Source organism: Cetorhinus maximus, chromosome 21 (genome assembly GCF_964194155.1).
Source record: "Cetorhinus maximus chromosome 21, sCetMax3.hap1.1, whole genome shotgun sequence".
Lineage (NCBI taxonomy): Eukaryota > Metazoa > Chordata > Chondrichthyes > Lamniformes > Cetorhinidae > Cetorhinus > Cetorhinus maximus.
The window spans coordinates 4,344,423-4,488,601 of NC_135899.1; the positions used below are offsets into that span (position 1 = coordinate 4,344,423).

General features: G+C 44.8%; 1 protein-coding gene and 1 pseudogene across 2 annotated transcripts; one reads left to right on the forward strand and one right to left on the reverse strand.

Annotated features, from left to right (window-relative positions):
• Positions 1-24,792: 24,792 nt before the first annotated feature.
• Positions 24,793-44,364, reverse strand: LOC144695490 (zinc-binding protein A33-like; annotated as a pseudogene). The gene is made up of 7 exons (XR_013579973.1): positions 44,347-44,364; positions 44,203-44,298; positions 43,996-44,003; positions 43,343-43,568; positions 41,933-41,955; positions 41,725-41,840; positions 24,793-27,663 (listed from the first exon to the last, which is right to left on the reverse strand). The product of XR_013579973.1 is annotated as a zinc-binding protein A33-like (transcript).
• A 573-nt stretch (positions 44,365-44,937) lies between these two features.
• Positions 44,938-71,036, forward strand: LOC144695491 (zinc finger protein RFP-like). Its single transcript, XM_078566369.1, has 7 exons — positions 44,938-44,970; positions 45,065-45,973; positions 56,225-56,320; positions 56,939-57,172; positions 59,697-59,719; positions 59,813-59,928; positions 70,474-71,036. Exons 1-7 carry the CDS (start codon positions 44,938-44,940, stop codon positions 71,034-71,036), a joined length of 1,974 nt encoding a protein of 657 aa, XP_078422495.1.
• The last annotated feature ends 73,143 nt before the right edge of the window (positions 71,037-144,179 follow it).

The following is a 144,179-nucleotide window of genomic DNA, read 5'->3' on the forward strand; positions in this document are numbered from 1 at the left end:
TCCACCTTGATAAGACCATTCAGGATCTTATCTACTCCAATCAAGTCACCCCTCACTCTTCTAAACTCCAGTGAAAACAAGCCCAGCCTCTCCAACCTACCCTCAGAAAACAACCCGGTATCAATCTAGTAAACCTCCTCTGAACTGTCTCCAATGCATTTACATCCTTCCTAAATAAGGAGACCAAAACTGCACAGTAGTATTTGAGATGCAGTCTCACCAATGCCCTGTATAACTGAAATTAGAATTCAGTTTGAGAGTGAGAAGCCTGGGTTGGAAACCACTGTGCTAAACTTAAAAAAGGATAATAACAAAGGAATGAGAGCAGAGTTGGCTGGAGTGGACTGGGAAAGGAGTTTAGCAGAAAAGACGGTTGATGAACAATGGCAGACGTTTAAGAAAATAATTTATGACTCGCAACAAAGATACATCCCAGTGAGGAAGAAGAATTCTAGGAAGGGGATAAACCAACCATTGTTCACCAAGGAAGTTAAGGAGTATCAAATTGAAAGAAAAAATGTACAATGTGGCAAAGATTAGTGGTAAACCAGAGGATTGGGACAGTTTTAAAAACCAACAGAAGATGAACAAAAAAAATAAAGAGGGAGAAAATAAACTTTGAGGGTAAACTAGCAAGTAATATAAAAACGGACAGTAAGAGCTTCTTTAAATATGTAAAAAGGAAGAGAGAGGCCAAAGTGAACATAGGCTTCTTAAAGTATGAGGCTAGGGAAATAATAATGGTGAACCAGGATATGGCAGAGGAGTTGAATAAATACTTTGCATCGGTCTTCACGGTAGAAGATACTAATAGCATTCAAAAAACACTTTTAATCAGGGGGCAAAAAGGGTGGGGGGAGGAAATAAATACAATAACTATCACTAGAGAAAAAGGACTAGGGAAACTAATGGGGCTAAAGGCCAATATGTCCCTTGGACCTGATGGGTTGCAGCCTAGGCTATTGACGGGAGTAGCTGCAGAGCTGGTGGATGGACTGGTAGTAATCTTCCAAGAATCCTTACATTCTGGAAAAGTGCCAGAGGATTGGAAAACTGCCAATATAGCACCCTTATTCAAAAAGGGAGGGAGACATAAAACCGATAACTATAGGCCAGTTAGCTTAACATCTGTCATTGGGAAAATGTTAGAGTCTATTATAAAGGATGTAATAGCAGAGCAGTTAGAAATGCAAACTACAATCAAGCAGAGTCAGCATGGCTTCATGAAGTGGAAATGACGCCTGACAAATTTATTAGAATTCTTTGAGGAGGTAACAAGCAGGATAGGTAAAGGGGAACCAATAGATGTAATATATTTGGATTTCCAAAAGGCATTCAATAAGGTACCTCACATAAGGCTACTTAATAGAAGACAGAGAGTTGGGATAAGGGGGGCATTTTCAGTCTGGCAACCAGTAACTAGTGAAGTGCCACAGGGTTCAGTGCTGGGGCTATAATTATTTACAATATATGTTAATGACTTGGATGAGGGAAATTATTGCCAAGTTTGTGGATGACACAATAATAGGTGGGAAGGCAAGTGGTGAGGATGACACAAAGAATCTATAGAGGGATATAGATGGGTTAAGTGATTGGGCAAAAACTTGGCAGATGGAATATAACGTGGGAAAATTGTGAAGTTATGCACTTTGGCAGGAAGAATATAGGAGCTGAATATTATTTAAATGGAGAAAGACTGCAGAAGGCTTCAGCACAGAGGGATTTGAGGGTCCTCATGCATGAATCCAAGAAGCTAGCACACAAGTTCAACAGGTAATAGGGAAGGCAAATGCAAGTTGGCCCTTATTTCAAAAGGAATAGAATGTAAAAATAAGGAAAAAAGCAAAATACTGCGGGTGCTGGAAACCTGAAACAAAAACAAACATAGCTGGAAAAATTCAGTTGGTCTGACAGCATCTGCGGAGAGGAATACAGTTAACGTTTCGAGTCCGTATGACTCTTCATCAGAACTAAGAAGTATAGAAATGAGGTGAAATATAAGCTGATTGAGAGGGGTGGGACAGGTAGAGCTGGATAGAGGGCCAGTGATAGGTGGAGGCAAAGAAGAGATTGCCAAAGATGTCATAGGCAAAAGGACAAAGGGGTGTTGACAGTAGTGATATTAGCTAAGGAATATGCTAATAGTGACATTAAGGGTCGAAAGCAGGACAAGCACGTGATAGATAGCCCTGGTGGGGGTGGGGTGGGGGGAAGGGATCAAAATATTCTAAAAGGTGGAGATAAAACAATGAATGGAAATAAATTTGAAAATAATAGAAATAAGTGGTGAAAGAAAAATATTAAATTAAAAAAAAGATAAATTATTAGAAAAAGGGGAACCGGAAAGCAGGTGGGGATGGAGGAGAGAGTTCATGATCTGAAGTTGTTGAACTCAATTTTAAGTCCGGAAGGCTGTAAAGTGCCTAGTCGGAAGATGAGGTGGTGTTCTTCCAGTTTGCGTTGAGCTTCACTGGAACATTGCAGCAGGCCAAGGATGGACATGTGGGCTTGAGAGCAGGGTGGTGTGTTGAAATGGCAAGCGACAGGGAGGTCTGGGTCATGCTTGCGGACAGACCGAAGGTTTTCCGCAAAGTGGTCATCCAGTCTGCGTTTGGTCTCTCCAACGTAGAGGAGACCGCATTGGGAGAAGCGAATGCAATAGACTAAATTGAGGGAAGTGCAAGTGAAGTGTTGCTTCACTTGAAAGGAGCATTTGGGCCCTTGGATGGTGGGGAGGGGTGAAGTAAAGGGGCAGGTGTTGCCCCTTCTGCGGTTGCATGGGAAGGTGCCGTGGGAGGGGGTTGAGGTGTAGGGGGTGATGGAGGAGTGGACCAGGGTGCCCCAGAGGGAACGATCCCTGTGGAATGCCATCAGGGGTGGTGAAGGGAGGATGTGTTTGCTGGTGGCATCATGCTGGAGTTGGCGGAAATGGCGGAGGATGATCCTTTGAATGCGGAGGCTGGTGGGGTGATAAGTGAGGACAAGGGGGACCCTATCATCCACCACTACTCTCCTCTGTCTGGCTGAACTTGTTCTCTCACTGAACAATTTCTCCTTAAACTCATCTCACTTCCTCCAAATAAAAGGTGTGGCTATGAGTACCTGCATGGGCCCCAGCTATGCTTGTCTCTTTATGGGGTATGTGGAACATTCCTTGTTCCAATCCTACTCAGGTCCCCTCCCACAACTCTTTCTCCGATACATCGATGACTGCTTTGGTGCTGCTTCATGTTCTCATCTGGACCTGGAAAAATTTATTAATTTTGCCTCCAATTGCCACCCCTCCAACATTTTCACATGGTCCATCACTGACACTTCCCTTCCCTTCCTTGAGCTCTCTGTCTCAGTTTCTGGTGATAGACTGTCCACCAATATTCATTACAAGCCTACCAACTCCCACAGCTACCTCGACTACAGCTCCTCACACCCCGCTTCCTGTAAGGATTCCATCCCATTCTCAGTTCCTTCGCCTCCGTCACATCTGTTCTCATGATGCCATTTTCCAAAACAGTTCCTCTGACATGTCTTCCTTCTTCCTTAACCGAGGTTTTCCACCCATGGTGGTTGACAGGGCCCTCAACCGTGTTCGGCCCATCTCCCACGCATCTGCCCTCACACGTCCCTCTCCCTCCCAGAAACATGATAGGGCCCCCCATGTCTTCACTTATCACCCCACCAGCCTCCACGTTCAAAGGATCATCCTCCACCAACTCCAGCATGATGCCACCACCAACACACCTTCCCTTCACCCCGCCCGGTGGCATTCCGCAGGGATCGTTCCCTTCGGGACACCCTGGTCCACTCCTCCATCACCCCCTACACCTCAACCCCCTCCCACGGCACCTTCCCATGCAACCGCAGAAGGTGCAACACCTGCCCCATTACTTCCACCCTCCTCACTGCCCAAGGGCCCAAATGCTCCTTTCAAGTGAAGCAACACTTCATTTGCACTTCCCTCAATTAAGTCGACTGCATTCGCTGCTCCCAATGCGGTCTCCTCTACATTGGAGAGACCAAACGCAGACTGGGTGGCCGCTTTGCGGAACACCTTCGGTCTGTCCGCAAGCATGACTCAGACCTCCCTGTCGCTTGCCACTTCAACACACCACCCTGCTCTCAAGCCCACATGTCCATCCTTGGCCTGCTGCAATGTTCCAGTGAAGCTCAACGCAAACAGAAGGAACCTCACCTCATCTTCCAATTAGGCATTTTACAGCCTTCCGGACTTAACATTGAGTTCAACAGCTTCAGATCATGAACTCTTTCCTCCATCCCCACCCCCTTTCTGATCTCCTTTTTTCCAATAATTTATTATTTTTAAAAAAATTTTATTTAATATATTTTTCTTTCACCACTTATTTCCATTATTTTCAAATTTATTTCCATCCATTGTTTTATCTCCACCTTTTAGAAGATTTTGATCCCTTCTCCCCACCCCACCCCCACTAGGGCTATCTATCACTTGTTCGTCCTGCTTTCTACCCTTAATTTCACCATTAGCACATTCCTTAGCTAATATCACCACCGTCAACATCCCTTTGTCCATTTGTCTATGACATCTTTGGCAATCTCTTCTTTGCCTCCACCTATCACTGGCCCTCTATCCAGCTCTACCAGTCCCACCCCCCTCAACCAGTTTATACTTCACCTCATTTCTATGTTTCATTAGTTCTGATGAAGAGTCATAATGGACTCAAAACGTTATCTGTATTCCTCTCCGCAGATGCTGTCGGACCTGCTGAGTTTTTCCAGCTATTTTTGTGATAAAAATAAGGAAGTCTTGCTAAAACTATACAAGGCACCAGTTAGACCACACCTAGAACACTGTGAACAGTTTTGGTCCCCTTATCTAAGGAAAGATATACTGGCATTGGAGTCAGCCCAGAGTAGGTTCACTAGGTTGATTCCGGGTATGGTGGGATTTTCTTATGAGGAGAGGTTGATTAAGTTGGGCCTGTACTCATTGGAGTTTAGGAGAATGAGTGGCGACCTTATTGAAACATATAAGATTCATTGGGAACTTGACAGGGTAGGTGTTGAGAGGTTGTTTCCCCTTGTGGGAGAGTCTAGGACCAAAGGGCATAATATCTGGTTAAGGGGTCACCCATTTCAGACAGAGATGAGAAGGAAATTCTCCTCTCAGAGGGTAGTTAATCTGTGGAATTTTTTACCGCTGAGGGCTGTAGAGGTTGGGTTGTTAAGTAATTTCAAGACTGGGATAGACATATTTTTAATCAGTAAGGGAATCAAAGATTTCGGGGAAGGGCAGGAAAGTGGATTTGAGGATTATCAGATCAGCCATGATCTCATTGAATGGCGGAGCAGACTAGATGGGCCAAATGACCTACTTCGGCTCCTACGTCTTATGGTCTTATAACATCCTTACTTTTATGTTCAATCCCTCATAATAAAGGAGAGAATTCCATTAGCCTTCTTGATTACATGCTGTACCTGAATACTAACCATTTGTGACTCACGTGCAAGAACACCTAGATCCCTCTGTACCTCGAAATTCTGCAGATGTTCTCCATTTAAGTACTACACTGCTTTTTATTCTCCCTGCCAAAGTGAACAACTTCACATTTTCCCACATTATAACTCCATCTTCCAGATTTTTGCCCACTCACTCAACATACCTATATCCATCTGCAACCTCCTTTTGTCTTCTTCACAGCATACTTTCCTACCTATCTTTGTATTGTCTGAAAAATTAATCTACCATGCCTTCGCTCCCTCATCTAAGTTATTGATGCAAATTGTAAAAAGCTGAGGCCCTAGCACAGAAACCCTGCAAGACTCCACTTGTCACATCCTGCCAATCAGATACAGACCCATTTGTGTGCACTATTTCCTGCCAGCCAGCCAATCTTCTATCCAGGCTAATATGTTGTCTCCCACACTATGAGCTTTTATTTTCCACAATAAACTTTGATCTAGCATCTTATCAAATGTCTTCTTGAAACCCAAGTACAGCATGTCTACAGGCTCCCCTCTATCCATCCCACATGTTACTCCTTCAATGAACTCTGGTAAATTGGTTAAATGTGATTTCCCTTTCATAAAACCATGCTGACTCTTCCCAATTACCTTGAGCTTTTCTAAGTGATCAGCTATAACTTCTTTAATTATCGACTCTCACACCTTCCCCACCTCAGATGTCAAACTAACTGGCCTATAGTTTCCTGTTTTCTGCCAACCCTCCCTTCTCGAATAGAGGGGTTATACTTGCTACTTTCTAGTCTGATGGAACATTTCCAAAATGTAGGGAATTTTGGAAAATTAACACCAATGCCTCTATCATCTCATTGGTCACCTCTTTTAAGACCCAGGATGAAGTACATCTGGACCCGGAGACTTGTTAGCCCGCAGCTCCATCAGTTTGTTCCGTACTGCTTCCCGGGTGGTTGTAATTTCACCAAGTTCCTCTCTCCCCTCCACCTCCCAGTTTACAGCTATTGCTGGAATGTTTTTTGTATCCTCTTTAGTAAAGACGGAAACAAATTATATGTTCATTTCATCCGGTAGCTCTTTATTATCTACTATTAACACCCCATTCTCACTCTCTAGAGGATCAACAATCACTTTACCTACTTTTTCCTTGTTTAAATACTTGTATAAACTCTTGTTATCCATTTTTACATGTCTAGCTAGCTTCCTCTCAGACTCTAATTTCTTTCTCCTGATTAACCTTTTATACATCTCTGCTGTTCCTTATATTTTGACCAATCAGCTGACCTGCGACTCATCTTTGTGCAGTTTTATGCTTTTTCCTTAAGTTTAATGCATTCCCTAATTTCTTTAGTTAAGGGAGGACCCACCTTCTGTGGCTTAGAAGTTTTCTTTATATTGGAATGTACTTATTCTGAGTATTCTGAAATATCCACTGAAATGTCTGCCACTGCTCCTCTATCTGATCTATCCCCTAGCATAATATTCCAGTTCACTTCATCTAGCTCAGCTTTCATGCCCACATAGTTACCCTTATTTAAGTTTAAAATACTAGTCTTAGACCCACTCTTCTGGATGTAAAATTCAATCATATTGTGGTTGCTGCTACCCAGGGATGCCTTCACTCTGAGGTCATGAATTAATCCTGTCACATTACACAATACCAAGTCTAATATAACCTGCTGTCTGTTTGGTTTCAGAACATGCTGCTGTAAAAAAAACTTATCTCAAAAGCATTCTATGAACTCCTCATCCAGGCTACTACTGCCAATCTGGTTTTTCCAGTTTATATGTAAATTTAAGTCACCCATGATTATTGCTGTCTCTTTATAACAAGCATCCAATATTTCTTCTTGTATAATTTGTCCTACATTGTGGTTACTATTAGGGGGCCTATAGATCACTCCCACGAGAGACTTCTTTCCCCTATTATTCCTCATCTCCAACCAAACCAATTCTACAACCTGGTCTCCTGAACCAAGGTCATCTTTAACTATTGCACAAATGCCATCCTTGATTAACGGTGCTACCCCTCCACCTTTACCTAGCTTCCTATTCTACTTGAGGGTCAAATACCCCTCAATATTCAGGACCCAATCCTGTAGTCAGGTCTTCGTAATGGCTGTCAGATTGTATTTATTTGCTTCAATGTGCATTATCAATTTGTTTACTTTGTTATAAATGCTACGCGCATTCAGATAAAAAGCTTTTAGTTTAGTCTTTTTGTTATATTTGTGACATGTAGCCTTGATTCTTTGTGCATTCTTAGGTTTTTTTCTCTCTGTCCCTTCCTGCCATTCTCCCCCCTCATGTCCCATATTACTATTTTCCTCTCTTACCTTGTCTCTACTTTTTGATATACCTGATCTTTCTACATTTGAACTCTTGCCTGGTTCACAGTGTCCTGGTTCGTGAGAGCGTCCCAACGGTACAGCCCCTACTTTCCCCAGTATTGGTCTCAGTGCCCCATGAACTGGAACCCACTTCTCCCATACCAGTCTTTGAGCCCCATGTTCATTTCCCTCATCTTATTTGTCCTATGCCAATTTTCAAATGGCTCAGGTAGGAATCAAGAGATGATATCCTTTGAGGTTCTGCTTTTCAATTTATTGCCTAGCTCCTCACATTCACTGTGCAGAACCTCTTTCCTAGTCCTATGTCATTGGTAGCTACATGGACCACGACAACTGGATCCTCCCCCTTCCACTCCAAGTTGCTCTCCAGCCCTGAGCAGATGTCCCGAACCCTGGCACCAGGCGGGCACCACAGCCATCTGAACTCTTGGTCTTTGCTGCAGAGAACAGTGTCAATCCCCCTCACTATACTGTTCCCTACTATTTTGCTGCCCCCACTTGAATGGTTTCCTGTATCACAATGCCATGGTCAGTTTGATCACCCACCCTGCAGCCCCTGCTCTCATCCAAACAAACTGAGAGAACCTCAAACCTATTGGGCAATTGCAGAGGTTGACACTCCTGCACTCCAGCCTCCTGCCTTCTGAGTCCCCTTACCTGCCTCACTCATAGTCACACCCTCCTGTCCATGGTCACTGCCCAAATCAGGAAATCCCATCCTAAGTGGTGTGACTGCCTCTTAGTACAAAGCATCTGGGTAACTTTTCCTCTGCCTGATGTGTCGCAGAGTCTGCAGCTCAGCCTCCAGCTCAATGACTCTGAGCTGAAGTTCCTCGAGCCACAAACACTTACGGCAGATGTGTTTGTCCTGGATCACAATGTTATCCAGGTGCTCCCACATGTGGCAGCCTTGACACATCACCTGTCCTGCCATCTTTAATGTGTTTTAAATCATTATTTAATTATATTAATCACTTCAGCATCTGTGACCAGTGACACTGTGTTCCGTAATGGGGCAGGTGCTGAAAGATCTGATGCTTTTAACGTTTCATGGCTGCATCTCTATGATAACACCCTGATCAAGTAAGCTGCCCTCGGCCAGACAGGAGTCAAAAATTCAAAGGCTACGTAAAGATCTATGGAGTGTCCTCACTGCATGTCATCATCATTCTCCTGCAATCGAATGACTATTAGGGCCTCCACAGCGTCTCCAAGACAGTAGCATTATCACAGAGGGTATGTGCACTGCCATAAGCCAGACTGGATTCAAATGTTTATAGATACAATGTGAGGACCTATAGTGTCTCCTCACTGCATGTCCTCATCATCCTCCACAATCCTAGCAGCTATGAGGGCCTCCTGAGCCTGCCTGCCTCTTCTGGCCAGCACGAGGGCCTCATCCCCAACATCAACCCTTCAAGGACCTCCTAACTCTCATCCCCGTCGGCCTCCTTCTGATTGGAGGAGACCTCCAGCTGCTCCAGCTGCTCCATCTCCTCCTCAGCTAGCTCCTCTCCCTGTTGTAGTGCCAGGTTGTAAAGGGTGCAGCAAGTGATGACAATGTGTGACACTCTCTGTGGACTATATTGCAGGTCTCCACCAGACCGGTCCAGGCACCAGAACTTCATTTTCAGCATCCTGATGGGTTGCTCCACCAAGGTGTGAGTTGCAGCATGAGCCTCATTATATCTTCACCCTGCAGCAGTCTGAGGCCGCCGCATGGGTGTCATCAGCTTCATCCTCTGTGGGTAGCCTTTGTCCCCGAGGAGCCATCCCTGCAGCTTCTGGATCCTGGAAGACCTCAGGTTTCTGTGACCGACTGACAATGTAAGAGTCGTGCACACTCCCTGGAAACTGTGCGCGCACCTGCAGGATGTGTTTGTGGTGTGCGCACACCAGCTGCACATTCAGCAAATGGAATCCCTTGCTGTTGATGCAGTTGACCGTGTGTTGTGATGAAGACCTGAGCGTCACGTGAGTGTGGTCGATGGCAACCTGCACCTATGGGAAGCCTGATATCTGGGCTAATCCAATTGCTCTTGCATCCTGGCTCTCCTGGTCCCGGGCGGAATGACAATGTGGTGGGCTTTCACAAAGATGGCATCCGTGACCTCATAGATGTATTTGTGTGTGGAGGCTTGTGACATCCCACAGAGGTCACCTGTGGAGCCCTGAAAGGAGCCACTTGCGTAGAAACTGAGCACTACTGTCACTTTCATGGCCACTGGCAGTGGATACCCTCCATGTCCCCATGGCACTGAATCCTGCAGCATGTTTCAGATATGACCAACCAGTTCCCTAGACATGTGCAGTCTTTGGCGACACTGATTCTCGGTCATCTACAGGAATGAAACGCGGCGTTTATAGACCTGGGTCTAGCTAGGCGCCGACCAGCAATGGCTCACTGCGGCTCTTCAGTGGTGTGTGCAGGAGCCCCAGACGCCCCTTCTTCCAAAGGGTGCTGCTCCTCCCTCTGCACAGCTAAGCACCTCTGTTGGTCTCTTCTCCGTCGTCTTCGCTCTCTGTACGCCATGAGCCATACAGATACTTCACCAAGCTCCATGATATACTCCTCCTGGATAGATGTGTGAGTCAGTTTGGGTGTCCTAAGAACCTGTCTTGGTTCAGTCTGAAGGCCCTTTAATGCATCCCCGAGAGTGCAGGCCACCACTTGGATGGCCAGAGATTAGTGCGCTGCATGGCTGCCCAAAACCCCACCCACCTCCGCCCCACTCCACCTGACCGATTGGTGACAGCTTTGCCCACTGGACTGCATGCTGTGCTTTCAGCTCAGGCGCAGGCAATCTCCTAACCCACACTGCAAGGCTGCACCATTATCTTGAACCCTGGGGGAGACTGGTCCAAACTGGGATGATGATATTGCAAGGAGCTGTGAGTGCCCCCAGCAGTGACTGCTCCATGGCCAGCTTTAGAAAGGAGATTGTACAACGTGCCCATTCCTCCAACTGTTCTGCTGTCCACTAGAATGCTCATTTGTTTGCAGTCTGTACCCGAGGGGTGAAAAGCTCTGGAGCACTTGTTGGCACTTTGATGCTTCTGCATTGCTTGAGTGGGCAGGTAAGCTAAAGGCCCGACTCCAATCATATCAATGTGGCTGCATGTGAACTGTCTCAGCTGCAGAAGAATGGTCACTTTATGCAACGTGCCCCTAACGTGCTTCCCTCCCCCACACCCCCTCACCACGCATGTGCTTGTTCGCTACCTTCAACCACAGGGCAGCCTTTGCCCTTCCACCCCACAAAGTCACCTCAACCGAAGGGCAGCCATTGTGCCCCCCCAACACCCCACCCCGACCGAGTTGCCACAACCGCAGGGCAGCTTTTGCCCCCCTACAACGCGCCTCAACCTTGAAGTCTAACAAACAACCTGGGTGTGTGCTACACAACATTATTGTGTACTCACCTCCGAGTGTACTCACCTCTGAGTGTACTCACCTCCGAGTGTACTCACCTCCGTGTTCCCCTCAAAGTGCAGCCCACCAAGTGCACGCCTTTGACACGTCATCGTGCAATCAGGCAGACATGGTTGGACAATCCAACAGGAGGGGGGGTGACGATTCTGGCCGTCTGACTTTATAATGATATGCAGATGTATTACAATGAGGTTCCCAATGTCTGATGGCAGGAAACGGGGTCAGCCATCGATGGGCTGAGTGGACGATCACAATCTGGTTTCACAACGTTGTGAAACTGATTTTTAGCCTTCTCACCATATTGTCTGCTCACGCCAGCAAAGACGCCCAACACCAGCAGGCACAGAAAATTCCGCCCAGAGCTAACGTGCTGAATCTGTATAACTCTTCTTCAGAACTTAGTCATGAACCTTCTTGTCTTTAGAAAATCCAAATAAATGGTATCAATTGTGTTACCCTTATCTAATCTTTCCAATGCTTATTCAAAAAAATTCAATAAAATTGATCAAGCACAACTATCTCTTTTGGATACCAACTGGCCACCCTTTATTATATCTTGTGTTTATAGCTGTGCTTCAATTACGTTATTGTGATCATTGTAGCTTTAAGGAATGTAGTGACTGTAGCTTTAAGACTTATTGCGTTGTGTAGTATCACATGGCAGTGTGAACGTATCAGCCCTAAGTGCAGGGAACCTTAGGGATGGAGTTATCTTCTGGTTGTGCATTTTGGTGGAAGCATGTAAGTGCTGCTGCAGTCCTGTAAATAAAGTTCACTGTTTCATATGTGAAACCTGTCTGGAAAATCAAGCCCATAACAATTATTGAGTAAGAATGCCATTGTCTTTCCTACCACTGATGCTAAGCTACCTGCTGGATGGCTTTTTTAGACTTGATCTATTTCTGTTTTAAATATAGGAATAACATTAGTTGTTCACAAGTCCTGTAGCGGAATTTGAGTTTGTTTTTTTTTTTTACTATCTCTCCTCAGTATTTTTGGATGTAATCCATCTCACCCACAAATTTTATATGGTCTTTGATTATTTTATCAAATACCTCACTTTCAAACTGGATTGGCCTGAAGTGGCCTGATGATCAATTATTATTCGATAGTTCAGTTCCTCCCCTCTAAGATCTTTCTCCCTTCTTTCATCTCTGAATCCTTATTCACTGGTTCACTCTGCTCCGACTGTCCCACAACAGGCGTAATGTCTTCCCAATTGAGGTTGGAGCTGTGCTCCATCAAGATCAGCCCATCAAATCCTGTACTCCGGAACTGGTGCAATTGAACTGTCTTATTCCACCCTTAAAATCCATGCTTTTGTGTGTCTCATGTGTCTTGTATGTGCGTGTATAGGGATTTAAGGAGGTGCAGAGTTTAGGTTATAGAGTTAGAAATTAGCAGTTTGTATTTCTTTATTTTGCCAATGGTTCATGACAGTTTGTTCAGTAAACAGTTATTTACTTTTTAAGTTTACAAACCTGGTGTGTGTACTCTGTTAACCTAAATTAAACAGTTAGATAGAATTGGGGTAATCTGGTGGTTTGGTCAAGCCTTTTGGCCATTACTGAGACTAACTTTTAATTCCAGCTGCTATGGTGCAATTTGAAGCCATGCTACCCTCCGAGCATTAGTCTGGGCCCCTGGATTACTAGTCCACCAACATTACCATGATGCCACCACCTCCTCCACCTTTATTGCTATGACATTTCTCCTCTTTGTCATGTTTTCTTTGCTTCCTTTCCCTTTAGCTATTTTTCTACAGCCACGTACACTTACTCTGGATCCAGCTTTCCTTCTTCAATAACTCCATTCACCTTGTACCACCTTCCCTTTGGTCATTGAATCCCTCCCTCCTGCCCTTCAGCCGACTTTCATCTTTGTTCTTTCCTCCTCCAACTCCACCATTCTTTGTCTCCATCATTCATTTTAAAAGTTAATCGCTAAGATATTCTAGATCTGATGAAAGGCTATGGACATGAAACATTAACTCTGTTTTCCTTTCCACAGATGCTACCTGCCCTGCTGAGTGTTTTCAGCTTTCTCTGTGTTTTAGTCAATTTAGAGCATTCTCACTACTTTGGTTTTACTCAAATACTTTGGCCTGGATGTTATTAGGATCAGGTTATGTAGGTGGGGAAGAGTTTCAGATTGTCCCATCTCTGTACATTGATCCCGAGAGGGGCAGAATCTTGTCTTGGTGGGTTTCTAGTTCTTGCTCCCCACCGCACACTTAGAGTCTTGGGAAACCAGATCACTGCAGTGAAATCTGAGAAGCAGGTCAAATCAGCTTCTGCCAGCCTCATTGCAATATTTAAATTTTCACTGTATTTCTTAGGAGAGGTTGGCTACCTGCCCTCTGTTGTACCTCTATTAAGCACATTAATTAGTGGATCAGAGTCCAGTTTGAGTCAGGGAGGAGATTTTCAAATTTTAATCTCTGACAGGACACTGACTTGACTGGTTTATGCATGCTAAAATCCAACCTTTACTGTCTGAGCTCAGGCACGGGGAATATTTGATTAATAATTTCCAATATCCCTTCCTTGTTTTCTTGGAAAAAAAACACAGTTAATTTGCTAGCGGTTCTGAATCTGTCTCTGGAAAAAAAAGGGCTCTCCAATTGCATCACTCACTACCTGGTAGCCATCACAATTGAACATCTGTTTATTGTCACTAATGTCATACTGCAGCGGATAAATGATTATTATTTTCGAGGGTCTTTCCTGGACATCACTCCTGTGTGCAATTATCACATTATCATGAATTATGCAGCCAGAGGCTGTTCTGTTTGGTCCACCGTCACATTCTCATTTGATCAATTTTTTGCTATTTGTTGTCAGAAGGTGAAATCAAAATATTGCACTGAGAAAACTGCGGCTGTGGTTCTAGCAACGACAGGTATTCTGCCATGTTTGATAAACATTCCCACTTAGTTTGCAATTGAAACTAGAGGGATGATTGACAATGTACTGTTTTGCTGTTAAGTAAAACCAAGCTATTTTACCGAGCCTGGATGGGTGGGATTTGATGGAGTGATACAATTTTGACCCCATTGTTCCCTTTCACTTTAATTTTATTATTGCTCAACCTTCTGACGGTCAGATATATTTTACTGAGCATTCGAGTCTGTGAGAGACTGAGAGGTCAAAGCAATGGAGAAAATCACACTGACCCAGTAATGGAGGGTAGAAGGAAATCTGTGATTTTACTTTTCACCATATCTGGAAGCTTCATATTTCTATGACTGATACATATTGCACATTTCTTGTATTATAGCATTACAGGAACAAATCCTGTATATTACAATGCTTCTTTATATACCCTTGAAGGGGAGGATATATGCTGCGGATTTTAAGTTGCTGCACAAACACATTGATTTATGGGGTGACTTAGTCCAAGTTCAGGGAGCAGGTCGCAGGTGCAATGAAATATCCAGTTACCTTAATTATTCAATTAAATAACAAAGAAACGTTTTTCACACAAAAGCACTCGCACACAAACATGAGCAGGGGAGAGACATCATCCTGAGAGAGACACAACCAGAGTGAGTGTGGGTACTGGCAATTTGGTGCACAGTGGGAATTAGGGGAAGAGGTGCTCTTTGCATTTTTTCTTTGCTATCCAACTTCTTAAACCTTTGGGGAGTGGTCTTGCCCTGCTGCAGCAGTAGAGGCTACAAGGAAGAGAAATGAGTGGTAAGTAGTGGGCAAGGTCGGGTAAGTATTTACAACTTTTATCGCTCATAGTTTAAGGTCTTTTTGTGGTTTGTAGGTTGTATATTCTGTAGTAATGAGGATCAGGAAAGAAGGGCCTTAGAGAAATTGATTTAAAAGGTTTAATTTAAAGGGATAAGTCATGGCAGGAGAGCTCAAAGCTGTGATGTGCTCCTCGTGCTCCATGTGGGAAGCCGGGGATATTTCCATTGCCCGGGACCAGCATGTGTGCAGGAAGTGTGTCCAGCTGCAGCTCCTAGAAGCTCAGGTTTCAGAGCTGGAATGGTGGATGGGGACACTGTGGAGCATCCGCGAGTCTGATAGCATTGTGGATAGCACGTTTAGAGAGGTGGTCACACCAAAGATGAAAGGACTTGAGGAAGGAAGGGAATGGGTGACTACCAGGCAGTCCAAGAGAGACAGGCAGGTAGTTCAGGAGTCCCCTGGGGTCCCTCTCGCAAATTGGTATTCCAGCTTGGAGGCTGATGAGGGCGCTGGTTCCTCCAGGGAGTGCAGACAGAGCCAATCTTCTGGCACCACAAGCAGCCTGTCTGTAGATGAGGGGAGGAAGAGAGGAAGAGCAATAGTAATGGGGGATTCTATAGTCAGGGGAACAGATAGGTGCTACTTTGGCCATCAATATGACTCCAGGATGGTGTGTTGCCTCCCTGGTGCCAGGGTCTGGGATGTCACTGAATGGCTGCAGGGCATCCTGAAAGGGGAGGGTGATAAGGCAGAGGTCATGGTACATGTTGGTACCAATGACATAGGTAGAAAGAGGGATGAGGTCTTGCATCAAGAATTCAGGGAGTTAGGCAGTGGACTAAAAAGCAGGACCTCTCGGGTTGAAATCTCTGGATTACTCCCAGTGCCACATGATAGTGAGCACTGAAATAGGAGAATAGCGCAGATAAATACATGTCTTAAGAGTTGGTGCAGGAGGGAGGGTTTTAGATTCCTGGATCACTGGGACCGTTTCTGGAGAAGTTGGGACCTGTACAAGCGGGACGGTCTACATCTGAACCAGAGCGGGACTAACATCCTAGCGGATGGATTTGCTGGTGCTGTTGGGAGGAGTTTAAACTAATTCGGCAGGGGGACGGGACACAGAATCTTAGCAGAATAGGGACACATCATAATACAGTAAAACAATCAACTCAGAGGGAGTACAGCTGCATTAAGTTTCAAGGGAGTAAGGCAAGGCTGGATGGCCTCTACTTTAATGCCAGGAGTATTACAGGTAAAATGGGTGAGTTAAGGGTGAGGATTTACATGTGGAATTCTGATATAGTAGCCATCACAGAGATGTGGTTGAGGGAGGGGCAGAATTGGCAGCTTAACATTCCGGGATATAGAATCTTCAGGCAAGACAGGGGAGGGGGTAAAAGAGGAGGAGGCATTGAATTATTACTAAAGGAGTCAGTTACTGAAGTAAGGAGAGATGTTATCTTGGAGGGGGCATTGAATGAAGCTTTGTGGGTAGAGTTTAGGATTTAAAAAGGGGCAGCCACATTGTTAGGTGTTTATTATTGACCCCCAGATAGTCAGCGGGAAATTGAGGAGCAAATATGTGGATTTGTGGAGGTGTGTAAAAACAATAACAATAGGGTAATTATATTAGGTGATTTCAACTTTCCCAATATTAATTGGGATGGACATAGTGTTAAGGGCTTGGATGGAGTGGATTTCTTGAAATGTGTACAGGAGAATTTTTAAGGTCAATATGTACAGGGCCCAAAAAAGGGACGGCGCAGTGCTGGACCTAATTCTGGGGAATGATGCTGGACAGGTGGCTGAGGTGGTGGTGGGGGAGCATTTTAGTGATATCGACCACAACATGGTACAAATTGCAGCTCCTCACACCCTCCTTCTTGTAAGGACTCCATCCCATTCTCTCAGTTCCTTCGCCTCCATCGCATCTGTTCTGATGATGCCACTTTCAAAAACAGTTCCTCTGACATGTCTTCCTTCTTCCTTAACCGAGGTTTTCCACCTACGGTAGTTGACAGGGCCCTCAACTGTGTCCGGCCCATCTCCCACGCATCTGCCCTCACACCTTCCTCTCCCTCCCAGAACCATGATAGGGTCCCCCATGTCTTCACTTATCACTCCACCAGCCTCTGCATTCAAAGGATCATCCTACACCATTTCCACCAACTCCAGCATGATGCCACCACCAAACAAATCTTCCCTTCACCCCCGCTGGCGGCATGCTGCAGGGATCATTCCCTCCGGGACACCCTGTTCCCCTCCTCCATCACCCACTACAGCTCAATCCCCTCCCACGGCACCTTCCCATGCAATCGCAGAAGGTGCAACACCTGCCCCTTTACTTCCCCTCTCCTCACCGTCCAAGGCCCAAACACTCCTTACAAGTGAAGCAGCATTTCACTTGCACTTTCCTCAATTTAGTCTACTGCATTCGCTTCTCCCAATGCGGTTTCCTCTACATTGGAGAGACCAAACGCAGACTGGGTGACCACTTTGCGGAACACCTTTGGTCTGTCCGCAAACATGACCCAGACCTCCCTATCACTTGCCATTTCAACACTCCACCCTGCTCTCATGCCCACATGTCCATCCTTGGCCTGCTGCATTGTTCCAGTGAAGCTCAACGCAAACTGGAGGAACAGCACCTCATCTTCCGACTAGGCACTTTACAGCCTTCCGGACTGAATATTGAGTTCAACTATTTTAGATCATGAACTCTCTCCTTCATCCCCACCCCCTTTCCGATCCCCTCCTTTTTTTTCCCCCCAATAATTTATATAGGTTTTTCTTTTCCCACCTATTTCCATTATTTTTAAATGTATTTCCATCCATTGTTTTATCTCTATCTTTTAGCCTATTTTGATCCCTTCCCCCCACCCCACCCCTACTAGGGCTATCTAGACTTGCTCGTTCTGCTTTCTACCCTTAATGTCACCTATTATCATATTCCTTAGATAATATCACCACCTTCCACACCTCTTTGTCCTTTTGTCTGTGACATCTTTTGGTTATCTCCACCTATCATTGGCCCTCTATCCAGCTCTACCTGTCCCCCCACCCCCCAAACCAGCTTATATTTCATCTCTTTTCTATTTTTCCTTAGTTCCGTTGAAGAGTCATGCGGACTCGAAACGTTAACTGTGTTCCTCTCCGCAGAAGCTGCCAGACCTGCTGAGTTTTTCCAGGTATTTTTATTTTTGTTATGGTACAAATTCAGCTTGTTATGGACAAAGAAATCGACAAGTTGCAAAAAAATGTTTTGGATTGGGGGAGAGTGGATTTTAGTAAAATAAGGCAGGATCTGGCCAAGGTAGACTGGGAACAACTACTTGTGGGGAAATCTACAGAAGAGCAGTGGGGGGCATTCTAAAAGGAAATGGGGAGGGTACAGGCTCAACATGTTCCCTCTAGGGTGATAGGAAGGAGTGACAAGCCCAGAGAACCATGGATGACCAGAGATATTCAGGATATGATGAGAAGGAAAAGAGAGGCTTTTAGCAGGTACAAGGGGAGCAAATTAGCGGCGGCATTAGTGGAGTACAGAAAGTGCAGGGTGGAGCTTAAGATTGCAATAAGGAGAGCAAAGAGGCGATAGAAGAAAGCTCTGGCTGTTAAAAGTAGGGGAAATCCCAAGATATTCTATAAGTATATCAATGGGAAGAGGATAACCAGATAAAGAGTCGGACCCATTAGGGACCAAGGGGGCAATCTATGGGCAGAGCCAGAGGACATCGGTAGAGTGTTGAACAAATACTTCACATCTGTCTTCACCCAAAAGAATGAGGATGAAGGTATGGAACTCAGGGAGAGAGACTGCGAGGTTCTTGAGCAAATGATATGGGGAGTGACAAGGTATTGGAGGTGTTGGTGTGGCTTAAAAGTGAAAAATTCTCCAGGTCCGGATGATTTGTGTCCCAGACTGCTGAGGGAGGCAAGGGAGGAGGTCATAGGGGCTCTGACCCAAATTTTTAATTTTTCTCTGGCCACGGGGGAGGTGCCAGAGGACTGGAGAACAGCTAATTTGGTTCCGCTATTTAAGAAGGGTTGTAGAGATAAGCCAGGGGACTACAGCCAGTGAGTCTCACGACAGTGGTAGGAAAACTATTGGAGAAAATTCTGAAGGAGAGAATCTATCTCCACTTGGAGAGGCAAGGTTTGATCAGGTATAGTCAGCATGGTTTTGTCAGAGGGAGGTCATGCCTAACAAATTTGATTGAATTTTTTGAGGAGGTGACTAGGTGTGTAGATGAGGGTAGTGTAGTTGATGTAGTTTATATGGATTTCAGCAAAGTCTTTGACAAGGTCCCACATGGGAGACTTATAAAGAAGGCAAATGCACATGGGAAACAGGGTAATTTGATAAGGTGGTTTCAAAATTGGCTTAGTTGTAGGAGACAGAGGGTGATGGCAGGATGCTTTAGTGACTGGAAGCCCTTGTCCAGTGGTGTGCCACAGGAATCTGTGCTGGGTCCCCTATTATTTATCATTTATATAAACGACATAGATGACTATGTGGGGGGTAGGATTAGTAAGTTTACGGATGACACAAAGATTGGCTGCGTGGTTAACAGTGAGGTTGAGTGTCTTGAGCTACAGGAAGATATAGACGGGATGGTCAAATGGGCAGATAAGTGGCAGATGGAATTTAACCCTGAAAAGTGTGAGGCGATACACTTTGGAAGGAGTAATTTGACAAGGAGGTATTCAATGAATGGCATGACACTAGGAAGTCCTGAGGAACAAAGGGACCTTGGCGTGTGTGTCTATAGACCCCTGAAGGCGGAGGGGCATGTTAGTGGGGTGGTGAAAGAGGCATATTGGACACTTGCCTTTATCAATCGAGGCATCGATTACAAAAGTAGGGAGGTCATGTTGGAGTTGTATAGAACCTTTGTGAGTCCACAGCTGGAGTACTGTGTGCAGTTCTGGTCACCACATTATAGGAAGGATGCGATTGCACTGGGGGTGGTGCGGAGGAGATTCACCAGGATGTTGCCTGGGATGAAACATTTAAGTTATGAAGAGAGGTTGGATAGACTTGGGTTGTTTTCATTGGAGCAGAGAAGACTGAGGGGCGACATGATCAAGGTGTACAAGATTATGAGGGGCATGGACAGGGTGGATAGGGAGCAGCTGTTCCCCTTAGTTGAAGGGTCAGTCATGAGGGGACACAATTTCAAGGTGAGGGGCAGGAGGTTTAGGGGGGATGTGAGGAAAAACTTTTTTACCCAGAGGGTGGTGACGGTCTGGAATGCGCTGCCTGGGAGGGTGGTGGAGGTGGGTTGCCTCACATCCTTTAAAAAGTACCTGGATGAGCACTTGGCACGTCATAATATTCAAGGCTCTGAGCCAAGTGCTGGTAAATGGGATTAGGTAGGTAGGTCAGGTGTTTCTCACACGTCAGTGCAGACTTGATGGGCCGAAGGGCCTCTTCTGCACTGTGTGATTCTGTGATTATGTGAAAAGCATTGAGAAGTTGGCCTTTCCCTTCATAAATGTTACATTTAGCTTTAGCTTTCTATCTGCAGAATTATACCGGGAATTGCTGGTGACCTGAAAACTCAGCCAGCGACATCACAAGCAGCATATTTTTCTGACACGGCTCCATTTTGGGTGGAAAGTTCTGACATTTCTATTGTGATGGGGCCACTAGTTTGTTATATTCTGTCTGAGCTCATCCGTCAGGAGTCAGTTAAACTATGTAGTGAGTTGCACATTCTAACCACTCTGAGTAATTAAATAATTCCTTATTCCCCTGTTGGATTTATTAGTATCTTCTATACGTTTCTTGTATTTACAGCCCCGACGATTGAATTCTCCCACAAGTGGAAACATTCTCTCCAAATCTACCCTTTACAACCCGTTCAGTTTTATAAATCCCCCTCAGATCTCCTCTGAGTCCCTTGTTTCCTATAGAAAAAAAGACTGAACTGTTTGATCTTTCCCAAGAGCTGCAATATCCCAGTTCTGGAAAATCTTTTTACACTTTTCCCAGTCATTCTATGGTCCCTTTTTCAGTCTGGAGACCAGAACTGTGCACAGCACTAAGTGCAACCTGAATAAAGTCCTGTCCAAGTTTAACATAACTTCACTACTTTTAAATTCCATAGCCCTAGAAATAATTCCAAGTTCTAAGTTAGCTTTTTTTTATTTTTTGTTTGCTGATCTGCGATTACTTTTTCTAATAATTTGTGCAACCAAATTATGAGAAAATATCTTTGCTGTTTTACCCCTTGTTACAGTCACCGTGGAGACCAATAACGTAAAACAACCAGATTTCCCAAACAACCTCAATGGAAGAAACCGATGGGCAAGATTTCACTTTTTAAAACTTTTACTGTAACAATCAAACCAAAATCAATTTAAATTACACAAATTAACAGGCAAATTGTATTCAGTAGAGACCATGCACTTTAAACAGCTGATACAACAAAGATAGATTTCACAGGTTTGTTGGTAGTTCCCCAGCACATATGGCACCACGTGCAGTCCCCAAAAGATCTTTCTTCTGAAGAAGGGTCATATGGACTCAAAACATTAACTCTGTTTCTCTCTTCACAGATGATGTCAGACCTGCTGAGTTTTTCCAGCATTTTCTGTTTTTATTTCAGATTTCCAGCATCTACAGTATTTTGCTTTTACTACACCTGACCTCCACAGGTACAATATCCACCAAAAGGTACATATTTCTGGAACCCTCTTAACTCTGTTCTTGGAACCAGCCTTTTTTGGTTTCCTTTTCTATCTGTGCCTTGACTTTCTACATTAGCTGCCTTACACCCACAGCCACTGAACTGTACACCTCCGCTAAGAAGCTGAGCTCTAAAAACCATCTGACCATTGGTTGAAGTTTGACTTCGCAGGTTTGTTTCCTTTTATTCCCAATCAGTTTCCATTTCCCTAGCAATCTGAGCTACAGGCTGATTTCTTTGATGTCACAGCCAGGAATACCACTTTGCAACTCCCCTCAAGTAAGCTGGAGATTTGAGGCAGTAATAACGTACATATATGATCCGAGGCCAGCAGCTCATTCTTGCTCAGCAGAACACCTGGGGAGAAGGTGGCTGTTGCTAGTACTGTGCCCACTCAAGGCACAGGATTGCTGAGGGAGCCAGGCAAAGGAAAGTGATGGCAGGAGGGGTCTCACAGGGTGGGGATCATGGTGTGGGTAAGGGGTTCTACAGCGAGGACAGGGGACAGGAGATGGCTCTCACCACCCAACCTCAGCTAATGGCCTTTGAATGAGGGACACACCCTGGAATTTCAATAACAACCTCCACAAGATTTGCTTTTCAGCAGTGTTGGGAAGAAACCCTTAACTGGGCATTAATTGTCCACATCAGGGCCTTAATTGGTAGTGGGGAAGGAAAGCTGTTGACAGGCCTTTCCAACCCAGACTTAATTGTGGTAGAGGCAGGAAAGCAGCAGGGTCCTCACCTGCCACCCTCCCACCCAATTAAAAGCTCCCCAGCCACCAAACTCACCATGGGGGCGGGAGGGCATTAAATACCACACTCAGTTTCTGTTTTAGTGAGGGACTGTCTCAAAAAATCAAAGGCTTTCAAACCACAATCAGCGTGGATAACAGCTTGAAAACTTGAGATTCCATCACACCATTTACTTTATTTTCAAATATATAATTTATACCTCTGCTTTTCTGTCCAAACTGCCTCACCTTGAATTTATTTCTGTTAAAGATCACTTGTGGGTAACTGTGCAGTCTGCAACCTTTCAAACATCTAATGTGTGATGTTGTTTAGAGGAGTGTTTATTCAATAATTGAAATAAAGCATAACTTTAAAAAAAAACAAATAACCATAAAAAATGACAGCCATCTCCAATTGTGTGATTTTTTTGGAAAGTGGATATTTGATTAGAAAATTTGAAGCTAATTGCGCAATAAAACTCCTCGCTTTCACATTGCACTGCTCCCTTTCGAAGAAGTCTAAGTTATTATTTATTTTAATGGCAGTATATTTTCTGGAAATTTAGGAAATGAATGTGAAGAACAGAGAGTTTGAGAACCAAAATGAAATGCTGAGATAACATTTCACAAGATGAAATAAAGGACAATTAAAATGGAAACTGTCATTAAAGCTTGTGGGGAATTCTGCCAACTTCCATCGGTTAAAGTGAGACATGGGAATTACTGATTGAACAGAAATTGTAAGGGACACTGGGGTTGCAATTTGTATAAAGTACTTGTGAAAGCGTATTTAATAATGTTTAATAAGTATTTTTTTTATTCATCCATGGGATGTGGGCTTTGCTGGCTGGGCCAGCATTTATTGCCCATCCCCAGTTGCCCTTGAGAAGGTGGTGGTGAGCTGCCTTCTTGAACAGCTGCAGTCCATGTGGTGTAGGTACACCCACACTGCTGTTAGGGAGGAATTTCCAGGATTTTGACCGAGCGACAGTGAAGATACTTTCTTTGAAAGTCTGTCTTTAAAAAGTATCTGCTATTGTCAGCAACACCCACTGTTCTCTATATAGATCTTCTGGCATCAAGTGAGATGATGGTTTGCACTGTGGTGGTCAACTCTTTGTTAAATATCGCCTGGTGTGGCTCAGGAGCTTCACTCAGACATGGCAGTCTCTGCTGCATTTGCTGTGGAGGAGGACAGCGGGCTGGGAAGGTGTATGATTCTCTGGCCTCTGTTTTCCCTGGGCCTCCTTCTTGGTCAGCTTGCCTCTTCCAATGCCCTACCAAACAGTCAGCCTCCAGAGGTCACGGTCATCTGCAACTGTCCCCCAGTTGTCGGTGTCAATGTCTGCCATCTTCATATCTCACTTGTAGGTGTCCTTGTAGCAGATGTATGGACTTCCAGGAGGTGACTCAATGGTCAGCTCACTGTACAGAAGATCTTTGGGTATATGGCCATCATCCATCTGATGAAGTGGTTGAACCAGCAAAGATGTCATTGACTTAGCAATGAGTGTATGTTCATAGGGCTAGTAGAATTCTAAACATTTTAATCAGTGTTTTGTCCGCAAAGCCTGTATTGCTCTAAGTTTACTGATTGTTTTCTCTTTGTCTTTATGTATTTAAATTGTCGTTGAGTTGAATAGAACTTGAGTATTGCTGAAAAGAGAGACATGTTTTCAAAGCTTTTCCTTTTGCATTCATCAGGACAGACACAAGATTTCCAAGGACAATTGCCTTTTTTGAATTTAAACATAAGCTTTGTGTTAACGGTTGCTCAGTGCATTCTTCATGGCAATGCTTTAACCAATCAGCAACCTTTTTCTTATGCAGTATAAATTGTTGTTCCCTTTGAAATTTGGTATTCTCGCATCTAGCCTGATGAGTGCAAGATGAAAAGTTTTGACTGCATGTCTCTTTTTTCAGCAATACTCATGAATGTATTTCTTGGGCTCACGATCAAGTAATATCAAATAAAAATTGGCACTTTGAGCTCATAACACCGTGGAAAAATGATTGAGTATATTAATTTAAATTTAAGATTGTGTACCCACATTTGGAAATAACTTTGAATTACATTTAACTTAAAGATTCGGTGTGAATTTATTCCAACTAAAGTTTTCCTGTGCAAAGGTGAAAAGCAGTGTCTTAGGCCAATCTTAACACTTCAAATCATTTTGTCTGAGTTTATTCTAAAACTATCCCATGATATGTGATGGTAGCAAGACAGACCAGCTAGCCAAAGTTTGGGAATGGAATGGAAGTGTAGGTTAGATAAATAATGCCAGAGTGAAATGCCCCTTTTAATCAATCAGTGCAGCAGGGTGAGACTCTGTCCTGGGAACCAAACCTTTTTCTGTGGAGGATTCACTGTAGCTCTCCTCCAAAGTATGATATTCCAAATAGCCAGAGCTAATTTTTACATACTTTTATATGCATTTATTTACAGAACTATACATTACAAGCATGTACCTCCTAACCCAACAATGACAGTTTCAGTCTGTATCTATTTATACCTCTTTTGAAGAAATCTTAAACAATGAATTGCCCCATTTGATAGGGGCAGTATAATCCTACTGTAGCAAAGATCCAAGATTTTAAAAGTAACTTTAAAACTCAAATCAAAATGACATTCCCATGGTTGATGATGCTCCAGCCCCTCCACCCTCTGCCATGCACTGCAACCACAACCCCCCTGTGCCCACTGGACATGGAAGCCATCAAGTGGACCAGCAGACATGTGTGCTCCCGCTCCTTGAGGGTCACCCGGGCGCAGATGTAACTGTGGAAGAGAGGCAGGCGGCCATACCGAAAGATCCCCTTGACTGCCCACTGCCTGGACCTGTTAATGGTCACCTTTGCCAGACCCAAGAGCAACCCAATGAGGAGGTCCTCTGCCTGCTCTCTTCAGCACCAGGTGGCAAAAGGTCAGGAGCCTGGAGTTAAAGTGCAGCCAGGAATTGAAGAGCAACCCCTTCAGATAATGGAAGAGGAGCTGCAACCTTACACATTCGATATAACTACTAAACATAGACTCCTCCAGGCTGCAGAATTTACAGGCAGCCTGGGAGTCAGTGAATTGAGTTAACACTCTACTGCACGGACTGAAATGTGTAACACCCTCCACCCGCCAAATCCCCAATGGACAAAGGAGGATCCCACCGGGAGCTCCACCTCCTCTGGACAGAAGGACAGAACACCATGGTACCTACTGATGGCTGATGAGGGTGAGGAAGTGGAGGGTGTGTAAGAGCAGTCATACAGGAAACCCTTCTGGGCAGAGTAGAATGGCACAGGGGAGATTTACCCTCAGTCAGACACTCCGTGGCGATATACAGAAGTTGGATCTGGGCGACAAAATATGTCCCTAACCTGATGCCCACAATATTGGTGATCCACCCTGCTGAATGTCTTCTCTTGATCCATGTAGGATTAGTCAGGACCGATTATGTGGGCTAGAATGGTGCCAAGGTGAGCAGACATGGCCCTGGCAATGACCTTGTAGTCTGACTGCCCATCTTGGTCAGCAGGGCAATGATAGAGAGCAGCATCTCCCCACTCATCAAATTTTCCCTCAGGACCCGCGTGGAGGCACCTCCCCCCTAGACTCTGGAACTCCATGGTCAGCTTGTCCAAACCTCAGGGACTTGCTCCTTGTGAGCCGGTCAGGGGTACTGGTCAGCTCCACCAGGCTAAGGGGGCCATCGAGTCACTCAGCACCCTTCGTGCCAACCTCCGACAGGTCCTCTCACAAAACCCTGTGAGCATCCTCACTGGTTGGACCCAGAGTGAACAGAGCACAGTAATAGGCTTGGGCCTGGACACCGAACCCTCTGGATCCGAGACCAGGATCCATCATCGGCAAGCAGCCCCAGGAGCTGCCTATGGACCCCCTGCCTTTTTTCCAGTGAGTAGAAGGGGAGCCACGGTCCAGGTCCTGTAGGAACTGGATCTGTGACCTCACGAACACACCTCAGGACCAGATAAGCCGCAGGTCCTTCAGCGTACCCTTTTTCACCTCGTACACCTTCCGCAGGGCTGGGTCCTCGATTACTGCCTGACCAAGATGAGACTTCAGGTCAAGCACCTCCTGCTCCAACCCCTCAACTGAGGTCTTCTGCCTCCAAGTTGACCCCCCCTCAAGTATTCTTGACAGAAGACACGAGCAGTGTCAGCTCCGACCATCAGTCAAGGGCCAGGTGGACTTTGTCACGGTGACCCAAGCTGTCGGCTAGAAATTCCTGGAGTTCCCAGAACGGGATGAGAGGAGACTCGGTGGGAGACACGAGGACGTCCACCACCCAACTGGCGATGGACTCTAAATCAACCTGGTGCTCTCCTCCGAGCCCCACGCCCCCTCCTCCGGGTTGTCACTGTCAGTGACTGACCCCCCCGACCAGGTCCTGGGGATATCAGCCCGTGGCCGGGCGGGCTCAGCCTCATCGACCTCGCCCGTCCCAGACTCCAGGGCGTCCGACTTGGTGACGAGTGACTGGATTATACCAAGTGGATCCTCCGGCCCTCCCTCAGGCAGGGGTCCTCACACATCCCCGGGAGGTACAGGCTGGACCAGAGGGACCCGTCTCCCCCTCCTGAGGAATGGGCGACCCCCGCTGACAGTGTGTGATAATGGGAGGGGGGCAGGATCCATGAAGGACACCAGCCCCTCATCGACAGAGGAACAAACCCCCCTCCCCCACCCACATACAAGAAACAGTCTTTATTTGGATGAAGGAATAAAACCCTCATCCTCCTGGATTGTTACTGTCTGGGGACAGATTTTCAGTGGTTCTGTGTTTTTACCCCCATCATTGATACCTGGATTGAAGTAAGGATAGAGTTTCTCAGTAAATGTATCAGTGAAAGTGTAGATTTGGGACTTGTTATCTGAGTTATAAAAGGACACCTTCCCTCCCTCATAATCCAGACAGACTCGCACCTTTCTCGGTGTCACACTCAGCTCTCCTTGTTTCATTAATTCCTCACCAGCCCAGTATTCATTCCCCTCTCTCAGGAACATTGTCCAGTATCCGTTACCTGGAGTCAGGTAGACTTCCCCCTTCCTATTGATGGATTCCTTGGCCACACCCACATCCCACTCAGTCTTGTTCCCCACCTCCACGTCCCAGGAATGTTTCCCTGATGTGAATCCCTCTGATCTCAGGACACAGGGACAGGGATCAAATCTCTCCAGATTGTCGGGAAGCTGCTGCCATTTCTCGGTGTCTCTCACGTTCCTCAGGTCCTCAGACAGGAGAAGGTCAGGATGGGCTGTAATAGGGTTGAAGGTCACTGGAGCTGGGAACAGATGGACACAAATAAAATGTTAGTCACACTTACTGTAACTTTCACAGCCGGTTATTGATTGGGAAAATCAGCAATGAACCAGAATGAGAAATTCACTCCCCAGGGAAGAGTTTAAACAGAGCACAGGGGAAACGGGAAGACACTACCCGGGGAAGGTCTTACCTGGTGCCCACACCCTGCAGTGAGGCTGAGGAAACCCCTTTACAGAGAGAGAGTGAGACAGGCAGAGTGGGGGAGGTGGGCTGCATGGATAGGGAAAGGGAGGTAGGGCACCAAGACTGCACTGAATCAGAGACAGACTGCAGGAAAGAAGTGAGAGTGTGAGAGACGGAGATAGCGGGAGAAAAAGAGGTATGCAGCGAGAGAGGGATAAAGACAGAGAGAGAAATAGAGACAGGATGTGCAACAAACAGAGAGAGAGGAAGAGTATGCTGTAGGTAGAGAGAAAGTTTGACAGATGTGCAGAAAGCAGGTAGGCAACCGGCAGAATCGAAGAGTGTGCAACAGGAAGAGAGAGAACGAATACTGCAGGCAGAGAGAGGGAGGCACGGCAGGCAGGGAGAGTGGGTGTGACAGGCAGCGAGGGGGAGAGAGAGTGACAGTCAGGGAGACAGGTTGCATCAGACAGAGAGGGAAAGAGAGCATATGACTGGCAGGGAGAGTGGGCAGTGAAGGCAGGGGGGTTGGTTTTGTGTGACAGAAAGAATGCGAGACTGAGACAGAGTAGGAGGGAGATAGGAACCCAGGGCAATCATGAATCAGGGGGCCTTCAATATAAACTCTGTCAGAAAAAGAGGCTGCGTGACAGGCTGAGGGAATGTGTGTAACAACTAGAGAGGGGGTGACAGGCAGAGAATGCTATCAAATTGAACAAAACCATAGTTCAGAGATGAAACATCTGTGTTAGAAAAGTTTTAACAGACCTTGAGAATTAACAAGTTTTGACCACTTCAAATGGCTGACAGGCTAAGGACACAAGCTCGTTTGGAAGAATGCCAACACACACGAGTCCAGCTGAACATCAGAGGGTAAGGAACCACACTCCCAAAGCACTGACCCAAACTGATGGAAACTGATTGGAGGAAGTATAAAGAAGATTGGCACTGTCAGAACAAGCTTTTTCAATCAAAGGGCTCAGTCTGTGATAGGGTATATTGATCTAAAACAAATACTAATCGGATTATAGACATTGTCAGTATGATATCTTGTCCCTCCCTAAAATTAAGGTATAAAAGAAACTGTTAAGAAGACATGACCTGGTCAATCACTAGGGAACTACAGTCAATGTGTTGTTGACCACTCATGGGTGATTTTATATTTCGCTTGCTTCATATCTCATATAATTTATTCTTAGTGTTGAGTGGTCATGCACAGTAGAAGATAGGTTTGAATTGCAAGTTTTAATATATTTTGAGTGAATCTAATAAAGTTGGATAATTAATCCAGAAGTTTGAGTCTCCTCCATTATTTTCTGTAATTCTCATGTCTGAACCAGAATAAGTCGAATAAAAATTTCTACAGATTATGGCGACCGAGGTGGGACATGTTTAAGGCATAATGATGCAATTAAATCTTAAGAGAAAACCTATGGGCAGATTGGTTACTAAATGTGTTGCAAGGAAATTATCCTTGATGGAGAAGGGGTGGGTCCAAAATATCTTTAACACTGAGGGATCAGTTTGTGAAGAAATCAGTTGGATACAGGGGTTGACCTGTCATTCTTTAGAGGTGAAAGCTGTGTAGCTCATGATGTATCAATTGTTGTTACTTGGTCTCTCACTAAGAGGTCTTGAGATTTGTATGTTGAAACATAAACCATTTATTGTTAACCCATTACTATGTACCTACCCCAGGTACTGCCATGCATGGGTGCTGCTCCATGCTGGCTCCTTCCAGGCTCCACTCCACAGTCTACTACCATGTGACTCGCTACATCATACTGTGGGCGGTACTGTTCTCCAGTCCCACATTAACCCTTGCTCTGCGGAACACCTTTATACTAGAATAGCATGCTGCTACCACTTAAAAGTATGCACAACATCCCTCCTTTCTCTTAAAAAAAACATTTCCTCCCATTTCCAATGGAGTATAAATATTTACAATGTCATCTTTTCTTTACTTGCTACCTCAAGCCTGTGACTTTATAAATTCAGACGGTCTTGGCACTTGACAGTTCTTCCACCTCTCAGTCTGTCATGTTTGGGGGATTGGTCGATTCAGTTGCTTTGGGTTGACTTTGTCAGTTTAACATTGATATTGTAGTGCTTTGTGTTTCTGATGCTTGGTGGTCTCTATTTGATTAGCTTTTTTCCCTCCTTCAGGCTGCATTTTACTTTATTAACAACACAATCTGCTTTGTTAGGACACTGTGGCCAGAATTTTCCCGTCGGTGATTTGGGGGCGGGGCCAGCTCGCCGAGGGGAAAATGACACGGGATGACATCGGGAGAAACCCACGACGTCATCCCGGTCCCTTTAAATTTTCAGGAAGGCGGACGGACAGCGAAATCAGCTCTCCGCCCACCGACCTGTCAATGGCCAATTGAGGCCATTGACAGGCTAATTAAAGTAATTAAAGGCCCTGCCCGTCCAACCTTAAGGCTGTCGGGCAGGCCAGGAGCCCCAGCGGGCTCCTGATAATACATGAAACCTCATCCACTGGTGGGATGAGGATTCATGTTCCTTTTTAAAAACTTTAATAAATGTCATGTGATATTTATTAACATGTCCCATCTCGTGTGACATTGTCACATGAGGGGGACATGTTAATAATATTTTTATTTCTCTATTTTTTATGTTTTTGACAGTATCACAAATCTCCCTGGGACAGCACTTCGTTTCAGGGAGCAGTGCACTCTTAAAAAGCGCACTTTGACAGCTGGGGATTCCCTCCCCCGCGCACAGGAAGTGCATAGCAGGCCGCTGGGCGGGCCTTAATTAGCCTGCCCACTCAAAATGGCAGTGGGCCCTGTTTCGGTGGCGGGGGTCGGCTGTCCGCCCGCTGCCATGCCGGTGGGGCCCGCACGCCCACCAAGGACAAAATTCTGCCCTGTGGATGTGTCCCATTCCTTCCAAAGGGAATATTTACTCCATTTATTCCTAAAGTGGATTCAGATTTTCTTTTGCTGTGGGGTCTACCATGTTCTTGCTGCATGTTGATGCTCCAAAAATAGAGCCTTTATTTCCACTTGTTTCACAATATCAGTCAAATATTTGTTTAATTTTATATTTTCAAATGGTTTTGTAAGCTTATGAATCTTTTCAGTCGGCTCAGCTCCTACTCCAGTGAGTTCAGTTGTCTTTGTTTCAGGGTTATTTGCAAGATTCTTATACACACTTAACAACTTCACCTGGGCATTCTGCTCCTTTCAGAATCTTTGTTCTATGGCCACTGACTGCACCTTAGCTTCTTCCAATTCACTCGCTAGATCATCAGTTTGTTTCTTAGAATGCTCCTTTCCTGCTTTTCAAGTCCGTATTTGCTCTTTTATACTGCAAATCTCACCCTTCATGTTCTTCAGATTAGATCAAAGTTCAAGAATTTCATCGCTCTTTTCACAATGAAGTTCCAACGTTTCATCAAATTCATCCTCCGTATGGTTCTCTATAGTGACCAGCTTTTCCTTAGCAGAGCCGAATTTGTGTGTACCATCCTTCAATCTCACATTCTTTAATTTTACTTGAGACTCTTCATGCTCCTCCTCTTGCAACTGTTCAACTTTTTCTTGACATTCTCAGTTCTTGATTTTCATTTCAGGCATGTCATTTTTCAACAACTCAAAGGTTCTGAGTACTTTTGAGGCACCCAGTGATTCTTCTTCTAATTCCTTGAGCTTCAGCATCAGATTTACATTTTCCAATCTTATTTCTGGCTTTTCTTTTTCTGTCTGCAGCAGAGCTTTGTCCTTGTCCTTCAGTTTGGATTCACTGCTGGCCAGCTCTGCCTCCGGTGAAGTCTTAACTTTATTCAGTTCTGTGCCTTCATTATCTGCTCGCAGCTTGGAAAGCTCTACAGCTTTTCCTTTCAATGCTTTCTCTTATCCATTCAGCTCCTCAATCTCTTTCTTATACCTTTTGGCTTCCTCCTGGAATATAGAGCATGACTGAGTCTTCTCTGCCAAGCGATTCTTCAGTTTGTTCCGAATGATGTTAAATTCATTTTGCTTCTCTGCAATTTTCCAGAAGAACAAACTTTGACCTAAGGTATCCTTGTAATGTGTGAAGATCCTTCAACAGCTTTTCCCTTTCTTTGTGAAGCTCAATTGCTTCATCTTGAGTTTTCTTGTAACTCAGCAGAGTCTCCTTGAGTTTCTTCTGCTGTTCTTCCATTCTACTGTTTAAGATAGTTTTCATTTCTTCATGCTGCTGAAGGGTTATGTACTCCTTTTGCATTTAACCTTGGAGAACAATCAGCTGCTCTTTCAAATGTTTATTTTGTTGTTGACCTCTTGCCAACTCACTATGCTTCAGAGCACTGTTTTGTTACTACTTATAGTTCCAACTTAGCTTTTCCTGAAATAGTATTCAACATCTCTTTTAGCTCCTCATGTTTTTCCATGGCTACGTATTGATTCTTCAAAGAGACTTTCAGGGTTGCAGCTTCTTTGTGTGCCTTTTCTGCCTGATATTGTACCTGGCTGTACAAATGGTTGAATTTTCCCAGCTCCAGCATCGATTTGCCAACCGTGGAATTGAGGGCCGTTAGTTTCTCCTGGTACTTTGTGTGGTCTCTGAAATTTGGTTGTTCAGATCTCAAACAGCTTGGTTCATTGAAGATTGCAGTCCGTTGTGTGTTTCCAAAGATATATATCCAGACTGAATCCTGTGCTTCATATCTTCCAGTTCAGCTTTGACACAAACATTTTCTGATTTTGTTTCTGCTTTTTCTTTCTCCGCCTGCCACAAGGCTGTTTCCTTGTTGTTCACTACTGGCTGGTGGTACAGTTTTGGGAACACATCTGTGTCTTCGAAAAGGAAGTCATTCGTGACTTCTGTCTCAGGCTGCCCAAAAAGATAGGTTCCTGGGACTTCCAGAAAGTTCTGTGCCTCTCTGGCGCCCTCATGTGGTTTGTTTGAGTATTGTCTCCCTTGCTCAGTGGCCTTCTGTCACCCATTATTGGGGGTGTTCTAAACCTTCTTTTAAGGTTTACACTCTCCACAACTTGGAGATTCAAATATATGTCAAAGGCTTTTAATATCTCACCAAATGTGCTTGAATATTCACCTATACCTTGGTTTAGGAACACTTCACCCGCAAATATACCAAATAATATGTATAAAAACGTATTAACTTCCACTTCTTCTGACTTCTTACTTAATCCTGTTGTACCCGATGAAGTAAGAATTTTCTTCTCCAAGACAACCAATCTTCGGTCTGGTTTAGCTCTTTCCTTAGCCAAAATGGGCCTGGTGGTTCTAATTTTCTATACATGGCCATTTTCTTTCTTGTAGTAATTGCTTTAAATGAGGCTATTTGTGCAGTAACCATTTTTTTCTCAGGATGGGTCTGCAGCTGTCAGTTCTTTCTCTGTAACTGTCCCTCACTTTTTGGGTTCTGCGGGATCCTCCATGACGTTTTTTGAAAAAACTTTTGAAACTGCAGCAATTTCTTCTCCCGGCTGAAGAAAGACCAATTTTACTCTGCAGGTGTTTTTTTTCTGTGAACTTTGTGAGTTTCGCCGGGCTCCCGTTGCACTGGTGGGCCGTTTTAAAAGTTTTATTCTTCACTTCAGCTCGGCCACCTTATGTTATGGTGTCGACCGGCATTGCAGCTTTCCTCTAGCTGCCCTCTGGACATGCTGAGCCCTGAGACTGCTGCCTATTTTAAAAGGTATGTACAGTTTTATTTTTGTATTTTGCTCACTCTTCTCGTGATTTGGCCAGGTCTATGGAATCTATTGTCTTCACTCAGCTGCTTCTCTGCACCTACACATTGGAATCTTCTTTACAGCACATTCTTCTTCTGTCAGCCTTTTTCACTTTTCTTTTTTCTTGTTTTGCTCAGACCCCTTTTTTCCTGATCAGTCCAGGTTCCTTGACTCTCTTTTTTTGATCAGGAGTGGCATTGGACCTCGACGCGCCCTGGTAGAGTCTTTCAGCCTCCACATCTGTAATGGAGCTTTCTATTTAGGCAATCTCCAACTTTGTCTTCAATTTTTCTTCTTAGGCAATCTCCAACTGTGTCTTCAATGTAGGTGCACTTCTCTCGGGTCAGGTTTCAGTTTCTTTAGTTTCTCGTACCTTGGGATTCCAGGGTCTTTCTCTAGCTGCTCTGAGGTTCTGGGCTCATTCATTTAACTGCCACCATGTTGTAAAGGTTCATTTGGTCTCTTACGAAGAGATCTTGAGACTTGTATGTTTAAACATAAACTATTTATTGTTAACTCATAACTATGTACATTTCCCAGGTACTGCCATGCATGGGTGCTGTTTCCATGCTAGCTCCTTCCAGACTCTACTCCACAATCTACTACCATGTGACTTTCTACATCATACTCTGGGCAATACTGTTATCCAGCCCTATGCTAACCTTTGCTCTGCCAAACACCTTTATAGTGCAGTGGCATGCTGCTACCATTTAAAGGCATATACAACATCAATGTCAGTTTATTTTTATTCTCTCATGGCATGTGAGTGTCCCTGAAAAGGCCAACATTTGCTCATTTCTAATTGCCCTTGAGAAGGTGGTGGTGAGCCACCTTCTTGAACCACTGCAGTCCCTGTGGTGTAGGTACACCCACAGTGCTGTTAGGGAGGGAGTTCCAGGATTTTGACCCAGCGACAGTGAAGGAATGGTGATGTATTTCCAAGTCAGGATGGTGAGTGGCTTGGAGGGGAACTTGTAGGTGGTAGTGTTCCCATGCACCTGCTGGCTTTGTCCTACTATCGGGAAGAGGTTGCGGTTTTGGAAGATGCTGTTGAAGGAGACTCGGTGAGTTCAAAAATGATGAAGCCGAGAAGTTTAATCTCAGAAAAGAGAACATAGGGTTAAAAGCTTAAAGAATTCACCAAGGCTCTTTCGACAGCACCTTCCAAACCCATGACCACTACCATCTAGAAGGACAAGGGCAGCAGATAGATGGGAGCACCGCCACCTGCAAGTTCACACTCGAAGCCACTCACCATCCTGACTTGGAAATATATCGCCGTTCCTTCACTGTCGCTGGGTCAAAGTCCTGGAACTCCCTCCCTAACAGCACTTTGGGTGTACCTACACCACATGGGCTGCAGCGGTTCAAGAAGGCAACTCACCCCATCCTCCTCAAGGGCAACTTGGGATGGGAAACAAATGCTGGCCTAGCCAGTGAAGCCCAAATCCCATGAATGAATGTAAAAAAGAGATAGGAAAGCACTGGTTAATAGGTTATGAAGAATTAAAAAAAGAGGAAAACCATGTTAGAGAGAAGGAAAGGTTAGGATCGACAGAACAACACTGAGACAACCAATATGTAATCAAGTATAAGGAGAGTGAATCATCGAGGGAGGAAAAAGACAGGCACAAGAGGTAGAAAAGGCTGAGAGGGAAAATGAGAATTTAAAATCTGTAATCAGGGTGGTACAGGAACAAGCAGCCACACAAGATGGATACTTAGACCATGCTGAATACAAGAGATGGATTAAAGGGCTAGAGAGTCAAGTCAATCGTGGTTCAGTATGTGCCGTGTCCCCAGGGCTAGTTGGAAAAGTAAGTGCTCCTCAGTATGAGGGATATTGAGTTAGAAACCAAGCAGGCTGGCAAATCCTGTTAGAAGCCCCTGATCCACCAAAACCTATGACTCCCTTTGTACAGCGGAGGTAAACTCCACTCACAGATGACAGGGCCGCATGGAGTTGGCAGCTAGAGGGGAAGCCTTTTACATCTGGGGAAAAGCAGATCATCCCTACCTGTTTCAATTGTGGGGGAAGTGGACAGTTTGCCTGAGAGGGGAGGAAATCAATGAGGGGCCAGAGTCAGGGGACTTGGAGTCAAGAGACACCCGACACACACACCCCTAGTTTACAGAAATCCCAAAGATTAATGAAATGGTGTCAGCACGAAAACACTGCCCAGGGTCAGGTCCGTGTCGCCCAGGGAGAGGGTGTCCCGGGAAATTCAGCAGGAAGGGGCTGCACCCAGCCTGATTATCCTTGTCCACTCAAGTATGATGAGTATAATAGACAATGTGTAGATATTATAGTGGAGGGAGAGAAAGGTAGTAGACACTGGAGGATCCAGCATGGGAGTATATTCACCCTCTCCTACAATCTACAGGAGAATCCATTGTATTGGGAAGATTTACAGGTGACACAGAGGCTGGAGCGATATCAAAACCCTTAAGCTTTAAGTTGGGACCCCATCCAAACAAAGTGGACGTGTATTTTAGTGAGATGGGACCAACCTGAGATGGGAGTTTTAGGTTCAGATTGAATGTTGCCTCTCGTGGTAAATAACTGTTTGTGGGGTGGAATGGATAGCGGACGAGGTGTTGGTTATTCCTCCACGTCACGGTGAGACATGGGTTATGACATCAATAGGATCCTATTATTTAAAAACTCTGAGAACTCAGACACGGGAAATGTATAGGACCGTAGTAGAAGAAAATAGGGAAGTCTCCACTGTTCACAAACATGATTGTGGATGAGTGACTGGGGGAGAAGTCAGGATAGAGGGAGACCCCATGTCCTGACCATAAAAACCTGGGAATGAAGGGCCAGAGTCAGGGGACTCGGAATTAAGAGACACCCGACCCAAGCGCCCCTAGTTTGCAGAAATTCCAAAGGTTAATGAAATGGTGTCAACGCAAAAACACTCTCCAGGATCAGGTCCATGTCACCTGGGAAAACTGTCAGCATCACTGTGAAGCAGTCTGGGAAGAGCATCCTGCAGTCAGCATCACAGTCCACAATGGAGTGCTGCTTTGGGTGTTCAGTGAGGAGGGAATGAGGTGATCCTTTGAGTACCATGAGTACGGTCAGGTAAGTATTTACCACTTTTAGGCTTATGGTTTTTAAGGTCTTATTTTGTGGCTCATCGTTTGTAAGGGCTACATTCTGTAACAACGAGGAGCAGGGAAGAAGGACCCTAGAGTAAGTGATATTATTTGATATCAAGTATCCTCCAAAAGGTTTAATTTAATCTAAAGGGATAAGTCATGGCAGGAGAGCTCAAAGCCATAGTGTGCTCCTCCTGCTCTATGTGGGAAGCCAGGAACATTTCCAGTGCCCGGGGCCAGCATGTGTGCGGGATGTGTCTCCAGCTGTAGCTCCTGGAAGCCCGGGTTTCGGAGCTGGAGCAGCAGCTTGGGACACTGTGGAGCATCCGCGAGGTGGAGAGTATCATGGATAGCACATATAGAGAGGTGGCCACACTGCAGGCTAAGAGTCCACAGGCAGGAAGGGAATCGGTGACCAGCAGGCAGAACAAGAGGACTAGGCAGGCAGTGCAGGAATCTGCTGTGGCTATTCCCCTGAAAAATGGATATACCGTTTTGGATACTGTTGAGGGGAATGACCTCTCAGGGGAAAACAGCAACAGCCAACCTCGTTGCACCATGGTTGGCTCTGCTGCACAGGGGAGGAGTAAAAAGTGTGGGAATGCAATAGTTATAGGGGATTCAATTGTAACGGGAATAGATAGGCATTTCTGTGGCCGCAAACAAGACTCTAGGATGGTATGTTGCCTTCCTGGTGCTAGGGTCAAGGATGTCTTAGAGCGGCTACAGGACATTCTGAAGGGGGAGGGTGAACAGCCAGTGGTCGTGGTACACGTTGGTACAAGCGACATAGGTAAAAAAAGGGATGAGGTCCTAAAAGCAGAATATAGGGAGTTAGGAAGTAAGTTGAAAAGTAGGACCTCAAATGTAGTGATCTCAGGATTACTACCAGTGCCACGTGCTAGTCAGAGTAGAAATAGCAGGATATATCAGATGAATACGTGGCTGAAGAGATGCTGTGAGGGTTTCAGATTCCTTGGACATTGGGACTGGTTCTGGGGGAGGTGGGACCAAAACAAACTGTACAGGTTACACCTGGGCAGGACCGGGACTGATGTCCTAGGAGAAATATTTGCTAGAGTAGTTGGGGAGGGTTCAAACAAAAAATGCAAGGGGATGAGAACCAATGCAAGGAGTCAGAGGAGGGGGAATCAAGGACAAGAACAAAAGACAGAAAGGGGAATAAGAAAAGTGATAGGCAGAGAAATCAAAGGCAAGAATCAAACAGGGCCTCAGTGAAAAATAGTGAGAATGGGATAAGAAATGTTAAAAAGACAAGCCTTAAGGCTTTGTGCCTTAACACGAGGAACATTTGCAATAAAGTGGATGAATTAACCGCGCAAATAGATGTAAACAGGTGTGATATAGTCAGGATTACGGAGGCATGGCTGAAGAGTAACCAGGGATGGGAACTGAAAATCCAGGGGTATTCAGTATTTAGGAAGGACAGACAAAAAGGAAAAGGTGGTGGAGTTGCATTGCTGGTTAAAAAGGAAATTAACGCAATAGTGAGGAAAGATATTAGCTCCAAAGACATGGAATCTGTATGGGTAAAGCTAAGAAACACTAAGGGGAAAAAAACATTAGTGGGGGTTGTATATAGACCCCCAAACTGTAGTGGTGATGTTGGAAATGGCATTAAACAGGAAATTAGAGATGCATGCGATAAAGGAACATCTGTAATAACGGGTGACTTTAATCTTCATATAGATTGGGCAGATCAAATTAGTAACAATACCATAGAGCAGGAATTCCTGGAGTGTATACGGGATGGTTTCCTGGACCAATACGTTGAGGAACCAACTAGAGAATAGGTCATCCTAGACTGGGTGTTGTGTAATGAGAAAGGAATAATTGGTAAACTAGTTGTGCGAGGCCCCTTGGGGATGAGTGACCATAATATGATAGAATTCTTCATCAAGATGGAGAGTGACGTAGTTGATTCTGAGACCAGGGTCCTGAATCTTAATAAAGGAAACTACGATGGTATGAGGCACAAGTTGGCTATGATGGATTCGGAAACGTTACTTAAAGGGATGACGGTGGATAGACAATGGCAAACATTCAAAGAGCGCATGGGTGAACTGCAACAATTATTTATTTCTGTGTGGTGCAAAAGTAAAACAGGAAAGGTGGCCAAACCATGGCTTACAAGGGAAATTAGAGATAGTATTATATACAAGGAAGAGGCATACAAATTGGCCAGAAAAAACAACAGACCTGAGAATTGGGAGCAATTTAGAATTCAGCAAAGGAGGACCAAGGGATTGATTAAGAAGGGGAAAATATAGTACGGGAGTAAGCTTGCAGGGAACATAACAACTGACTGTAAAAGTTTCTATAGGTATGTGAAGAGAAAAAGGTTGGTGAAGACAAATGTAGGTCCATTGCAGTCAGAAACAGGGGAATTTATAATGGAGAACAAAGAAATGGCTGACCAAATAAATACATACTTTGGGTCTGTCTTCACAAAGGAGGACACAAATAACATACCAGAAATGTTGGGGAACACAGGAGTGTTAGTGAGAGGGAGGAACTGAAAGAAATCAGTATTAGTAGGGAAATGATGTTGGAGGAATTGATGGGATTGAAGGCTGATAAGTCCCCAGGGCCTGATAATCTACACCCCTAAGTACTTAAGGAAGTGGCGCTAGAAATAGTGGATGCATTGGTGGTCATCTTCCGAGATTCTATAGACTCTGGAACAGTTCCTACAGATTGGAGGGTAGCTAATGTAACCCCACTATTTAAAAAGGGAGGTAGAGAGAAAACAGAATTGTAGACCAGTCAGCTTGACGTCGGTAGTGGGAAAAATTCTAGAGTCAATTATAAAAGATTTAATAGCTGAGCACTTGGAGAACAGTGGCAGAATCGGACAGAGTCAGCATGGATTTATGAAAGGGAACTCATGCTTGACAAATCTACTGGAATTTTTCAAGGATGTAACTAGTAGACTTGATAAGGGGGAGCCAGTGGATGTGGTTTATTTGGACTTGCAGAAGGCTTTCGACAAAGTCCCACATAAGAGATTGGCGTGTAAAATTAAAGTGCATGGGATTGGGGGTAGTGTATTGAGATGGATAGAAAACTGGTTGGCAGACAGGAAGCAAAGAGTAGGAATAAACAGGTCTTTTTCCCAATGGCAGGCAGTGACTCGTGGGATACCGCAGGGATCGGTGCTGGGACCCCAGCTATTCACAATATATATTAATGATTTAGATGAGGGAACTAAATGTAATATCTTCAAATTTGCAGATGACACAAAGCTGGGTGTGAGGGTTAGCTGTAAGGAGGATGCAGAGATGCTTCTGGATGATATGGACATGCTGAGTGAGTGGGCAAATACATGGCAGATGCAGTATAATGTGGATAAATGTGAGGTTATCCACTTTGGTAGCAAAAACAGGAAGGCCTATTATTATCTGAATGGCAATAAATTGAGAGAGGGGAATGTGCAACGAGACCTGGGTGTTCTCGTATGCCAGTCGCTGAAGGTAAGCATGCAGGTGCAGCAGGTGGTAAAGAAGGCAAATGGTATGTTGGCCTACATAGTGAGAGGATTCGAGTACAGGAGCAGGGATGTCTTGCTGCGATTATACAGGGCCTTGGTGAGACCACACTTGGAATACTGTGTGCAGTTTTGGTCTCCTTATCTGAGGAAGGATGTTCTTGCTGTAGAGGGAGTGCAGTGAAGGTTTACCAGACTGATTCCTGGGATGGCGGGACTGACACATAAGGAAAGATTGAGTCGGTTAGGATTATATTCACTGGAGTTCAGAAGAATGAGGGGGGATCTCATAGAAACCTATAAAATTCTAACAGGACTAGGACAGGGTAGATGCAGGAAGGATGTTTCCGATGGTGGGGGAGTCCAGAACCAGCGGTCACAGTCTGAGGATATGGGGTAGACCATTTAGGACTGAGATGAGGAGAAATTTCTTCACCCAGAGAGTGGTGAGCCTGTGGAATTCACTACCACAGAAAGTAGTTGAGGACAAAACATTGTATGCTTTCAAGAAGGAGTTAGATATGGCTCTTGCGGTGAAAGGGATCAAAGGATATGAGGAGAAAGCGGGAGCAGGCTATTTAGTTGGATGATCAGCCATGATCATGATGAATGGTGGAGCAGGCTCGATAGGCCGAATGGCCTACTCCTGTTCCTACTTTCTATGTTTCTGTGTAATACACTTTCCCTAAGGAAGTGGAGACAGACCTGGAAAAGGCTGAAGCCTCCCGAGTGGAACAGGGAGCATTGGGACTGGAATGACAAATGTGAAAAGGCTTTCATTAAACTGAAAATGGACTTGCAGACTGGCCCAGCTCTGGGAGCTGTGGACCCCGACAAGGACTTTTATCTGGAAGCTACAGCCACCGACGTCAGTTTCATTGAAGTCCTTCTGCAGGAAACAAACGGTCACTTGTGACCAGTAGCCAATGTATCCAGAATCCTAGCAGACGTGGAAAAGGGATTTTCCCTCTGTGAGGGACATCTGTTAGTGACCTGTTGGGCAGTGAAACATTTTACCATTCTCACTGGCACCCATTACTGACCCAGCACAACCCAATCCGACTATTGTTGGACAGAAAAATCAAAGAAGGAATAGGATCTAGTGCCAGAATAACCAGATGGGCTTTATCACTAAGTGGGGAAAACATTAAGAATGGATGACCCTAAACTCACAGCTAATCTCAACTATCTGGGAGAACCCCATACTTGTACCATACATGGTGTTTGGGAAACTGAGGGAGGATTCAGGGCAGGAATCCACCCTGAGGGATGAGATAGTAAGGTTGACAGCTCTAGTTTTGTGGAAGAAGGGAATAGAAAAAGAGAATGCTGGATTAATGATCCACAAAGGGAGGTTGAATGAGCAATATTCCTTCCCAATACTATGTGTGCCCAGCAGGTGGAGCTAGTCACTATGACTATGACCCGACAATTATATATTTAAACAGAAAACTGACAAGTAAAATCTAATTAGTTACAGATACAATTACATATTTAGTATCAAGCGACTGGTCCCTTCTACTAATAACAGAGAGAACTGTTTAATAGCTGGTGTCAGGAAGCTCACACCCACCTGTATTAATCACCGTCAGCATCTTTTTCCACACTCTGTACTACAGTGGCCCAATGTACTTCCCCACATTTATTAAAGGGTAAACCTTCTGTGGCTCTGGGAGAGTTCGCTTCACTCTGAAACAGGAGATAAAGGTCAGTGTTGGATCATTCAAGGGTGGGGGAGAAATGTGTTAGAAATAATAATCAAATCAAGGTGTAAATTTTACCTTTCCTGTAGATCCAGAAATTCCTGTGGGACAAGAACAATTATTAATGTTTGTGTTTGGAGAACATTTTATCACAAAAAATAAAGAAACAAGCTGGATTCTACAAAAAAATACATTATAAATATAGAAAGTTATTGGACTGCCTCTTCCTGTCCTCACTGGACTGTAAGTTACTTCACAATATTACAAATGACTCGATCTTACTGCACAACACAACTCACAGAGATACAATCCAATTGCAAAATCCTGATGGATGTCAAATTACTGGAATTAACTTATTACTTAAATGGAGTCATTTTAATGTTTTCATGTTATAATTTGTAGGTGTCCTGGAGAGCAATGTTCCTGTGAATCTATACAGGTCTGACGTCCACAATCCGACACCCTGGGGACTGATACTGTTCTGGGTTTCGGATTTTCCTGGATTTTGGATTACCCATTATCCAATGAATTGAAGCATCGTGTGAACCTACAACAGACCCCAGCCTGTGTTTAAATCACACATTTCCAATGAAAGGTCCAATCCATCAATCCATGGATGAGTTGGATGATGAAAAGCACAGCCCAGGACAGCGGCTGAATGCTGATACTTGAGACACATGTTATTAAACAGACAGGGTAAATTATATAAATGTTGTAAATTTTGAGCGGTGCACGGAGAGAAAAATGCATGGTTTTTGGAGAATTCTGGATTTTGGACAGCTGGATTTGGGGCACTGTACAACCTGGGGTTGTCCAATAGAAATTACTGACTATTTATCCCTCGACCACCACTGCTAAAATAGATTAATCAATATTTCAATACACAGCAGAGAATTAACAAAAATACTTGGATGTTCACTGAACTTCCTGGGCAATTCTTCAAATAAAATTGATCTTAATTTAAATGTTTGCAGTGTGGAGATTCCCCCCTTCCACGCTCTGAACATTTAACTATTTAACTGCTGGGAGAAAGCTTTACCTATCTGTGCATCTGACCCTGTGGAGAGCTCCCTCCTGGACAGAATCATTCTAGTTCTAGCCAAGGAGAAGCCAAGTATTGTAAACATGGTACTGCCTAGCTGGATCCTGGACTGTAGCTCCTAGTCCCAGACCAACAGCTGAACTAGAAATGTACACCCGGGAGAATGGTCTGACCCTTCTGAGGGTTTCTCACTCTGTATGAAGCTGATTTTCCTCAATGTTTAATTTGGTGGAACTATCCCTCTATAAAAGATGTAGTAATTTCCATGTTAAAGACAACCATTCGTGATCATGGGTGTGAGGCAGAGGAAACAAAATGTCACAGATGATCGGTATTATTCTGGTCAGTGAATTTTATATTCTAGATATTGATGACACAACCTTTCCATTTTTCAAGACAGTCTCAAAGAAAAGAGGTGCAGGAGAAAGAAATAAATAAACAGGCACCATTAAAAGCCTGATGTTGTCCTGTTCCCTCAGCTCTTGTTCAATATCCCGAACAGTGACTGAAAGCGATGAGATTTCCTCCATTACCTTCTCAATCCTCTCCTTCATCTCCTGACTCTCTTTCTCTTTCTCCAAGTTCAGATCTTCCAACACAATTCTCTCTTCCTCACGGAGAAACTGGTAAAGTTTTTCAAACTGGGCTGTAATCTGTTTCTCTGGCTTTACACTTTGGACATTTGGAAATTATCAGTGAGATTGAAAAATCAAATGAGGATTTTTAAAAGATTGTTCAGTCTGAGCAGTTCTGTTCATACCAGCATATTATCCAGAAAATCATTCCCAATCCAGTTAACTCCAAATCCAGATAATTTGAGATGTATATCTGACTTATCTTATACAGAGAAAATTATTCCCTAATGCAGTGAGGTCTGTTTAATAGATTAGATATAATAGGTGATAGATTACCAGATAATTTATTCAGAAGAGGAAGCTCTAACTGGGCATCGAGTTACTGAATTTCCTATTGGATTTATTGGTGACTATCTTGTATTTAAAACCCCAGGTTTTGGACTCCCTGTCAAGCATCAACATTTTTTTTTCCATATCTGCACTACCAAACTCTTTCATAATTTTAAAGGACCCCATCGGGTCACCCCTCAACCTTCTCTTTTCCAGAAAAAAAGAGCCACAGCCTGTTCAATCATTCCCAATAGGTTTAGCTTTTGGTTCTGGAATCATCCTTGCGATTATTTTTTACACCTTCTCCACTGCCCCTTCATACTTATAATAGAGAGACCAGAATTCTGCACAGTACAATTCTGCAAGTGTGGACAGAATGAGGAACAAAACACCAGGAGTACCTGAATGTGGGTTAATATTTTCACATAATCACTTTTCACAGTGTTACATTCCTCCTTCTTGTCCTGAACTGGCTTCAGTAAGGTTCTCAGTTCCTCCTGAACAAAGAATATCAATTAATTTGTACATTTTTCAGAAATAAATACACAAAAATTAAATAGCATTCAGGATAGTGCCCTAGGCCCAACAATCTTCAGCTGCTTCATTAATGACCTTCCTTCCATCATAAGGTCAGAAGTGAGGATGTTCGCTGATGATTGCACAATGTTCAGCACCATTCACGACTCCTCAGATACTGGAGCAGTCCATGTCCAAATGCAGCAAGATCTGGACAATATCCAGGCTTGAGCTGACAAGTGGCAAGTAACATTTGTGCCACACAAGTGCCAGGCAATGACCATCTCCAACAAGAGAGAGTCTAACCATCGTGCCTTGATGTTCAATGGCATTACCATCACTGAATCCCCCACTATCAACATCCTGGGCGTTACCATTGACCAGAAACTGAACTGGACTAGCTATATCAATACTGTGGCTACAAGAGCAGGTCGGAGGCTGGGAATCGTGCAGTGAGTAACTTACCTCCTGACTCCCCAAGGCCCTGTCCATCATCTACAAGACACAAGTCAGGAGTGTGATGGAACACTCCCCACTTGCCTGGATGAGTGCAGCTCCCACAACACTCAAGAAGCTCCACACAGTCCACGCGGTTGTCCAACGTCCAACCCGTGGGTCGGATGCGGCCCCTGGAGCTAGTTTTCAATATTCAGGTCAAATAGGTCACTTTCAATGGAAGATTCTACATGGAGCTGCTCCTCTAACCAGATTCTGCTTCTCTCTCACGTTTGCTGCTGATGGCCGGAGCCGGGGAACCAGGAGCATCGGGGCCAGAGCTTAGAGAACAAGGAATGTCAGGGTCAGAGCCCAGAGATCCAGGAGCATCGGGGCCAGAGCCCAGAGAGACAGGAGCATCGGGGCCAAAGCCCAGAGATCCAGGAGCATCAGGGCCAAAGCCCAGAGAGACAGGAGCATCGGGGCCAGAGCCCAGAGATCCAGGAGCATCGGGGCCAGAGCCCAGAGAGACAGGAGCATCGGGGCCAGAGCCCAGAGAGACAGGAGCATCGGGGCCAAAGCCCAGAGATCCAGGAGCATCGGGGCCAAAGCCCAGAGAGACAGGAGCATCGGGGCCAGAGCCCAGAGATCCAGGAGCATCGGGGCCAAAGCCCAGAGAGACAGGAGCATCGGGGCCAAAGCCCAGAGATCCAGGAGCATCGGGGCCAAAGCCCAGAGAGACAGGAGCATCGGGGCCAAAGCCCAGAGATCCAGGAGCATCGGGGCCAAAGCCCAGAGAGACAGGAGCATCGGGGCCGGAGCCCAGAGAGACAGGAGCATCGGGGCCAAAGCCCAGAGAGACAGGAGCATCGGGGCCGGAGCCCAGAGAGACAGGAGCATCGGGGCCAAAGCCCAGAGAGACAGGAGCATCGGGGCCAAAGCCCAGAGAGACAGGAGCATCGGGGCCGGAGCCCAGAGAGACAGGAGCATCGGGGCCAAAGCCCAGAGAGACAGGAGCATCGGGGCCGGAGCCCAGAGAGACAGGAGCATCGGGGCCGGAGCCCAGAGAGACAGGAGCATCGGGGCCGGAGCCCAGAGAGACAGGAGCATCGGGGCCGGAGCCCAGAGAGACAGGAGCATCGGGGCCGGAGCCCAGAGAGACAGGAGCATCGGGGCCGGAGCCAGGAGCATCGGGGCCGGAGCCAGAGCCCGGGGAGCCAGGTACGCCAGGTCCCTGGAGGGCAAAGTTGCGTCAATCCCGGAGGGTGGGGGAGGGATGAAGTTGCATTGGGCGTGTGGAGGTCAAAGTCTTGGGGGGTCCGGGGAAGTGACGGTGCCATGGTGAGAATGTGGGAGCGAGAGAGCGAGTGTGTGTGTGTCTGGGGGTGGGGGGAGTGAAAGGGCGTGTGTGTATGTGTAGGGGGAATGAGTGTGTGTGTGTCTGGGGGTGGGGGGAGTGAAAGGGCGTGTGTGTATGTGTAGGGGGAATGAGTGTGTGTGTGTCTGGGGGTGGGGGGAGTGAAAGGGCGTGTGTGTATGTGTAGGGGGAATGAGTGTGTGTGTGTCTGGGGGTGGGGGGAGTGAAAGGGCGTGTGTGTATGTGTAGGGGGAATGAGTGTGTGTGTGTCTGGGGGTGGGGGGAGTGAAAGGGCGTGTGTGTATGTGTAGGGGGAATGAGTGTGTGTGTGTCTGGGGGTGGGGGGAGTGAAAGGGCGTGTGTGTATGTGTAGGGGGAATGAGTGTGTGTGTGTCTGGGGGTGGGGGGAGTGAAAGGGCGTGTGTGTATGTGTAGGGGGAATGAGTGTGTGTGTGTCTGGGGGTGGGGGGAGTGAAAGGGCGTGTGTGTATGTGTAGGGGGAATGAGTGTGTGTGTGTCTGGGGGTGGGGGGAGTGAAAGGGCGTGTGTGTATGTGTAGGGGGAATGAGTGTGTGTGTGTCTGGGGGTGGGGGGAGTGAAAGGGCGTGTGTGTATGTGTAGGGGGAATGAGTGTGTGTGTGTCTGGGGGTGGGGGGAGTGAAAGGGCGTGTGTGTATGTGTAGGGGGAATGAGTGTGTGTGTGTCTGGGGGTGGGGGGAGTGAAAGGGCGTGTGTGTATGTGTAGGGGGAATGAGTGTGTGTGTATCTGGGGGTGGGGGGAGTGAAAGGGCGTGTGTGTATGTGTAGGGAGAATGAGTGTGTGTGTGTCTGGGGGTGGGGGGAGTGAAAGGGCGTGTGTGTATGTGTAGGGGGAATGAGTGTGTGTGTGTCTGGGGGTGGGGGGAGTGAAAGGGCGTGTGTGTATGTGTAGGGGGAATGAGTGTGTGTGTGTGTCTGGGGGTGGGGGGAGTGAAAGGGCGTGTGTGTATGTGTAGGTGGAATGAGTGTGTGTCTGTCTGGGGGTGGGGGGAGTGAAAGGGCGTGTGTGTATGTGTAGGTGGAATGAGTGTGTGTGTGTCTGGGGGTGGGGGGAGTGAAAGAGCGTGTGTGTATGTGTAGGGGGAATGAGTGTGTGTGTGTCTGGGGGTGGGGGGAGTGAAAGGGCGTGTGTGTATGTGTAGGGGGAATGAGTGTGTGTGTGTCTGGGGGTGGGGGGAGTGAAAGGGCGTGTGTGTATGTGTAGGTGGAATGAGTGTGTGTGTGTCTGGGGGTGGGGGGAGTGAAAGGGCGTGTGTGTATGTGTAGGGGGAATGAGTGTGTGTGTGTCTGGGGGTGGAGGGGAGTGAAAGGGCGTGTGTGTATGTGTAGGGGGAGTGTGTGTGAGGGAGTGAGTGTGTGTGTGTCTGGGGGTGGAGGGGAGTGAAAGGGCGTGTGTGTATGTGTAGGGGGAGTGTGAGTGAGTGTGTGTGGGGTTAGTGAGGGTTTGCCTGTGTGAGTGTGTGCCGGGGGGGTGGCGGGGAGTACGAGAGACTGAGTGCGAAGTGGGGGTGGGGTGAGTGTGAGAGACTGACTGCATGGGGAGGGGAGTGCGTGAGTGTTATAGAGTTGATTTTCCAGGTCTCTTGGTGGAAACAATGAACTTTATTTACAAGACTTCCTTTTGAAATCTCACTGGCCAATCAAGGTTAAGTTCCCTCAACCAGTTTTGATCTAGAAGGCTTGGTTCTCTGCCTTCTAATATCATCACTGGTCATTGTGCTGTTTGGTATCTATAATAAACAGTTACTCTGGTGATACCTTTTACCTGGATTTCTTCGCCTGTGTATGCTTTCAACTTGGCAGAGGTTCGTTCCAAATTTAATTGTTGAGCACGTTTATTTAAATATCTGGAAGTGTATCTCCTATCACAGTGGTTGAAGCACCCGTGTCTACTTCCATTTTTAAGGATTTATCATTCACTTGCAATGTAACAGTAATTAGCTCTGTCTTCCCAACTTTCATGTTGAATAAGGGATAAATGTCAGGTTGTTTCTGGCTCTTCCACACTATATACTTCATTGAACTTCTATTGTTCCCTGGAAGCCTGTTTTAATCTCGCTTTGCATTGTTTCAATATGTGCCCACTTCTGTGAAAAAATAACACCACCTTTTTAAATTGCCAATCGTTAGGATTATGATTGTTTCCACGTTGATCAAAATTAGTTTTTGCATTTGCTGCTAAGCCCTTTCCTCTAAATTTTCGATTAGTGGGGGCTGTTTCCCGCTTTGCGGCAGAGTCCTGGCTTTTCGTTCCAATTTCGGCTGACCGTTCCCACCCAACTAGGAAAGCGACGCCATTTTGCACACCTTGAATTGCTTCTGCATCCCTCACAGCGCTTTCCACTGCAAGGCTATTTCTAACGCTTTCTTAAAATCAGGATCCACTTCAGTCAGTGATCTTTGCTGAATAGCATCCTCTTACATGCCACACACCAAACGATCCCTGAGCATATCATACAGGGTTTCAAAATATTCCATTAGTTGTTATAATTTTACCGCATAGGTGGCAATGGTCTCCCCCAGGGCTCTATTCTGTGAATTGAACCTGAACCTTTGCATCGTGACTGAGGACTTGGGTTGAAAATGTCACTTAACGAGGTCTATAAATTGACTGAAGGTCTTCGAATCAGGAGCACTGGGGGCTGTCAAGCTTCGAATTAAACTGTATATTTTGCTGCCACAAATACTCAGGAGAATCGCCCTCCTCTTTTGCTCCTCCATGATCTCATTGGCTTGAAAGTAGAACGCAAGACATTCTCTATATTGAGACCGGTCATCTGTGGCTGGTTCAAAGGGAGCACTCTGCCAAACTGTGGCATCTCGGATGAGTATATCTTCCTTTCATTTTAATTATCTTCGACACTCACAATCACTGGGAGAGGGACAGCACAGGATCTGACTTATCCTTGTTGCCAGTTTGTTAAAGGGTTGATTTTCCAGGCAACTTTTCTTGGTGGAAACATTGAACTTTATTTACAAGGCAGCAGCAGCTAATGTGAGCATCAAATTCTATAATTAAAGATCTCTCCCCTAGAGGTTCCCTGCGCTGCTAACTCATTGGGTTGCATTGATCATGTGATCTTACAACACAGGATTATTCTTAAAGCTATAGTCCTACGTTTTTCAAAACTATAATTACTACAGAAAGGCACAGTGCATGGTTGGGGGATGGGGCGGGGAGTGCAAGAGACTGGCTGAATGTGTGGGGTGGAGAGTGCAAGTTGTGCCCAGTCTCAATCATGCTCACCACCACATAGGCCTGAATTTTACCTTACGCAAATGGAATATAAAAATAGGGAAGCCTTGCTGAAACTATACAAGGCACCAGTTAGACCACACCTAGAACACTGTGAACAGTTTTGGTCCCCTTATCTAAGGAAAGATATACTGGCATTGGAGGCAGTCCAGAGAAGGTTCACTAGGTTGATCCTGGATATGGAGGGATTTTTTTATGAGAGGTCGAGTAGGTTGTACTCATTGGAGTTTAGCAGGATGAGAGGCGACCTTATTGAAACATATAAGATTCTTAGGGGGCTTGACAGGTTAGATGCTGAGAGGTTGTTTCCCCTTGTGGGAAAGTGTAAGACCAGAGGGCATAGTCTCAGAGTAAGGGGGCGCCCATTTAAAACAGAGATGAGGAGGAATTTCTTCTTTCAGAGGGTAGTGAATCTGTGGAATTCTTTACCACAGAGGGATATAGAGGCTGGGTCGTTAAGTATATTCAAGGCTGAGATAGGCAGATTTTTAATCAGTAAGGGAATCAATGCCTAAGGGGAAAAGGCAGGAAAGTGGAGTTGAGCATTATCAGACCAGCCATGATCTCACTGAATGGCAGAGCAGATTCGATGGGCTGAATGGTCTACTTCTCCTACGTCTTATGGTCTAATGATGAAGGCCAGCAAGAGTCAGAGTGAGCTCGGTCGCACATCCATAGCTTGCAGTTTAATGCTCGAGGCTCCAGATTCCTTGCGCGTGGCTGCATGAGAGAGATGAGAAGCAGTCTTGGTTCCTGCAGGAGGGGCCACACCATGGTCGGGTGAATGCAGGATAGCTTTTCACCAAAGATATGAGCAGGCTGAGAAGGGCTGACAGGTTATGAGGACAAGGGGGAGATTTCTGGAAACACCCACAGCTTTCCTGAGAAACATTCACAGATCAAAACTTCCTTTGGCGATGTGTGGCCAGGTGAACCCAGCCGCTGTACTGGCTTTGGCACGTCTGAGGAGGAGAAAGTAAAGTGAGGCCCAGGGGCAGGAACAGCAGGGGCCCGAGCGTCAGAGGGCTGCAGCTGCAGAGGAACAGGCAGCGCCTGTAGAGGAGGACATTAGCCAGCCAGATTCATAAACAGTAAGGGATTTCACTCCCTGAATGTCCAGCTCGTGTGTGCCCCCTATCCAGGGATCTCTCACATTGTCTATATTCTAAACAACTCCCAGGTACCAGAACAGTTCACTCCCCCACATTGTCACCAGGGCTTGCTCCAGAAGTCAGAGCAAATGATCCCAGCCCGAAACCCCCAAACTGGCACTGAACAGCAGTACAATGCTGCTCCTGCATCAACAAGGGCCTTTATTGAGCAGACATTGATCTACTGAAGGGGAGGTTCTGTTTCCTGGACCGCTTGGGTGGTACACTTTAATACTCGCTTGGCTGTGTCACCAGGATTGTGATCGTTTGCTGCACCCTTCACAACCTCGCTGAGCGACAAGGAGAGCAATTACCAGAGGGAGAGATGGACAAGCCACATGTCTCCTCAGACAAGGAGGAAGGGGAGGGCGATGGAGATGCGAAGGGAGGCAATGGTGACAATGCGGCCAAAGAAGAAGGGCAGTAGTGAGACGCGGCAGACAGGCCTGTGAGAACCTAATAGTGTCTAGATTTGAGGCTGAATGAGTTTCCACAAATGTATATAGACACTCAGAACTACCAGCTCACAATGGCTGAGAGGCCTTCCAGCCCTCACGGGAATTGGTCATTTCTGGGCATCCAGTTGATGTTTATTTTCTTTGGCTTCAATAAAAGTAACATTTTCACCCTTACACCATTGATCTCCTGCTTCTGTTTCTTGGCCACAGCAACATTAGGGATTTATGCAGGAGTACATGAGGAAGAAAGATGGTAAGAGGGGCAAAAAGCATCCATGGCTAAGCAAGGAAGTTAAAGATAACTTAAAGGCAAAAGCTAAGGCACACCAAATTGCAAAGGTCAGTGGCAGGCTGGAAGATTGGGAAATTTTTAAAGATCAACAAAGAGTTACTAAAAAAAATTAAAAAAAGCAAAGGTAAATTATGAAAGAAAACTAGCGCAAAATATGAAAATTGATAGCAAAAGCTTCTACAAGGATGGATGATCTGCTACGTGCTATCAGGGTAAGTGCCAAGTACTCAATACAAAATCACACTCATAAGGGCATGAAGCATTGTAAGTTTGCGACTGCAGAGGATTGCCACACAGGATGTTGGGCAGCAGGCATCTCCATCAGACGCATCATGTGAACCTGTGCCCAGTGCAGTCAGAGTCTGTCCGTCTCAGCTAGCCTCTCTTTGGAATGTGACCTCAGGGAAGCGCAACCTTTAATTCATTCACGGGATGTGGGCTTCGCTGGCGGGGACAGAGTTTATTGCCCATCCCTTTAGTTGCAAGTATTTTCAGAGTTGGAGCCTGAACATTTGGACATGGATGAAAGTTTGGAAACATTATTAGATTTTAAGGATAAGATCTATCGAAAAGATGATTTATTAAGTGCTTACAAAGCATGGTCCGGTTTTGACAAATTTAGAAAGTTGGAGGAAAGTTCCATAGAAGATTACGTAATGGAATTCAGTAGCCTATATGCAAGATTGCAAAAGTTCCGCCTAGAAATTCCCCAATTGGTGCTGGCGTTCAAGTTACTAGACTGTGTCAAAGTAGTGAATATGGACAGGCCTCTAGTTCTAATGGAGTTAAGTTTGCAGAAATACACACACTGCTAGAACAAATGTCAGAAGCTGTTTAAAAAAAAAATCCTTGGAAAACATTCCTTTCTGGCAGCGATCATAGCACAAATGAGCCATTGGGCGGTAAGACAGAAAATGGTGGATACAATGTTAACGGGATGGTGAAATAATTTAGAAACAGGACGCAGGTGTCAGTATGAAAGGAGATTTGTAACTAGAAACAATGGGGACAGAAACACCTTTGACAGTTATGGCAGGAGAAAAGAATCAGGGATTTACGACAAAAGAATGAACCCCAGAAATGCTCAGGGTGTGGTCAATCAATTCAAAATACCATTACACAATGGACTGTCCTAAATGATATAATAGGGTGTTCGAGATTAAACATGAGACAGAAGACTCAGAGGAAAATGGAGATATTGACCAAAAAGAGAGCATTGTATTAGTTACAAGAAGTTTTAGCCTGGTGATGAATATCTTGGTGGCAGAATCCTTCAACCGTGCGGTGCTAGATAGCGGATGCATGTCTACAGTCTGTGGAATAGACTGGTTAAAATGATGCCAGGACTTGTTAAATGACAAGGACCAGAATAAGGTTGATGTGGTGTTGTGGATGAACGGACCACAGGAGACTCAGGTACAGGTTACGATCGTTTATTCGAGCAATTGCAAGGAGGGCACTATCTCAATGTAGCTTGAGACAGTACTCTGCTAAACTACAAGTGTTCATCATATTTATACATTATTGGTCATGTACAAGAACAGTTTCCAGATTTCGATCTTGTCAACATATAGGTTTACATTAAACTGACAAGTCTGATGTCCCTATTTGGTTCTCACCCAGGCAGAGACCCTCTCTCGTACAGAACACTACTGTATTCCCTTAATGAAACCTAACTTTTCTACTAAGGAGATTAAAGACGTGTTATTAGCATCAGGGGATAGGAATTTGGAAGACAAAAAGCAAATTGTGATAAAATTGCAACACCAGTTTGTCCACCCTTCGCAAAGATTAAAAATTTTGCTAAGGGATGGAGAGGACTCTAAACTTGTAGAGGAGATAAATGATAGATGTGATATATGTAAGAAATACAGAAGGACACTGTCACGGTCTATAGTGAGACGATGCTTAGCGAAGGATTTCAGTGAAGATGTGGCGATGGATTTAAAGGTGTGGGATAAAGGAAATAACATTTTTATTTTACATTTTGTAGATTTGGCAACAAGTATTAGCCAGTCGACAATCATATACAGTAAAGGAAAGAAAATAATTGTGGATCAGCTAATGGAGAAGTGGATAGCGACCGGATTGGGATCACCAGTGAAATTCCTCACTGAAAATGGGGCGGAATTTGCTAACAACAAGTTCCAGGATATGCTTGAAATCATGGGGCTGAGCTGAATTTTCCCCCCATCGGGGGCGAAGTTGAAGGGCGGACGTGCACAGGCATGCCCCTGATTGGGGGCACACCACCATTTTACGTGGATGGGCCAATTAAGGCCCGCTCAGGGCGACGTCTGCACAGAAGTGCTATGCACTTCCTGTGCGGGCCTTGGGGGAATCCCTAAATCGAGAGTGTGCTCTTTCGCGCATGCGCATGAAAGAGTGCACTAATCTCCCTGAGGCTAAGTGCAGCCTCAGGGAGATCGACTCTAAATATTAAAAACCTAAAATTAGAAAAATAAAATTTCCCTAACATGTCCCCTCATGTGACAATGTCACATGAGTTGAGACATGTCCATAGTTTTTACAAAAACTTTATTAAAACTTTTAAAAACCTACATGAAACCTCATCCCGCCCATGGATGAGGTTTCATGCTTTTTCTCATTCGCGCCGGGGCTCCTGGCCTGCCCGCCAACCTTAAGGTTGGACGGGCAGGTCCTTTAATTACTTAATTGACTCTGTCAATGGCCTCAATTGGCCATTGACAGGTCGGCAGGCGTGCAGCTGATTTCACTGCGCCCCTGTCTACTGGAAAATTTAAATGGGACGCAGTGATATCGGGAGTACCGCCCGACATCACCGCGCGTCATTTTCAGCGCCGGCGAGTGCGCCCCGCCCCCTGCTCACCGACAGGAAAATCCTGCCCATGAATATAATAGTTATGAATACCAAAGCTCAAAGCCCCCTTCATAACGGCGTGTGTGAAAGGGATCACGTGGTTATAGATGAGATGCTTCGTAAAATATTGGCAGATAGACCGAGCTGTAAATTAACATTAGCTCTCGCATGGGCTGTCCATGCCAAGGATTCACTGCAGATGGTTGGGGGCTACAGTCCATATCTGTTGATTTTTGGTAGAAATCCAAAAATTCCTTCAGTCCTGAATGACCATCCCCCAGCTTGGGAGGGAATGACAATTAGCTCTACCTTTTCTGAGCATTTAAATGCACTACACACGGGTAGAACAGCGTTCCTTAAAGCCGAAGTTTCAGTAAGAATTCAGCGAGCTCTAAGACACAATGTACAACCATTGGAAACAAATTTCATTCAGGGAGACATGGTATACCTTAAAAGAGAGACTTAACGAGTGGAAAGGACTGAGAAAGATTATGTTTAAAGATGGTAAAACAATCATTTTATAACATGGGAACCCGATTATTCGGGTACACTCATCAAGGTTAGTTGACGTGGACTACAAATTTGCAGGTTCAGAAAGTGTTGCAGGAAGGGACGAAGGGCCATGTACTTCTCATACCCATATGTTGCACGATTGTGAGGACCAGGAACTGAAGTTCACAGTGTATCTGAAGATGGAGACAGTAATTTGGATGAAGAAGTTGAGGTGATTTGTTCCAGAGGACAACTGCTGAAAGCTGGCACTAAAGTTACATACTTGCCAGAAGGGGCCAGTTAACGGCAGGACGCAACAATTGTAGGTAGAGCAGGGAAGACCACTGAAAAATATAAGCTGGTTAAATGTATGAGATAAAGGACGGGAGGTTAGGCCTATGAATTGGAACATGAAGTACAAAAATGGAAGGCACGGAAACACAGTATCAGTGTAGAGCAGGTCTGGGAGTGAATATCTCTTTAGGAAGAGATCACAAACTGCTGAAAGAACAACTATAAATGGGAGAGGGAGATCAAACAATAACAGTCCGGAGCGAGATAGAGGGCAGAGGATATTGTCCAGGTCTTGCTGCATTTGAACATAGACTGCTTCAGCATCTGAGGAGTTGCGAATGGTGCTGCACATTGTGCAAACATCAGCAAACATCCCCATTTCTGACCTTATGATGGAAGGCAGGCTATTGAAGCAGCTGAAGATGGATGGGCCTAGGACAACAGCCTGAGGAGCTCCTGGTAATGTCACTGGACTAGTAATCCAGAGGCTTGGCTAATGATCTCGGGACACAGGTCCGAATCCCACCACAGCAGCTGGTGGAAATTAAATTTAGTTATTGAATCAGGAATTAAAGTAAAAAGTTAGTCTTGGCAATAGTGACCATGAAACAATTTTCAGATGCAGTAATAATCCATCTGGTTACCTCATGTCTTTTTAGGAAAGGAAATCTGTTATCCTTACCTGGTCTGGCGTACATGTGACTCCAGATCCACGGCAATGTGGTAGACTCCTAAATACCCTTTTGAAATAGCCTAGCAAGCCACTCTGTGGTACTCGATTTAAACTGTTGCTTCTAATAACCTATTTCATAAACTATTATAAAATCACTTATGCGCTTGGCTCCCTTTTTGGGTAATCTGCAACATTGGGCATTACTCATTAATATCATAGCATCTACATCATGGTTATTTATTAGTAAGAAAGAAATACAGAACATAAATGGGTTGAACAGAAGAGTAAGTACAGTAGCAGTAGAATTACTTTCTGACAGATATTTTGAGTCAATTTAAATCAATGGAATTTGAAGCCTCTGTTATCCTCATAGCTCAGACAGCACATTGGTGATTTCAATGGAAATAGAAACTCGGGCAGTTTCCATAGTAAGTGACTGATCCCTAACGCCAGTTTTACACCAGACAGCAAGCTGAAAATTTACCTCAGAAACTAATACATGTAAAGAAAGAGGCCCCATAAAAATTACCTTCAGAATTTTAACTTTAACTGAGTGAGATTTAGTTTTGGAGTATTTATTTCTGAAATATGTACAAATTAATTGATGTTTTTGTTCAGAAGGAACTGCAAAGCTTACTGACTCCAGTCCAGAACAAGAAGGAGGAATGGAACTCTGTAAAAAGTGATAATGAGAAAACATTAACTCACATTCAGGTACTTCTGGTGTTGACTTGTTCTACATTCTATCCACACTTTCAGAATTGTACTGTGCAGAATTCTGGTGTCTCTATTATAAGTATGAAGAGGCAGTGGAGAAGGTGTAAAAAATAATCTCAAGGATGATTCCAGAACTAAAAGCTAAACCTATTGGGAATGATTGAACAGGCTGTGGCTCTTTTCTTCAGAAAAGAGAAGGTTGAGGGGTGACCTGATAGAGGTCTTTAAAATTCTGAAAGAGTTCGATAGTGTAGATATGGAGAAAATGTTTCTACTTGACAGAGTCCAAAATGTTGGGTTTAAAATAAAAGATAGCCACCAATAAATCCAATAGGAAATTTGGCAACTCGATTCCCAGTCAGAACCCCCTCTTCTCTACAAATTATCATTTGGTAATCTATTATGTCTAATCTATTAACCAGATCTCACTGCATTAGGGAATAGTTTTCTCTGTGTAAAATAAGTCATATACATTCCAAATTACCTGGATTGGGAATTAACAAGTTTGGGAATGTTTTCTCTATATAATATTCTGATATGAACAGAACTGCTCAGGCTGAATAAGTTTTTTAAAATCGTCATTTGATTTTTCAATCTCTCTGATGTTTTCCAAAGGGCCAAAGTGTAAAGACAGAGAAACAGATTAAAGTCGAATTTGAAAAACTTCACCAGTTTCTCCGTGAGGAAGAGAGAATTGTGTTGGGAGATCTGAACCTGGAGAAAGAGAAAAAGAGTCAGGAGATGAAGGAGAGGATTGAGAAGATAACGGAGGAAATCTCATCACTTTCAGTCACTGTTCAGGATATTGAACAAGAGCTAAGGGAACAGGACAAGATCACATTTTTAATGGTAACTGTTTATTTATTTTGATCTCCTTCACCTCTTTTCTTTGAGACAGTCTTGAAGAATGAACAGGTTGTGTCATAAAGATTGAGAATATAAAACTCACTGACCAAAATAATGCCAATCTCTTGTGACATTTGGTTTTCTTTGTCTCACACCCAAGATCACTAATGGCTGACTTTAACATGGAAATGAATAAATCTGGATCTTGTGTACTGTAATATTATAGAGGGATAGTTCCATCAAATTAAACAATGAGGAAAAGCAGCTTCATACAGAGTGAGGAAACCTCACAATGGCCAGATCATTCTCCCTTGAGTGTACATTTTGTTATGACATGGCAGATGATGTGTGCCAAGTGGACCAAATCCACAAAGGAAATTTGGTCACGCTATCACAATGGTTTTGCAATTTGTATTTATTATGAGAAAATGTGTGCACTGAATTTAGAAGTAATGAGTGCACCAAGATTTTTTGAAATTTTAAAGAATTAAACTAAAATATTTATTAACAAAATAAAAGATTTCAAGCACATATATAACACTACAATAACTTACTACTGTAACAAATTCAAAAATTCATAATTAACCTGATTCCCCATTATAGCACCTTTAAGGCAACAGTCCAAAATAGATTTTAAATTAAAAAAACCCAGCAAGCTAACACAATACCCACTTCAGTTACTTTACATAGCAGACCCATGTAGAAATGGCTGGAGGCTTCTTGAAGGCGGTTTCACACACTCCTGTTGATGTTACATGGGCTCCTCCCACATAGCCTTTCTTCTCCTTTTATATATGTTTCTCTCTTCTTGATATGTAAAGTCTATTGTTCCATATGTCTTTGAAACTTATCTTCCTCACAATATAAAACTTCTATGTTGCCAATATTGTCTGTACCTTTTGGGAAAAATAAACACTCCTTAGCCTTGCTTATCTGGCTAGCAGTGAACAGACTAAGATCCCTTTGAAATACAACATCCCTTCATTTATCTAAAATTGCAAATTCCCTTCACACCTTACATGCCAAGCCAGCATCCAAGTTTACACATTAGCATGTCAAGCACATTTCTTCACCCAGCTTCTTTTGACAATTCCAAGTTTGCAGTCGTCTTGACTCCAAATGTAATTAAATCACATAGACAGACCCAACTATACGTACCCCCATGAGCCTAGTTCACAATTAACCAGAACAATTTTATGAAAATTATTATACTTTCGTCACAACTTCCAGTACAGCTGTTGAGACTGGGAACTACAGTCCAGGATCCAGCCAGGCAGTACCATGTTTACAATGCTTGGCTCCTCCCTGGCTAGATCTGCAATGATTTTGTCCAGGAGAGAGCTCTCCACAGGGGCAAATAGGAAAAGCTTTTTCTCAGCAGTTAAATAGTTAAATGTTCAGAGAGTGGGAGGGGAGAGTCTCCACTCTGCAAATATTTAAATTAAGTTCAGTGTGCCTTTCAGAATTTCCCAGGAAGTTCAGTGAACCTCCTGAGTCCTTACGTTTGTTAATTATCTGCTGTGTATTGAAATGCTGATTAATCTATTTTAACAGTGCTGGCTGAGGGATAAGTGTTGACCAGGACATTGAGAGAACTCCAGTGCTCTTCTTGGAATATTTTCCCTTCACTTGAACAGACAGAAGAGGCCTCGGTTTGACATCTCAGCTGAAACCTGGTACCTCTGACAATGGAGTTCCCACTCAGCTGGTTGGTCATTGAGCTCAGTGGGATTCACAGCAAGTGTACCCGACATTATCATATTCTGTATGGTTCAGGTTTTCAGGTTACACAGAGTGGCCTGAGACGCTATCTGTAGTATAACTGCAGACAAAGATTCAAATACAAGTTTGATGAGCCCCAAGGCTGAACGTAAAACTAACATTGCAGATTTCACCGTCTTTCTAGGATAGTCCGTGATTTCTATTGGACAACACTGGTACAGAGTCACAGAAACATTTGTCTCCAGGACACATACAAATTATTAAATGAAAACAGTGAAGTAACTGTCTTTTTAAGCAATTAATTATTGCGAAAAGAGAGACATGTTACTGAATCTTTTCATCTTTTCCATTGGTAACATGTCTCCCTTCAGCAATATTCAAGTTCTGTTTTACCAAGCGACTGTTTTTATTTATTAATTCATGGGAAGTGGGCATTGCTGGCTAGGCCAGAATTGTTGCCCATCCCCTAATTGCCCTTGAAGGTGGTGGTGAGCTGCTGCCTGGAAGCGCTGCAGTCCCTGTGGTGTATGTATACCCACAGTGCTGTTAGTAAATTAATTCCAGTCATTTGCCATCCATCAGGATTTTACAATTGGATTGTATCTCTGTGAGTTGTGTTGGACAATAAGATTGAGTCATTTGTAATATTGTGGACTAACTCACAGTCCAGTGAGGACAGGGAGAGGCAGTCCAATAACTTGCTATATTTATAATGTACTTTTTTGTGGAATCCAGTTTGTTTCTTTACTTTTTGTGATAAAATGCTCTCCAAACACAAACATTAATAATTCTTCTTGCTCCACAGAAATTTCCAGATCTACAGAAAAGGTAAAATTTAGACCCTTGATTTGATTTTTATTTCCAACATATTTCTCCCTCACCCTGGAATGATCCAATACTGACCTTTATCCCCTGTTTCAGAGTGAAGCGAACTCTCCCAGAGCCACAGAAGGTTTACCCTTTAATAAATGTGGGGAAGTGCATTGGGCCACTGCAGTACAGAGTGTGGAAAAAGATGCTGACGGTGATTAATACAGGTGGGTGTGAGCTTCCTGACACCAGCTATTAAACAGCTCTCTCTGTTATTAGTAGAAGGGACCAGGTTCTTTATAATAAATATATAATTGTATTTGTAACTGATTAGATTTTACTTCGGTCAGTTTTCTGTTAAAATACATAATTATCAGATCTGGTGCCATTTGACATTTTTTTTGCTGAACACTTACCACAGCCGAGAAATTCCAGTGACGGTATTTTCAGGGCAGATCTGGGATCTGCTGAAATTCCATCTGCTACATGGATGTGTTCCCAACCCTGTCCCAAATCCTGGAGTCTTGGTGATTTCCATATTGTCAGTTGGTGCCAATTCTATTTCCCACTCGATCAGAGGGCCAGCTTTAGGTGGGAGTAGCCTGGTCAGAAATGTAAGGGACAGGAGGGAGCTACATTTGAAAACTGAAAAATGTTGCTGCTTTTACTGGAGGCTGGTTTTCTGAAAGCCCACGATCAATCAGTGATCGATTACATTTGGGAATCAAACCTTTCAAATGTTCAATGTCCCCCATGTCTTCAGTAACAATGAACATAAAATAAACATATTAAATGATAGGGGGAGTGTGTGGGCCAGTGAAATTTGTTTGTCTGGATTGTCCTATGATTTCCCTCTCACTGTGGGTGCTAAATGGAGCTAAATAGGCAGGAACTGTGACTGTCTTAACTCTGTTGGTTTATAATTCACCTCAACAAAGTGTCTTTTCCCTAATATCCACACAGAGTCCACTCCACTATAGTGTGTGTGGTCAGCCTGCTCACACTATTTTCCCCAATTTAATCCCAATCTCAACCCTAATTAATCCTGGCTGTATATGGAGGATCCCCACTCACCAGATTTGATGAGCAAGAAGGCTGCGCTTAGATTTCTCAGTGCCTCACCTCCTAGGAAGGTGCAAACCTCTCCCTCAGTGATTTTAGGGAGATTTGTCCACTGCCAGTTGATAATATGTGGCACACTTTCATCTGGATAATATGAGCTGAATTTTACAGGCTACCCTTGGGCGGGCAAACAGGCAGGTGGACCTGTAAATTAGAGTGCTGTGCTCTGAGCGATATACACACCACTGTTCACCCATTCCCTGTCTCGGCCCCCTCATGATTTTATGGCGAGCAGGGGAGGTGTCAGGTGGTTGCCTGACTTTGGCTGAATTGAGGCAAGTTGACACAGCAGCAGTGTGATCGCCCCTGAAATTTCACTAACATGTGTGAATCCCATTCTCAGCATAAAATCCAGCCCCATTACTGTCTGTGGCAGTCAAATTCCTGCTGCCTTGAATTTCTCTTCATCTGGATCCTTCCAGGCAATTGGGAGGCAGTGGCATAGTTTTTTTTTTATTCGTCCATGCGATGTGGGCATTGCTGGCTGGGCCAATATTTATTGCCCATCCCCAACTGCCCTAGTTCAGAGGGTATTTAAGAGTCAACCACATTACTGTGGGTTTGGAGTCATATGTAGGCCAGAACAGGTAAGGACGGCAGATTTCCTTCTCTAATGGAAGGAAATTTCATTAAATGTTCCTAATGGACATTAGTGAACCAGATGGGTTTTTATGACAATCGGCAATGGTTTCATAGTCATCATTGGACTTTTAATTCCAAATTTGAATTCAAATTACAATACCACTATGCCACCGCCTCCCCTCAATAGTGATATTGTCATTGGACTAGTATTCCAGAGACCCAGGGTAATGCTCTGGGACTTGGGTTTAAATCCACCACAGCAGATGGCGAAATTTGAAATCAATAAAAATCTGGAAGTAAAAGTCTGATGACCTTGAAAGCATTGCTGATTGTTGTTCAAAACCAGCTGGTTCACTAATGCCCTTTAGGGAAGGAAATCTGCTGCCCTTACCTGGTCTGGCCTACACGTGACTCCAGACCCACAGCAATGTGGTTGACTCTTAAATGGCCCCTGAACAAGGGCAATTAGGAATGGGCAATAAATGCTGGCCTAGCCAGTGATGACCACATGAGCAAATCTTAAAAAAAAAACCTAGTGACCTTTCCCACATTAGACATTGACCATTAGATAACCTTCTGGGACAGGTGACAGATGCTCTATTCATGGGGGCCCTGCACTTCATCTTCTCCCCAGTGGAATCAGAAAAACAATGAGGACAATCTGTCCAATTCTACAGACTGGCAGGATTTCCACAGGTACAAGGAGTAATTCACCGAGTGTTTGTGGAACTCCGAGCTCCAGATGAAAACCTGCTGATTATAATGAACTAGAAGTGCTTTCACTTAATTCATATTCAGCTAGTTTATGATGTCCAATCGTCTTCTATTGAACATGAAACCCACTCTCCGGGAAGCTGTCTTGACACTTTCATCATGTGATAATCTACCAGATCAGCTCATGTGACTCAAACCAATGGTTCAAGTGTCTGATTGGTGATCAGGATTATCCCCAACAGTCAAGACTTCCAACTCCAGTAAGGTTTCTACAGACAGAGGGGACAGCTGAGTTCAATGACATTCCAAGGAGTGTAATAAAGAAGACTGTAGGTGTTTTGAAATCTGATTTCTCAATCCTGGATAAATCTAAGAGTCCTGTGATACTGTGGAATATTTTATTCCAGTTCTTCTGCTTTAGACATGAGAATTAAAGGAAATAATAAAGTGCACTCAAACCTCTGAACCTATGGATTACTTGGCACTAACAATAAATTGATCAAAAGCTAAAGCTAGTGAAATAGCTACAAGCACCTGGAGTGATCAACCTCACGTTGATTGTAGTTCTCTAGTGATTAACCAAGTCACTCCTTCCCTACATTTGTAACAGCAAAGTTTTTATTAGAACAATATCTTTTATATTTTAATTCAAGCAAGGGACAAGATATTATACTGACACTGCCTTATAGTCCAATTAGTATTTGTTTTAAGTCAATACACCCTATCACATACTGAGCCCTTTGTTTGAAAAAGCCCACACCAGCAGTGTCAATCTTCTTTAAACTTACATCAGTCAGTTTCTATCAGTTTGGGGAGTGCTCGGGGGCAGTTCCTTACTCTCTAATGTTCAGCTGGTCTCGACTGTGTTGGCATTTTTTTCAAACGAGTTTATGTCCTTAGCCCACCAGCCAGAGTTAATTGCTAGTGTCTTATTTGAAGTGGTCAAACCTCATGAATTCAGGAAGTCTGTTAACACATTTCAAACACACATTTCATTTCTGAACACTATGGATGGAATATAATTGTCATGTCAGGGGACTGCCCACCAGCTGGAAAACAGATGACGACACCTTCAGACCATTTCTGTGAAGCCTGATGGGATTAAGTTCCAATTGGCCACTTACCTTCCCGTTGTCAGGCTTCCCAGCTCCAATTTCCCCCAGAAATTAATACAACCAAGATAATTAAATAACCAGACTCACCTCAAATATCCCGCATTCCAACTCACACCGTTGAACATGTAAAATTCAAAACTGCCAATTTAGTAAGTAACTGTCTGAAGTCCAGATCCAAAGAGCTCCACATAACACAATAACCAGAATTTCACAATGGAAGTTTGGTTTTCATAACTTAACAGGTTAGGGAGGCGGTGACGGAATAGTATTGTCACTAGACTAATAATCCATAGACTCCTGGTAATACTCTGGAGACCTGGGTTTAATTCGCACCACGGCAGATGGTGACATTTGAATTCAATTAAAATCTTGGATTAAAATAATGACCATGAAACTGTTGTTGATTGTCATAAAAACCCATCTGGTTCACAAATGCTCTTTAGGGAAGGAAATCTGCTGTCCTTACCTGGTCTACTCTACATGTGATTCACAGCAATGTGATTGACTCTTAAAATGCCCTCTGAAATGGCCTAGCAAGCTACTCAGTTGTTTTAAACTGATAAAAACAAGTCAATAAGGAATGAAACTGGATGGATCACCTGGCATCGACCTAGGCACCGGAAACGACAACGCGCTGCAAAGACCTTCTTGCTAACAACTGGGGGTTTGTGCCAAAATTGGGAGAGCCATCTCACAGACTAATGAAGTAATACCCTGACATAGTCATCCTCATGGAATCATATCTTACAGATAATGCCCCAGACACCACCTTCACCATCCCTGGATATGCCCTATCCCACCAGCAGGACAGGCTTAGCAGAGGTGGTGACACAGTGGTATACAGTCAGGAGGAAGTTGCCCTGGGAATCCTCAACATCGAGCCTTGATCCCATGAATTATTGTGAAATCAGATCAAATATGGGCAAGGAAACCCCCTGCTGATTACCACATAAAACACCCCCCTCAGCTAATGAATCAGTGCTCCTCCTTGTTGAACACAACTTGGAGGAAGCACTGAGGGTGCACTGAATGGAGTCTGGGTGAGGGACTTCATTGTCCATCACCAAGATTGGCTCAGTTGCACCACTACTGACCGAGCTGGCCGAGACCGAAAGGACATAGCTGCTAGACTGGGTCTGCAGCAGGTGGTGAGGGAACCAACAAGAGGGAAAAACATACTTGACCTCACCCTCACTAACCTGCCTGTTGCAGATGCATCTATCCATGGCAGCATCGGTAGGAGTGACCACCGCACAGTCTGTTGGAGACGAAGTCCCGACTTCACATTGAGGAAACCCTCCACCATGTTATCACTGTGCTACATGGGATAGATTTCGATCAGAGAAAGCAACTCAAGACTGGGCATCCTCGAGGCGCTGTGGGCCATCAGCAGCAGCAGAATTGTACTCGAGCACAATCTGTAACCTCATGGCCTGGCATATACCCCACTCTGCCATTACCTTCAAACCAGGGGATCAACCCTAGTTCAATGAAGAGTGCAGGAGGCCATGCCAGGAGCAGCACCAGGCATACCTAAAAATGAGGTGTCAACCTGGTGAAGCTACAACATGCCAAACAACATAAGCAGCAAGTGATAGACAGGGCTAAGCAATTGCACAACCAATGGATCAGATCTAAGCTCTGAAATCCTGCCACATCCAGTTTTGAATAGTAGTGGACAATTAAGTAAGTCACTGGTGGAGGAGGCTCCATAAATACCCCCTTCCCCAATGATGGTGGAGCCCAGCACATCACCACAAAAGATAAGGCTGAAGCATTTATAACAATCTTCAGCCAGAAATGCCAAGTGGATGATCCATCTTGGCCTCCTCCGGAGGTCCCCAGCTCAGTTTTTATATTACTTGCTAGTTTACCCACAAAGTTTATTTTCTCTCTCTTTATTATTTTTTTGGCCATCTTTTGTTGGTTTTTAAAACTTCTCCAATCCTGTGGCTTACCACTAATCTTTGCCACATTGTATGTTTTTTCTTTCAGTTTGATACTATCCTTAACTTCCTTGGTTAACCATTGTTGGTTTACCCCCTCCCTAGAATCCTTTTTTCACACTGGGATATATCTCTGTTGTGAGTCATGAACTATTTTCTTAAAAGTCTGTCATTGTTCATCAACCGTCTTTTCTGCATTTAAGTAAAGAGCCATTAATTTTGCTTTTTTACCATTTTTCCCCTTTTGCTCTTTTTTTTTGTTTGTACACTCTGTCCCTTCCTGTCACACTCTGGGTATCTTTCCTAAATAGCTGCCCTGCAAGGCTGCCATGTCCTTTTGCTTTGTAAGCCTATGTATCACCTTTCCAGAACCCTCCACCACTCTGTTTAGTTTAAAGCCCTCTCTCCAGGCCTAGTTATTCAACTCGCCAGGACACTGGTCCCAGCACGGTTCAAATGAAGTCCGCCCCACTGGAACAACTCCCTTCTACCCCAGCACTGGTGCCAGTGCCCCATGAACTAAAACCCATTCCCCCCACACCAATCTCTTTGCCACACATTTAACTCCTTGGCTTTATTTACCCTATGTCAGTTTGCCCTTGGCTCACGTAGCAATCCTGAGAACCTTGGAGGTTCTGCTTTCTAATTTAGCTCCTAACCATTCAGATTATTTCAGCATAACCTCCTTTCGAATCCTATTCATGTCGTTGGTACCTTCCTTCCAGTTCCTCTCCGGCCTTGAGGAGATGTCCTTAACCCTGGCACCGGGCAGGCAGCACAGCCTTTGGGACTCATGCTCATGGCTACAGAGAAGAGTATCTATCCCCCTAATTATACTGTCCCCTAGCACTGCCACATTTCCATTTCCTCTCCCCACTTGAATGGCTCCTGTAGCACGGTGCCGTGGTCAGTTCACTCATCCTCCCTGCAGTCTCCACCGTCATCCACAGAGCTGTGTTTAAATGTTGTGAGTTAAACCACACTCTCAATGAACCATCCCTCTTTATGATGCATGTGACTGAGCTGCATCAATCTGTGTGCTCTTGTACTGTTTGAATGTTTCTGTCTTTCTCTAGTTCAACCTTGAATTTGTCTTGTATGTGGATGTTACACTTATGTGGTGGATTAATTGACAGACTTACATTCTCTTGCAAATGTGATGTTCCAACTTCCATGAAACTGCCAATTTTGTCAAACCATTCTGGATATTTTGATGTTAGGCCATGAACTGAGGTGATCGGAGTAGTTTCTGAGGTCGATCTGAGGTGTTATGTCTAAATTATTCTATGGATTTTTACTAGTGCGAGGTCACGTCATGGCAGTAGACCTGCAATCACTAGGCCTTTAGTCTGGCATGTCTATCCTTGGTTGAACAATTTCAATAGGGACCACAGGTTCTACAATAGTTACAGGTGGAACATCATTTTGTTGGGGTATCTCCCTTCTTCTCAAATGATCCACGTGTTTACGGGTGATCCGGCCCTCCATTTCTACTTGGTATGACAAGAGTCTGGTCAGAGAACTTATTATACCAGGTAACCAACTTGGTCCACCACCAAAATTTCCTATGTATACTGCTTCACCAACAGTAAATTCTCACTCACGACTATGCAAATCACGAGTTGCTTTTTGGTTCCCTTGATTCTTCTCCACCTTCCCCTCCAAATTGGGAAGTACCAAGTTTAATCTCATTCGAAGGCGTTGCTTCATAAGTAACTCTGAAGGCGTTGAACCTGTAGTAGTGTGGGGGGTTGTTCTATATTGAAACAGGAAATGAGAAAGTTTAGCTTCCAATGATTCTCCTGTTAGTTTTTTTATCCCAGCTTTAAGCGACTGGATAGCTTTCTCAGCTAATCCGTTAGATGACGGACAATATGGTGCAGCCTTTACGTGTTTGATACCGTTTAGGCTCACAAATCTAGTAAATGCAGATGATTACTGAGACGATTACTTCTGGCAATCTGTGTATAGAAAAGCTTTGGTGTAATGTTTCTATAGTAGCACCTGATGTTGGCGACCTAACCTTATAAACGTCTAACCACTTGGAATGAGTATCAATCATTAGTAGAATCCTGGTACCAAGAAAAGGATCAACATAATCTATGTGCAATCTCACCCAGGGCCTACCAGGCCACTCCCATGGGAGTATGAGGCTGCCAGCGGCAACTTCTGTAGTTGCTGGCATTGTATACAGTATTTAACCAATATCGCTGTCCATTTCCGGCCACCAAAGATAACTTCGCGCAATCATTTTCATTTCTGAGATTCCTGGATGTGTGCTGTGCAGCTCTTTAAGAGTGGTTCCCTTCCTTGTGAAGGAGCAGCTACTCGTGCACCCCATAACAGGATGCCATCCTGACTGCTCAGTTCATTCCTTCGAGTGAAAAATGGCTTCAATTCGTCAGGGACTGTTTCCTTGCACCATCCTTTCAACACTTGGCCTCTCACTCTAGAGAGGACTGGATCATGATTTGTCCATTTTCTTATCTGCCTTGCGCAGACTGGTGAGGAATCCAGGAAATTCATCACTAATACGATCTCTTGGGGAATTGGGGCCTGTTCACTGCTCTCCTGCAAAGGAAGGCGACTTAGGGCATCAGCATTGGTTATTTGCACCCGTGGTCTGTGCACAAAGTTGTATTCATATGCGGATAAAATTAGGGCCCATCTCAGAATTCATACAGAAGATGTGAAGGACAGCCTTTTCTTCACTGAACAGACACGAGTGGTTTGTGGTCTGACACTATCGTGAAGTGTTGCCCATGTGTGTATTGATTGAATTTTTTTACACCAGAAATAATTGACAATCTTTCTTTCTCGATTTGTGAATATCCTTTCTCGGCTGTGGTAATTGTCCCGGGATACATAGTCTATAGGCCTCTCTGAACCATCGGTCATCTTATGCGATAGTACTATTCTCACTCCATAGGGGGACGTGGTGCAGGTTAGCATCAATTCCTTTGTCAGGTCACAGTGTACAAACAAGTTTGAAGAGCGTAATAGTTGTTTGACTTTTTCTTGGGGTGGCTTCCAACCCCAAACCCAATGCTGGCTTTTCTTTAGCAATGAGTGTAGAGTGTAGGACCTTTGATAAGTTGGGTAGGAATGGACCATAATAATTAACCATCCATAAGAATGATTTAAGTTCGGAGATGCAGGTGTCTCAATGATACCTTTACCCTTCTCTTCAACAGGGTGTAACCCTCGGGCATCTATCCGGTGGCCCAAGTAAATGACTTCATTTGCCTTAAAAATATATTTTACCTTCTTTTAGCGGGCACCTGCTTCTAAAAATCATTTCAGGACTTCCTCCAGATTAGCCAAGTGTTCCATTTCCGTGAATCCCGTTATTAGTACATCACTCAGGTAGACCATGACTTAAGGTAGCCCTTGCAGCAAGGTCTCCATCGTCCTCTGGAAAATCGCACAGGCTGAAGGAATACTGAAGGGCAGATGTGCATATTGATATAACCCTTTGTAGGTGTTTATGGTCACACATTCTCTGGTGGTATCATCCAGTTCCAGTTGCTGATATGCGTGACTCATAGCTTTGTATACGTTGTCCCTTCTGCTAATTTAGAATACAGATCCTCAATCTTGGGATAGGGTACTTGTCCAACTTGACAGCTTTGTTCAGTGTCAGCTTATAGTCCCCACAGATCCGGATGGTCTGATCCGGCATCAAGACAGGGACTACAGGTACTGCCCGCTCTGAGAACTGAATCGCTTTTGTGACACCCAGCTTCTCTAGACAGTTCAGCTCAGCGTTAACCTTCTCTCTCAGAGCACATGGCACCAGTCTCGCTTTCAAGAAACGAGTTGTTCCCAAGTCAATGTGAATCTTAGCCTGTAGGCCTTTAATTCTCCCCAGTTCTTCTCAGAAGACTGTGTCATATCTCCTTAGCAGCTCTGGCAGTCCTCCTACTTGCAACTGGAAGATTTCAGACCAATTTAGTATAAATTCTTTCAACCAATCATGACCTAGAAGGCTTGGTCCTTCGTCTTCTACAACCATCACTGGAAGTTATGCTGTTTGGTGTTTATAAGAAACAGGTACAGTGGTAATACCCTTCACTTGGATTGCTTCGCTGGTATGTTGAACAAGGAATAAATGGTTGTTTCTGGTTCTTCCACATCAATTAACTTCATTTGTTGCTGGGATGCCTGTTTTAATCTTGTTTTACAATGCTTCAGTGTGAGCCCTCTTTTATGGCAAAAATAGCACTCTTTAAATCGACAATTTGTAGGAGTATGGTTGCTTTCACATTGATAACAATTTGTTTTCAGATTTGCTACTGAGCTGTTTCCTGGGCTTCCTTTAAATTTCCAGGTAGCGGGGACTGTTTCCCGCTTCGCAGCAGACTCCTGGCTTTTCGTACTAGTCCCAGCTGACTGTTCCCGCCCCACTTGAAAAACGGTGCCATTTTGTGTACCTTGAATATCCTGTGAGTCCCATTCAGCCTTTCCATTGCAAGCGCTATTTTCAACCTTTTCTTAATATCGTGATTCACTTCAGCCAACAATTGTCGTTGAATAGCATCACCTTGCACGCCACAGACCAAACGATCCCTGGATAAATCATTTAGGGTTTCATCGAAATCGCAATGTTCTGTTAGTTGCTTAGTTTATGTTATATACAATTATTCTTAAAGCTACACTTACCAAAACTATAATTACTACACTCGCTTTCCTTCTCTCGCTCTCCCTCTCTCTCTCTCTCTCTCACAACCCTCTTTTTCCCTCTCCTTCGCTCTCCCTCACTTGTTCGCTCTCCCTCTCTCTGCCTGTCTCCCACTCTCTGCATGTCTCCCTCCCTCTCTCTTTCTCTCGCGCTTTCCCTTCCACTCACTCTTCCTCTCTCTCACTCCCCCACTCCTTCTCTCTGCTTCTCTCTCTCTCACTCTCTCTGTCTCTCTCTCTGCCTCTTTCCCGCCCTCTTTCTCTCCTTCCCTGTTTCACTCCCTCTCTCTCGCTTTCCCCCTCTCTCTCGATCTCCCTCTCTCCCTTTCCCTCTTTCTCTCTCTCTCTCACTCTCCCTTTCTCTCTCTCTCAGCCTCTTTCCCTCCCACTTTCTCTGCCTCCCACTTTCTCTCCCTCCCTCTTTCTCTCTTTCTCTCTCTCCATCTTTCTCTCCCTCTCTCTTTCCTTCCCTCTTTCTCACTTTCCGTCTCTCTCGCTCTCCTGGGGGGTGAATTTCTAATTCTGGTTCATTGCTGATTTTCCCAATCACTAACCGGCTGTGAAAGTTACAGTGAGTGTGACTAACATTTTATCTGTGTCCATCTGTTCCCAGCTCCAGTGACCTTCGACCCGAATACAGCCAGTTTTGAACTTCTCCTGTCTGAGGACCTGAGCTCCGTGAGACACATTGGGAACAGGCAGCAGCTCCCTGACAATCCGGCGAGATTAATTTACTATCCCTGTGTCCTGGGATCAGAGGGATTCACATCAGGGAAACATTCCTGGGAGGTGGATGTGGGAAACAAGACTGAGTGGGATGTGGGTGTGGCCAAGGAGTCCATCAACAGGAAGGGGACTATCTACCTGAGTCCAGGTAACGGATTCTGGACAATGGTGCTGAGAGAAGGGAATGAATACTGGGCTTGTGAGAAATTATTGAAACGCTTAGAGCTGAATGTGAAGCCGAGAAAGATTCGAGTCTGTCTGGATTATGAGGGAGGGAAGGTGTCCTTTTATAACTCAGATAACAAGTCCCATATCTACACTTTCACTGCTACATTCACTGAGAAACTCTATCCTTATTTCAGTCCAGGTAAAAACACAGAACCACTGACAATCTGTCCCCGGACAGTAACAATCCAGGAGGATGAGGGTTTTATCCCTTCATCCAAATAAAGACTGTTTCTTGTATGTGGATGGGGGAGAGGGTTTGTTCCTCTGTAGATGAGGGGCTGGTGACCTTCACGGATCCTGCCCCCCTCCCATTATCACACACTGTCAGCGGGGGACGTCCATTCCTCAGGATGGGGAGACGGATCCCTCTGGGTCCGGCCTGTACCTCCCGGGGATGTGTGAGGGCCCCTGCCTGAGGGAGGGCCGGAGGATCCACTCGGTATAATCCAGTCACTCATCACCAAGTCGGAAGCCCAGGAGTCTGGGACGGGCGAGGTCGATGAGGCTGAGCCGGCCCGGCCACAGGCTGATATCCCCAGGACCTGCTCGACCTGGTCGAGGATTCAATTAAAAAGGCCCCACACACTGGGTCACTGGGCGGTGGTGGGGGAGGGGATGGCCCCACACGCTGGGTCATTGAGTGGTGATGGGGGAGGGGAAGGCCCCACACACTGGGTCACTGTGTGGGGGAGGGGATGGCCCCACACACTGGGTCACTGTGTGGGGGAGGGGAAGGCCCCACTCACTGGGTCACTGTGTGGGGGAGGGGAAGGCCCCACACACTGGGTCACTGGGCGATGGTGGGGGAGGGGAAGGCCCCACACACTGGGTCACTGTGCGGGGGAGGGGAAGGCCCCACACACTGGGTCACTGTGTGGGGGAGGGGAAGGCCCCACACACTGGGTCACTGTGTGGGGGAGGGGAAGGCCCCACACACTGGGTCACTGGGCGGTGGTGGGGGAGGGGAAGTTCCCCATTCTCCGTCTCTGAGTTTGGCTTCGGGGGCACTGGTTCTGGGATGGAGCATTTCCCTCAGTCGTCGTGTGACCCGGTGCCTGAGGCAGAGCGGGGCCCTGAACCACTGTCACCCTCTGACCCAGAACCTCCAGAGCAGCCCAGGGAGGAGCCCTTTGCCGTCGATCCTGGGGGTGGGATGATGACAGAGGAAGGGCCGACTGGTGTGGCTGGGCCACCCGCTGCCCTCTGTGTGGTGGGGGAGGGGTTTCGGTCACTGACAGTGACAACCCGGAGGAGGAGGGCACGGGGATGGGGGGAGGAGGAGGGCAGGAGGAGGAGGAGTGCAGGGGGATGGGGGGAGGAGGAGGGCAGGGGGATGGGGGGCTGGTGGTGGACAGTGGGCGTGATTTACTCCGTCACGAGTGAGTTGGGGGACACCCTCATGTCCCCACCACGTCTCCCCTCATCCCCTCGGGGAACTCTGGGAATTCCTAGCCGACAACTTTGGTCACCGTGACAAAGTCCAGCTGGCCCTCGACCGCTGGTCGGAGCTGACACTGCTCGACAGGTCCGCCTCACAGAGGGCTCATGTCTTCTGTCAGGAGCACAGAGGAGGTGAAAGGCCAGCTCGAGGGGTTGGAACAGGAGGTGCTCGACCTGGAGTCCCATCTCAGTCAGGCCAATAAGGACCCGGCCCTGTGGAAGGTGTATGAGGTGGAGAAGGATGCTCTGAGGGACCTGCAGCTTATCTGGTCCTGATGTGTGTTCGTGGGGTCACAGATCCGGCTCCTTCAGGACCTGGACTATGGCTCCCCCTTCTTCTACTCACTGGAAAACAGGCAGGGGGTCCATAAGCAGCTCCTGGGGCTGCTGGCCGATGACGGATCCCTGGTCTCAGATCCACAGGGTCTCAGTGTCCTCCTCCTTCCCACCCCCAGGGTCCGTGTCTGCCTCCAAGTCCCCAACAACCGCCGTCCCTTCTCTGTTACCAATGCACCCCCACCCTCCCACCCTAACGGCTCCCTCTGCCCCCTCTCACACTCACCATTCCCTCCTATCATGCCCACACTCAGTTCACTCCCCAGGAAGCAGTCACTGACTCCATGGACCCTTCCCTTGCACATTCACCTGGGCATCCTCACCCCCTTATTCCCTCCTCTACCTTTAATCCCTCCTCCGTGCTTTCTCCCTCCTCCCCGCTGGACACCTTTCCTCCTCCAAACTCCCTCTTCCCCTCAGACACCTTCACCCCTCCGAACTCGCTCCTCCCCCGACATCATTCTCCCTCCAAACTCCCTCTGTTACACTGTCCCGCCCTTATACCGACCTTCCCACTTGCAGAATTCTCCCCCGACCTCCCTCCTCCCCCCAATACTCCCTCTTCCTCCTCCCAACCGCACTCCCTCGACATCTTCATCCCCCACCTCCCAACTCACCACCGCCCTCCCACCCCCGGTACACTATCCTCTCCCACTCACACCTAGACCTTCCTCTCTCCTCCCCACCCCATCATCGCACTCATCCAGATGTGCTCTGGGCCGGTGTGTTTTCCCGCTGGCGTAATGGTAAATTGGGCACGGGGCGGGGAGACAATTCCAGTCGGGCCTCACTTTGCATCTCATGACTGGGATGCAAACCGGGTTCACGCCGGCCTCCAGCGGGATGGACATTCTGCTGTGGCGGACACCATCGGATGATCCCACTCTGATTTCACACCAGCATGAAACTGATTTCTGCTCCTCACACTGACTTGTCCCCACTCCTCTCCCCACACCCCACACCCGCCATGATACCCACCACAAGCAGGACCAGGCGATCCCTCCCATTGAATAAAATGTTTAAAATTCTATTATCTCTATAAAGATACACTCATTACTAAGTCAATGACGCCTTTGCTAGCTCAACCATATTCATCAGATGGACAATGACCATAACCCAAAGATCTTGTACAGTGAACTGGCCACTGAGTCACCTTCCAGCAGGTGAAGTCCATACCTCTGCCACAAGATCACCTGCAAGTGAGATATGAAGATGATGGACATTGACACTGACAACTGGGAGACAGCTGCCAATGGCTGTGAGCTCTGGAGGCTGACTGTTTGGAAGGGCATTGGAAGAGGTGAGCAGAAAGGGAAAGCTCAGCTGGCTGAGAAGAGGGCCCAGAGAACACAGAGGCCAGAGAATGGTGCATCTGCAGGGAATGCAGCAGAGACTGCCATGTCAGAGTGGGGCTCCTGAGCCACAACAAGTGATGTTTAACACAGAGTTGACCACCACGGCACAGACCATTGTCTCACATGATGCCAGAAGATTGATGCAGAGAACAGTGGGTGATGCTGACAGTAACAGACACTTTGTAAAAGCAGACTATCAAGCAAAGTATGAAATCACTTATTAAACATTATTAAACACGCTTTCACAAGTACTTTATACAAATTGCAACCCCAGCGTCCCTTACAATTTCTGTTCAATCGGTAATTCCCATGTCTCACTTTAACTGGATGGAAGTTAGCAGAATTTCCCACAAGCTTTAATAACAGTTTCCATTTTAATTGTCCTTTCTTTCATCTTGTGAAATATCATCTCAGAATTTCAATTTGGTTCTCAAAAGTCCCTGTTCTTTACATTCATTTCCTAAGCTCCCAAAACATATGCTTCCTTTCAGATAAATATTAACTTTGACATCTTCGAAAGGCAGTAGTATGATGTGAGAGTGAGGAGTTTTATTGTGTAATTAGCTTCAAATTTTCTAATAAAATTCAAAACTCCCACAATATCATACAATTGGCAATGGCTGTTATTATAAATAGTTATTTGTTTATTTTTAAAATGATGCTTTATTTCAATTATTGAATAAACACTCCTCTAAACAACATCACACATTAGATGTTTGAAAACTTGCAGACTGCACAGTTACCCACAAGTGAACTTTAATAGATATAAATTCAAGGTGAGGCAGTTTGGTCAGAAAAACAGAAATATAGAGTGTACATTTGAAAATAAAGAAACTCATGGTGTGATGAAATCTCTAGTTTGGAAGTTGTTGTCTGCACTGACTGTGCTTTCAAAGCCTATGTTTTATTAAGACGGTCCTGAACCGAAACAGAAACCAAGGGTGGAATTTGAGCACCTGCCCCTTGGTGAGTTTGGTGGCACGAGCATTTAATTGGATGGGAGGGTAACAGGTGGGGATGCCGCCATCTTCCTGCTTCTGCCTTGATTTAGTCCGGGACAGAAAGAACCCGGAACGGCTTTCCTACCCAATGCCAATTGAGGCCCTGAAGTGGGCAATAAATGCCCAGTTCAGGGCCTCATCCTACCGTTGTTGAGGTTGCTCGCGGGCTCCCAGGAAGTTTCCCTCCTTCCAAGCTACTTGGTGCCCAATTGGGGGACTCAGTATCAGTGGGAGGGAGGTACTGAGAGTCTCACTGTGACCCCCACTGTGCAAACATCCCCCACCCCACTTCCACTGCCATCACTCACCTGTGCCTGGGTCCTTCAGCAATCCTGAGCCCAAGTGGTTGTAGTACCAGTAACAACCACCGTCTCCTGGTGGCATTGCTGAGCAAATAAGAATTTCCAGCCTCGAATTATAAACCTACATTGGAAACAACCCCATATCCCCAGATTTCTGGGAGGGTTAGGTGTAAATTAGAATTTCTGTCTGTAACATCAGACATCTGAGAACCCAGCCTGTGGCTTAGATTGCCAGTGAAATGGAAACGGATTAGAAAGCAAAGAAAACAAATCGGAGATGTTGAATTTCAGCCAGTGGTCAGAGTAGACACACGGGGTGGAATTTTATGGCTCCTCACCCCGACGGGATTTTCCAGTCCCACCAAAGTGAATGCACTTTGGATTGGTCTGCTGCATTTTATTGCCCCACCCCCACCGCGATAGGTCATAAAATTCCACCTGTGGTTTTTGTAGCTCAGTTTTTCAGCAGGAGGTGAACAGTTCAGTGGCTATGGGTGTTACACAGCTAACGTAGAAAGTCATGGCACAGATAGAAAAGAAGATCAAAAAGGCTGGTTCCAGGAACAGAGTTGAGAGGGGTCCAGAAAGATGTGCCTTTGGTGTTCTCTGTAGCTGTGGAAGTCGGGTGAAGTAAAGCTGCTGTCAGATGGTCCTAATTCCTGCATGAATAAAGAAGCTGAAACTCTACCTGGTAAGAAGAATGTTTCGAGGGACTGCACATAGTGCCATATGTGCTGGGGAACTACCAGTGAATCTGTGATATCTACCTTTCTTAAATCAGCTGTTTAAAGTGCATGGTCGCTGCTAAGTACAATGTGCCTGTTAATTTATGTTTAATTTAAATTGATTTTGGTTTGATTGAAACAGTGAAAGTTTTAAAAAGTGAAATCTTGCCCATCGGTTTCTTCTTGAGGTTGTTTTGGGAATCTGGTTTCCTTACATTATTGGTCTCCATGGTGACCGTAACAATGGGTAAAATAACAAAGGTGTCTCGGCATTTCATTACACAAATTCTTAAAAACAATTGCAGATCAGCAAAAAAGTTATAAAAGCTAACTTAGAACTTGGAATTATTTCTAGGGCTATAGAATTCAAAAGTAGTGAAGTTATGTTAAACTTGGACAGGACTTAATTCAGGTTGCACCTAGTGCTGTGCACAGTTCTGGTCTCCAGACAGAAAAAGGGACCATAGAATGACTGGGAAAAGTGTAAAAAAATTTCCAGAACTTGGATATTGCAGCTCTTGGGGAAGATTAAACAGCTCAGTTGTTTTTTCTTTAGGAAACAGGAGACTCAGAGAAGATCTGAGGGAGATGTATAAAACTGAACGGGTTGTAAAGGGTAGATGTGGAGAGAATGTTTCCACTTGTGGGAGAATTCAATCATAGGGGCTGTAAATAAAATAAATGTTTCAAAGATACTAAGAAATCCAACAGTGAAATAAGGAATTATTTAATTACTCAGAGTGGTTAGAATGTGCAACTCACTGCATAGTTTAACTGACTCCTGATGGATGAGCTCAGACAGAATATTACAAACTAGTGGCCCCATCACAATAGAAATGTCAGAACTTTCCACCCAAAATGGAGCCGTGTCAGAAAAATATGCTGCTTGTGACGTCGCTGGCTGAGTTTTCAGGTCACCAGCAATTCCCGGTATAATTCTGCAGATAGAAAGCTGTAGGTAAATGTAACATTTATGAAGGGAAAGGCCAACTTCTCAGTTTTTTTGTTTGTTAATTAATTGAATAAATAAGGTAACTGGATATTTCATTGCACTTGCGACCTGCTCTCTGAACTTGGACTGAGTCACTCCATAAATAAATGTGTTTGTGCAGCAACTTAAATTCCGCAGCATATATCCTACCCGTTCAAGGGTATATAAAGAAGCATTGTAATATGCAGGATTTGTTCCTGTAATGCTATAATATAATATAATATAAGAAATGTGCAACATGTATCAACCATTGAAGTATGAAGCTTCCTGATACGGCGAAATGTAAAGTCACAGATTTCCTTCTACTCTCCATTACTGGGTCAGTGTGATTTTCACCATTGCTTTGACCTCTCAGTCTCTTGCTGACTCGACTGGTCAGTAAAATGTATCTGACAGTCAGAACGTTGAGCAACAAAATGAAAGCGAAAGGGAGCAATGGGGTCAAAATTGTATCGAGCCTGTCAAAGCCCACTCATCCAGGCTCGGTAAAATAGCTTGCTTTTACTTAACAGAAAAATGGTACATTGTCGATCACCCCTCTGGTTTCAATGGCAAAATAGTTGGGAATGTTTCTCAAACATAGCAGAATACTGGTTGTTGCTAGAACCACAGCCGCAGTTTTCTCAGTGCAATATTTTGATTTCACCTTCTGACAACAAATGGCAACAAATCGATCAAATGAGAAAATGAAAGTGAACCAAACAGAAGAGCCTCTGGCTGCATAATTCATGACAGTGCAACTACTGCACACAGAAGTGATGTCCAGGAAAGATCCTTGAAAATAATAATCATTTAGCGGCTTCAGTGTGACATCGGTGACAATAAACAGCAGATCTCCCATTGCCATGGCAACCAGGTAATGAGTGGTACATTTGGAAAGCCCGCATTTTCCCCGACAGAGGATCACAATTGCTGCAAAATTAACTGTTTGTTTTAAAATGCAAAGATAAGAGATTGTAAATTATTAACCGAATTTTCTCCATGCCTGAGCTCAGGAAGTAGATTTTTAAAAATTTATTCATGGGATGTGGGGTTCGCTAGCTTGCTGGCATTTAATGCCCATCCCTCATTACCCTTAAGAAGTTGGTGGTGAGCTGCCTTCTTGAACCGCTGTAGTCCATGTGGTGTAGGTACACCCACAGTGCTGGTAGGAAGGTAGTTCTAGGATTTTGACCCAGTGACAGTGAAGGAATGGTGATATATTTCCAAGTGAGGATGATGAGTGAATTGGAGGGAACTTCCAGGTGCTGGTGTTCCCATCTATCTGCTGCCCTTGTCTTTCTAGGTGGTAGTGGTTGTGGGTTTGGAAGGTGCTGTCGAAGGTGCCTTGGTAAATTCCTGCAGTACATCTTGTAGATGGTACACACTGCTGCTTCTGTGCATCGGTAGTGGAGGGAGTGAATGTTTGTGGATGTGGTGCCAATGAAGTGGGCTGCTTTGTCCTGGATGGTATCAAGCATCTTGAGTGTTGTGGGAGCTGCACTCATCCAGGCAAGTGGGTAGTACTCCATCACACTCCAGACTTGTGCCTTGCAGATGGTGGACAGGCTTTGGGGAGTCAGGAGGTGGGTTACTCGCTGCATGATTCCAAGCCTCTGACCTGCTCTTGTAGCTATAGTATTTATATGGCTAGTTCAGTTCAGTTTCTGGTCAATGGTAACCCTCAGGATATTGGTAGTGGGGGATTCAGTGATGGTAATGCCATTGAACATCAAGGGGCGATGGTTGGATTCTCTCTTGCTGGAGATGGTCATTGCCTGACACTTGTGCGGTGCAAATGTTACTTGCCATTTCTTCAGCCCAAGCCTGGAAATTGCCCAGGTCCTGCTGCATTTGGAAATGGACTGCTTCAGTATCTGAGGATTTGCAAATGGTGCTGAACATTGTGCAATCATCAGCGAACATCCCCACTTCTGACCTTACGATGGAAGGAAGATCATTGATGAAGCAGCTGAAGATAGTTGGGCCAGGGACACTACCCTGAGGAACTTCTGTGGTGATGTCCTGGAGCTGAGATGACTGACAACAACCACAACCGTCTTCCTTTGTTCGAGGTATGACTCCAAACAATGGAGAGTTTTTCCCCTGATTCCCATTGACTCCAGTTTTGCTCAGGCTCCTTAATGCCACACTCGGTCCAATGCTGCCTTGATGTTACGGGCATTCACTCTCACCGCACCTTGGATTTTATCATGCAAAAACTGGGGCAAACCATTCTGTTGTCAGAGGTGAAAATTTGAAAATTTCTTCCCTGACTCTAACTGCCTCCAATCTGCTTACTAATGTGTTTTATGGATGTACAACAGGGGCCAGGTAGTCAATCCATCCCAAGACGCACATTAATAATGTAAATATTGTAATGAGGCTGGCAGCAGCTGATTTGACCTGTTTCACAGGTTTCACTGTCATGGTCTGGTTTCCCAAGACTCTAAGTGTGGGGTTGGGGGGTTGGTGAAGAATTGGAAACCAACCAGGACAAAATTCTGGCCCACTCGGGATCAATGTACAGAAATGGGACTATCTGAGACTCTTCCCCACCTACATTACCTGATCCTAATAATATCCAGGTCAAAGTATTTCAGCAAAGCCAAAGTAGCAAAAATGCTCCAAATGAAATAAAACACAGAAAATAAAGAAAACACTCAGCAGCATCTTTGGGGAGGAAAACAGAGTCAATGTTTCATGTCCATGGCCTTTCATCAGAACTGGTAGATCTTTGCAATTAACTTTTAAAATGAATGAATGAGACAAATAATGGTGGAGTTGGAGGAGGAAAGCACAGAGAGGAAAGTCTCTGATTGGCTGAAGGGCAGGAGGGAGGGATTCAATGACCAAAGAGAAGGTGGTACAAGGTGAATGGGGTTATTGAAGAAAGTCAAGATGGATCCAGAGGAAGTGTCCATGGCTGTAGAAAAATAACAAAAGGGAAAGGGAGCAAAGAAAACATGTCTGGGAGGAGAGGCTCCCATGTCACAGGAATAAAGGCAGGGGAGGCAGTGGTGCTGTGGTAATGTCGGTGGACTAATAATCCAGAGGCACAGACTAATGCCCTGGGGGCAAGTGTTCAAATGCCACCATGGCATCTGGTGGAATTTCAATTCAATTAATAAATCGGGATTTCAAAAACAATCATTAATGCCATTGAGGGAAATCTGCCATCCTTACCTGGTCTCACCTACAAGTGAACCCAGACAAACAGCAATGTGGTTGGCTCTGAAATGGCCTTGCAAGCCATTGAGTTGTATCAATTCGCAACTGGACGGACCACCCGGCATCGGCCTAGGCACTGTAAATGACCAGGGTTCACCTAGCCCTGTCCACCCTGTAAGGTTCTCCTTACTAACATCTGGGGGATTGTGTAAAAATTGGTAGATCTGTCCCACAGACTAGTCAACCTACAACCTGACATAGCCATACTCACAGAATCATACCATAACAACTGTGGCTGTACCTACTCAACATGGCCTGCAGTGGTTCAAGAAGGCCACTCAATGCTACCTTCTCAAAGGCAATTAGGGATGGGCAATAAGTCCTGGCCAAACCAGTGATGCCCCACACCCTGTGAAAGAATAATAAAAAGTGATGTGCACCGGCCCACTGACCACTATTGAAGCCCCACCCAGAGCACCAGCACAAACCTCCTCCACTTCCAGTAACTCTGAAATAACCACCCTAAATTCCCAGCACGTGTCATTGGAGAGGTGATTATGATCTGATGGTTTTAATCCCAGTACTCAGTCTGACAGACAATGACACGTCAAATGGAAAAATACGATGATCTTCCTTATTCAGCTTCAAAGTAGAACATTCTAGAAGGCAGAGGATCGAGAAACCAGAGTCAATGTTTTATTTCCCACCCCAGAATGTGAGAGGAATTACAGTGGGAATGACACATGAATGGAACAAAACAGATCAATTCCAGATGGGATCTGAGGAATACCCCAGCAGGACAGCATGAGGGTGGGGGAATGGGGGGGAGGGGGAACCAATCAGGCAACAACATTATGGTGTTAGGCAAGACACCTTATTCTGAAACTGTCCCCCTAGTTTTAGATTCCCCCACAAGGGGAAACATCCTCTCAGCATCTACTCTGATAAGCCCTTCAGAATCTTCTCGCTTCAATAAGGTCACCTCTCATTCCTCTAAACTCCAATGTGTATAACATCAATGTGTTCAACCTTTCCACATAAATACAACTCCTTTACCCCAGGAACCATCCTATTGAACCTTTTCTGAACTGCCTCCACGCAATAACTCCACTTAAATAAGACGACCAAAGTTGCATTAAACTCAAAACAGAAAATGCTAGAAAAACTCAGCAGGTCTGGCAGCATCTGTAGAGAGAGAAACAGAGTTAACGCTTCAAGTTGTGTGGCTCTTCTTCAGAGCTCTGAATACTGATTCAAAACGTTAACTCTGTTTCTCTCTCCACAGATGCTGCCACACCTGCTGAGTCCTTCCAGGATCTTCTGTTTTTAGTTCAGATTTCCAGCATCTGCAGTATTTTACTTTAATTTTAGACCAAAATTGTAGGCTGTACTCTCAGCGTGGTCTCAGCAACTCCCTGTACAGTTGTATGAAAACATACCCGCTTTTATACTCGTTGGTACTTGTATCAAAAGACATTAAAACCATGTTGACTCTACTTGATTGTATGATTTTTAAAATATGTTGCTACAACAAAAGCAGGAATTAAGAGTTAAAGGTCTTTATTTAGAGAGAATCTAACCATCGCCCCTTGACATCCAATGGCATTACAATCATTGAATCCCCCACTATCAACATCCTGGGGGTTACCATTGACCAGAAACTGAACTAGACTAGCCATATAAATACTGTGGCTACAAGAGCAGGTCAGAGGCTAGGAATTGTGCGAGTAACCCACCTCATGACTCCCCACACCCTGTCCACCATCTACAAGTCACAAGTCAGGAATGTGATGGAGTGCTCCCCACTTGACTGGATGAGTGCAGCTCCCACAACATTCAAGATGCTTGACACCATCCAGGACAAAGCAGCCCACTTGGTTGACACCACATCCACAAACGCTCACTCCCTCCACCACCAATGCAAAGGAGCAGCAGTGTATACCATCTACAAGATGCACTGCAGGAATTCACCAAAGCTCCTTCGACAGCACCTTTCAAACCCACAACCACTACCATCTAGAAGGACAAGGACAGCAGATAGATGGGAAGACCACCACCTGGAAGTTTCCCTCCAAGTCACTCACTATCCTGACTTGGAAATATATCGCTGTTCCTTCACTGTTGCAGGGTCAAAATCCTGGAACTCCCTCTCTAACAGCACTGTGGGTGTACCTACACCACAGGGAGTGCAGCAGTTCAAGAAGGCAACTCACCACCACCTTCTCAAGGGCAACTAGGGATGGGCAATTAATGCTGGCCTAATCAACAAAGCCCACATCCCGAGAATGAATAAAACAAATTTAGACTGGTGGAAGGTGAGAAGTGATTTCCACAAGGACCAGGGCTGGGACAACAGTTATTAACCATTGGGCTAAATGAAAAGGAGTCAAGAAGCAGAAGCAAAAATGTAGAATCTGTAGACAAAATAGTAATTGGAAATGCAGTTAATAGAGAGAGAAATGTGCGAAAAAAAATAATCCTGCAGCTATTAATAAACTTGCATTTTGGGTGTTTTACCCAAAAAATTATTTCAATACAATTGTGAGGTGTTTGATAGGAAGAATGAGGTTCCCAAAAATTCCCTGAAAAATCTGAATGGGAGAGATGGGCAAAGATTTTCACATGTGCAGAATCAGAATGAATCTAAAGTAACAGCACACGTTAACAAGGCCATAAACAATAAAGCACTGTAGTTCATTCTAGAGCAAGGAAATGAAAAGCTAAAATGTGACATTGGAACTCAACTGGAACCTCGGTTATCAGGCACTGGACGCAGTGTGAACAGTTTTGGTTTCCATATTTCCATGTATCAAGACAGAGAGGTTATTTTTACAAAGATGACACCAGGTTGAGAGATTATAACTCACAGGAATAACTGAACAAGGTGGGCTCTATTCTATAGGTATGAGGAGGCTGAGGGGTGAGCTAGTAAAGATCTCCAAAAAGATCCAGGTCTGTTGTGAGATTGAGATAAAGAAGGTATTTCCAGTTGAGTGGGTTCAAATTGGACTGCAGCAGTTGAAGAAGGCAGCTCACCACCACCTTCTCAAGGCAATTAGGGATGGGCAATAACTGCTGGCCTAGCCAGTGATGCCCACATCCCATGAACAAATGAAAGAAACCTGGAGGTTCATCAAGGTCACTAATAGATCCAATAAGGGATGTTGGAGAGATTTTGTTTCTCAAAAACAGGTTAAATTGTGGAGCTTGCCAAAACATGGAGTAGTCGAGGTGATGAACAAAGCTGGATTTAAGGGGAAGAAGGATAAGTACATGAGTGAGAAAGATTAAGAAGTTTATGCTGTTAAGATTAGATGGGCTTGAATGGAGAGAAGCTCACCTCAGAATTCCCAGCCTTTGACCTGCTCTTGTAGCCACAGTATTTATGGCTGGTCCAGTTTCTGGTCAATGGCAGGATCCAGCATGTGGATGGTGGGGGATTCAGTGATGGTAATGCCTTAGATTGTCAAGGAAATGTGGTCATTGCATCATACTTGTGTGGTGTGAACGTTGCTTTCCACTTATCAATTCAAGCCTGAATGTTGTCCATGTCTTGCTGCATGTATGCAAGGTCTGTTTCATTATCTGAGGAGTTGAGAATGGCCCTGAACACTGCATTCATCAGCAAATATCCCCACTTCTCCCCATTTATGAGGAGGGGAAGCTCACCTCAGAATTCCCAGCCTCTGACCTGCTCCAGTGGCCACAGTATTTATATGGCTGGCCCAGTTTCTGGTCAATGGTAACCTCCAGGATCTTCATGGTGGGGGATTCAGTGATGGTGAGAGGTTGTGTGGTATACCTTCACTAAATTGATGGTAGTTTTTGCATGGGGTAATATTACTGGATTTCTATGCTTAAAATCATCAACGACTTGTTTGTTGCCAAGTCGTTTACTTATGTGTTCTGACCAAGTGGGGTTAAGATTAAGATTTTTTCCTTCTTGCTAATAAATCTTTTAATTTTAAAATCCTAAAAAGTGTTCCTGGGATTCTACGTTTCTGGGATCAGTAGTTCTTTCCCTCATTTTCAAAATATAAAGAAAAAGGTTCTGATCAGTCAGACAAGTTTCCCTCTGGGTTTTGGCTTGCTGAATAACATCAGCTGTGGTCATAACATTTGAAACTCTCCTCCTCAAAAGGCAGTGGAGGCAGAGTCTTAGAATATTTTTAAGGCAGAGCTAGATAGATTCTTGATTAATAAGGGGGTGAAAGGTTATCGAGGGTAGATGGAAATGTGAGTTGAGGTTATAATCAGATTAGCCATGATCTTATTGAATGGCAGGGAAAGCTCGAGGGGCTGAGTGGCCTGCTCCTGCTCTTAATTCATATGTTTATATGTTTGTACATATGACAATGAATCATTGGGCATTGTATTTATTGAACTGATATCACCAATCATATATCTGCACAATGATCCTCATTAGACTACAGTGTAACATTATCAGGCACAGGCAAAATCAGGAACCAGCTCAGATTTATAAAACTTCAATAGTTATCGTTACTTACCAGGAACACCAATAAAGGCAAGGACCTTGTAGTATATTTCTTCAACAACATCAATTGGTAAATGCATTTTCTATGCGAAGAAATCTATCCTTTCGTGCTACAGGTTATCTCTGTGATTTAAAATATGAGGCCGTACATTCTCAGAGCCTGTAATTTATATCCTGTGGGATTTCCACAGGGACACTGAGGTTGCAACATCTTCCAAAATAGTTTTTTTTTATTTGAAAAAAACAGATTACGACAGTTGTGCTAAATCCCAGTTGTGATAGTGCTGAGATTGAATTGGAAAACCCCAAAGATTGTACAATTCTGCTCAATTCATTAACTAAAGGAGATTGAACACTTTAGCTTTAGGGTGATCGTCCTTTCCTACGAACACCACCAGCGTCATCTGTAAACCTCATATTGTTTCAGGGATGTCTTTCAATCTGCTATTTCTTTAGTCATTAAATTTCAAATGTATGAGTTTTCTCTCATGCTGCTTCCTGAACCCTGGGATGTGTTTGCTCCCTTTTCCTGTAGCCATTCAGTAATTATTTTTATTCATTTATAGTATGTGGGCTTTGCAGGCTAGGCCAGCATTTGTTACCCATTCCTAATTGCCCTTGAGAAGGTGCTGGTGAGCTGCCTTCTCGAGCTGCTGCAGTCCATGTGGTGTAGGTACACAGAGTGCTGTTAAGGAGGGAGTTCATGAATTTTGACTCAGCAACAGTGAAGGAACAGCGATATTTTTCAAAGTCAGGATAGTGAGTGGCTTGCAGGGGTGGTGTTCCCATGTACCTGCTGCTCTTGTCCTTTTAGATGGTAGTGGTTGTAGGTTTGGAAAGTGCTGCCTAAGGAGCCTTGGTGAGTTCCTGCAGTGCATCTTGTAGATGGGAAACACTGCTGCTACTGTGTGTCGGTGGTGAAGGGAGTGAATGTTTGTGAGCTGCAGCATGAGCTTCATTACACCGTCGCTCTGCTGTAGTCTGAGGCTGCCGCATGAGTGTCATCAGCCACAGCCTCTGTCAGTAGCCTTGTCTCTGAGGAATAATCCCTACAACTTCTGTGGACCCTGGAAGACTGCAGGGGTCTGTGTCCGACTGAGCATGTAGAAGTCATGCACACTCCCTGGAAAATGTATTTCGGTGGTTGCACACCAGCGGCACATTCAGCGAATGGAACCCCTTGAAGTTAATATGGTTCACTGTGTGTTTTGATAGAGGCCTGAGCTCCACATGAGTGCAGTCAATTGCACCCTGAACCTGTTGGAAACCGGAGATCTGGGCGAATCCAATCACTCTTACATCCTGGCTGTCCTGGTCCTAGGTGAAATGCACAAAGTTGTGTGCCCTCGCAAAGATGGCATCCGTGACCTCATGGATGCATTTGTGGGTGGAGGCTTGTGAGATCCCACAGAGGTCACATGTGGAGCCCTGAAAAGAGACACTGGTGAAGAAAATGGGCGCCGCGGTCAATTTCACAGCCACTGGCACTGGATGCCCTCCATGCCCCCATGGCGCTAATTCCCGCAGTAGCTGGCAGATATGACCGACCAGTTCCCTAGACAATCGCAGTCTTCAGTAACACTGGTTGTTGGTCAGCTGCAGGAGTGACAGGCGGCATCTATAGGCCCTAGGTGTCGTTAGGAATCAACCAGTGACAGCTCGCTGTGGCTCTTCGACTGTGTGTGTGGGAGACCCAGCCGCTTCTTCTTCCTGAGATTGCTCCTCCTGCCTCTGAGCAGCCAGGAGCCTCAGTCACTCTCTCCTCCGACGTCTTCACTCTCTGTAGGCCATCAGACATAGAGCTAGGTCACCAGGCCCCATGATCCTGGAAGAAATCCAATTGGAAATTTGAGAGAAACTTCTTCACTGTTATGATCCCCAGCTGAGGTTACCCCAGGACAAGCCTGACCCCAGAGTGGAACCCAGCTTGATAGATCCTAACTATTAATTTGTTTGTTTAGATACATGGAGAATAGCTACTGAACAGAGTCACAGGAGTCAGCTGATGAAATTTTAACAAGAATAAAATATATATCCAATAAGAAAAGATGAAATATATTACAATACTCCTTCATCCACAACTATACCTTTACAGATATATACAGATTTGTAAGAATAACACAAGTTACAAAAACAATTTTTATCCTGACATGTCCTCAGTAAGTACACAGTCCATTTACCAATAGGCACCCTGTGGTCAGACACACCAGACTCTGAAACCAAGTGGCAGATGCCACATCAACCAGGTGCTATGGATATATCCTCAACTACCCTGTGCCCCCCACCACCCCCAGATGTTTGTCACACTGTGAGCCAACCAGTCTCACTGCACTCTGTTTTTCACACGTGGGTTTCCAATCCCCACTCTCCAAGGACTCGCCTTGGAATCTTCTCCAAAACTGACACTTTCTCTCAGACGCCTTCTGCAAAGGTTCACCTACAGGGTTTTGAGCTATCCTTCTGATGTTCCTCTTCCATGGGTCACCACATGCATTCAAGCTGCCTTCCATGCACCCATCTCACTGACTCAGCCGACAACAGCATGCTGCTGCTTTTCATGCCCATAGCAAAGAGTTACAGACCTTCAATTGTCTCTTTGGACCTTCTTTCCTCTTCTGAAGCCTTTTTCTCTTTAAGCTTGAAACTTTCACCTTGAAGCTTGGAACATTTCTCTCTGCCCACACTCTTCACTTAAAGTTCCTGTGCTTCCTTTGACGAGAAGGTCTGCTTGGGACTTTCCCCTGTTCCACTCCCCTGGATTTTTGGGGTTTTTGTTTAGCTTGGGACTTACTATCTGTCCCCTCCTAGGCTGCTACTGCCTGGCAGCAATCTTCAAAAGCAGCTGAACTCCAACAGCTTCCAAAACAAACTGCTGTTTCTAGCTTTGCTGTGTGTGCCTGTGGGAGGGATCTGCCTCCCTGTGTCCCTGTTGCTAGACAACAGCCCAATTCTTCTACCCTAATGTTTGCTTTACTTCTTAAGTCATAAACTCTCATTCAAAATGCAAGCACCTTTTTAAAGTGAAACTACAACTTAATTTGACCTTTCTTAACACACAGATATGAAAATACAAATCAAACTTAAACATTAAAGATAACACTCATTCCTAACACCTCCAAATACTATCTCTATTTCCTGAAACCTCTATTTCCTATTTGGAGGAAAGAAAGTTTCACAACAGTGAAGGTTTCTTTACAATGGCCTTACATCCGCCTCACACAAACTTACCATAAACCTCTAGCAATAGCGAACCTCTAGCAATAGCTTATTACATACTATATAAAAGAAGTTTTACATTTTGTTTCACAGTTAGACATGTTATTGTACAATTACAAATATTTAAGCAAAACAAAGTCAACGTAATATTAGTCGAGTTTGCGCATCACGCTATTATCATAACTCAATTCATATGTTTCTTTTTTCTCTTATCCTTAGTCATGAACTCAGCAAAAAATGTTTCATTTAAGCCGACAGCCCAATTGTCATTTTTGTTCGCTCTAGGTGTAATTCCATCTTCAAGCTTACTTTCCAAACTCAAATGTGGCAAATTCTCATTTTGATTTAGCAAAGCCAAAATTGAATACTTGTGCATTCACATTTCATTTCTTCTCTGATCAAAATCTCCTATTGCTGTTTCAAGGATGTTAATGAGATGCTTCTTTAGTTCACACAAAAGTGTTTCATAATCCTGCTTGGTTTGATCTTTAACCTTTGTGATATTGCTGTTTCTCCAAATCCCATTTCGAATAGATCTTTTCCACTCCTTTTTGAGCAAAGCCAATTATATTCTCCCTGTGGAGTTTCATAGTTTGTTCCAACACTTCAATTCTTTTGCATAATCCATGAACTATATCATTCCACTCTTTTCCAGGTTTAGGATGGTCTTTTGCAAACTGTCCACTTGCCTGGGTTCTAACTGCTATATTTTGCATGTTCGCACTGGGAAGCACTTGCAAATCAGTGTCTCTGGTCATTGACTTTGCCAGACCATTTTGCACTTTGTTCTTTTTGTTGGCAATTCTTGATTTCCAATTTTGCAAGCACTTCAACTGTTTTCACATTGTCCATGACTGAGGTTGATATATCAGTAATTTTACTTGGATTGGCTCTCTGCTCAACTGGGCCACAATTCAGAGTTTTTATTCACAGGAACAACTTTGGAACTCTGACACTCCACACCACATATCTTCTCCTTCATCTTTCTCAGGTGGCTTTAAAGTTCAAGAATCTCATTATTCTTTTCATGACAAAATCCTGACAGTTTGTTAGTTTTGGTTTTTAATTCTGCATTCAACCAATTCTGATTGACCAACAATTCCTTTTCGTGTTCAAAGCATTTTCCCTGATATTTCATAGCAACTGCCAATGCTTGAAGTTCATCAAGTTTTAATTGAAGATTGATTTTTGTTAAGTTTGCTTCTACATGTTTATCACTTAGACATTTCAAGTCCTCAGTCAAGTTTTCCACTTTCTGTGACTGATTCTCAATTGATCTAATCAATTCTCTTCATTAGCAAATTCCTCTTTCATACATGAATGTTGTTTTTCTACCTTAATTAGGTGTTCTTCCAATTGCTTGTTATCTGCGGTAAGTGTTTCATTTTTGGCCACAGTAGCTTTCTGAAGTTGGTTGAGACCAGCATGATCAACTGCCTGCTGCAGTACAGTCATTGCCATTACTGGCTCCACTAACCAAATCATTACTCAGAATAAACTCTACCCCTTCAACGGGTGATTTAGGATGATCCCACCACCAAACACATCTTCCCTTCACCCCCCCTGGCGGCATTCCGTAGGGATCGTTCCCTCTGGGACACCCTGGTCCACTCTTCCATCACCCCCGACTCCTCAACCCCCACCTATGGCACCTCCTCATGCCCACGCAGAAGATGCAACACCTGCCCCTTCACTTCCTCTCTCCTCACCGTCCTAGGGCCCAAACACTCCTTTCAAGTGAAGCAGCATTTCACTTGCATTTCCCCTAACTTAGTCTACTGCATTCGTTGCTCCCAATGCGGTCTCCTCTACATTGGAGAGACCAAACGCAAACTGGGTGACCGCTTTGCAGAACACCTGCGGTCTGTCCGCAAGAAAGACCCAAACCTCCCTGTTGCTTGCCATTTTAACTCTCCACCCTGCTCTCTTGCCCACATGTCTGTCCTTGGCTTGCTGCATTGTTCCAGTGAAGCCCAACGCAAACTGGAGGAACTGCACCTCATCTTCTGACTAGGCACTTTACAGCCTTCCGGGCTGAATATTGAATTCAACAACTTTAGATCTTAAACTCCCCCTCCCCCCATCCCCACCCCGTTTCCTCCCCCTCCCTTTTGTTTTTTTTCAATAATTTATATAGATTTTTCTATTCCCACCTATTTCCATTATTTTTAAATCTACAACTAATACCTTGTCAGTCTTTCCACCCCACCCCCACTAGAGCTGTACCTTGAGTGTCCTGCCATCCATTCTTAATTAGCACTTTTCTTAGATAATATCACCACCTTCAACACCTCTCTGATCCTTCTGTCTGTGACATCTTTTGATTAGCTGCTCCTATCACTGCTTGCTTGTCCCTACAACCACCCCACCCTCAACTTCTCTCCCCCCGCCCCCCACCTTAAACCAGCTTATATTTCACCCCTCTCCTAACTATATTTCAGTTCTGTTGAAGGGTCATGTGGACCCGAAACATGGACTCTTTTCTTCTCCACCGATGCTGCCAGACCTGCTGAGTTTTTCCAGGTAATTCTGTTTTTGTTTTGGATTTCCAGCATCCGCAGTAGTTTTTTGTTTTTATGATTTAGGAATAGTTCCCATCGTAACAATTCCATTCACTAAGTGACTTTGTAAGTTAACTTGACATAAAGAAACAGGTTCAAAAATTATATTAATACCTCTTATCAATATTTTTTCTTTCATAAAACTACCTGGAACACAAATTGGACCATCAGCCACCATTAATGATTGATCTGCCCCTGTATCTCTCAAAATTTTAATCTGTTTACTTATTTAGTTTGAGGAGTAAGGGAACATGTCTCCCTTTGACATAAAACATCCAGACCTTCTGTTAGCCTGGCTTCCTTCACCAGTATTCAAAGAAGAATTCTCTGAACTCTCCTGTACCATGTCCATCTTTCCTGAATGTTCTAATGCAGCACATTTCACCTGCACTACTGCTAGAGTTTTAACAACAATTTCCTTTTCTGATGCAACCTTTTCAGAGGATTCATTTGGCATCCCTAATAATCCAATAGGGCTGTGATTTAATCTCCAGCAATCTGTCCCAACATGCCCCACCTCATTACAATGAAAATGCTTAGGCTTTCGAAGTCACTTCCACCCTCAGCACCTTCCTTTCTAGTCTGAGGAGAAATTTCCTGGGAATTCCCAACTGTCCCTTCTCTTCCCTGGCCACTTGACTTCCTTTCACCTTCCCATCTGCTCAGGTTTATAGGGATGACAGAAATAGGATCTAGATTTATGAACCAATTCATAACCATCAGCCATTTCCACAGCCTGTTTAGCTGTTTTAGCCTTCTGGTCTTCAACATGGGCCCTAATTACAAGAGGAAGTGAATCTTTAAATTCTTCCAGAAGAATTATTTCCTGAAGAGCTTCATATGTCATCTCTACTTTTAATGTCTGTATCTCACAGTCAAAATTACTTTGCTTTACCCTTTCAAACTCAATATCGGTTTGCTCAGGCTGTTTTCTTATATTCTGAAATTTCTGCCTGCATGCCTCAGACTAACTCATGTGCACTCAGAGTAGCTTGTTTGACTGCATCATAATCCGCCAATTCTTCTTCTGAAAGTGAAGCATCAACCTCATGAGCTCTACCTACTCTGCAACAGTAATATCCAGATTTCTTTTAGCCACTTCATTTGCCTAACTATCTTTTCAAACAAAATAAAGAATGCCTGTACATCCCTTTCCTCAAACTTTGGGAGAGTTGCACAAAATTAATCATCCCCCTACTAGGTTTGAGATTGAAGGGTTTCTCATCATCAGAAGTTTCCTCAGAATCTGAGATCTCTTTTTTAAGGTCAAGCTTTTTAGGCAAATATTCCCTTCCTTATTCCTTCTCTCTTTCCTCCATTGCTAAATTCTCTCTCTGGAGGTTGAATTTTCGCATTTCCATTTCTCTTTGAAATGATCGCTCTTTTTCCTTTTATGAACTTTCTTTCTCCATCTCTTTTCCCTTTGCCTCTAATTCAAGTTTTTTCAGTTGCAACTGAAGTCTCACTACCTCCAGCTGTGACTCACCTGCCTGGAGAATATGGTCTTTCTGTTATCCCTTCAAGTTTTAAATGCTGTGCTATTACCTCAACTATATCTGCTTTCCTTGCCCTGGCAGGTAACTCCAACTTACCCCCAATACCCCCCTACTCTTGGTTAATTTCTGTAAACCAGTCAGAGTTACATTTTCCATCTGTAGAAAAGTTTTGTCAACCTCCAAAGACATTTCAAATTCCAAACAGTATAACAGACCTCATAGCAACTCCAATTCATATGTCCAGTTCTTCTTTACTTCCACATTCCACAATACTCATTTTATAAGGATATAAGGATTCATAGATCCAACCAATGTTCAAGGTTTTCCAATTCCACCTTATCATGATAAATACTGAACCAGTTATTATTCCATATCCAATCACCCGCTGTCCACATTTCAAATCTGGCAATAGCCACCTGTGTGTTTTGATCCCCGTTGAGGTTGCCCCTGGACAAGCCTGATCCCAGAGTGGAAGCCAGCTTGATAGATCCGAACTTTTATTTGTTTGTTTAGATATGTGGAGAATGGCTACTGAACGGAGTCATGAGACGGCAAATGAACTTTTAATAAAAGAATAAAACATTTATTCAACAAGATGAACTATATTACAATACACCTTCACCCACAACTATACCTTTAAGATATATGCAGATTTGTAAGGATAACACAAGTTACAAAATTTATCTTAGACTGTAATGTCCAAAGAAAATACACAGTACATGTACTAATAGGCACAAACTGATACAGTGCACAAAATGAATGCAACATCCAACAATGATGGAACATCTCAGAATAATTTTTCTTCTCAGTTCTCTGCCCAAAAGCAGTTCAAACCCACAGCACCATGATCTCCAGCACAGGTAAGACAAGGAGGCAGCTCCCAGGTCCACCCCAGCCGGAACACGGATCAAACCCCATGCTGTCGGCACCAATCGGATCCTCACCAGCCAATTGGCCCCACAAAGTCTCTGAGTTGCTGTGGCAACACACACTTTTACACATGGACAACCATGCCCATGAATGAATTAAAAAATGTTGTGATCTGGGGCTATGAATATTGCTGGTAAGCACTCCAGATTTCTTTCCATCACATGATTGATCAGGAATCGTTCCCATTCTCATCGCTGCCATTAGCACATGTTGGAAGATTTTTCAGGTTTCTGCTCAACCTGTTTAGCTGCCTTAAAAACAGGTGCCTTGCCATGTCCATCAAGCCCTGTGATGGATCTTGAACTGTCAGCTCCTAACTCAGAGGCAGGGGTGGCACCACTGCGCCACAAAACCTCCTCTCAAATTAATGCAGCACTTCAAACTACACCATAGCTAGTTAGTACAGCATGGTAAAATAATACAGTATGTCAAACTGAATCCCAACACAAACTAATACTGACTCCACCGCCGAGCTCCCCTCTTATCAAACCCCCCGACTCCCCACCCCCCCAGTAAAATTAACTCACTGCCTGTGAATCTCTTCACCTGTGTGTAAATCTACTTTCTCCGGGAAACACCTCATGCCTTGAATCTCTCCCCATCTGTGAAACTCCCAATCTGAAACACAGCCCCTTAAAATCCTGATCAGTGTGAAATCCCAGGCCCTGTGGAAAGCTCCCTTTGAAACAGGGAAAATGGTGAAACTCCATCGACTGTGAAATTCCTCCCACAGAATGTGGAAGTCCAAAACTCAGCGTGTGAATTTCCACCCTGGGAAACTCCTCCCAGTCACACCCACCCCCACCGCCCTGTGAAACTCCTCCCAGTCACACCCACCCCCCACCGCCCTGTGAAACTCCTCCCAGTCACACCCACCCTCCACCACCCTGTGAAACTCCTCCCAGTAACAGCCACCCCCCACCACCCTGTGAAACTCCTCCCAGTCGTAACCACCCCCCACTGCCCTGTGAAACTACCCCTGTGAAACGAATCGCTGTGATACTCCTGCCCTGAGTAAAAATTCTCTCAAAAATACCCTCATCTATCCCCTCCAGTGTGATAAGTTGGCCATTGATGGAACTCAGGAATCCCAGACACTCTCCCTCACCATTCCCCGTGCATGCAAATTCACAAACATAATTAGGAGCTTATGGCCAGGTCAATATAATTAATTAAAACAAGCACTGACATTGTATTGATACACTGAATTACTTTATTGATCAAGTTTAAAGAATAATTGTTGATAAAACCTGAACTAATAACTGATATAAATACTGTATATATTGAATATAGTAATCGTGGGGATGTGCACAAGGCACATCATTTCTCCTTGCCTCCCGGTCCTGCGCTTTCCTCTTCAGTTTCTTTCCTATTCTGTCATGGAAAATGAGCGTCACAGTGTTAATCGAGTGGCTAGGCTCTGGAATGCACTGCCTGAGAGTGTGGTGGAGACAGGGTCAGTCGAGTGGTTAGGTTCTGGAATGCACTGCCTGAGAGTGTGGTGGAGGTAGGGTCAATCAAGTGGATAGGATCTGGAATGCACTACCTGAGAGTTTGGTGGAGGCAGGGTCAATCGAGTGGTTAGGATCTGGAATGCACTGCCTGAGAGTGTGGTGGAGGCAGGGTCAGTTGAGTGGTTAGGGTCTGGAATGCACTACCTGAAAGTGTGGCGGAGGCAGGGTTAATTGACTCATTCAAAAGAGAATTAGATTGTTATTTGTAAAGGTATAATTCGCAGGGTTACTAGGAGAAGGCAGGAGAATTGCACTAATTTATTGTTCATTTGGAGTTCCGGTGCTGACATGATAGACTGAGTGGCCTCCTTCCACACCTTCTGCTTCCCATTACCTCCCACATGTGTGGTTACAGGAAGCACAAGTCTTTTTCCCAAAGGATCCTCCGCCCATGACCAGCTGTTGTCCCTGACGGTTCGAGCTCTTCCACAATCACCACCTAAAATTTGCTGGTTCCACCGTGGGCCTTTTCTCTGAACCCTGAGCGAGGAACAATTAGCTGAGCCTGGGCGAACTCACAAAAGGGCGGAGACAAGCACCCCCTGAGGTCTCATGTAACCCTGCTGCCCTAAACAACTGATACATGTGGTGTAAGAATTGGAAATAAAACCAACAACTTAAAGCCAAAGTACCCCCCCCTGGAAATGAGCAGTGTTTATCTGTTCCTCAGTGGCTGCTATTGGCACAAGCTGCAGAATGCAGGATGGTCTTTCTCTTGGGGATGGTGAATTGGTGAATGGTGTCAGAGACAGGGACACACTGTTCATCGTGGTGTGGAATGTGAGGGTGGTGTTGTAAAGTCAGACACAGCAACCAGACAGACCCAATAGGTTCATTATTCATGGACACACACTGATAACTGGAAATGATTTTACATGATATTGGTATCAGCTAATGAGAATTTGAGGCTGGTAAAGGAAACAATTGCCACCACCCAATTTCTAATCTTCAATGGTTAACATGGACTACTTGCGTGTCAAACAGCATAAACAGCAAGTGATAGACAGCTAACCGATCCCACAACCAACGGATCAGATCTAAACTCTGCAGTCCTGCCACATCCAGTCGTGAATGGTGGTGAACAACTAGACAATTCACTGGAGGAGGAAACTCCACAAATATCCCCATCCTCAATGATGTGGGAGCCCATCACATCAGTGCAAATGATAAGGCTGAAACTTTTGCTGCAATCTCCAGCCATAAGTGCCGAGTGGATGATCAATCTCGGCCTCCTCCGGAGGTCCCTAGCATTAAAGATGTCAGTCTTCAGCCAATTCAATTCACCCTACGTGATATCAAGAAACGGCTGAAGGCACTGGATACTGAAAAGGCTATGGGCCCTGACAATATTCTGGCAATAGTCCGGAAGACTTATGTTCCACAACTTGACGAACCCCGAGCCAAGCTGCTCCAGTACAGCTCCAACACTGGCATCTACCCGGCTATGTGGAAAATTGCCCGGCCAATTACCATCAGTCTACTCTCGATCATCAGCAAAGTAATGGAAGGGGTCATCGACAATGCTATCAAGCAACACTTCCTTAGCAATAACCTGCTCACTGATGTCGCCAGGGTCACTCAGTTCCTGACCTCATTACAGTCTTGGTTCAAACATGGACAAAAGAGCTGAACTCCCGGGGTGAGGTGAGAGTGGCTGCCCTGGACATCAAGGCCACATTTGACCGCATGTGGCATTGAGGAGCCTTAGCAAAACTTGAGTCAATGGATATCAGGGGGAAGACCCTCCACTGGATGGAGTCATACCTAGCACAAAGGAAGATGGTTGTGGTTGTTGGAGGTCAGGCTAAGTTCCAGGACATCACTGCAGGATTTCCTCAGGCTGGCATCCTCCACCCAACCATCTTCAGCTGCTTCAACAATGGCCTTCCTTCCATCATAAGGTCAGAAATGTTCAGTGACGATTGCACAATGTTCAGCACCATTCACAACAGATACTGAAGCAGTCCATGTCCAAATGCAGCAAGACTTGGACAATGTCCAGGATTTGACTAACAAGTGACAAGTAACAATCGCACCACACAAGTGTCAGGCAGTGACCATCTCCAACAAGGGAGAATCTAACCATCGCCCATTGACGTTCAATGGTATTACCATCAATGGATCCCCCACCAACAACATCCAGGCAGTTACCATTGACCAGAAGCTGAACTAACGAGCCGTATAAATACTGTGGCTGCAAAAGCAGGTTAGAGGCTCGGAATTGTGCAATGAGTAATTCACCTCCTCACTCCCCAAAATCTGTCCACCATCTACAAGGCATAAGTCAGGAGTGTGATGGAATACTCCCCTTTTGCCTGGATGAGTGCAGCTGCCACAACACTCAAGAAGTTTGACACCGTCCAGGACAAAGCAGCATGCTTGATTGGCACCACACCCACAAACATTCACACAGTAGCAGCAGTGTGTACGATCAACAAGATGCATTGCAGGAACTCAGCAAGCCTGCTTAGACAGTACCTTCCAAACTCATGACCGTGACTATCTAGAAGGACAAAAGCAGCAGATAGATGGGAACACCAGCACCTGGAAGTTTCCCTCTAAGCCACACACCATCCTGACTTGGAAATTTATCACTGTTCCTTCACTATCGCTGGGTCAAAATCCTGGAACTCCCTCCCTAACAGCACTGTGGATTTACCTCCACCACATTGACTGCTGCAGTTCAAGAAGGCTGTTCCCCACCACCTTCTCAAGGGCAATTAGGAATGGGCAATAAATGCTGGCTCAGCCAGCGAAACCCACATCCCATGAATGAATAAAAAACATTGCATGGAATCGTTCCATTATTTTAAACTGACAATAATTGCCTGAGAATAAAGAGACTATTGGACGAGCCAGGCTGGCCATTTCCAAATTCCAAATACTGGACATGAGGACACCCGATAATGGAATGGAGATGGAGGACTGACAGTCAGAATGTCTGCTACAAAACCTGACAAATGACCACACTACCTCTGAGTCACCCCACTGAGACTCTTCCTCACTGTTAGAACCCCTCCCCCGTGAGACCCCCTCCCCCGTGAGACCCCCTCCCTGTGAAATGTCTACCCGTGGAACTCCTCCCCGTGGAACTCCTCCCTGTGAGAGCCCTCCACCTGTGAGAGCCCACTCCATGTGAGACTCCTCCCCTCTCAAAAACTATGAGCTGTGGCTCTCCGATCTGCCTTCACTTTCATCACTTGCTGTAATATTTTTAAATGTTTCCCAGCTAACTCACATGCTCTGTTCAATCTTTCTCTGAAGTTTGACACATAATCCAGGAGAGTAGTTTCCAAATTTCGAACCATCAATTTCCCATCATATAACTTTAGTGGTCCCCTTATCTCATGACCACAGGCTAATTCAAAAGGACTAAAATCAGTCAATGCGTTAGGAGCATCCCTAATAGCAAATAACAAAAATGGAAATCCCCATCCCAATCCTGTGGATGGTCCTGACTATAAGCCCTCATCATGGCTTTTAAAGTTTGATGCCATCTATCCAAAGCCCCTCATGACTCAGGATGATCAGCTGTTGATTTAAACTATTTTATACCCAAACTCTCCATTATTCCCTTAAACAGCTGTGACATGAAATTTGAACCGTGATCCAATTGTATTTCTTTTGGTGATCCATATCTTATAAAAGATTGAGTCAACTCTTCCACAATTCTCTTTGCTGTAATATTTCTCATACTTATCACTTCAGGAAACCTTGTAGAAATATCCATTATTGTCTGATTTCCACTTTTCGTCTTAGGGAGGGGTCCTGCTAAACCAATCATGACCCTAGTCAAAGGTTCCTCAAATGATTGCCTTGGAATTAAAGGTGCCATGCTGGCTTAATCACTGCTTGTGGTCTCCATATCACCTGGAGCACATGTCACACATATCAGAATTTGATTACATCTCTGTGCAATCCAAGTCATTAAAAATGTTTTTGTATTTTCGCATGTGTCTTTCAAACTCCTAAATGTCCCCCTATTGGAATTTTATGAGCTATTCTCAGTATCTCATTTCTATACTGAGATGGTATAACACCTAATGCACTTCCATCCATTTTTCATCTGCTGGAGCTTGATATGATCTCCACTTTCTCATTAACACATTACCCTTAAGGAAATTGCATTCTGTACTACACTCTGCCTCTGTTTCTGAGCAAGCTAAGTAAACTGTTTTATTCATGGATCCTTTTTCTGTAACTCAATGAACTGCCTTAAGCAAAACACTTCAGCTGCATTCTTTTCCAATCTTTCCTCCTGAACAATCTTATCAAAGACAGAACAAAAACACAATTACCTGGAAAAACTCAGCAGGTCTGGCAGCATCGGCGGAGAAGAAAAGAGTTGACGTTTCGAGTCCTCATGACCCTTCAACAGAACTGAGTAATATTAGGAGAGGGGTGAAATATAAGCTGGCTTAAGGTTGGTGGGGGGAGAGAAGTTGGGTTGGGGGGGGGGGGTTGTAGAGACAAGCAAGCAGTGATAGGAGCAGATAATCAAAAGATGTCACAGATAAAGGAACAAAGAGGTGTTGAAGGTGGTGATATTATCTAAGACAATGTGCTAATTAAGAATGGATGGCAGGACACTCAAGGTACAGCTCTAGTGGGGGTGGGGTGGAAAGACCGACAGGGCATTACAGATATTGATTTAAAAATAATGGAAATAGGTGGGAAAAGAAAAATCTATATAAATTATTGGAAAAAACAGAAGGAAGGGGGAAGAAACGGAAAGGGGGTGGGGATGGACGAGGGAGTTCAAATGTAAAGTTGTTGAATTCAATATTCAGTCCGGAAGGCTGTAAAGTGCCTAGTCGGAAGATGAGGTGCTGTTCCAGACCTGCTGAGTTTTTCCAGGTAATTCTGTTTTTGTTTTGGATTTCCAGCATCCGCAGTAGTTTTTTGTTTTTATCAAAGACAGTATCAGCTAATTGAACTTCAACACCTTGTCCCTGCCTTTTAACTTTCTCTTCTTCCTGTTTCAACCTGTGAGCTTGTGATCTTATTACCATACAGTCTGGAATCAATCCAGGATGCTCTTTCTGTCAAAACCACCTCTACAAGCTGCTCAACTGCCATAGGCAGCACCCACATCTGTGACACAGCTATATCAGTATCAAAAATAAATTGAACCCTTGCAATGGGCAATTTTTCCACTCTCCAACAATTATATCACCTGTTTTCCACTTACTCTTTAAATGTACCATGAACCCTACTTATTATCTCCTGATCCTGCATTATTCCCTCTGAACAACAAATATCGTTATCTCACAATTAAGGATTGACATGCCCCTGTGTCTCTTAAAATTTTAAATTCTTTACCTGCTCCATCCTGCACACATGGAAACACTTCCCCTTCACATAAAAAATCTTTAAACATTTCTGTAACCTGATTCTTCTTGCTTTACCTGTACACAAAACATTGTTTTTTCCTGTGCCTGAACCTCAGAACACACAGTAATTTTACTACCAGAACTTTTCTGCGTTCCAATTAGTGCTACAGATTTTACCTGTAATTTCCAATGCATTGGCTTCATGTGCCCAATTTTATTACAATGAAAATACCTCAATTTTCAATGTCACATCTACCCTCAGCAACTTTCTTTTTAGGCTATGAAAAAAGCTTCCTGGGAATTTCCACCTACTTCTTCTCTTCCCTGGCTACCTACCTTCCTCTCACCTGCTCTGATTTAAAAGGATGATGAAAAAAAGTTTAGATCCAAGAACTAACTCATAATCATCAGCTATTGCTGCTGCTTGGCTTACTATTTTAACTCACTATTCCTCCACATGAGTTCTCACTACCAAAGGAATCAAACCTTTAAATTCTTCCAAAAGCATTGCTTCTCTAAGAGCTGCATATGTTGTCTCAACCTCTAATGACTGTATCCACCGGTCAAAATTACTTTGTTTTACTCTCTCAAACTCAGTATAAGTTAGCCCAGGCTGTTTCCTTATATTCCTACCGTTATGCCTCAGGAACCAACTTATATACACTCAAAATTGACCTTTTCTTACCACATCATAATCCACCAACACTTCTCCTGACAGTGAAGCATAAACATCATGAGCTCTACACACTAACCTGGGCTGTAAAAGCAATTTCCAGTTTTCTTGTGGCCATTTCATCTGTTTAGCTATCTTCTCAAATGAAGTAAAGAATGCCTCAACATCGCTTTCTTCAAACTTCGGAAGATCTTGCACAAATTTAAAAATACCCCCACTGGGTTTTAGATTGAAGGTTTTTCTCATCATCACGACCTTCCTCAGCACCTGAGGCTTCTTTTTTAAAATCCGGCCTTTTAAGTTGGTACTGTCTGTCTCTTTCCTTCTCCCTTTCCTCCATTGCATACGTTTCTCTCTGGAAGTCAAGTTTTCGCATGTCTATTTATCTTTGAATACCCTCTCTTTTTCCATTCCTTTTTCTGCTGCCTCTAGTTCCATTTTTTTCATTTCCATTGCTTGTCCAAATTCAAGCTTCTCCATTTGTAACTGAAGTCTCACTACCTCCAGCTGTGACTCACTAGTGTCAGGTATCAATTCCAACTTCAAATGCTGTGCTATCACTTCAACTATGTCTGCTTTCTTTGTCCCGACAAGTAACCTCAACTACAACTTATCCGCTAACTCTGTTGCACTAAGTTGCTTTTTGTAACCCAATCAGAGTTATACCTTTTACTTCCAAAAAAGTTTGAGCAGTTGCCACAGCCATTTTTGCAGCCTCACTGCTTTGAAATCCCTCACACTAACTCTTGAATTCAAAGCGCTTCTCACACTCGTAACCTTAAGGTTCACCAACTCCAAACAAATCAAGGAATTTCATGATGTGTGCCAGGTGGACCAAAACCATCAGGGAAACTTGATGGTGCTATCACAATGGTTTTGCAATATGTATTTACTTTGAGATGCATGCATTGAGTTCAGAAGTAATAAGTCCACCTAGACTTTTAGAGATTTTTTTTCAAAAAACAAATTAAAATACTTATTAACAAAAGAAAATATTTCAAGCACATACATAGGACTACAAATTACTATTATAATAACTCCTAACATTCCCAATTAACCTGGCTTCCAGGCCCACCCCCTTTAAGGCAACAGTCAAAAAATAAGATTTTTGATTTTAAACAGATCCATGAAATTAACACGATACGCTGGTCAGTGGAATTCCAAATGACTTTTATCCAGCTTCAGTTTCGGTAGACAGCAGCCTAATGCACAAATCCAGGAGGCTTCATTAAGGCTACTTCACACACTTCTGTTAGGTCTCACAATGCCTCCTCCTGACACAGAGCCTCATTCTCCTTTATACATGTTTCTCTCTTTTTTAAAATGTAAATTCTATTATTTCATATGTCTTTGAAACTGTATCTTCCTCACAATATAAAAACTTTAATGATGCTACTCTTTATTGACAATAACCTTTGGGAAAAGTAAACATATTCGTTAGCGTTGCCTATCTGGATATTTGAATACAAACTAAAATCCCTTTGAAATCCAAACCTCCCTTTGTCTATCTAGCAATGCAAATTCCCTACACATCTTGCATGGTAAAATAGCATCAATTATTACTCATTAGCATATTAAACATCGAAAGTATGTGGAATGAATTGGTTGAAATGTTATTTAGATTCACTCGGTAGTAATGACTGAGGTAAGACCAGGGAATATGAAAGTTCTATTTGTTTCAGGTTCAGGGATAACAGTATATTGGGGTCACTGAAAAGATTGGTGATTTCATGCAGAATAGCTGGAATAAGCCATTTTGTTAGTACAGGTGTATCTCCAGTGAGATACCTTACTGCTGTGCAAGCCTTCCATGAAAAAAGGCACAAATGAAATTGGACATGGAACATAATAAAGCAATTGTCTTTGGAAAATAAATAGATTTGCAACTTACCCAGTCAGGACACTATTGCATTCATTGAACAAAACCCAGCATATCGAATATTAAAGATGTATTAATGACATCAGGCGGTAGGTGTTTGAGAAAAAAGACACATTTTCTTAAAGTTACATTGACAATTTGCTCATCCCTCTTCTCGCAGATTAAAAATCCTGCTAACGGACACAGGAGTGGCTGCTGTGTGCACAAAGCTTATTGAAGAGGTTAGTGTAAATGTGATATATGCAAAAGTATTGGGAGATGCCAGCACAGTCTATTTAATGACTCGCATTAGTATGAGCCTTTAATGAAGGCACAGCTATGGATTTAAAGGTGTGGAACAAGAATAGAAACATTTCATTTTTAATTTTATAGATATGGCAACAAGATTCAGTCTGTCTACAGTAAAGTATGTTAAAACAAGGAATAATTGTAGATAAAATCATACAGACTACAGTAGGGGCACCAGCGAAATTCCTAATTGACAATGAAGAGAGTTTGCCAATGACTATTTTAGAGACTTGTGCAAAAATATGCACATTGTAGTGATGAACACTGCAGCTAAAAGTCTCCTTTGTAACGGGCTTTGTGAAAGAACTCCTGTGGTGGTCGATGGGATACTCCATAAGATCTTAGCTGACCAACAAACTTGTCAGCTAATAAGCTAACACCTGTCCTGTCATGGGCAGTCCATGCAAATCATTTGTTTCAAATGATTGGGGCCTATAGTCTGTATCAGTTGGTATATGGGAGGAATCCCAAAATATCTTCGGTGCTGTTTGATAATGTACGAGCCCAGAAGGGATTACAATTAGTTGCACCTTCTCTCTGCACTTTAATGCTCTACATGCAGTGGTCAGGGCATTCCTTAAAGCAGAAGTCTCAGGCAAAATTTAGCAAGCTTTACGGCATTGCATAAGATCATCAGAGATAAAGTTTAATCCTGGGGATTTAGTGTGCTATGAAAGAGAGAGCGAGAAAGAGTGGAAAGGTCGAGGTAAAGTGACAGGGTGTGAACGGAAGACAGTAATTCTCCAACATGATAGTCAAACTATTAGGGTACATACATCTAAGTTAATCGGGACTGATAATAAACTTTCAGAATGTTATCAATTAATAGAAGATGAACAGGTATCCTGTACCTCACATACTCAAATGTTTGACAGTTAAGAGAAACAGAATACAATGGATAAGGAGCCAGATGATGGTAGACGAAGTGATGCCAATGCACAGGATAGGGCTAAAATATCCAATACAACTGCCTAAGGTACTTGGGTAATATGCATACCAGGACGATCCAGGGAATGGATGGATGTAACCATTATAGGGAGAGCAGGGAAAGCCAATGGCAAAATTTAAACTTTGGGAGAAATGTCCAACATAGTGGGCAAGAGGTATGATCTATGGATTGGCAAAATGAGGTGGAAAGCAAGGAAATGCAGCGTGAGTCCCCATAATGGATCTAGAATTGACTCAGGCACCAGGAAACAATCACGTTACTGGCAACAGATCGTCTGGTTACGGGAGGGCGGTAGGAGGGCAAGTAGAGGTTGTAGTTTGACTTGGCTATGCGATAGAACAAAGGCAACAGAATAACCCAGAAACAACGCTTGAAGTGGAAGCCCTAATGATCTGGAAGTTTTGTGGCTGAAACAAATTGGAAGATAAATTAATAAGAGAGGAAAAACAAAAAGAATATTTGGAAGGAATTTGGTGTCCACCCTAAAGTGCCAGATAGAGTACAGCCAGTCTCATCACATAGATGGAAAAAGTATTCCCAGATGGGACACATAAGGCTAAAGTGAGACTGATGGTTTTTGAAGAGAGACTTGTTGTTCAAGATGTTACAGAAGACTCCCCCATGGAAGGAAGAGTGATTGTGAAAGTTCTCTTAGCTCTGTTAGCCACATTCGTGGCAATGTAGGGCGATTGATATGAAAGCTGCATTTTGCAGGGTGAAAAATTTCAAAGAAAAGTGTTTTTGAAACTGGCTGAAGAAGTGAGTGATATAGAAGGGAAGCTGTGGAAATTAAAAAAAAATACATTTATGAATTGAATGATGCATCGAGGATCTGGTATTTCTTGGTTGTCTATCTTGCTGAAAGGAGGCTGTATTCAGCTGAAAACATGTTCTACTGGTATCACAAAAAGAGACTCACAGGCATCATTATGATGCTTGTTGATTATTTTCTATGGGGAGGCTCTGTGGAATTTGAGCAATTGATTATAGGTAAGATCAAAAGGGAATTTAAGATTGGAAGTCAGGCCTAAGGCAGCCTTTAAATATCCATTAATCAGACTAGGTCAGTAATAAACTTGAATCAACAAACTTACCAGGAAGGTGTGAACCATATCCTGGTCAATTGGGCCAAAAGTGTCAGAGAAAACTGGCCTTACATCCAAAGAAGGGACAGAACATTTAAGAAGCTTGATTAAGAAGCTGCACTGGGTCGCTGCTGAGGTTCGGAGTCTCCTGCTTAGGGAGGGTGGTCAGGCGTTGGTGTGAATTCGCACCCAGGTGGCGACCTTCCACCTTCAGACCCTACAACAATACCTTCACCTAGAGCCCTCTCCTAGATGGTGTGCCCTGGCGACATATTTCTTCTGCCAGATGCACGGCCTGAATTATGACGTGCCGCTCCTGTTCATCAACCTGACTCGTCGCTCCTTGCAGGTGTTGCCCATATTTTGCCAGGACCTGATCAAAGCCTGGATCATGGTCACCTGGTGCCGCAGCTCTCGCCCATCAGGGAACCACTGCTCAGGAATCCGCAGCTCCACCAATAGCACTTCAGGTGGCTGGCGGAGGGGAGGGCTGTGGTTGCCGGGGTGACCAGAATCAGGGACATGCTGGGGGGTGGAGGTCTGGGCTTGATGACCCCAATTAAACCGGCTCTTCATGCGTCAGTGAGTGTCCAGCTCACGTCCAATGTCGTCCAACACCTTAAAACGATGTTGCCCGGCCACGACGGCACACGTGGTTTAGAGGCGGTTCTGGTGTGCGGTGGGCACCGGTCTGACTGTACCCCTGCTCGGACGGAATTCCATGTTGGACCCAAGCCATGGAACCTTCCTTGGAAGCTGGAGCCCAACCACTTGACCTGTCTTGTGGAAATTCTTTCCGTGCCCTTTCAGTGCAGAGGGGTTTCCTGTTTGGGCTGCTCCTGCACACCCTTCACCTCCTTACCCTCACCCACTGTCCAGACCCGACTTGACATGCCCTTTTACCGTTTGGCAACGGAGATACCCAGTGGGGAGGTCTATACACATGAATCCCCCCACCTTACCATCAAGAACCTGGGCTGGAGGGTGCTGCATGTAGCAGTCAGGAAGAACCGTAGGTTGCGTTGGTTCATGGACTCCCAAGATTCCTGCATTTTTGTGGCCTTCTGGAGTCTGTGGACCACGTGTATATTAAGTGCATTAAATTACACCCCTTTTTAGTTTTATTTAAGGACATTTACTTAATTTCTGGTTGCACTTCAGCCCCACGCTCCTGATATTTGGGCACCCGGTGCAGAGCGGGCGGTGAGGGAGAGGACCTCCTTGTGGGCCTGTTCCTGAGCCTGGACAAATTGGCCATTGCGAGGTCCAGGCAGCAGGCAGCTGAGGGGGTCCCCTGGCCCGACTGTCTGCCCCTTTCCCACGGCTATGTTCACAGCCAGGCACACTTAGAGAGGGAGCATGTGGTGTCTGCCAGCACGATTGAGGCCTTCTGTAACTGGTGGGCACCGTGGGGGCTGGGGTGCATTGCTGACCCCCAAAATAACATTTTGATTTAAAGTTTAGTAATTTTCCTTTGCGATTTTGTTTTTGGTTGTTGGTCCTTTAAGGGACTGCCCCCATTAATTTGTTAATTTGATAGTTTGTCCCTTTGTTAGTTTGTTGATTTAACGCCATTTGTTTTTCTAAATAGAGTATAGAGGAAGACTGGGTGGGACACTGGGTTAATACATAGGAGGCAGAGATATGTAATGGTACATTCTGTAAATGATTAGACTATCAAGAGTTTGCATCTAGTTTCATATTTCAGCTCTGGCTTAGCATCCATTTATCACTACGGGGAGAAGGCTGGGCAGTGACTAGGTAAATTGCTCCTTTGAAGAGGCAATGCAGACACGATGGGCCAAATGGCCTTTCTGTGCTATTAACAATTCTGTGGTACTGAAATTTGTGCTTTAAATGAGACCACGACCTGACTCAGGGCCACATCACACATCCAGTACCTGAGAAATGATTGTCAGGGTGATAGAAATGAGTTTGTACATCACCGCCCATTATTTCTAGTTCACTGCACATTGTTTCCATCAGCAGGAGGCCTGAACATTCACACCAAAGAGACATCAATTTGTGCACTGAAGTTCTAGATAACGTAATGGAGACAAAAGCCTTGCAAACATTTCAGAAGCAATTTGTTGCTGCAAAGGGAGTATATTAAATCATGCTGAATGGATCAAATTGTTAGAATGACCTCCCTTATCTGTAATTATCTTGATATTGAATTTTTAAAAATTATTCATTCATGAGATGTAGGCATCACTGGCGAGGCCAACATTTATTGCCCATCCCTAATTGCCCTTGAGAAGGTGGTGGTGAGCTGCCTTCTTGAACCGCTGCAGTCTATGCGGCTTAGGTACGCCCATAGTGCTGTTAGAAAGAGATTTCCAGTGCTTGGTCCCAGCGACAGTGAAGAAACGGCGATATATTTCCAAGTCAGGATGTTGAGAGACTTGGAGGGGAATTTCCAGGTGGTGGTGTTCCCACCACCTGCTGCACTTGTCCTTCTAGATGGTAGTGGTCATGGGTTTGGAAGGTGTTGTCGAAGGAGCCTTGGTGAATTACTGCAGTGCATCTTGTAGAAGCTATTTAAAGACACACCCTAACAATTGATTTTCACCAACCAATGAATCACGCTTTTCTTGTGATGTTGCTCTTCATTTTTTTCTTCAAACCCGTCATTCCAGAACTGAAGCTGAAACAGCCTCTCTCCTGGGTAAATGTAGGTGTCTCCTGTACATTCTCCAACCAGGTTCACTCTCTGCCTCTCTCCCGGGTAAATGTAGGCCCCAAGCTGCACTCTCTTTATATCCTCACTGTCTCCTGTACGTTCTCCAACCAGGTTCACCTTCTGCCTCTCTCCCGGGTAAATGTAGGCCCCGAGCTGCACTCTCTTTATATCCTCACTGTCTCCTGTACGTTCTCCAACCAGGTTCACCTTCTGCCTCTCTCCCGGGTAAATGTAGGCCCCGAGCTGTTCTCTCTGTATATCCTCACTGTCTCCTGTATGTTCTCCAACCAGGTTCGCTCTCTGCCTCTCTCCCGGCTAAAATGAGATCCTTTGAAGTGGGGGTTTTTTTTAGTGAATGTTTTCCAGATTGACAGCAGGATCTCGGTTATCTATGAGAAAATGAGTTGGAGTCAGTCTGGGTTTGGATAAAATGAGTAAATACAACAGGGTGTATTTTTAAACTGATTTCTCTCAGACTCCGGGTTACTGCCCCAGCAGGATAAGCCATTGTTATCTGGGTGGACAAGGAAATCCATTTGTCATTTAAAATGGAAACATGGTTTTGTGGGCACACACTGGACACGTGGTCATGTCAACAAAATAAAACAAAAAGCTAAACAACTGTGTGTGAGACTAAGTACAGGAAACTCGATTATTGACCCATTTCCATATCTATTGGGGTTCCCAGTCTCACAGCAGATGATTGAGGTTCTAGTATTGTTTATTTCGAGAGAGGGAGGGGAGATGATTATGGTCTCTCTCTCTCCCTCTCTCTCTGCACTGATTCAATCAATTCCTATTGCTTGATTACAGTTTATGTTTTAGAGCTCCTCATGTGCGGCTCTGATTGCTCAGTGGTTAAATGCACCGACTGGTGTGATACTGAGACACACAGAGCAGGGAGGGCCCCAGCCTGTACTGAGTTCACTGGTCTCAAACAGAACAGTGCTGGGGATATGACAGTTGTCACAGAGTAGCCTGGCTGATAGATTTCTATTACATATTATTACATGTAACTTACAGCTCAGAAACTACTCATTCAGTCCAGCCCATCATGTTGATGTTTAATTTCTACAGAAGCCTCCTCTAACCTCTGCTCATCTCACCCAATCAACATATCCCTCACATGTTTATCTAGTTGCTCCTGAAATGTTTCTATACTATTCCCCTCAACTACTCCATGTGGCAATGAGTTCCACAATCTAACCACTTTCTGGGTAAATGTTAGGAAATAGAAATTATTTCATTAAGTCATTCGGTATTTGTGGGTGTTAGGAATGAGTTTTAGCTTTAAAGTTTAAGTTCAATTTGTATTTCTATATCTGAGTGTTAAGAAAGATCAAATTGAGTTTCAATTTCACTTTAAAAGGTGCCTGCATTTCTAATCAGGTTTTTGCGACCGTTGCAGCTTGGTTAAACAAACAGTAGTGGAAGAAAAAACAGGGCTGTTGCCTAGCAACAAGGGTCCAGAGAGGCAGGTCCCTCCCACAGACACACACACAGAAAAGCTAGAAACTGCAGTTTGACTTATAAGCTGTTTTGAGTTTAGTTTTGAAGACAGCTGCCAGGCAGAAGCAGCCGTGGAGGCTCAAATAGCCAGTTCCAAGCTAAAGTTGGTTGAAAGTAGGTGCCAGGAGAGACTGGAGCAAAGAGGACAGATATCCACTGCCAAGGTAAAGGAGAGACCCCTATATCCAGGGGATTGGAGCAGGAGAAAGCCCCATGAAGACCTTCTAGCCAAAGGGAGGACAGGAACCTGGAAAAGGTCCGGTTAAGAGAAGTTAAGAGTGAGGGGCAGATAGAAAGGCTCCAAGCCTCAGATTTAAAGAGACAAAAGCTGCCAAAAGCGAATTCTGGCAATGTCTGGAAGTCCATTCAGTATCTGTGATAGGGAAAGACAAGTGAATGATGTTTTAAATGTTTATCTGTTGATCAGAACCCACGAGGGGGTTTCTGTACCTGAAACACATTTTCCATTTCAGATTTATTTCATTGGTCGGTTTTATTTTTATAATCTCATTCTCGTCAGGTCTCTGCTGAGACACCAATGAATCCTGAAATGAAGCCTAGAAATGCAAGGAATGAAGCTCGGAACTGAGATGAAGCTGTCGTGTTCAAATAAGCGACCAGCAGCAAACTATCTCCTAAACTCCTCACTACTCACATTGACAATGTTGCTGACCCTTTTTACCCCACCCTTGGATGGGGTTTTGCAAATTGTGGGCTGCCCGCCTGCCTGTTTTGCCTCTGCGATGAGGACGAAATCGCACGGGCGGCAAATGTAAAATTGGGTTCCATTGTTCCAGAGTCTGTGGAGAGGAAGGACTAGGTCAGTCTGAGCCCAGAGACTGGATTCTGGACCATTGGACGGTTTGGGGATCAGTTTTTTATCTTGTGTCTCTCCTTCCTTCATTTACTCCCTGCTTCAGTCAGTCAAACAACCCAGTCCCATCCTCCATCTCTTCACCTGTTTCCCAGTCTGTAGCTGGGATTTCTTCTGTGTTTCCATTTCTCACTCTGCACCCAGAACATGAAAACCTGAGAGTGAAATCCAGATATTGAAGGGTGACAATACTGCATTTCCATGGTGATTGGGATTTACATTTTTCTCTCTTCAACCCCCTCACTTCAAGCTGATGCTTCCCCAGAGTTCATGCTGAGACTCTCTTTCCACACTCCCTCTCAGTTTAATACTGACACACTCCTTCCTCACACCCTAAAGGCCAATCCGAGGATCTGCCCCTTTCCATCTCTGTTCCTCTGCCACTCATTTCCCCACTTTCCCTTCATTTCATTTATGATTATCTCCAGAACATCACCCATCTCCACCCCCACCTAGCTCACACCCAGTGCCTTATCCCTGCCGCTATCATCCCCACACTTGATGGCTGCAACACTTTCCTTATTGAGCTGCCATGTTCCACCTTCAAACTGAGAGGATCACACTGGCAGAGCAGAGCAGAGGTGCTCAAAGCTGTTCCCTAATCATTATCTCTGCTCAATGTTCCTGAAATGTAATAGGATAAAAATATTGTTGGATAGTTTTATAATATTCTTCAGGAAAATGTGTGCATCCGGCAACAGCTCCATCAGCCCTTTCTCATCACTCCCACTGTCACGTATTTTAAAAATCAGGTTAATATTGTATTCCGAAAATGAGAAGATTCCTCGGGTATTCAGCACCTCAAATACACAAATTAGCTTCTTCAAGGAGACGGGGAGTTTGGAAATCTTGGTTTTAAAGAGCAGAAATCAGACGTTTGCTGCAATGCTGGTGTAAAACACGCGCTGATCCGCTAACGCCTGTTTTATGACCGCTGATCAAAGTGAAAATTCCTCCCAGTGTTTAACTTTCCCTTGCAGTTCATTGCAGTGCCGATTGCAGCCAGAGGATGGTGATGTTGAGCTGTACAAAGACCAGTCAAGTTTTACAGCGCAGTATCGCCACCTGCTGCTGGTTACCTGGGACTGGCGGCAACACCAAAAACAGAAAATACTGCAACACTCGGCTGATCAGACAATTCAGGCAGGGACCTTTCTTCACAACAGAAAGAGAATTGGATCAGAAAAATAGGAGGGGATATAAACACGAGCCTGGACTTTCCACTTCCATGTTCCTGTCACACACCGAGTCCCTATCGGGAAATTCCACACTGCCGGTCTGTACAATGTTCAAAAAAGCCCGGGTTGGGAGTGTGAAATTTCCCAGTTTGGGATCTTGGTGTGTCAGGAGAGCTGGATTCAAAAAGCTGCGCCTGTATTCTGAGTACAGAGTACAGAGAGGAGATTCACATTTCCAGCATCCGCAGTATTTTGCTTTTAACAGAGAGGATAAGAACTCCCTCATAGTTTAATAACTGGGGACATTGGTGGATAGTTAGAACGTGAGGATGAAAGGAAAATTAGACGGTGCAACACTACCACCGCCTGGCCCAGAACGGTATTGCAGGAATAAAATCAGATTGCAAAAAACCGTGCAGCGCCTCCACCTAGTGGCTACTGGTGATACTGCAACATCAAGTTTCCCTGTTCTATTCACCAGCAAATTAAAATTGTAATAAAAACAGTCAGCGCTGGAAAAGTGCCCACCAGATGCAGTCTGTGGGGAGAGTAACAGAGTTGACGTCTCTTCTTCAGATGATTTCCAGCATCCGCAGTATTTTGTTTTAATTACAACAGATCAAATTGTTAAATTGTATAAATATAGTTTATTGGTGCAACAACACTACTTGACAGTCAAACAGTAAACCTAAAACCACAAACTGTCTACGATTTTTTTCCTAACCGAGTAATTTCTCAGAATCTTTGTTATTTAGTGAGAAGAGGAGGTGGCCATTCAGGCCCTCGAATTTATGTCCTTGCTCAATGAGATCACTCAGCTTCATTTACTGCCTGAAAGACGATATCAGAACTTCAGTCACTACTGTCTGATGATAGCTCTCCAGGATTCCTGTGTACCGATGTTGATGAAGGTATTTGGACAAAAACACTTTTTTGACATCAAAATCCTATTTTGCATGGAGCAACACCGCCACCTGCGGGCTGTGACCGGGACTCCACGGATTTATTTTCTCCTGCATTACCGAATGTAGTCACCTGGTGGGGGTAGAGCACCGTCATTTCTTTCTGTTTGGAGCCGATTCTGTTGACTGGATTACCAGCTTGAAATGACTTTAAATAATGACTGTTTGTGCCAGTGAATGGTTCCATTAGTCTGTGTAGATATTAGGGATGGGCAACAAATACTGGCTTTTCCACTGACACCCACCTGTTCTGAACTGCCACCATGTTCTGAGATTGGGTTTATCTGTCTTGGACACCAGGCGTGAGACTTGGTTCGTTAATAGACTGTAGACAGACATTAGTATCTGTTTAACAATTGTTTATTTGTACTACTTCTAAACAGGTTACAGAGTAGGCATATAGCTCATAGTCATGATTCCAATCTCTCATGTGAGAGTCTAATTCATGACTGACTCGTGACAGTGGTGTATCATCATCCATGTCATACATTACCATATCCCGTCTGTTAATCCTATATACTACACGTTAACCTCTCCCCAGGTATGCTCTCCTACTTTTAACAACAGCACGAAACTATGTCTTTAACTATTCACATTGCATTTCTGTGACTCGTTTTTTACAATTTCTCCAAATCCCATTTTGAATTGATCTTTTCCAATTCTTTTTGAACAAAGTCAATTATATTCTCCCTGTGGAGTTTCATAGTTTGTTCCAACACTTCAATTCTTTTGCATAATCCATGAACTATATCATTCCACTCTTTTCCAGGTTTAGAACGGTCTTTTGCAAACTGTCCACTTGCCTGGATTCTAACTGCTATATTTTGCATATTAGCACTGGCAAGCACTTTCAAATCAGTGTCTCTGGTCATTGACTTTGCCAGGCCATTTTGCACTTTGTTCTTTTTGTTGGCAATTCTTGATTTCCAATTTTGCATACACTTCAGCTGTTTTCACATTGTCCATGACTGAGGTTGATACATCAGTAATTTTACTTGGATCGGCTCTCTGCTCAACTGGGCCACAGTTCAGAGTTTTTATTCACAGGAACAACTTTGGAACTCTGACACTCCATACCACATATCTTCTCCTTCATACTCATTTTATAAGGATTCATAGATCCAACCAATGTTCAAGGTTTTCCAATTCCACCTCATCATGATAAATCCTGAACCAGTTATTATTCCACGTCCAATCACCCGCTGTCCACGTTTCAAATCCGGCAATAGCCCCCAGTTTGTTTTGATCCCTGGACAAGCCTGATCCCAGGGTGGAAGCCAGCTTGATAGATCCGAACTTTTATTTGTTTGATAAGATACATGGAGAGTGGCTACTGAACAGTCATATGAGTCAGCTGATGAACTTTTAATAAAAGAATAAAACATTTATTCAACAAGATGAACTATATTACAATACTCCTTCACCCACAACCATACCTTTAAGGTATATACAGATTTGTAAGGATAACACAAGTTACAAAATTTATCTTAGACTGTAATGTCCAAAGAAAATACACAGTACATGTACTAATGGGCACCAACTGATACAGTGCATAAAATGAATGCAACATCCAACAATGATGGAACATCTCAGAATATATTTTCTTCTCAGTTCTCTGCCCAAAAGCAGTTCAAACCCACAGCACCATGATCTCCAGCACAGGTAAGACAAGGAGGCAGCTCCCAGATCCACCCCAGCCGGAACACGGATCAAACCCCATGCTGTCGGCACCAATCGGATCCTCACCAGCCAATTGGCCCCACAAAGTCTCTGAGTTGCTGAGGCAACACACACTTTAACACATGGACAACCATACCCACATCCCATGAATGAATAAAAAAATGTTGTGATCTGGAGCTATGAATATTGCTGGTAAGTGCTCCAGATTTCTTTCCATCACATGACTGACCAGGAATCGTTCCAATTCTCATCGCTGCCATTAGCACATGTTGGAAGCTTTTTCAGGTTTCTGCTCAACCTGTTTAGCTGCCTTCAAAACAGGTGCCTTGCCGTGTCCATCAAGCCCTATGATGGGTCCTGAACTGACCGCTCCTAACTCAGCGGCAGGGATGGTACCACTGCGCCACAAAACCTCCTCTCAAGTTAATGCAGCACTTCAAACTACACCATGGCTAGTTAGTACAGCACGGTAAAATAATACAGTACGTCAAACTAAATCCCAACACAAACTAATACTGACCCCACTGCCGAGCTCCCCTCTTATCAAACCACCCCCTCAGTAAAATTAACTCACTGCCTGTGAATCTCTTCACCTGTGTGTAACTCTACTTTCACTGGGAAACAGCTCATGCCTTGAAGCTCTCCCCGCCTGTGAAATTCCCAATCTGAAACACAGCCCCTTAAAATCCTGAACACTGAAATCCCAGGCCCTGTGGAAAGCTCCCTTTGAAACAGGGAAAATGGTGAAACTCCATCAACTGTGAAATTGCTCCCACTATATATGGAACTCCAAAACTCAACGTGTGCATTTCCACTCTGGGAAACCCCTCCCAGTAACACCCACCCCCCACCGCCCTGTGAAACTCCTCCTGTGATACGAATCCCTGTGAAACTCCTGCCCTGCGTAAAAAATCCTCTCAATGTGGGACTCCAAAAATACCCCCATCTATCCCCTCCAGTGTGATAAGGTGACCATTAATGGAACTCAGGAATCCCAGACACTCTCCCTCACTATTCCCCGTGCATGCAAATTCACAAACATAATTAGGAGCTTATGGCCAGGCCAATATAATTAATTAAAACAAGCACTGAGATTGTATTGATACACTGAATTACTTTATTATTCAAGTTTAAATAATAATTGTTAATAATGACTGTACTAATAACTGATAAAAATACTGGATATATCTAATGTAGTAATAGTGGGGATGTGCACAAGACCAGCTCCTCTGCTCCTTTCTCCGTGTCTCCCGGTCCTGTGCTTTCTTCTTCAGTTTCTTTCCTATTCTGTCAAGGGAAAAGAGCGTCATTTGCTGCCCATCCCTAGTTGCCCTTGAGAAGGTGGTGGGGAGCTGCCTTCTTGAACCGGTGCAGTCCATGTGGGATAGATACACACACAGTGCTGTTAGGGAGGGAGTTCCAGGATTTTGACCCAGCGACAGTGAAGGAACAGCAATATATATCCAAGTCAGGATGGTAAATGGCTTGGAGGGGAACTTGTAGGTGATGGTGTTCCCATGCGTCTGCTGCCCTTGTCCTTCTAGATGATAAATGTCCTGGGTTTGGAAGGAAAGAGAACCAGAGGGCACGGATTTAAAGTAATTTGCAAAAGAAGGAAAAGTGATAAGAGAAAAAAACTTTCCCACTCAGCAAATGATTAGGCTCTGCAATGCACTGTCTGAGAGTGTGGTGGAGACAGGGTCAATCGAGTGGTTAGGATCTGGAATGCACTGTCTGAGAGTGTGGTGGAGACAGGGTCAATCGAGTGGTTAGGATCTGCAATGCACTGTCTGAGAGTGTGGTGGAGACAGGTTCAATCGAGTGGTTCGGGTCTGCAATGCACTGTCTGAGAGTGTGGTGGAGACAGGGTCAATCGAGTGGTTAGGATCTGCAATGCACTGTCTGAGAGTGTGGTGGAGACAGGGTCAATCGAGTGGTTCGGGTCTGCAATGCATTGTCTGAGAGTGTGGTGGAGACAGGGTCAATCGAGTGGTTAGGATCTGCAATGCACTGTCTGAGAGTGTGGTGGAGACAGGGTCAATCGAGTGGTTAGGATCTGGAATGCACTGTCTGAGAGTGTGGTGGAGACAGGGTCAATCGAGTGGTTCGGGTCTGCAATGCACTGTCTGAGAGTGTGGTGGAGACAGGGTCAATCGAGTGGTTAGGATCTGCAATGCACTGTCTGAGAGTGTGGTGGAGACAGGGTCAATCGAGTGGTTAGGATCTGGAATGCACTGTCTGAGAGTGTGGTGGAGACAGGTTCAATCGAGTGGTTAGGGTCTGCAATGCACTGTCTGAGAGTGTGGTGGAGACAGGGTCAATCGAGTGGTTAGGCTCTGGAATGCACTGCCTGAGAGTGTGGTGGAGACAGGTTCAATCGAGTGGTTAGGATCTGGAATGCACTGTCTGAGAGTGTGGTGGAGACAGGGTCAATCGAGTGGTTAGGATCTGGAATGCACTGCCTGAGAGTGTGGTGGAGACAGGGTCAATCGAGTGGTTAGGATCTGGAATGCACTGTCTGAGAGTGTGGTGGAGACAGGTTCAATCGAGTGGTTAGGATCTGGAATGCACTGTCTGAGAGTGTGGTGGAGACAGGGTCAATCGAGTGGTTAGGTTCTGGAATGCACTGTCTGAGAGTGTGGTGGAGACAGGTTCAATCGAGTGGTTAGGATCTGGAATGCACTGACTGAGAGTGTGGTGGAGACAGGGTCATTCGAGTGGTTAGGATCTGGAATGCACTGTCTGAGAGTGTGGTGGAGACAGGTTCAATCGAGTGGTTAGGATCTGGAATGCACTGCCTGAGAGTGTGGTGGAGACAGGGTCAATCGAGTGGTTAGGTTCTGGAATGCACTGACTGAGAGTGTGGGGGAGACAGGGTCAATCGAGTGGTTAGGATCTGGAATGCACTGTCTGAGAGTGTGGTGGAGACAGGGTCAATCGAGTGGTTAGGCTCTGGAATGCACTGTCTGAGAATGTGGTGGGGACAGGGTCAATCGAGTGGTTAGGATCTGGAATGCACTGTCTGAGAGTGTGGTGGGGACAGGGTCAATCGAGTGGTTAGGATCTGGAATGCACTGTCTGAGAGTGTGGTGGGGACAGGGTCAATCGAGTGGTTAGGGTCTGCAATGCACTGTCAGAGTGTGGTGGAGACAGGTTCAATCGAGTGGTTATGATCTGGAATGCACTGTCTGAGAGTGTGGTGGAGACAGGGTCATTCGAGTGGTTAGGATCTGGAATGCACTGTCTGAGAGTGTGGTGGAGACAGGTTCAATCGAGTGGTTAGGATCTGGAATGCACTGCCTGAGAGTGTGGTGGAGACAGGGTCAATCGAGTGGTTAGGTTCTGGAATGCACTGACTGAGAGTGTGGTGGAGACAGGGTCATTCGAGTGGTTAGGATCTGGAATGCACTTCCTGAGAGTGTGGTGGGGACAGGGTCAATCGAGTGATTAGGGTCTGGAATGCACTGGCTGAGAGTGTGGTGGAGACAGGGTCACTCGAGTGGTTAGGCTCTGGAATGCACTGCCTGAGAGTGTGGTGGAGGCGGGGTCACTCGAGTGGTTAGGATCTGGAATGCACTTCCTGAGAGTGTGGTGGAGACAGTTTCAATCGAGTGGTTAGGATCTGGAATGCACTGTCTGAGAGTGTGGTGGAGACAGGGTCAATCGAGTGGTTAGGATCTGGAATGCACTGTCTGAGAGTGTGGTGGAGACAGGGTCAAGCGAGTGGTTAGGATCTGGAATACACTGTCTGAGAGTGTGGTGGAGACAGGGTCAATCGAGTGGTTAGGATCTGGAATGCACTACCTGAGAGTGTGGTGGAGGCAGGGTCAGTCGAGTGGTTAGGGTCTGGAATACACAGCCTGAGAGTGTGGCGGAGGCAGATTTAATTGACTCATTCAAAAGAGAATTAGATTGTTATTTGTAAAGGGATAATTCGCAGGGTTACTAGGCGAAGGCAGGAGAATTGCACTAATTTATTGGTCATTTGGAGTGCCGGTGCTGACATGATGGACTGAGTGGCCTCCTTCCGCACTTTCTGCTTCCTATTACCTCCCACATGTGTGGTTAAAGGAAGCACAAGTCTTTTTCCTAAAGGATCCTCCGCCCATGACCAGCTGTTGTCGCTGATGGTTTGAGCTCTTCCACCATCACCACCTAAAATTTGCTGGTTCCACCGTGGGCCTTTTCTCCGAACCCTGAGCGAGGAACAATTAGCTGAGCCTGGGCGAACTCACAAAAGGGCGGAGACAAGCACCCCCTGAGGTCTCACATAACTCTGCTGCCCTAAACAACTGATACATGTGGTGTAAGAGTTGGAAATGAAACCAACAACTTAAAGCCAAAGTACCCCCCTGGAAATGAGCAGTGTTTATCTGTTCCTCAGTGGCTGCTATTGGCACAAGCTGCAGAATGCAGGATGGTCTTTCTCTTGGGGATGGTGAATTGGTGAATGGTGTCAGAGACAGGGACACACTGTTCATCGCGGTGTGGATTGTGAGGGTGGTGTTGTCAAGACAGACACACCAACCAGATAGATCCAATAGGATCATTATTCACAGACACACACTGATAACTGGAAATGATTTGACATGATATTGGTATCAACTAATGGGAATTCGAGGCTGGTAGAGGAAACAATTGGCACCACCCAATGTCTAATCTTCATTGGTTAACATAGGCTACTTGCGTGTCAAACAGCATAAACAGCAAGTGATAGACAGAGCTAACCGATCCCACAACCAACGGATCAGATCTAAGCTCTGCAGTCCTTCCACATCCAGTCGTGGGTTCTGGTGAACAATTATACAACTCACTGAGGAGGAGGCTCCACAAATAATCCCATCCTCAATGATGTGGGAGCCCAGCACATCAGTGCAAAAGATAAGGCTGAAGCATTTGCTGCAATCTTCAGCCAGAAGTGCCGAGTGGATGATCCATCTCAGCCTCCTCCGTAGGTCCCCAGCTTCACAAATGCCAGTCTTCAGCCAATTCAATTCACTTCATGTGATATCAATGAACGACTGAAGGCACTGGATACTGAAAGGCTATGGGACCTGACAATATTCCGGCAATAGTACTGAAGACTTGTGCTCCAGAAGTGGCCGCACTCCTAGCCAAGCTGTTTCAGTACAGCTACAACACTGGCATCAACCTGGCTATGAAGGAAATTGACTGGCCAATACTGCCCTATCAGTCTACTCTCGATCATCAGTAAAGCAATGGAAGGTGTCATCAACAGTGCTATCAAGTAATGCTTGCTTAGCAATAACCTGCTCACTGACGCCCAGTTTGGGTTCCACCAGGGCCACTCAGCTCCTGACCTCATTACAGCCTTGGTTCAAACATGGACAAAAGAACTGAACTCTCAGCGTGAGGTGAGAGTAACTGCCCTTGACATCAAGGCCGCATTTGATCGAGTGTGTCATCAAGGAGCCTTTGCAAAACTGGAGTCAATGGGAATCAGGGGGAAAACTCTCCACTGGTTGGAGTCATGCCTAGCACAAAGGAAGATGGTTTTGGTTGTTGGAGGTCAGTTTGCTCAGCTCCAGGACATCACTGCAGGAGTTCCTCAGGGTAGTGTCGTCGGCCCAACCATCTTCAACCGCTTCATCAATGACCTTCCTTCCATCATAAGGTCAGAAGTGGCGATGTTCGCTGATGATTGCACAACGTTCAACACCATTTGCAACTCCTCAGATACTGAAGCAGTCCATGTCCAAATGCACCAAGGCTTGGACACTATCCAGGCTTGGGCTGACAAGTGGCAAGTAACATTTGCACCGCACAAGTGCCAGGCAATGACCATCTCCAACAATAGAGAATCTAAGAAAGCAGGCAGGTTGGCAGAGGGGTGGGGTTGCTTTGTTAGTAAGAAATGAAATTAAATCGATAGCAAGAAATGACATAGGGTCAGATGATGTAGAATCTGTGTGGGTAGAGTTGAGGAACTGCAAAGGTAAAAAAACCATAATAGGAGTTATGTACAGGCCTCCGAACAGTAGTCAGGATGTGGGGCACAAGATACACCAGGAGATATAAAGGCGTGTAGGAAAGGCAAGGTTACAGTGATCATGGGGGATTTCAATATGCAGGTAGACTGGGAAAATCAGGTTGGTAGTGGATCCCAAGAAAAGGAATTTGTGGAATCTCTACACGATGGCTTTTTGGAGCAGCTTGTGGTGGAGACCATTAGGGAACAGGCAATTCTAGATTTAGTGATGTGTAACGAGGCAGATTTGATAAGGGAGCTTAAGGTGAAGGAACCCTTAGGAGGAAGTGACCATAATATGACAGAATTTACCCTGCAATTTGAGAGGAAAAAGCTGGAAGCTGGTATTACAGTTGAATAAAGGCAACTACAGGGCTTGAGGGAGGAGCTGGCCAGATTTGACTGGGAGATGAGCCTAGCAGGAAAGACAGTGGAACAGCAATGGCAGGAGTATCTGGGAGTAATTTGGGAGGCACAGCAAAAATTCATCCCGAGGAAGAAGAAGCATACTAAAGGGAGGACGAAGCAACCATGGCTGACAAGGGAACTCAGGGACAGCATAAAAACTAATGAGAAAGCATACAATGCGGCGAAGAGCAGTGGGAAACCAGGGGATTGGGAAGCCTACAAAGACCAACAGAGGACAACTAAAAAAGAAATAAGGAGGGAGAAGATTAACTATGAGCGTAAACTAGCCAGTAATATAAAAGAAGATTGCATGAGTTTTTTAGATAAATAAAGGGTAAGAGAGAGGCAAAAGTGGACATTGGGCTGCTGGAAAATGACGCTGGAGAAGTAGTAGTGGGGAACAAAGAAATGGCAGAGGAACTGAATAGGTACTTTACGTCAGTCTTCACAGTGGAAGACACGAGTGACATCTCCAATGTTTAAGAGAGTCGGGGGGCAGAGGTGAGTATGGTGGCCATTACCAAGGAGAAGGTGTTAGGAAAACTGAAAGGTCTGAAGGTGGATAAATCACCTGGACCAGATGGATTACACCCCAGAGTTCTGAAGGAGATAGCTGAAGATATAGTGGAGGCGTTAGTGGTGATCTTTCAGGAATCACTGGAGTCAGGGAGGGTCCCAGAGGGCTGGAAAATCGCTAATGTAACCCCCCTGTTTAAGAAGGGAGTGAGGCAAAAGACGGGAAATTACAGGCCGATTAGCCTGACCTTGGTCGTTGGTAAGATTTTAGAGTCCATTATTAAGGATGAGATTTCAGAATACTTGGAAGTGCACGGTAAAATAGGGCAAAGTCAGCATGGTTTCATCAAGCGGAGGTCATGCCTGACAAACCTGTTAGAATTCTTTGAGGAGGTAACAAGTAGGTTAGACAAAGGAGAGCCAATGGATGTTATCTACTTGGACTTCCAGAAGGCCTTTGACAAGGTGCCGCACAGAAGGTTGCTCAGTAAGATAAGAGCCCATGATGTTTGAGGCAAGGTACTAGCATGGATAGAAGATTGGCTGTCCGGCAGAAGGCAGAGAGTGGGGATAAGGGGGTCCTTCTCAGGATGGCGGCCAGTGACTAGTGGAGTTCCGCAGGGGTCAGTGTTGGGACCACAACTTTTCACTTTATACATTAATGATCTCGATGAAGGAACTGAGGGCATCCTGGCTAAGTTTGCAGATGATTCAAAGATAGGTGGAGGGACAGTACTGAGGAGGCGGGGAGGCTGCAGAAGGATTTGGACAGGTTAGGGGAATGGGCAAAAAAGTGGCAGATGGAATACAACGTGGGCAAATGAGAGATCAGGCACTTTGGTAGGAAGAATAGAAGCATAGACTATTTTCTAAATTGGGAGAGAATTCAGAAATCTGGAGTGCAAAGGGACTTGGGAGTCCTAGTCCAGGATTCTCTTAAGGTTAACTTGCAGGTTGAGTCGGTAGTTAGGAAGGCAAATGCAATGTTGGCATTTATTTCGAGAGGACTAGAATATAAAAGCAGGGATGTGCTGCTGAGGCTTTATAAGGCTCTGATCAGACCACATTTAGAATATTGTGAGAAATTTTGGGCCCCGTATCTCAGGAAGGATGTTCTGGCCCTGGAGAGGGTTCAGAGGAGGTTCACGAGAACGATCCCAGGAATGAAAGGCTTAACATATGAGGAACGTTTGAGGACTCTGGGTCTATACTCGATGGAGTTTAGAAGGATGAGGGGGGATCTGATTGAAACTTACAGAATACTGAAAGGCCTGGGTAGAGTGGACGTGGGGAAGATGTTTCCATTAGTAGGAGAGACTAGGACCTGAGGGCACAGCCTCAGAGTAAAGGGAAGACCTTTTAGAACAGAGATGAGGAGAAACTTCTTTAGCCAGAGAGTGGTGAATCTATGGAATTCATTGCAACAGAAGGCTGTGGAGGCGAGGTCATTGAGTGTATTTAAGACCAAGATAGATAGGTTCTTGATTGGTAAGGGGATCAAAGGTTATGGGGAGAAGGCAGGAGAATGGGGTTAAGAAACTTATCAGCCATGACTGAATGGTGGAGCAGACTCGATGGGCCGAATGGCCTAATTTCTGCTCCTACGTCTGATGGTCTGATGGAATCTAACTATCGCCCCTTGATAGTCAATGGTATTACCATCAATGAATCCCCCACTATTAACATCCTGGGGGCTACCATTGACCAAAAACTGAACTGACTAGCCAAATAAATACTGTGGCTGCAAAAACAGGTCAGAGGCTAGGAATTCTCAACGAGTAACTCACCTCCTGAGTCCTCAAAGCCTGTCCACCATCTGCAATGCAAAATTCAGGAGTGTGATGAAATATTCCCCACTTGCCTGGGTTAGTGCAGCTACCACAACACTCAAGAAGCTCGACACCGTCCAGGACAAAGCAGCCTGCTTGATTGGCATCACATCCACAAACATTCACTCCCTCCATCATCAACACACAATAGCAGCAGTGTGTACCATCTACAAGATGCACTGCAGGAATTGACTAAGGCTGCTTATATAGCAGCTTCCAAACCCAGGACCGTTGCTATATAAAAGGACAAGAGCAGCAGATAGATGGGAACAGCCCCACCTGTAAGTTTCCCACCAAGCCACACACCATCCTGACTTGTAAATATATTGCTGTTCCTTCACTGTCGCCAGGTCAAAATTCTGGTACTCCCTCCCTAACAGCACTTTGGATGTATCTACACCACGTTGACTGCAGCGGTTCAAGAAGGCTGCCCACTACCACCTTCTCAAGGACAATTAGGGATGGACAATAAATGCTGGCCCAACCAGTGAAGCCCACATCCCATGAATGAATAAAAAGCATCGTTTGGAGTCTTTTCCATTATTTGAAACTGACTATTGTCTGTGAATAAAGAGACTATTGGACCAGCCGCAGGATGGCCATTTCCAAATTCCAAATGCTGGACATGAGGACAGCCAATAATGGAATGGAGATGGACCCACTGACAGTCAGACTGTCTGCTACAAAACCTGACAAATGACCACATTACCTCTGAGACACCCCACTGAGGAACTCCTCCTCACTGTCAGGATCCTCATCTTGTGAGGCTCCACTTCCTGTGAGACTCCTCCCCCTTTTAGCCTCCTCCCTCTGTGAGACTCCTCCCCATTAGACGCCCCACCCGTGAGACTCCTCCCCGTGAGGACCCTCCCCATGAGACTCCTCCCTGTGAAACTCCTCCCTGTGAAACTTCTACCCGTGACACTCTTCCCCTGTGAGACTCCTCTCTGAGACACTCCTCCTTGAGACACTCCTCCCTGAGACACCTCCCCCTTGAGACTCCTCCCCATGAGACTCCTCCCTGTAAATCTCCTCCCTCTGAGACTCCTCCCCGTGAGACTCCTCCCTGTGGGACTCCTTCCTGTGGGACTCCACCCTCTGTGAGATTCCTCCTTATGAGACTCCTCCCCTGTGAAACGCCACCCTGTGAAATTCCTCCCCTGTGAGATTCTTCCCTGTGAGATTCCTCCCTGCAAAACTTCTCCCTATGAGAATCCTCTCCTGTGAGACTCCTCCCTGTGAGACTCCTCCCTGTGAGGCCCCTCCCTGTGAGACTCCTCCCTGTGAGGCCCCTCCCTGTGAGACTCCTCCCTGTGAGGCCCCTCCCTGTGAGACTCCTCCCCCATGAGACTCCTCCCCTGTGAGTCTACTCCCTGCGAGGCTCCTTCCCACCTCTCCGCTTTGAGTCTCCACCGCTAGTGAAACTTCGCCCCTTGTGAAACTCTTCTCCTTCTGAGGGTCCTCCCCCTATGAGACCCCTCCCCCTGTGAGAACCCACTCCATGTGAGACTCCTCCTCTGTCAAAAACCACAAGGTGTGGCTCTCCGATCTGCCTTCACTTTCATCACTTGCTTTAATATTTTTAAATGTTCGCCAGCTAACTCGCATACTCTGTTCAACCTTTCTCTGAAGTTTTATGCATAACCCAGGAGAGTCATTTCCAACTTTTGACCCATCAATTTCTCATCAATTAACTTTAGTGGCCCCCTTACCTCATGACCATAGACTAATTCAAAAGGACTAAGATCAGTCAACGTATTAGGAGCATCCCGAATAGGAAATAACAAAATTCCTAAATGTCTCCTGATTGGAATTTTATGAGCCATTCTCAGTGTCTCATTTCTATATCCAGATGGTATAATATCTGATGCACTTCCATCCATTTATCTGCTGAATCTTGATATGATCGCCACTTTCTCATCAGCACATTACCCTTCAGGTAATAACATTCTGGAATACACTCCTCTGTTTCTGAGCAAGCTGAGTAAACTGCTTTATTCATGGATCCTTTTGCTGTAACTCTACCAACTGCCTTGAGCAAAGCTCTTCAGCTGCATTCTCTTCCATTCTCTCTCTCCTCCTCAACAATCTTATCAAAGACAGCATCAGCTAATTGAATTTCAACACCTTTTCCCTGCCTTTTAATTCCCTCTTCTTCCTGTTTCAACCTGTGAGCTTGTGATCTTATTATCACACAGTCTGGAAACATTCCAGAATGCTCCTTCTACAGCACTTCTGTTGAAAACACCTCTACAAGCTGCTCAACTACCATAGACAGCACCCATATGGCCCAGCTATATCATTATCTAAAATAAATTGACCCCTTGCAATGGCAATTTTTCCACTCTCCAACAATCACATCATGTGTTTTCCACTTACTCTTTGAATTCACCTTCCACAATGGGATAGGTTTAGCATCTCCATGAACCCTGCTTATTATCACCTGATCCTGCAATACTCCCTTTGAACAACAAATGTCACTATCCCACAACAGTAAGGATTGACTAGCCCCTGTGTCTCTTAAAATTTTAAAATCTTTACCTGCTCCACTCTGTACACATGGAAAGACGTCCCCTTCACAGACAAAATCTTTAGACATTTCTGCAACCTGCTCCTCAGAAACCCTTTGGGTAAATTGTGAACACATTCCCACTTCTTTACCTATCACTGATTCTTCTTCCTTTACCTGTATAAAAGCCACTGGTTTTTCCTGTGCCTGAACCTCAGGACACACAGTAATTTTCCTTCCACAACTTTTCGGCATTCCAATTATTGCAACAGATTTTTCCTGTAATTTCCAACACATTGACTTCATCTGCTCAACTTTATTCCATTGAAAACACCTCAATTTTTGAGTGTCATATCTACCCTCAGCACCTTCCATTTAAGTCTGAGAAAATAAACTTCCTGGGAATTTTCACCTACTCCTTCTGGCTACCTGGCTAGCTACCTCCTCTTATCTTCTCTGATGTAAAAGGATGACGGAAAAAAGTTTAGATCTATGAACTAATTCATAATCATCAGCGATCTCTGCTGCTTGTCTCCCCATTTTAACTCTCCATTCCTCCACATGAGTTCTTCCTACCAAAGGAATTGAATCTTTAAATTCTTCCAAAACAATTACTTGGTTGAAAGTAGTTGCCAGTAGAGACTGGAGCAAAGGTGACAGATATCCTGTCCCAAGCTAAAGAAAAGACCCCAACATCCAGGGGATTATAACAGGAGAAAGCCCCAAAAAGACCTTCTAGCCAAAGGGAGGGCAGGAACCTGGAAAAGGTCCTGCTAAGAGAAGTTACGAGTGAGGGACAGAGAGAAAGGCTCCAAGCTTCAGATTTAAAAAGATAAAAGCTGCCAAAAGCGAGAACAGTTTGTAAGAGGCAAGGAGGTCCAAATAGATGGCTGAAGGACTGTAACTCTTTGCTCTTGGAGATTGGAGATTGGAAATCCTCATGTGAAAGATGGAGTTCACTGAGACCAGTTGGCTCACAGTGTGACAAGCGTCTGGGGGGAGTTGATGAGAGATCCATAGCATCTGGTTGAGGTGGCATCTGGCTCTTGGTTTCAGAGTGTGGTGTGTCTGACCACAGGGTGCCTATTGGTTTACGTGAACTGTGTACTTACTGTGAACACTGAAGTATAAAATAGCTTTTGTAACTTGTGTTATCTTTACACATCTGTATTCATCTGTAAAGGTACAGTTGTGGGTGAAGGAGTACTGTAATATAGTTAATCCTTTCTTGTGTAATAAATGTTTTATGCTTTTGTTAAGAGTTCATCAGCTGACTCCTGTGACTCTGTTCAGTGGCTACTCTCCACACATCTAAACAAACAAATTAAAAGTTAGGATCTATCAATCTGGGGTCAAGTTTGTCCAGGGGTAACCTCAGCTGGGGATCATAACAGTGAAGAGGTTTCTCCCAAATTTCCAATTGGATTTATTGGACCCTAGGTCAGGTCTACCAAGATGTTGAGGCATCAGGCGGAATCATCCCAGATTTGCAATTCTTCACACAGTGAGTGGTTCAGGTCTGGAATACACTGCCGTGAAGTATGACCCTGGCAGCATCAATCGAGGCATTTAAGAGGGCATTAGATGATTATTTGAATAGAAACAAGGTGCAAGGGTATGGGGAACAAACAGGACAATGGCACTAGGTCAGACATGATGGGCTGAATGGCCTCCCTCTGTGCCATTAAGATTCAGTGATTCTGCAGGTTCTGGTGGGTAAAGGAACTTTTTATTAGCCGGCTGCAATGGCAGCTTCTCATGCCATATCATCCCAATCCCGCCTCATTATTCATGCATTCCCGGGAAACATGCTGTTTCGATGCTGAGCAGGCTCCGATTTGCTGCCATGCCACCACCTCGCCACTTCGTCACGCCGGACGCCACATTTAAAGTTCAGTCCCGCACACACACCTCTCAGTGCTTCCAGCCCAGGACTGCTGCACAGAAGACATGGCCCCGAAAGGCAAGAATACTGCTGTCCCCAGGCTTAGTGACGCGCCCCTCGAGCACCTTTTGTACACTGTGGAGGCTCACTGTGATGTCCTCTAACCCCACTCTGGCCACAGGAGGGGCAGCAACATTACCACTCAGGCTTGGGAGGCGATAGCAGTGATGGTCAGTGCCAATGATGCACAGAAGAGGTTGGCTATCCAATGCAGATAGAGGGTGAATGGTCTCATCCTTGCCACCAGGGAATGGCAACCATCTCATCACTCTAAACTCACAAACTCAAGCCCATCACACATTCACTGGCATCTCACTCACTGCCAGCTCAAGGGACATCACTGCTCAGTCCCTCACACACACCCTCACATGTCCACCTGGCCTCCTCTGCTCTGGAGACTGCCTCCTCAGCCCTCATCATCTTGAGGCCACTTTCAATCAACAAGATCAACCTGTGCCCCACATACACCCTGGGATACTCCCTTCCCCAGTACAGCCCTCGCCTTGCAGCCTCTTCCCTTGCCTGAGGCCACTTCTCCCCCTTCCCCAAGCAAGCCCTAGCCCTGCAGCTGTTGAAAAGTCATCCACATATGGCTGATGTTGTTAGTAGAGACCTGCCTGTGGGACCCCTGAAAGTGATGTGGCTCTGTCTGTGAAGCCTGGCACTGATGACTGCCCGTGCTGCCCGAAGCAAGATAGGCAAACAAAGCTTGAAGTCGTGAGTGAAGTGCAGCCGGCCAGGTGCCCGTCGCTTATCTGATGCATTAAACAGGGAACAGTATTTATTTTTACATTGAGGCTCCAGTTCCAGCTTTTGTTCATTTTCTTATTTCTATCCCCACACAATCCCACAGAGCTGAGGAGGGTGGGTGTAATGTTTGATATTTCCAGAGTCTGTGACCTCCCTCTGTGGAAGTCCCAGTGTTTTCTGCTGTGGTCAGATTCTCGTTTCCTCCCCTCAGGGCGGCTCTTTTTCATGTTGAGTGACAGGAAAACAAATCAACCACGGTCAGATCGTGGAGAGAATCTCCCCCGGTCCCCAGCGAGTCTCTCCCCCGATCCCCAGTGACTCTCTCCCCCGATCCCCAGTGACTCTCTAATTCTCTGCTTTTCCCTCCCAGTCTCTGTGACCCTGGATGTGGAAACAGCGAATCCCGGGCTCGGGGTGTCTGAGGACCTGAAGAGTTTGAGACTTTTGTAGGCAGAGCAAAGATGCTCAAAGCTGTTCCCTAATCATTATCTCTGCTCAATGTTCCTAAAATAGGATCAAAATATTGTTGGACAGTTTTCTAATATTCTTCAGGGAAATGTGTGCATCCGGCAACAGCTTCATCCAAGCCCTTTCTCATTGCTCCTACTGTCACTTGTATTTAAAATCAGGTTAATGTTGTGTTCTGAAAATGAGAACGTTCCTCAGATATTCAGCACCTCATATAAGTCACGACATATAAAGATGTGATTGCACTAGAGACAGTGCATAGGAGATTTACCAGGATGTTGCCTGGGCTGGAGAGTTTTAGTTATGAGGAGAGATTGGATAGATTGGGGTTATTTTCCTTGGAGCAGAGGAGATTGAGGGGGCACATGACTGAGGCGTATAAAATTATGAGGGGCATAGGGTAGACAGGAAGGAACTTTTCCCCTGGGTGGAGGGATCAACCAGGGGGCATGGATTTAAAGTAAGGGGCAGGAGGTTTAGAAGGGATGTGAGGAAATTTCTTTTCACCCAGAGGGTGGTGGGAATCTGGAACTCACTGCCTGAAAGGGTGGTAGAGGCAGAAAACTTCATAACATTGAAGAAGTATTGGGATGTGCACTTGCGATGCCATGGCATACAAGGCTATGGGTTTAGTGCTGGAAAATGGGATTAGACTAGATTAGGTACTTGTTTGACCGGCACAGACTCGATGGGCCAAAGGGCCTTTTTCTGTACTGTAGACTTATATGACGCTATGACGAAATACACAAATTAGGTCAAAGCAAAATACTGTGGATTCTGGAAATCTGAAACAAATGTTATTGAATGGAGCAGGCTCGAGGGGTCAAATGGCCTCTTCCTGCTCCGATCTCTAATGATATTATGAAACATCATAAAGCAGATACATAAACAGGCAAACACAAATTCCTATTCCCAATTCCCTTAAGCATCAAATTGTCAGCAAATTAAAGAGCAGGCTGTCTTGATCAGGATAAGAAGGGTCGTGCATGGTGGGGGAAGAAAGACTACAAGATAGAATGGAAACCAAATGACTGTTGTCTCCTATTCCTTTGTCAGATGACCAAGTCTCCTCTAACCCCATATTGGGCAATACTGCCCCACTTGGCTCTTTCCCTTTAGAGTGGAACCTTCATTTAATGTGAAAACATTACAATTTAAGAATCCCCTGTTTGCCTGGAGGAGGCAATGGTCTGCGATCTGAATCCACTCCAGGTCCACAAAATAAGTTCAGATTGTCAGTTGATGCACCCCAGAGCTCCAGACTGGAGGGAATGTTATCTGAATGGAAATTGGCTGACAGCTCATCTCTGTTAAAATAGTGTTGCTTTGGATTTACACATCCATTTGACCGATGATTTTTCTTTCAATAAATCCAGAACAAATATATTTCATTTGCTACTGTCCAAGCTCAGCCTGTCTTTTAAATTGCACTTCTGATGAACGTCGGCAAATTCAACAATTGAATAACGACAGAACGCAATTGGCGACGAACGCATTGCGATTGTCATCCGTTCCCACAGCCACTCAATGAGAATCCTAGCTCAGTTGTATGTTGCCTGCATGTTGCATGACAATGAAGTTGAACAGCGAAAGTCTTATTTGGGAATGTGAGAGGATTGGGATGGACGCACTGACCCAGGCCTACTCAGGAATCCAGCAGTACGCAGCGGCTGCACTGTCCACATTGTGCAGTCAGAGCCTGCTTCAGCAGCAGAGTGCTGCAGGCAGCCAGAAGGAGGGTGAGTGCTTGTCTCCCTCCCCCCACCCCCACCCTCAGCCCCCCACCCCCAGCCCTTCTGATTCTTTATCTACTTTGCTGGTTAGCACTCAGATTGCAGAGCTTTCACCTCACTGATACAAAACATCCAGTAATACCAAGAGTTCATTCCTAGACATTGAAGAGTTTAAGAGACTAAATTAATTAGGTCACTGCATGAAAGGGAATAATTTGCTCAAAAATTGGATAACTCTTTCAAAAACCCGGCACAGGCAAGATGGGCTGAATGGCCTCCTCTTGTGCTGTATCAGACCATGATTCTATAAAAAAAAATGCTGGGAAAACTCAGCATCTGTGGAGAGAGAAGCAGAGATAACGTTTCGAGTCCATATGACCCTTCTTCAGAGCACAAATTAGCTTTACACAAATTAGCTTCTTCAAGGATATGGGGTGTTCGGAAATCTTGATTTTAAAGAGCAGAAATCAGACGTTTGCTGCAATGCTGGTGTAAAACACACGGCTGATCCGCTAACGCCTGTTTTGTGTCCGCTGATCAAAGTGAAAATTCCTCCGTGTTTAACTTTCCCTTGCAGTTCATTGTAGTGCCGATCGCAGCCAGAAGATGGTGATGTCGAGCTGTACAAAGACCAGTAAAGTTTTACAGCGCAGTATCGCCACCTGCTGCTGGATACCTGGGACTGGCGGCAATACCAAAAACAGAAAATACTGCAACACTCGGCTGATCAGACAATTCAGGCAGGACCTTTCTTCACAACGGAAAGAGAATTGGATCAGAAAAATAGGAGGGAAAATAAACATGAGCCTGGACTTCCCACTTCCATGTTCCTGTTACACACCGAGTCCCTATCGGGAAATTCCACACTGCCGGTCTGTACAATGTTCAAAAAGTCCAGGTTGGGAGTGTGAAATTTCCCAGTTTGGGATTTTGATGTGTGTCAGGAGAGACAGATTCAAAAAGCTGGGCCTGTATTCTGAGTACAGAGAGGAGATTCACATTCTCAGCATCCGCAGTATTTTGCTTTTAACAGAGAGGATAAGAACTCCCTCACAGTTAAATAACTGGGGACATGGGTGGATAGTTATGTGAGAATGAAAGGAAAATTAGACAGTGCAACACCACCACCGCCTGGCCCAGAATGGTATTGCAGGAATAAAATCAGATTGCAAAAAACCGTGCAGCGGCCCCACCCAGTGGCTACTGGTGATACTGCAACATCAAGTTTCCCTGTTCTATTCACCAGCAAATTAAAATAATAATGAAACCAGCCAGTGCTGGAAAAGTGCCCACCAGATCCAGTCTGTGGGGAGAGAAACAGAGTTGGCGTCTCTTCTTCAGATGATTTCCAGCATCCGCAGTATTTTGCTCTCATTACAACAGGTCAAATTGTTAGATTATATAAATAGAGTTTAATGGTGCAACAACACTACTTGTCAGCAAAACAATAAACCTAAACCCGCAAACTATCTACGAATTTATTTCCAACCGAGTAATTTTTCAGAATATTTATGTTACGTAGTAAGAACAGGAGGTGGCCATTCAGGCCCTCGAATTTATTTCCATGCTCAATGAAATCACTCAGCTTCATTTACTGTCTGAAAGACGATATCAGGACTTCAGTCACTACTCCAAAAACAGAATTACCTGGAAAATCTCAGCAGGTCTGGCAGCATCGGTGGAGAAGAAATCAGTTAACGTTTCGAGTCTTCACGGCCCTTCGGCAGAACTGAAGCATAGTCAGGAGAAAGGAGAAATATAAGCTGGTTTAAGGAGGGGGGGTGGGGGGAGAGAGAAGTTGAGGGTGTGGTGATTGTGGAGATAAGCAAGCAGTGATAGGAGCAGATAATCAAAAGATGTCACAGACAAAAGGATCAAAGATGTGTTGAAGGTGGTGATATTTGTCTAAGGAAAGTGCTAATTAAGAATGGAAGACAGGACACTCAAAGTACAGCTCTAGTGGGGGTGGGGTGGAAAGACTAACAAGGTTTTAGTTTTAGATTTAAAAATAATGGAAATAGGTGGGGAAAGAAGAATCTATATAAATTATTGAAAAAAAAAGGGGGAGGGGGGAGAAACGGGGTGGGGATGGGGGGAGGGGGAGTTTAAGATCTAAAGTTGTTGAATTCAATATTCAGCCCGGAAGGCTGTAAAGTGCCTAGTCGGAAGATGAGGTGCTGTTCCTCCATGTCTGATGATAGCTGTACGGGGTTCCTGTGTATCGATGTTTATGAAGGCAGCTGAATAAAAACACTTTTTTAACATCAAAATCCTATTTTGCATGGAGCAACACCGCCACCTGCGGGCTGTGATCGGGACTCCACAGATTTATTTTCTCCTGCATTATCGAATGTTGTCACTTGATGGGGGTAGAGCACCGTCATTATTTTGTTTTTTGCGAGCCGATTCTGTTGACTGGTTTACGAGCTTTAAATAACTTTAAATAATTACTGCTTGTGCCAGTGAATAGCTCCATTAATCTGTGCAGATATTAGAGATGGGCAACAAATACTGGCTTTTCCACTGACACCCACCTGTTCTGAACTGCCACCATGTTCTGAGATTGGGTTTATCTGTCTTGGACACCAGGCGTGGGACTTGGTTCTTTGACAGGCTGTAGACATACTTTAGTTTCCGTTTAACAATTGTTTAATAGTACTACTTCTAAACAGATTACAGAGTAGGCATGTAGCTTTTAGTCATGACTCCAATCTCTATTTTGAGGGTAATTCATGACTGACTGATGTAAGTGGTGCGAACATACAAACATACAAAGGAACAAGGATCAGGAGTTGGCCATTCAGCCCCTCGAGCCTGCTTCACCATTTAATAAGATCATGGTTGATCTGATAGTAACCTAAAACCTGCATCCCAACTACCCCTGATAACTTATCACCCCTTGCCTACCAAGAATCTATCCACCTCTACCTTAAAAATATTCAAAGACTCTGCTTCAGTCACCTTTTCAGGAAGAGAGTTCCAAAAGACTCATGACCCTCTGAGTAAAAAAAAATTGCCTCATCTCTGTTTTAAATGGGAGACCCCTTATTTTTAAACAGTAAGCCAAATTCTAGATTTTTCCACAAGAGGAAACATCCTCTCCACATCCATCCTGTCAAGACCCATCAGGACCTTATACGTTTCAATCAAGTCGCCTCTTACTCATCTAAACTCCTACAAGCCTAGCCTGTCTAACCTTTCCTCATAAGACAACCTGCCCATTCCAGGTATTAATCTAGTAAAACCTTCCCTGAACTGCTTCCAATGCATTTACATCCTTCCTTAAATAAGGTGCCAATACTGTACACAGTACTCCAGATGTGGTCTCCCTAGTGCCCTGTAAAACCGAAGCATTACCTCCCTACTTTTGTATTCAATTCCCCTCACAATAAAAGATAACATTCCATTAGCTTTCCTGATTACTTGCTGTACTTGCATACTAGCCTTCTGTGATTCAGGCACTCGGACACTCAGATCTCTTTGCAACTCAGAGCTCTGCAATCTCTCACCATTTAGATAATATAATTCCCTTTTATTCTTTATGCCAAAATGGACCAATTATACATTTTCCCACATTATACTCCATTTGCCAGATCTTTGCCCACTCACTTAATCTATCTGTATCTTTTTGTAGCTTCCTTATGTCTTCTTCACAACTTACTTTCCTGCCTACTTTTGTGTCATCAGCAAATTTGGCAACCATCCCTTCATCCAAATCATTTATATAAATTAATCCCAGCACTGATCCCTGTGGCACACCACTCATTACATCTTGCCAACCTTAAAAAGACCTATTTATGCATATCTGTGTTTTCCAGTTAGTCAGCCAATCGTCTATCCATGTCAATATGTTGCTCCCTATACCATGAGCTTTCATTTACTGCAATAACCTTTGACGTGGTACTTTATCAAATGCCTTCTGGAAATCTAAGTACAGAATATCCACCGATTCCTTTATCCACAGCATGTGTGACTCCCCCAAAGAACTCCAATAAGCTGGTTAAACACGATTTCCCTTTCACAAAACCATGTTGACTCTGCCTGATGACCTTGAGCTTATCCAAGTGCCCTGCTATGACGTTTTTAATAATAGCTTCTAGCATTTGCCATACGACAAATGTTAAGCTAACTAGCCTGTAGTTTCCCGCTGTCTCCCTCCTTTTTTGAATAATACATTTGCTATCTTCCAATCTAATGGGACCTTCCCCGAATCTAGGGAGTTTTGGAAAATTAAAACCAGTGTGTCAACTATCTCACTAGACACTTATTTTAAGACCCTAGGATGAAGTCCATCAGGACACAGGCTCTTGTCAGCCCACAGCCCCAACAATTTACTCAGTACCACTTCTCCGGTGAGTGTAATTTTCCTGAGTTCCTCCCCCACTTCCATTTCTGATTTATAGCTGCTTCTGGGATGTTACTTGTATCCTCTATATTAAAAACTGATGCAAAACGCCTGTTCAATTCATCTGCCATCTCCTTGTTTTCCATTACCAATTCTCCAGACTCACTTTCTATCGGACCAACACTCACTTTGTTAACTCTTTTCTTTCTAAATATTTATAAAAACTTTTGCTATCTGTTTTTATATTTCTGGCTAGCTTTGTCTTATACTCTAATTTTTCCCTCCTTATTCATTTATTAGTCATTCTTTGCTGTTCCTTATATTCTGTCCAATCTTCTGACCTGCCACTTGTCTTTGTGGAAATGTTTGCTTTTCCTTTAAGTTTGATACTATTTTTAAACTTTGTGGTTAACCACGGATGGTGTGTCGTCCCTTGGCCTTTCCCATACTTGTTGGAATGTATCTATTCTGTGTATTCTGAAACATCCCCTTAAATATTAGCCACTGCACATCTGTTGACCTATTCCTTAACCTAATTTGCCAATTCACTTTGGCCAACTCAGAGTTCATGCCTTCATAATTGCCCTTATTTAAGTTTAAAAACTTCTTCTCAGACCTACTCCTCTCTCCCTCAAACTGAATGTAAAATTCAAATATATCATCATCACCTATGTCATATATTAGCATATCCCATCTGTTGACTCAATAAACTACACATTAACCCTTTATGCTACACGTCGCCCCAGGTATGCTATCCTACTTTTTAACAAAAATATAAAACTATTCTTAAACTATTTACATTTCATTTATGTAACTCCTTTTTTTACAATTACAGATTCTACTCCAACTCACAGTATGGAGTCCTCCCATGCCCCACAGCATTTAATGGCATGTGGGAGGTGGTAGAATTCGGCAGGAGGACCAAAAAATGGTTCCACACTGGTGTAAAATGACGTGGGATCTTACTCTCCAACCCGCCAAGGTCGATCGCAATTCTCTCCAGAGGCCAGTGTGAAACCGATTTGCATCCAGTTAATGGGAGGCGGATAAAGGATCAACCAGAATCACCCCACCAAATTGTACAGGACGCCAGCGGGAAATCACACCAGCCCAGAACACATCTCGACCAACGTGGCATGCGAACATTGCAACTTATGTTAAGACGACTTTGGACAACCGCGGAGATGAGGAGAAGATGGAGTCTGAGGGTTTCCTTCTCCACTAAGGAGTACCATTTCTGATACTTGTTTCGTTTTTTGGAGAAGTACCTGATTGGTTTCTCTCTCCCCGATTAGTCTTCCTGGAGGAGGACAGCCTCTACCCCGATGTCACTCACATCGATGGCTACTTTAAATACTGGGTTAAAGTTCACCGCTGCAAGCGCAGGCTCACCTATTAAAATGGCTTTCCGCTTTTCGAAAGCTGCCTGGCATTTCTCAGTCCATACTACCTTTGCTTTTTTCTGTGGTCGGCCTGTCAGCGGGGCGGCTACTGTGCTGAAGTTTGGGTCGAACTTGCGGTAGAACCTACACATCCCCCAGAACCTCATGATTTCCCATTTTGTTGTGGGAATGGGGAACCGGGCTACTGCTTGTACCTTTGCAGCTCTGGGCAGTACTTGTCCTTGAAGATAGGTCACCTGAGCCTTAGTGAACTCACTTTGCGAGATTGACCACTTGGTCAGCTGCCTGTACTTTTTGGATGAGGACTTCCAGTTGCTCTAAATGAGTTTCCCAGGTGTCACTGTACACTAGGAGGTCATCTTGGTTACTATGCAATTGGATAAGCCGCCACTACCTGGTTCATCAGCCTTTGAAAGGTGACTGGGCAATTTCAGAGTCCAAATGGCCCCACACTGGTATAACCCATCCAGAGTTACAAAGACGGAGATTTCCTTCACGCGGGCAGCCAAGGGAACCTGCCAGTATCGCTTGAGTAAACCTACCTTTGTAATGTAGGCTGCTTTACCAACCCTATCTGTGCCGTTTCCAGCCAGGGTATCGGGTGGGAGTCGGCTCTGGTCACTGCATTAACCCTTCGGTAGTCAATGCAGAACCTTGTGCAGCAGTCCGGCCTGGGCACCAGCACAACTGGGGAGCTCCAGCTACTGCTGCTGGGCTCTATTAGTTAGTGCTCCAGCATATAGTTAACCTCCTCCTGAACTGGGCCAGCTTTCCTGGGCTGAGATGATAGGGATGTTACCTTATGGGAGGGACCTCTCTCACACCCACATCATGTCGAGCTAGTGTGGTGCAGCCTGGCTTGTCTCTGCATAAGCCTTTAAATGCAGTGAGCAGCCTCATCAAGTCTGCTCGCTCTTCTGTGCTTAGGTGGGTGAATAAGGAGTTTCGTTCACTGGTATCTCTGTGTTGGTTAGTCGGGCAGTAGGGGGTTCAACGTGGGTCTCACCCACGTCTCATACCCAGGTTACCCATGACTTCCTGGAATAGTTGGATGTGAAATTTGAGCCCTGATCTGACTGGATCTCGGTGGGCAGACCATACCCGGTAAAGAATTGGGTTAATTCCCCCAGCCACTGATTTAGCAGATATGGTCCTCAGGGGAACAGCCTCTGGGAAGCGGGCAGCCACGCCCATGGTGGTATGGATACACTGGTAGCTCCCTTTTGTTTAGGGCAGAGGCCTCACACAGAACACTAACACCTTGCTGAATGGTTCCCCAAAAGCTGGAACGGGAATCCGAGGTACAGCTCTTATTGGAGGATGGGGTTTTCCCACAACCTGGCAGGTGTGGCAGGTTCTGCAAAACCGTACTACATCCCTGTGGAGAGCAAGCCAGTGGAAATGCTGGTAGCTGCGGGCTTGGGTTTTGCGTTTACTGACATGCCCAGCCATCGAAATTTCATGAGCTCACCCTAATATTACCCCACGGCACCTCAGCGGCACCACTACCTGGTGGATCACTGTCTGCTCCTCATTTGTAGCTCTGTGAGAAGGTCTCCATTTCCTCATCAGCACCTCATTTTTAAAATTCATTTCACATTCATGTGGGCATTGCTGGCTAGGCCAGCATTTATTGCCATCCCGAAATGGCCTTGTTCAGAGGACATTTAAGAGTCAACCACATTGATGTGGGTCTGGAGTCATATGTAGGCCAGACCAGGTAAGGACAGCAGATTTCCTTCCCTAAAGAGCACTTGTGAACCAGATGAGTTTTTACAACAATTGACAATGGTTTCATGATCATCTTTAGGCTTTTAATTCCAGATTTTAAAAAATTGAATTCAAATTCCACCATCTTACATGGTGGGATTTAAACCCGGGTCCCCAGAGCATTACCCTGGGTCTCTGGATTATAAATTCAGCAACAATACCACAACGCCATTGCCTCCCCACTCAGGGACAGTTTCTGCCTCAGCTTCAGTGTGGGCAGTCTGAGCTCATGTTTTTAACAGTGTTTTGGTTTGCTGAGCTACAACTAAGGAAGACCTAGTTATTACCTCCTTAGGATCTTCCAGACTCCCAAAAAAGTCACAGATAACCAGACCGTCGGCTCTTCTGTCTGTACTGCCACTTCAACCTCCACTGACAGAGCTTGTCTGGCCGTAGACCGCATTACCACACAGTCAGGCAAAATGACAGGCACTTTCTCCTGCACCTGTTCTGACTCCTTTACCTCAGTGGGCTTCTCTGAGACAACTGGGGATGCAATCACTTTTGATCCCGCCACGTCATTGCCGAGAAGCAGGTCAACCCTGTTCACAGGCAGACTGGAGACGACTCCCATGGTCACTGGTCCTGACACAAGGTCACAATTCAGATGCACCCGGTATAAGGGGAGATGGGATTGTTGTTGTTAGAGGTCAGTCAACTCAGTGTGAACAGCTGTGTGTGTGTGTGTGTGTGCCTGCGTGTGTCTGTCTGTGTGCGCGCAGGTCTGTCTCTATGTGTGTGTGTGTGTATGTGTGTGTCTGTCTGCGTGTGTCTGTATGTGTGTGTCTGTCTGCGTGTGTCTGTGCATGTGTCTGCCTGCGTGTGTCTGCCTGCGTGTGTCTGTCTGCGTGCGTCTGTCTGTGTGCGCGCCCGTGTCTGTCTCTATGTGTGTGCGTGTCTGTCTGTGTCTGTGTCTATCTGTCTGTATGTGTCTGTCTGTGTGCGCGTGTGTGTGCGCGTGTCTGTCTCTATGTGTCTGTGTCTGTCTGTCTGTGTGTGTGTTAATCTGTCTGTGTGTGTGTCCCGATGCTTCACATCGTGTTTTTATTATTTCTCAGAGAGTAACAGGGGCCAGACAGGCAGCAACCCTAGCTGATGAGTATGAGCTTGTCCAGAAATCCTCATTCCAAAGGAAACCCTTCCCTCAGAACTCACAACCATCTGAGAAGGATAGGAGGTGGGAGAGTGATAGGAAAGTTTGGGTCAAAGATGGACAAAATAGCTGACCTCCCGAGGTGAGGTGAGAGTGACTGCCCTTGACATCAAGGCCACATTTGACCGAGTGCTGCAGCAAGGAGCCCTAGCAAAACTACAGTTAATGGGAATGAGGGGGAAAGCTCTCTGCCAGTTGGAGACATACCGAGTACAAAGGAAGATGGTTGTGGTTGTTGGAGGTCAGTCATTTCAGCTCCAGAACATCATTGCAGGAGTTCTCCAGGGTAGCATCCTAGGCCCAACCATCTTCAGCTGCTTCATCAATGACCTTCCTTTCATCATAAGGTCAGAGGTGGGGATGTTCGTTGATGATTGCACAATATTCAGCACCAATCTCAACTCCTCAGATACTGAAGCAGTCCATGCTCAAATGCAGCAAGACCTGGACAATATCCAAGCTCGGTCTGATAAGTGGCAAGTAACATTCGCACCACACAAGTGCCAGGCAATGACCATCTCCAACAAGAGAGAATCTATTCATTGCCCCTTGACATTCAATGGCATTATCATCGCTGAATCTCCCACTGTCAACATCCTGGAGGTTACCATTGACCAGAAACTGAATTGGACGAACAATATAAACACTGTGGCTACAAGAGCAGGTCAGGGGCTAGGAATCCTGCAGTAACTCAACTCTTGACTCCTCAAAGCCTGTCCACAAGTCAGGAGTGTGGTGGAATACTCTCCACTTGCCTGGATGAGTGCACCTTCAACAGCACTCAAGAAGCTTGACACCATCCAGAGCAAAGCAGCTCACTTGATTGGCACCCCATTCACAAACACTCACTCCCTTCACCACCAATGCACAGTAACAGCAGTGTATGCCCTCTAGAAGATGCACTGCAGGAACTCACCAAGGCTCCTTAGACAGCACTTTCCAAACCCATCACACCTACCATCTAGAAGGACAGGGTCAGCAGATAGATGGGAACACCATCAACTGGAAGTCGCTCTCCAAGCCACTTACCATCCTGACTTGGAAATATATCACCATTGTCCATCTTTTGATTGTCCTTGAGAAGAAGATTTTAAAATGTTGCTAGGATTTGGGTTAGCTAATTTCTTGGTTGTAGTCACATGTAGAAACTGTTGCAATTATTACAAGATCTCAGTTCGGTGGTAGGTTTCTGGTAGAGTTGGGCTCTCAAACCAGGCAACACACTTATTCCACAAAGAGCGAGGGAGGCAGAGAGAGAAGCCCTCAGCCCGTTTTCTCTATCAAAGACTTTCTTCACATTGCCTTTGTCACTTGTAATCTCTCTCTATTGCTTGGTCAGCCTTGGCTTGTAATTCTTCACCCATTGTGTATTTCCAATTGGTTTTGTGTGGGTCTGTTTGTGACAGCCATTGTTTCAATATCCAGTACTTTGCATTTTTAATATCTCTTCCTAAGACAGTTATGAGTTTCGATGAGTGTCTAGATTATAGGGAGTGTCTCTCTGTTCACACTTCCCCGAGGGTGATGTGTTTGTTTCTCACCTTCACTTTGTAGTGTGGTTTTGCAGTTTTAAGCAATTTGCCCTGTCTCTGTTCAAATTGCCAAATTTCCTGTCAGTTGAAAGATGAAAAATCATATTTTCAAAAATACAATACCTCAGTATAGTTGATGATTTACTCATCTATGACGAGAGATTTCACGAGTTCTAAGACTCTACATACTGCAACATTTGCACCAAGGATATTTGGGCATCACAAAATGTTGAGCCAGAGCAAAGAATTTTGTTTGGTGACCAGATTTCTGATGGTCATTGGAGGAGACGATGTCAAGCCATATAACTTGTGCTATTAATCTTCAGGAAACAAGAGAATCATTGATGTCATCTTCCTTTCTATTACAACCATGGGAATATTTTGGGATAGACCTTTCTGAACAGAAGCAAGATGCCCTTGATCATAGTACACTACTACTCCAGGCAGATAGAAGTCAAGCAACTGCAGGGCCACACGCGTTTAGCAATAATTACATCATTGAAGGGGATTGTTGAACACATGGAATCCCAGACATTGCAATCTCAGACAATAGACCACAGTTCACCAATGAATACTTTAAAGAGTTGATGCCATCATATGGGTTTGCCCATACTACCAGCTCATTGAGATACCCTCAGGCCAACGGTGAAGCTGAAAGAGTGCATACAGTGAAAGCATTGCTGAAGAAGAATGGCAACATCCAACTTGCACTTCTGAGCTATCGTTCAACTATCGTTCAATGGTCTAGCACCATGTGAACTCCTCATGAGAAGAAGACTGAGAACTCAACTCCCCAACCTCACACACATACTCAAGCCATGAGTACAAGCTGATGACAAAATGAGAGAGAAAGAAGACGAATATCATTCCAGCCAGATGTGGAACTATGACAAGCTCCACAAAGCACACACTGCCAGTTTGGATCCAAGACCAAGTTCACTATGACAAGTGGTTGAACAAACACCACATTCACAGTCTAACCCCATCCAAACAGACAACAGTACAGTGATCAGGAAGAGAAATGCACTGGTTGCCACACAGAAGAAGCCTCCTACTCTGTGGAAGCAGTTAGCTACCCAATCGAACAGGCCAGAGATGCTGCATTCATCCACCAATCCAGATGTCAACCTGACTGGTGAACCTGAGCCATCTACCAATTTCCCACCCGCCCAGCAAGACTCAAACTCCCAATCCCCTCCAAAGGAGAAGAGGACTCCTTCCAGTAAACTTATGAACCCATCACAGTGGTTCTCCTCATCAAAAAGGAACGGGGAAAAGCAGCGGACCTAAGAGAGTGAAAGAAGGTTAAGGACTGCAACACACCAGGGTTAAAGTCATGGTTTGTTTGATCTTCACAATAGAGAAATGGAAATCAGTGACTTGGTGGGAGATGTCATATATGGGGTTAATTCTAACTGTGTAATATGCTAATGAGAGACAGTGTACATCATTGCAGGAAGTGATGCAATGTCACATGATCTCTCTCATACAACCTCATGGTAAGATGTGGCCCACCATTAGATGTGTTCCAATGAAGTTAGTATTTTCCTTATCTCAGCAGACTCTGGGACTATTCTTTATTAGCCTAACAATACCAAGAATATTATAAAAAGGACTGGAAGACCATCAGTTATCCAACTTCCCTTTCCTCCATCCAAAATCCATATGGAGAGCAGCAGGACCAGACAGGGAGAATTTGATACAAGCTAAAAGGCTTCTGCAGGAACATGAGAAGAGTGCGTCCTGCTGCTCTGAATTTTCCCAATTCTCACAATAACCACTAATTGGGTGGCAATCTCATTTTTCCTTTTCACTGATACACCAATTAGCCATAGCATAGTCAAATCCCTTCATTCACATTCTGGTCTATGTTAACTGTTTGTTGAACTGTGACACTCTCTCTGCACTCGACCCAGATCTCAATACAGTCAGCATTTGGAGGGATGAGCTGTGTAACAAGTAGATCCCTTAACTGAAAATGGGAAATGGCTGCACTTGGTTACCACACTGTGGGTCATGTACACACTCAATGGATTAGGTAGAATATTCAGCACAAAAACAGGCCATTTGGCCCAACCAACCGGTGCCGATGTTTATGCTCCGCTTGGTCCTCTTCCTATCTTCCCTCATCTAAATCTATCATTGTAACTCTCAATTCCGTTCTCCCTCATGTGCTTGTCTAGCTTCCCCTTAAATACATCTTTACTATTTGCTTCACCCATTCCCTGTGACTCCCACATTCTCACCATCTCTGGGTAAAGAGATTTCTTCTGAGTCTCGTATTGGATTTCTTGGTGACTATTTTATATTGCTGCCCTCGAGTTTAGCTTTTCCCCACAAGTGGAAACATTGGGCTGATTTTTTTTCTGAAGGGAGTCACGTTCCGCTGCTGGAGCCTAAAGCTGGAGACGACCTCGTTGTGACAGAGAGTGGGACCCTGGAGCAAGATTTTACCGGGGGCGGCCAATTAAGAGGCTGCAGTCAGGGCTACTGGACAATTGAGGATTGTCGGCCGCCTCCTGAGCTGCCAGCCCAAACACAAGGTTGGCAGCTCAGTAGCTTCACCAGCACCACCGCTAATGATGGTGAGGGTGCCTCAATGCCAAGGCACCCTTGAAAGCCTGGGAAGTTAATATTGAACAGTTGGTGGGGGTGGGGCGATGGTGAATATTGCGGCCACAACACCGTTGATGCAGGTCAACTTTCTTCTGGGGTCCATCCTTTGCTACAGAGCAGCAACAAAGGAAGGCCAACCCCAAGAACCCACTGGGAGGCTGCCACATGGCAGCGGGCCCTATCAACACTGGGAAAATGGCTGCAGGACAGGGTGGCCCTCAATTAGCCACCTGGCAGGTGGCAGTGCCACTGCGGTTCTCACCATTGCTAATAAGCTGTGACATTGCCAGCGAAGCCCACACCCCGTAATAGATTTAAAAAACAACGTTGGGATCCCCTTGTGATGCCTCCCACCGCCATATGGTCAGAGCTTCCCTCCTCTCAGCCCATCACAACAGGGCTGAGAAAATTCAGCCCATTCTCTCTGTATCCACTCCAGCAAAACCTTTCAGAATTTTAAAAACCTCTATTCCCTTTTTCCAAACTGAGAGATCCAGCCTGTTGTTCTTTTCCTAAGAGGTAGAACATCGCAGTTTAAAATGTTACATTGAAACATTGAAGTACATTCCCCACCCCCGCTCCTGCCCACGTCTCTCCCTCTGCTCCGTGTCTAAACCTTCTCCTTAAATGCAAACATACATGTTTTAGTTGTTGGTTGAATTCCTGCCATTTGATTTCTGTAGAAGTTCACTTTCGCCCCCAATCCCCTCTCAGTTCCGGATGTAGATCCGGATTTTGAACACATGAGCTCCCCTGCACTGGGTGAGATGCTGAGCGGCTGGAATGTGAACTCACGGTGAACTCAGAACTCCACTGGTCACCCTGCAGTCAGAGATAGGATCCCAACTTCACAGGAGCTGCCGGAGCTCGTCTGCTGGACATCGGGAACCGACTATCTTTAAGGCAATCGGGGAAGTCACCTCGATTAGTTTTACAGAACAAAACGGGAAAAATGTTTAATTGCAGAATTGGGCTAATAATTTAAGCGTGGTGCCTCAGGACGGGCCAGCAATACCTTCTTTATGTTGTCCACCTCCAGCCTTGAGCACAGCAGCACATTTGGTCAATCCCTAAAGCCGATGGAGAGGCAGTGATGGGGAGGGGAAGGAGTAGATGGAGAGGGGGAGGGGCAGTGATGGCGAGGGGGAAGGGGTGGTGATAGGGAGAGGGAGGAGGCAGTGATGGGAAGGGGGAGGAGGCAGTGATGGGAAGGGGGAGGGTCAGTGATGGGGAGAGGGAGGGGACAGTGATGGGGAGGGTCAGTGATGAGGAGAGGGAGGGTCAGTGATGGGGAGAGGGAGGGTCAGTGATGGGGAGGGGGAGGGGCAGTGATGGAGATGGAGGGAGCAGTAATGGGGTCGGGGCTGTCAGTGATAGTAAGATTGTGCCATTCAGGTTGATGATAAGTGAAGTTGTTCCACTCTGTGCCCTGGAGTTGATGAAACATTGCTGCACTTCTCAACTGCACATTGAGATATTTCTATTGAACATCACTGGGTCAGCAGCTTATAGAGCCGGTTTTGCTTAATTCAACACTGGCTGTGTTCTGGACAGCCCCATTTTACAAAGCGGCCTCAGTCAAGTATCAGGTCTCCCACATTTACACACTGTAAAGACTCTAACATCTGTTTTAGTGATGGATCCAGGACACCTCTTTTACTATATTCACCAATATGACAGGCGGCACACTTCAGGTGTGTAATGACCACACGTTCTATACCTGCCCAAGCACACAGCACCAACCTATTGTTTGTCCCACATCTTTCCAAATCTTTCCATTCCTCTCCATCTGTA

Coding starts and splice junctions, on each gene's coding strand:
- LOC144695491 (XM_078566369.1), top strand. CDS start 44,938: ATGCGGCCCCTGGAGCTAGTTTTCAATATTCAG. Junction 56,321..56,938: donor AAACATTAACTCACATTCAG/GTACTTCTGGTG, acceptor TGTTTTCCAAAG/GGCCAAAGTGTAAAGACAGA. Junction 59,720..59,812: donor TTTCCAGATCTACAGAAAAG/GTAAAATTTAGA, acceptor CCCCTGTTTCAG/AGTGAAGCGAACTCTCCCAG.